General features: G+C 35.5%; 2 protein-coding genes across 4 annotated transcripts in view; both read right to left on the bottom strand.

The window, feature by feature from the left end:
* The window catches only part of LOC149805084 (uncharacterized), a 14527-nt gene extending 11863 nt beyond the window's left edge, over nt 1-2664 (bottom strand). The window contains exon 1 of one of the 3 annotated variants that reach the window (XM_089947215.1): nt 2612-2664. The gene's annotated coding sequence lies outside the window, so the exon portion shown is untranslated. Of the gene's footprint in view, nt 1-1849; nt 2124-2611 lie in introns of those variants that run through there. The other 2 variants (XM_089947223.1, XM_089947212.1) reach the window with 2 other exon arrangements.
* Nucleotides 2665-25408: 22744 nt separating this feature from the next.
* Nucleotides 25409-141520, bottom strand: LOC149805083 (serine/threonine-protein phosphatase 2A regulatory subunit B'' subunit gamma-like). Its single transcript, XM_089947202.1, has 13 exons — nt 141343-141520; nt 134134-134252; nt 129155-129204; nt 122082-122136; nt 120154-120266; nt 119025-119193; nt 117740-117784; nt 116025-116168; nt 114334-114470; nt 111439-111514; nt 109707-109844; nt 39405-39532; nt 25409-34143 (listed from the first exon to the last, which is right to left on the bottom strand). The coding sequence occupies exons 1-13, from the start codon at nt 141425-141427 to the stop codon at nt 34029-34031; spliced, it is 1374 nt and encodes a 457-aa protein (XP_089803328.1). The 5' UTR covers nt 141428-141520; the 3' UTR covers nt 25409-34028.
* Nucleotides 141521-144179: the final 2659 nt, after the last annotated feature.

Below are 144179 nucleotides of genomic sequence, written 5' to 3'. Positions count from 1 at the left end.
TTTGGGCATGTTTGCAAAATACAAAAGAAAAAGAAAAATTTTGGTAAAACTTGTGGTTTTAGGTCATCAAGTATTTCAGTTTCCATACAGGAACAATGGCTCTCTGAAATTTAACAGTAGCAAGGTTTGCATCACAAAATGATCTGTTTAGAAGTCAAAAAACTGCTTTGGTCTACAATAAATAGAAACTTCATGAATATCTATTGAATCATTCCTGCCATGTGTTTCTTTTTTAAAACTAGTCTAAAGTAATAACAAGCATGTATACACTAAGAAACAGAATTGCAGTAACAGAATATACAGCATTTAAAGTTATAAGGTACAACTAATGGACATAATTTAAAGTTCTAAGGTGTAGAATCAAAATATCCTGTAAACAGCTTCAACCTACACCTTTTCCCACTGCTGCTTCCAATAGTTGAAAACCTTCTCAGACTGTTGGAAACCTGGATTTCTATTTAAAAGCAGCAGCAGGAACAAAAAAACAACAACAACAATGAAAGAGTCCTTCCAAGGAGCTGACACACCAGGACCAAACAAATTTCCATGAATTCATATTAAAGACATTTCTTGTTTCTACCTGCTAAGTGTTAATCTGATAATCTTGACTGATAACTAGGTTTTCAAATCAACCAGTGTCATGGCCATATTTGTTCCTGCTGAAAGCACAGTCCAAGTTTCATGATTACATTAATTCAAACTGCGATGGCTCTGGTGGCCTGGTGGTTAGAGCAGCTGTCTTGGATGCAGGAGGTCGCAGGTTCGAACCCCAGCTGCGTCATACCAAAGACTTATTAAAATGGTACTAACAGTTGCCTCACTAGGCGCTCAGCATGAAGAGGTTAGTGTTAGGGCTGGTCGGCCTGGTGTAAGGATGTGACTGGGTGGGACATCATGCTACATGTCTGCGGCATGATGACCTGGTACTAGACATCACTATAAACTGCTGCACTGTATATTGTAGCGATATGACTGAAAAATTGTTAAAGCTATACTAAAACTTCAAATCACACACACTGCTTTCAATGATAGGAAATTAATTTGGCAACCATCATGGATGTAAGAATGGTACCATTTTCATTTAGTACCAACTTAATATCGTAAGAGTCTTCTGCTGAAACCCCATGTTGATCTGAATTTTCTTTTATGAGGAATACAGTAGTGACAAGTTTTTCCAGATGGCTGCCATGATGGTCATAGTTAATATCAGACTGGCACTATAAAAGAGATAGTATTATAAATAGGGTCCTATGTCAGAACTTTTTATCCTTCAGGTTATTCCTTTTTTTCAACATTAAGCCTGCGTCTGCCACTTTTGTTTGGCGTTCTCATTAATCGGAACATAAGTTCATTTGCGGTGATAAATGCACCAAACGTTGAGTACTGCTGCAGTATGAATGAAATTGAAGAAGTAAGTACAATGAAACTTTCTGGCTTTTTTGGGAATGTTTTCAAAGTAGTAACGTGGTAATAGGATGTACGACGAGTTTTATGGCAATCCTGCAAGTAATTCGTAGTAATTCGTAGTAGAAGTATTAAAAAACTTTAACTCATGAATGGACAAAGAACTATGAATACCTGACCATGCCATAAGCATTTTTGCTCTATGGCTACTGCATTTATCGTGCTTAAGAAAAAGAAGCCTGACTGACCATCATCATCATCATCCGTTTTAGTTCAAATCTGCATCATGTTTTGCATGACCATTAATTAAGGGACTACTGTAACATGCTATTATTATAAAACATTTACATCATTTAAATTTTACAACTGAACAAGCATTAATTAATCTTATGCTTTCACTGTAAAAACGAAAGAAAGCATTAAATTTTATTGTGTATCTACTTACCATTGGTATCTTGCGATGTTTCAAACTTGACGAAAAATGGCCGATTGTTAGAATCTCCTTTCACTGAAGAGTATTTTGTTGAAGAGGCTGGCTGACACAGTTTGCCTCGATTTGAATGTCAGTTATAAGAGAGTCTGACACAATCGCTTGCGGGAGAATGGTATACCGTGTCAAGTGATAAAGAGACTAACACAGGAGATATATTTCCTATTGAAGAGAGTGACTCCAGTCGTATGGGGTGAAATATACGAGTATCCCTTAACACTGGGAACTATTTTAACTCCGCCACCTTAGGCTAGTCAATGTACGCCTTCCAGGCACATTTCACCAATATAACTGCACCATATTTTCCCCCATGGTGACATAAACAGTATCTGCCAAGTCCCTTATTTATTCCCTTGTGTAATTTACCGGTTTCCTACTGTAAATACTGCCACTGCAGTCACACCACCAATGTACACCACTAGATTTTAATATGGACTATCTTGCAACAAGGACATTCATTCCGTTTTAGCCTGAATTCACTACTAGTGAACTATGGCATCATGGAAATTCACTAACCCTTCACTCCATGACGTTTGCTTCAAATAATTGGCTAATTATTTCGGGCAAAGAATATTTCCATTGGGCCGAATTCCAATAATCACACAAGTAATCTCATAAATCTAAGAATTCCTTAAAACGGGCCACTATAACCAAATGCGCATACTCCATATTTATTACACTAATAATCCTCTTGAACATAATGCTAAATAATATTACCTCTATCAGTTTTGTAGACAGAGCTCGGGTTTGCAAGCTTAAAGCTCTCCAGTTTAGCCTTCCTATCAGGACATGTAAGAGGATCCAAAAAAGGGGATATGACAAAAGGATGGTCAAAGAGAGTTGCATCACAAAATAACAAACCCCCCAAAAAATTGTTGATTAATTGATTTAAAATATTACACAAAATATAGCTCAATGCTTTAAGAATGACGCTACTTTATAGAGTAAGTTTTGTTGATGATAATATGGAAATGAGCATCATTCAATAAAACAGAGACAGTTAAAACAGGGTAGACAGTACAGCATGAGGAATGAATGAATTAATAATTCAATATGAATAAATACACACAGGACATTTTGGATAAATTTTACAACACAGTTTGAAGATCTCATAAACTTTATATGGTAATTTGCATATAGTTATAATCATTCAGATATATTAAAGGTTTGAAGAAACATTGCAAAGTAATTAAAATACAAGAATTAATGCTTTTGGATGTGCTTTTGACTTTTGATAACACCTAATATAACATAAATATTAAACAGTAGATAATGTGCTGTTTTTATTTCGTATTAAATGACTAAGTTGAAGAATTTGGAAAACAAATTTTTTAAAAAAACAACAGAATTTAAGAATATTTACTGCGATCATGGCAGATCATATGCTTAAATAAAATTTCAGTCAACTATCGGAACAAATTCAAGTGGACAAAGAGGAAATTAAGGTCAGAAAAGAAGGAAAGATTATCTGACCAATCTACTTACACATTACAGAAGCGTTTCCTATACATGTTGACACATTTTGTTTATTTTTTAATGAAACTTTATGAAGCTAGGACAATAAATTCGGTGATATACACACTTGCGACTTTGACCCTTAGGTTAAGGTTACTGACAGAAAATTTTGGATCTTGGTTCAAATATTTTCATTTATTTGTTTCATTAACTCTTTGATGGATTTTCTTTACACTTGGGATCAATCTTTATGAAGATAAGTTAATCCATTCTACGACATGCATCCCCGACCCTTGGAAAGTGGGGTCAATGACACAACCACAAAACATTTGCTCTTATATTAATGTTAAATTCCATTTGTGTTTTCATTCCTTATATTTCCTAACCTCTTTATGGATTGTGTGTATACACTGCATTCAACTTTATGAAGCTGGGTAAATTCATTCTGCGCATTGTTCACTGTTCCCATTTAGTCTTCATATCAAGTGTATAAGTTTCTCACCAAGTTGTTCGTGAGATCGACAAGCAGTCCCTTATTATTTCATTCTGATCTACAACTACATTCTATTAGTAGCTTTTATGGCATCTCAGCACAATAGTAGCTATATGGTGCCAAAGAAACGACTAGTTAAAAAATGTAAAAATAGACTGTATAAACTTCAGAAATATAAACCCTTCCAAATAATGTAAACATAAAGTACAACAACATAAAACGTAACTGTGTTAAAGTTCTGCAAAATGTATGCAAAATGGAAGATAAATGTAAGAAATATACAATTCTTAAAACATCTTATCCAATTTTTATAACAAAATCTAAATAGCTATTCCTCAAGAAGTCAAAGATTTTGTCAGGTTCGACAATGGTAAGTTCAACTATCAGTGGACACAATAATGGTATGTACTCTGTCGACATTGACCCTACAGAAGTTGTGAACGATACAGGTATATATGGGAACTATAATACCAGTTTCAAAATAAATTATACAAAACCTTAAAGATGAGTATTTCACAATTCATCAATTTTGTGAAATAAATAGCGTGTACAAAGATATTCCATGGATTCGGGCAGAAAAGTGGTGCCCAGTTCAGAGAGCTACAAGGTTGTCCCAATTATAGGGGAGACTTTGAGGAACATGTCATAATACTTGGGGTGCAACAAGAACACCCCATGTAATCCAATGGGTACGATCTCTCATCACTCTTTTCTCATAGAACATAAAAACGTGTTGGAGTCCTACCTAGCCTGACTAATCACGAGAAACTGACGGTATTAGATTTCTTACAACCAGCTATAAGTAGAAGTGTGCTCATGAGTGAATATAGAACAGACTACATTAGGGTTTGGAGAGTCATGACTGAGTCAGAATGAAACTAAATTTATAGTAAAAAGAACCTTTTTGAGAGCATATCCTATGTTCAACACCTGAAGAAGACTGTAAATGTTCCTATACCAATTTAAACAAATTCAACACCAACTTTTAATTTTCTATACACAGCTGATCCATACAAATTAAGACTTTGTTCAAAAATGTTTTGTACGCAGTAGTTTTATGATTGAAAAATTAACAATTTTAACACAATTTAATCATAAAATCAGAAGAACATGTTTCAGAACTAAAATGTATGTGTGCAAATATTGTTCCAAAACAGCAGAAGAAAAAAAAAAAACGTTTAACGAAAAATGGATGTATACATCACGCAATTACTTCCAGTGTTGATCGTCATTCATGTACTTATCCCAATGTATATTTTGCATTCACAGCCTTATAGATAGACAAGGTATTAAAATAAATAAAGAAGCAGGTGATGCCTTTCCTTGGGTTTATAGTAAGTGCGTGCATATTTCCTGTAGTTGGGTAGCATTGGGCTTATAGTAAGTACGTGCACATTTCCTGTAGTTGGGTGGCATTGGGTTTGTAGTAAGTGTGTACATATTTCCTGTAGTTGGGTGGCATTGGGTTTGTAGTAAGTGTGTGCATATTTCCTGTAGTCAGGTGGCATTGGGTTTGTAGCAAGTGTGTACATATTTCCTGTAGTTGGGTAGCATTGGGTTTATAGCAAGTGCGTGCACATTTCCTGTAGTTGGGTGGCATTGGGTTTGTAGTAAGTGTGTACATATTTCCTGTAGTTTTGTGGCATTGGGTTTATAGTAAGTGCATGCACATTTCCTGTAGTTGGGTAGCATTGGGTTCATAGCAAGTGCGTGCACATTTCCTGTAGTTGGGTGGCATTGGGTTTGTAGTAAGTGTGTGCACATTTCCTGTAGTTGGGTGGCATTGGGTTTATAGTAAGTGCATGCACATTTCCTGTAGTTGGGTGGCATTGGGTTTAATAGTAAGTGCGTGCACATTTCCTGTAGTTGGGTGGCATTGGGTTTATAGTAAGTGCATGCACATTTCCTGTAGTTGGGTGGCATTGGGTTTAATAGTAAGTGCGTGCACATTTCCTGTAGTTGGGTGGCATTGGGTTTATAGCAAGTGTGTGCATATTTCCTGTAGTTGGGTGGCATTGGGTTTATAGTAAGTGCGTGCACATTTCCTGTAGTTGGGTGGCATTGGGTTTGTAGTAAGTGCATGCATATTTCATGTAGCTGGCTGGCATTGGGTTTGTAGTAAGTGCGTGCACATTTCCTGTAGTTAGGTGGCATTGGGTTTATAGTAAGTGTGTGCACGTTTCCTGTAGTTGGGTAGCATTGGGTTTAATAGTAAGTGCGTGCACATTTCCTGTAGTTGGGTGGCATTGGGTTTGTAGTAAGTGTGTGGTGGCATTGGGTTTAATAGTAAGTGCATGCACATTTCCTGTAGATAGGTGGCATTGGGTTTGTAGTAAGTGCGTGCACATTTCCTGTAGTTGGGTGGCATTGGGCTTAATAGTAAGTGTGTGCACATTTCCTGTACTTGGGTGGCATTGGGTTTGTAGTAAGTGTGTGCACGTTTCCTGTAGTTAGGTGGCATTGGGTTTAATAGTAAGTGCGTGCACATTTCCTGTAGATAGGTGGCATTCGGTTTATAGTAAGTGCATGCACATTTCCTGTAGTTGGGTAGCATTGGGTTTATAGCAAGTGCATGCACATTTCCTGTAGTTGGGTGGCATTGGGTTTATACCAAGTGCGTGCACGTTTCCTGTAGTTGGGTGGCATTGGGTTTATAGTAAGTGCATGCACATTTCCTGTAGTTGGGTAGCATTGGGTTTATAGCAAGTGCGTGCACATTTCCTGTAGTTGGGTGGCATTGGGTTTGTAGTAAGTGCGTGCACATTTCCTGTAGTTGGGTGGCATTGGGTTTAATAGTGTGTGCACACTTCCTGTAGTTGGGTGGCATTGGGTTTGTAGTAAGTGCGTGCATATTTCCTGTAGATAGGTGGCATTGGGTTTAATAGTAAGTGCATGCACATTTCCTGTAGTTGGGTGGCATTGGGTTTGTAGTAAGTGTGTGCACATTTCCTGTAGTTGGGCAGCATTGGGTTTATAGCAAGTGTGTGCACATTTCCTGTAGTTGGGTGGCATTGGGTTTATAGTAAGTGCATGCACATTTCCTGTAGTTGGGTGGCATTGGGTTTATAGCAAGTGCATGCACATTTCCTGTAGTTGGGTGGCATTGGGTTTAATAGTAAGTGCGTGCACATTTCCTGTAGTTGGGTGGCAATGGGTTTGTAGCAAGTGCATGCACATTTCCTGTAGTTGGGTGGCATTGGGTTTATAGCAAGTGCGTGCACATTTCCTGTAGTTGGGTGGGTGGCATTGGGTTTAATAGTAAGTGCGTGCACATTTCCTGTAGTTGGGTGGCATTGGGTTTGTAGCAGGTGCGTGCACATTTCCTGTAGATAGGTGGCATTGGGTTTGTAGTAAGTGCATGCACATTTCCTGTAGTTGGGTAGCATTGGGTTTATAGCAAGTGCGTGCACATTTCCTGTAGTTGGGTGGCATTGGGTTTATAGTAAGTGTGTGCACATTTCCTGTAGTTGGGTGGCATTGGGTTTATAGTAAGTGCGTGCACATTTCCTGTAGTTGGGTGGCATTGGGTTTATAGCAAGTGCGTGCACATTTCCTGTAGTTGGGTGGCATTGGGTTTAATAGTAAGTGTGTGCACATTTCCTGTAGTTGGGTGGCATTGGGTTTGTAGCAAGTGCGTGCACATTTCCTGTAGTTGGGTGGCATTGGGTTTATAGCAAGTGCGTGCACATTTCCTGTAGTTGGGTGGCATTGGGTTTATAGTAAGTGTGTGCACATTTCCTGTAGTTGGGTGGCATTGGGTTTATAGTAAGTGTGTGCACATTTCCTGTAGTTGGGTGGCATTGGGTTTATAGTAAGTGCATGCACATTTCCTGTAGTTGGGTGGCATTGGGTTTATAGCAAGTGCGTGCACATTTCCTGTAGTTGGGTGGCATTGGGTTTAATAGTAAGTGTGTGCACATTTCCTGTAGTTGGGTGGCATTGGGTTTGTAGCAAGTGCGTGCACATTTCCTGTAGTTGGGTGGCATTGGGTTTATAGCAAGTGCATGCACATTTCCTGTAGTTGGGTGGCATTGGGTTTATAGTAAGTGTGTGCACATTTCCTGTAGTTGGGTGGCATTGGGTTTATAGTAAGTGCATGCACATTTCCTGTAGTTGGGTGGCATTGGGTTTATAGCAAGTGCGTGCACATTTCCTGTAGTTGGGTAGCATTGGATTTATAGTAAGTGCGTGCACATTGCCGGTAGTTGGGTGGCATTGGGTTTATAGTAAGTGCATGCATATTTCCTGTAGTTGGGTGGCATTGGGTTTAATAGTAAGTGTGTGCACGTTTCCTGTAGTTGGGTGGCATTGGGTTTATAGTAAGTGCATGCATATTTCCTGTAGTTGGGTAGCATTGCGTTTATAGCAAGTGCGTGCACATTTCCTGTAGTTGGGTGGCATTGGGTTTATAGTAAGTGTGTGCACATTTCCTGTAGATAGGTGGCATTGGGTTTATAGTAAGTGCATGCATATTTCCTGTAGTTGGGTAGCATTGCGTTTATAGCAAGTGCGTGCATATTTCCTGTAGTTAGGTGGCATTGGGTTTATAGTAAGTGCATGCACATTTCCTGTAGATAGGTGGCATTGGGTTTATAGTAAGTGCATGCATATTTCCTGTAGTTGGGTGGCATTGGGTTTAATAGTAAGTGTGTGCACGTTTCCTGTAGTTGGGTGGCATTGGGTTTGTAGTAAGTGCATGCACATTTCCTGTAGTTGGGTGGCATTGGGTTTGTAGTAAGTGTGTGCACATTTCCTGTAGATAGGTGGCATTGGGTTTAATAGTAAGTGCATGCACATTTCCTGTAGTTGGGTGGCATTTGGTTTGTAGTAAGTGCATGCACATTTCCTGTAGATAGGTGGCATTGGGTTTATAGCAAGTGCGTGCACATTTTCTGTAGTTGGGTGGCATTGGGTTTAATAGTAAGTGCATGCACATTTCCTGTAGTTGGGTGGCATTGGGTTTGTAGTAAGTGCGTGCACATTTCCTGTAGTTGAGTGGCATTGGGTTTATAGCAAGTGCGTGCACATTTCCTGTAGTTGGGTGGCATTGGGTTTAATAGTAAGTGCATGCACATTTCCTGTAGTTGGGTGGTATTGGGTTTGTAGTAAGTGCATGCACATTTCCTGTAAATAAGTGGCATTGGGTTTATAGCAAGTGCATGCACATTTCCTGTAGTTGGGTGGCATTGAGTTTGTAGTGAGTGTGTGCACATTTCCTGTAGTTAGGTGGCATTGGGTTTGTAGTAAGTGCATGCACATTTCCTGTAGTTGGGTGGCATTGGGTTTGTAGCAAGTGCGTGCACATTTCCTGTAGTTGGGTGGCATTGGGTTTAATAGTAAGTGCGTGCACATTTCCTGTAGTCGGGTGGCATTGGGTTTATAGTAAGTGCGTGCACATTTCCTGTAGATAGGTGGCATTGGGTTTATAGTAAGTGCGTGCACGTTTCCTGTAGTTGGGTGGCATTGGGTAAGTAAGTGCACATTTTATGTAGTTAGGTGGCATTGGATGTTTCATCACTAGTCATGCCAAGCACAGCTGTTACTTGGCATTCAAGAATTTTCCACTTGGGTATGTGGGCTTTGCAAAGTGTCACTGGTTATGAAACTTGGAAGAGCAGCATCATGCATACTCCATACCATATACAATATAAATGCACATTATTAAATGAAACATACATTGAAAAGTATATATACCAGCAGGGAAGCTGAACAGACCAGCGTTTCCAAGCAAAATAAACCTTCCTACGCGAACTTTCTCCGTAGAAGCCTCGGATTTCATTTTTACGGCCTTCTACGGAGATCAATTTTCGTGCATTTCAGACCGGATGCATCGGGTGGTCGCGCCGTGTGTGTTAGTAAATATAGCGTCCAAGACAGGAAAATAAAAATCAGGGAATAATTTTTTGTGTTATATTTTTTGTTGCAACGTGGGGCTGCTTTGGTCCATTTTACGTCACATTAAAATAATATACTTGAAAATAATATGAGTCGGAAAACTAGTACAGTTGGAGAGCCTCATTCTGCCAGAATAGCGCGAGAACAATTAGCGGCAGTAAGTAAACTTATTCCAGCAAAAGAATTATTTAAGAAAAAAGTTCGTGAGCACGAAGACACAGAATATGGTATTACCGAGTTATCGTCGAAATTATTGAAGCCAGTTACCGAAACAACCGAAAAAGTTTTTCTTGGTGATGTGAAAGATCCAGATATCAAGAAACGCGGAATTCTTCCTGTGTTGAGAGACATTGAGGAACATACACGAATAGTGCCAGATCGGCTAGAACAAATTCACCAAGCACAAGCACGAGCACAAGCGCGGCAAGAACAATTGCAGCAAGTACAAGCACAAGCACAAGCGCGGCAAGAACAACCGCAGCAAGCACAAGCACAAGCGCCACAAGAACAACCGCAGCAAGTAGAAGAAGAAGGAGAAGAAGGAGAAGAGGGGGAGAAGGGGGGGGGGAACCTCAAGATGTAATAAAAGAAAAATTTACCGATAACGGTTGGAAAGTGATGGAAAAACAATTTGACACATTTGGTAATAACATTGAATTATTTGGCGTATTTGCGGAAGATTCTTTTGACAACAGGATGAATTTTTTAACAGAAGACGGATTGAAAAAAATTGGAACACGAAGTAGTTGGTATAATAATCTATACCGAGGTAGATTTAATTTATCCCGGGTGAGGAAAACGAATCCTATTTATACTCGTTTTTTAGGTGCCGCACACGCAAGGAAAGAATTCAACAAGAAAATACCGACAGAGAGACAACAACCACAGGAATTGGGGGAAATACCGGAACAAGTAAAATCCATCGCAGGATCTATGCCCTACGTACATTTTACCGATGACGCTATCAAGTATTTTAAAAAAGGGGATAATTTAATCAACGTTGCCAAATTTGGCTTCGAAGAAAAAGATAAATATTTGGTTGGAAGAAGTATCGATAAATACACCAAAGATGATTGGATTCCCGCGGTATATTTTGCTAAGATGGGAAGAATTGTCGATTTTAATGATCCGGGTTACAAAAAATTTCTAGAAAAAATAGAAGAACCAGAAGAGGAGGAGTACGAAGACGTATTATCACCATCGTCATATTCATTACCAACACCAAAAACAGGAAGCGGATATACTATTTGCCCTGACAGCGTTGTCAACGATGTATCTCGCCTCGAAATATTAATCGGAGGAAAACGAGCCGGAAATAACTCTCATGAAATAATCAACGAGGCCTCCGATATTTGCCAGCGATTGTTTCGCGGCGGCGTCATTGATTCCTACATTTACAAGGAGCTCGTTGACGAACTCATCGATTAAAACAATCGCATTTAGATAACAATGATCGTTCACAAACATCAACGCAGACCTAGACAGGTCCGCATAGCTAATTCTCGATTGCCCGTATATAAATATATTCACGGCAATGGATTAGGCGATATCGTTAAAAGCCTCGTCACGCGAGTAGTCCCTAAAATCGGACCCACAGCTAAGCAAATTGCATCAAAGGCAATAGGAAAGATCGGCGAGACTGTCATTTCTGGTATTGGTAATTTGGCCAGCAAAGGCTTCGATGTTGTCAAAGGTAAAATATCAAATTTAATGCACAAAAAAAGCAGCCCGTCAAATTACCTAGCACCAGTGAAATGCCCCCCGAGGTCAGTAAAGCTATAAACGACGCAGCAAATAAAAAAATAAATGAGCTAGCACAGGAAGTTGCTAACACAAATTTCGCAAATAATCTAGCAAAGGAAGTAGCGAACACAAGCTTCATATCGGGTAGCGGTCTTCGTTTTAGATGAAATTCTTAATAATAAATGTTCGCACAAGTGTCAAACGAAGCGTTCGACATGGACGAGCCTGTAGGTAGAGACACATCCGTGCGTGATTTCCAGTATTTCTCGTACGACACAGTGACACCAAATGCGACTAATCGCGTTGAAATTCAAGTTCACGATACAACGAGATATTTTCTTCCGTCTGAGGCATATATCGAATTTGTTGGTAAAATTACGAAAAACGACAATACCAACTACGGAGGAAATTTTAAGGTCGGATTCGTCAACAATGGCATTATGGCTTTATTCAAGAGCGCCACTTACATGATCGATGGAAGAGAAATCGAATCAATCACGGGTAACGTTGATTTAGCAACGACGATTATAGGCCTAGCTAGATACTCGGATGATTTTACCAGGTCAGCCGGTCCTAGTATGATGTTCGCCAAAGATAATTCCGACCATGCTGATCATGTCCAGTATAATATCGGTGTACCGAGAAATGCCGCTGATAATGCTAACGCCACCAACGTCAATATAATGCTCGGCACTAATGACAATTACAACCTCGGATTTGCCACGCGAAGACTTATGTTAACAGGAGATGAACGAAGATTTTCCTGTGCAATTCCGCTATCTCACATTTTTGGATTTTGCAGGCATTTCAGGAAAGTTATTTACGGAGCAAAACATACGATCTCTTTTGTTCGAGACGACACAGGCAATGACAGAGCCATCTGGCGAGAAGCAGGTGCGGGTGCAGGTGATCAAGGTAAAATATCACTAACCAAATTTACCTTGTGGATGCCAGCGATAGTTCCATCGATGCTTGAGGAAGAAAAATTATTGTCATTCATGAATCAGGGTGGTAAGTCTGTTATGTCCTGGCTAACAACTACGACTGACTCTATCGACGTTGATATTAACGGAATATTTACCTGGCGAATTGCGTCACAACAAGGCGTTTCGGCACCCAGACACATCTTTGTGGCTCTTCATGCCGCAGATAGATACGATCAAACTCACAGTCACATGATATTCGACAAATTTGCAGCAACAAACGTATCACTAAGGATAAACGGGCAACAAGAACCATCGGAGGAAATATCGATTGATTTTGAAAATTATTCGACGGCCCGCGCGTATCATCGCTTGTTGTGTTTTATGGGTCGCGATCAAAGTATCGATACCGGATTGCAAATATCACAGTTGGATTTTAATACTCGCTATCCTATCTATTACTTTTCTCTGGAACATCTCGATTTGGTAAAACAATCTGTCGTTGATATTCATTTCAAAGCCAGAATTAACACAGGTGGATCAGCAAGAGCAATCGCGGTAATTCTCAGCGATAGAACAATGATCTTGGAAGGAATCAGCGGCAGAATGAGAATCATCGACGCTCCTGTCGAAAAAATGTAACTTTAAAATCGAAGATTTTAAGATTTCTAAATTTAGATTAAACGAATATTAATATGCCATACGAACACGTCAGCGTAACTCTGACCCAGGGTCAGATGAAAAAACTTCAGTCAGCGATATCAAAGCGATGCGGTATGAAATTAACCTTGAAAAATGATCAAATTCTTGGTGGGCCTAACAAACTATCGCTAACTAGGGGTCAACGTGAACGCTTCACCAAAGCCAAATCAGCGAATTCTGGCGTTCATGTGAATCTTAGTATAGGTGCCATCAGAGACATGGTCAAAGTAGGTGGATTTTTCCCTCTACTAGCCGCTATTCCTGGATTATTAGCCTCACTTGCTCCGACAATAGCAACCGGTCTAGCATCAGCCGCGGCTGGATACGCAGGTAAAAAACTACTAGAAAAAGTAGGAGGACGATACGGTAAAAAAAGGGAAACAACCTTTATCCAAGACGACCTCTGTACGGATCCGGCCTAAGATTGGGACGACCTCCTCTGTACGGATCCGGCCTAAGATTAGTGCGCCCTATTCAAATTTAGATTTATCAAGCGAAGCAAAAAATAAAAAAATAAAATTTTTCAGAGGTGTATTTATGCGAAATCAACTACCAGAAAAACCAAATTCCACTGAGACGGGAATAATAAATCTCGATTCAAGTACCGGCCCTGGCACACATTGGGTCGCCTACGCGATTAATCCTCGCGAAGTCGTTTATTTTGATTCATACGGACTAGCGCCACCGAAAGAATTCATCAATTACGTTTCAAAGCTAAATATCCCAATTTGGTACTCGACACTTCCGACGCAGACGGTAATGGATCCACCGATATGTGGCCCAGAATCAATTAACGTTCTCGATGCGATTTCAAAATCATCCGATCCGTATCATAGGATCGTATTTAAATACACCGTAGATAAATATCATGGTTGATATTTATGGTAGATTCATCTACAGGAAGAAGGAAGCAGCAGTGACTGACGTTGATACATCAAAATTTGCAACCAGGGATGATATTAATAATCTTCTATCGCTGTCAGAGATAGATCCTGGCGAAGTTGCTATTTTTCAGAACAGCGAAGGAAGATTACAAACAAGCAACATCAAAATAACTGATATAATCAAGCGAGATGAATATAACGATCGTATTGATCAATTTACCAGCCTATCAGAGTCGGTATCAAAATCTATCGCTGATATCGCCGATCTTGTAGCGAAGTTACCCTCAAAGGCCGATATCGCGGACGTGGAAAAAAAAGACAATGAATTATCAGCAACGTTGCTTCTAAAGGTCGATAAAACATTATACGACGATCTTCAGGACAAATTGACGAGAAGACTTAACAGGCTAACTAACGATCTTAAAAAACTCGACGATACCTTAACTAAACTTAGTAAAAAAATTGACGAGGATATAAAAAAATCCAGCGATACTTCCTCCGCCGCAAACGAATTAGTAAAGAAAAAAGTCGATCAAGAATCGCACGATGATCTTAGCGATAAGGTAGAAAAAATCAGCGGGGATGTTACTAAGATTTTTACCGATGTTACCGAAATAAAAACCGTAATGGGTCAGAAAAGCGATAAAAAACTACACGACGATCTCAGCGAGAAAACAAAAAAAATAAACGAGGATATTGCCAAAATTAACAAGGATATTGACGTGATATGTGAATTGGCGCGTCAAAAGGTCGATATGTCATTGTACGACGACCTCGACGAGAAAACAAAAAAAATCAACGAGGATATTACTAAAATTAACGAGGATATTAACGCGGTACGTGAATTGGCGCATCAAAAGGTCGATAAAACATCACACAACGATCTCAGCGGAAAAACAAAAAAAATAAACGAGGATATTGCCCAAATCAACGAGGATATTAACGCGGTACGTGAATTGGTGCGTCAAAAGGTCGATAAAACATCACACGACGATCTCAGCGAAAAAACAAAAAAAATCAACGAGGAAATTTCCACGATACGTAAATTGGCGAGTGAAAAAGTCGATAAAACATCACATGACGATCTCAGCGAAAAAACAAAAAAAATCAACGAGGATATTACTAAAATTAACAAGGAAACTTCCGAGATACGTCAAATCGCAAGTGAAAAAGTCGATAAAACATCACACGACGACCTCGACGAGGAAATAAAAAACATCAACGAGGATATTACTAAAATTGACGAGGATATTAACGTAGTACGTGAATTGGCGCGTCAAAAGGTCGATACATCGGTGTACGACGGAGAAATTCGAGACTTGAACACAAAACTTCTCGCCGCAACTACAAAAATCGACCAAAAGACCATACGATACAACATCACACGACGATCTCAGAGAAATTGTGAGAGAAATCCACGTGGATGTTTCAACGATGCGAAGTTCGAACAAGGAACTTCTCGAAAAAATTGATGATTCTGAAAAAAAAATTAAAGTCATTGAAGTACGATTGTCGTTATTGAATCTTTCAAAATTGATGCGTTTTTACGTGCCAGATCAGGTGCCAACAAAAAATCTTCCATGCAATTTAACATTTGTGGTAAAAACACAGAATCTTACCTGGACACCCGAGAATAACACATTTAGCTTTACCTCGCCAATTACTGGTGTATATCGAATATATCTTATCTCGGGAGCGATAAAATTCAATGTAACTGCCGATCATCATGAAATTTATGAATATTATTCCGGATTTTTTGTTATTTCCATAGGTGAAGATAACACGGAAACTTTTAAGCTAGAACCACCAGATAGATCCGTGACTGGGACGATCAATTATTTTACAATTTTCGAATATTTATCCGCGTGGACTGCAATTGATTGGGTGAAATATGGTTAATATAAATGACTGCATCGGACTACCGATACAATCAAGCGCGTTCGTGGCAGGATTCGCTAAAAAAACTTCTTGACGAGTATCAGGTAAAAATAAAGAAATATCAGCGTAGATTAGTTACCATCGATGTTGCTGTGTACGCGGTAAGCGCAATAGTCGCCGGTGCGGGAATAATCTTATCCGCGGTAACAACAATCGCGCCGATCGTAGCAACGATAGTAATCTCATCAACAACAACAATCGCTGGTGTTCTCAATATTATCGCAAAAAAAATATCTTCATGCACAAATGAAAAATTGTCCCTGTACACGAGTAAACTATCCCAGGTCAACGAGGCGTATTCGAAATTATCATCGTTGCTTTCTGAGAGTCTCAACGACGGCGTTATATCCGATCTAGAATTTTCCATGATGGTAAATATCTACTCCGAGATTGAACGAATGAATATCAATAATGTCTGAACTAACTCAAATCGTGACAAACACGACACCGCTGATAACAACACTGATATCGGTAAGCTCAACCAAACCAGAATTTAGTATCGATTTTCTAACGCCAATTAGCGTCAAGGAAATTGCATTATCGCAGTTACGTGTCTATAATAGTTGGCCCAATATCAGATCGAAATCGTTCGGTAGATTATTGTCAAACAATTCGCTTGTTTTTGCCAATAAAAACCGCCCTGATGGAAATCCCGATTGGACCGTCGTTAGTATACCAACAGGCAGCTACGAAATTGAGCAAATCGACAAGGAAATAACCTATAGGATATCAAATATAACCGGCGATGCTACACCAGGAATAAAAATATTAGCACACGAACCAACGTTGTCGTCGATAATCGAAGTAAAATCGCCGTATATCGTTGATATTTACTAATCGTCGATTAGGACAGTGCTAGGTTGGCCCGAAATCGCACCTCTGGAAAAACCAAAAAAAACCAGATGTTTTTATTGCAGGTTGGCACGAGGAAGCTTCTCCAGAGCCACCTGAACCCAAAAAATCTGACTTTACCACCAACGAAGGATGTTACGAAACCGCCATCAGACATAAAGATCTTGTCGAAGATGCCATCATTCTCATGAACAACACAAATCCAACTCGGTATTTTTTGCTTTCACTCTTAAGGATAAAATTTTCTCGTGGTTGCCTCTTCCTAAGGTCCCTCCGAATACCGAAATCGTCGATGTTTCCCAAATTAGCAAGATAAAACCCATAGACGGTACGTTGATAAGAAAAACCATCTATGATTTTAATCAGGAACATAAATTACAATTAAATTTACTAAAAAAAATATTTTCATGAATGTATCTTGGACGAATCAGACTCATGCAACAAAATTATTATCGAACGTGTGAAGATTCTGAACCAACTCGCGTTCGATGCTGAATATTATCACGGCATGTTCATTCGGGCGATAACCGACGATATATCAGTCGCTGATTATGTTCTTCCCGTCAGTAGCTTCAAGTTGATTAGAAATTCAGGAGAGAAACAAAAATTTATGACATTATTCAAATTAACCAAGGAAACGTTACCAAATTTCAAATTTCCTGATTATAACGTTGATGAGATGAGAAAATCCGTCGCTGATACCATCGATGATTTATTTCCGAAATTACATGCCGCGTGGTTGACTAAAAAATTACAATCAAAATCAATTCTCCAGCATGATAATGATCCAGCCAAACAGGGACGGCATATCTCACCGGGTATCGTTAATATAACGGAAGTTATTGCGATTTATCTTCACGCGGATGTTGTCGAAGATAGCTACAACGTTGATTCGTCTGTGTCAAAACAGGCACACCAGGGATTTATCTTATATTCGTTTTCACCCAGCGTCTCTCCGGGATTTTTGATAATAAAAGAGCCAGTAAATCCATTTTACCTGCGATGTCACAGTCGATTATTATCGAGGATAAATTTCAAACTGACGGATCAGAATGGAAATTTGCTTGATATACGCGAGGAAACACTGAGTATCAATTTACTTGTGAGATCGTAAATCTTTCCGCCAGAAAAAAATGGCCAAAAAAATAAATAAAAATCAGGGAAATTTTTCAAAATTAATAAAATTTTTAATTTTTGGTTTTTTTTGTGATAGAATCTTCGATTTTTAATTTTGAGATTCTTCGATTATAATTTTACTTTCATCGACCAGCTTTTTTAGCTGTCTGACGCGCGAGCTTGTAATTTTTCTCGATTCATATTCGTCTGATAAACTCGATCTAACTTTTTCTACCAGCGTCGATAATTTAACAAAATCCTCGATTTGATCATCGCTGACAGTCGCAAGCGATTGGTACATCGCAATCTGGATTTTCTTTATAAACTTGTATTCGGACGGTAGCGTGTACCTGTATTCGAGTTTCCCCTGAACAATCGTTTCAAATTCGGACCGGATTTTACCTGCGTCCAAATCTGAGGATAAATTTACATTTTTATTTTTCAGATCCTCGATGGCTTCGATGATGTTATTTACGTTTTCCTCGTTCATTATATAAATTTTTTAATATTTAATTTCAAAAATCTTCGATTTCACTTTCTGAGTCTGAAATTATCGGAATATAGGAAAACTCGATCCACACGCCAATTTTGTAGGAAAATGCTGCGCTGATTGTTTTTTCCGCTGCAAGTCGCACGGAATTCGGATGAATACCAAAGTACCTTGCAGCGGCATTCATCGATGTGAATATAATTTCCTCATTTGTCTCTCGATTTATCGATTTAACCGCCTTAGCTGGTCGCCGCCCACCGCCGGTATTACCAAATTTGGAATTTTCACTCGGAGTTACCGCTCGGACATTGAATAATTATTTTTATTAGCTTTATTTCCGTCGATGTGGTCGATAACAAGGCCGACTTTGATAGGTCCGTGAAAACATTCGTACACGAACCTGTGGCTGCGATAATTTATTCCATTAAAGTTATGTGCTATATAACCAGATTTATTAACTTTACTGATTTGATTCTTCGTTTTGATATGTCTAACGATACCATCGGACGACGCTTCGTATCCCTTGATCGTTGGATGAGATTTAAACTCGGAAATCATTGTTGATTCAGGAATCGTTGATTTTGGATTCATATACAATATTCTATATGTCTAAATCGTTATTTGCTTTGAATCGATTAATATAATCTTCTTCGCATGTTATCACGGACGAGGATCTTTTTTCATAATATCGCCGCAATTCTCGATAATTCTTTCCTCCACAAGCCAGACACAATCGAGTTTTTCCTCGCGTGCCAACTTGACAAACTAAGCAACGTTGTGGTCCTTTACTGCCACGCCGAATCGCATGTATGTGAGCGCCGCAATAATCGCCTCTACAGGATTTATCACAGAATTTTGTTGAACCGATTAGTATCCACTTGCATTGATTCATTATATTTAAACATATGTCTAAAATATAATCGTTGGATGCATTTGATCTTGATGAGGCAGAATATATTATTCCTGAGGTTGATCGAGCGAAGAAAGAATTCTTCGACGATGGAGCGGTTCACACTTGGTCGACATGGAAAACAAATTCCATTGATGCCACGATGAATCTGGAGCGAGCTAAGAAAATAATCGAGCACATAAAAACTGAACACAAAGAAGAGCGATTTATCTTTGGAATAAAATTTATCGCACAAATGCCCGATGATACCTGGATTATTCGCGATAAACGAGATCCAGTGCGTGGCGTAAGAAAAACGTTGTTCTTGATAAAAACTCTAAACCCGGATTGTTATTGGGAATCGATGGCCCTTATTATGCTAGATCTTATCCAGCCAGCGCAGTCGTTTATGGAATTTATCGGCTAAATAACAACCCGGATGTGAAAAATCTACCTACGATGAAAGAATCACCGATGATAAATTGCGTGGCTGAACGCGTAATCGAGCACATGAAAAACGCTCGACGTGGATCTGGTTTGACCCAGTTGAGGTTGGATAAAATTAACGCGTGGCCTAGGACCGTAGCTGATGGTGCATCCGTGGACGATGTAGCTGCGTTGAGTAAAAAACTTAAATTTCCAATCACGGTGAAAACGTTATCGGGAGAAATATTATACTCGTCGTCGTATAGATCCCGAGGAGCACCAATCGAGATTGTCGATCACAATTCCCATGCGTGGTCGCATTCGGTAATGATATTTCCACGGGATCGTATTGTCAAATTTTATTCTGTAGATACTGCGAAAGATAATTCCGATTCCATGTTTAGATTTATCAAAAAAATAAGCGCATCTGATCCAATATCGATATGGTTATTCTCGAGCGAAGAAAGATACGATCAGTTTATTTTGCCGTGTGGCGACATTTACAGAAACGAGATATTACACGAGTCGATGAGAAAACTCGCGGTGAAATATTCGTCGAATCCCGATCAATTACTAACGAATTGCTTTAAAGTTCCGTCTGTGGCCCCTCACGCTGCTAGAGAGAAAAACTCGTGGAAGCCCACAAGAAACGAATATCTTGCTGATATTCAACTTAGTTGTATCGAATACGGCCATGGTGGATTGTGGAATACCAAGTACGATTTCGAAGATATGATCTCCGTTGACATGAGCGCGTGTTATCCTGGAAGTTTCCTTGGATATGGCGATTGTGCAGATTATTTTGCTAAATTCGGCCATCCTACCAGCGAGATGACAAGAGTAGCAATTAACGGACCGTTGCCTGATTTTGTCATGACAGGATTCGCTTATGTTACGTCGTTTGAGTTTGCTGAAAATTTACATAAAATTTGCTACATTTGGTTCGGAAGGCATTTATCTCAGCGCCGTTGGGTCCCTACGGTGTTGTTGAGATATATGCTAGATTCGTCGATGTTAGTGTCGTTGACGGTGAGTGAGGCGATTATATCGTATAGGAAACAAACAAATGTGTGGTTGCCGACAGACTGTGACAACGCGAAAGATATAGGAAGAAAAATAATTGGCAAATTTACTCAGGGCGGATCTGTTGATCACAAACATCGACACGCTAGATTGTTTATCAACGATGCGGAGATGGATTTTATAATCGCCGATACGGTATCACGAGGAATATTTTGTAACAGAGAGAATATTATCATTGATGGAGTAAAGTTAGGTACCGTGATTAGCTACCTTGATGGAGAATCAGCGCAATATACGCATCTACGATCGTCGATGCTCGCCTATGTTAGTATAAATTTACTCTCGATGATAAATAAATTTTCTGATATCGCGGTAAGAGTCGCGACGGATTCATTTTATATCGATAAAAAATACCAAGATAGGTTGGAAAACTTAATTACCGACGGTAGCTCATGGGGAACCTGGAGGATAAAAAACGAAGATATTCTAGATTATTGCGAAGACGCCGATGTTGAAGATTGCGATGAATTTCATCGAGGTAGATTTGGAGAATCTTCGGCGGCCGCATCTGCGTTTGACCCAATTTCACGCAGCAAATTCGTTTACCTAAATGGGCCTGGAGGTAGCGGTAAAACAACGCGAGTAATAAACTTATTTGCGAACTCCGATATGATCGTGTTGACTCCGACACAGATTAGCGCGAGAAATAAAGCAGCGTGGCGTTAATTCTTGCACGTACCATAGCTATTTCAAATACAGCGGTGGATCATGGGACTCGGCACGCATGGGCGATAAATATATCAACAAGATCATTATATTTGATGAGATTTGCACGGTGAATTTGGATATACTAAAATCGATATTAGCTTGGTTGGAAGGAAAAAATACCGCTGTGATAATGTGCGGCGATCATGGCCAACCTGATCCGATTGATGGCGAATCTCCTCACGAATGGCTCAGAAACTTCGTTGATTATTATGAGGAAATTGACGCTGATTATAGATCGACGGATATTTTGTTGACCGAGTTTAAAAAATTGATTCGATTACAACCGAATAAGATTCAGTGTGACGTCATGAGGAAAATAATCGACGAAACTCCGATGAGCAATTTTCTAAATTTGTGGCGTCCCGATCATTTGATCGTTGCTAGTAGAAAAATTATTCGTGATATTATTCAGGAAATGTTATTCAAGCTGCATTGTGAGAAATTTCCAACATTGCAGGTACCGTTATGCTACAGGCCCGCTAATATTAGGCGACAAAATATCAACGTTACTCTGCCATGTGGAGAGGAAAAGATTTTGGTCTTGAATGATATTATCTTTGTTGACATTAACCTTGTTAATGAAGCGTTAAATGCAGAAAAATCACCGTGGAAATTAGGCTACGCAACAACGATACATTCATCACAGGGATTGACCGTAGATGGTCAAGTTTGGATCGTCGATGATAGAATTTCTTGGTCAAATTTGGTATATTTGGCCGTATCGAGAGTAAGAAAATTATCTCAACTAGGGCGAATTCGAGTAAACTACATCAGTGACGCTGGCGGTAGTTGAGTATCTTCTGGTACTATTTGTAATTCTTCCTTGGTAAATCCGCGTTGTGGCGCTAACGAATCTAGGATATAAATCGCTGGTCTTCCTGACGATCTTGTTACGGCGGATATTTTATGTGTTGTAACGCTCCAGGTTGGGTCGGTTGCTCTTTTTCTGCCTCCTTCGGCTTCACCTTCCTTATATAAATATCTGACCGTGACGCTGCCTAGTACAGGCTGAATTGTGGAATCTCGCTTTAGTGGTATATTCAATTTTGTAATTGCAATTGCAGGTTTCATTGCTATTGTTCGAGTTATTTCGTTATTTAACGCGTTAATTACCTGAGGCAATCTTGATACCCAATCGTGAGATCGATTATCTTGAATAAATTCACGCGCGTATTGGTATCCGAATAATCGTTCTGCGAGCGTTTTATTGAATCTTTCGACGATAGCTTGATTGCGATGAACACCTACAATACCGCGACGAATTTTGACATTATTTTTTTTCATCAGTGAAGTAACCGCGCCGAGGAATTCTCGACCTGGATCAACCTGAAGAAGATTCGGCCATGTCAACGGGGATCGAGAATAAATTTCGTTGAATGCCTTAGCAATTTCCGTCGCTGTTTTATTCGATAATGGCTCTGCTTCTTTATACCTACTAGCGATATCAACGATGGTCAAAACGTATTAATATGTGACGCCGTCAACGGTATCGTGAGGAAGAAACATTAGATCCGCCTGATGGACCTCATTAGGGACACTGACGGTGAAACTCGCGTACGGTATTTTTTTAGGCGGAGGGAGATATATTTGCCAGATTGCCTGTTTTGATAGCCACGATTCAGCGACAGATTGTTTTACCTTAGCGGCTTTAGCGAGTTTGGCGATCGCTGATTTTCCTCGCCAAAATCCTCGCGGAGAATAATATATATGTTCCATATCTATTTACCAGCGCCGAATACTAATTTGCCTTTCATCGCGCCTTTTATCAACCAGGATGCCAATTTCTCTTTGAAACTTTTATCAGGAATCGCGTCTAGTGCATGAATTAGCTTGATATCAGCGAGATGTCTCTGTTGTAAATCTCCGCTGCGATATGCGAGATCATGATCATAACAAGCTCCATCAATGGCATTTACTGGATTTTCATCTTGTTTTGGTTGGTTATTATCGTCGAGTCTGATATCGAGCCTTGTTCCGGGTCCACAATAATTGTACCCTGGTAGATGCTTCTCTCCAGGATATTTCGCCCAGGGCAACCCAGGTAGATTTTTTAAGGAGGCGGCAATGTCTCCTCCTGTTCTAGTTTTTTTTTTACGAATCTAAACTTGCGCGTCTTACAAACTTCGCATTCTCCTGCAATTGCGTTCCTGTTGTTGCGTGTGACGATTTCGGTTGGATTTATCGTAGCTGTGTGTTTGCGACACTTAACACAATATAGATCCATGTATTTTAGTAACATGAATGTAATTGATTTTTCAGCCACGAAACGACGCGAGCAGGTAAAACATCATGCGGTATTACCGAATTCAATCAGAATGATAATCATTGGACCATCGGGATCTGGTAAGACACAATTGTTATTGAATTTGATCATGCGATGGCTGAAATGGGACAAATTGTATTTGGTTGCACCATCCGTTGATGATCAACGTTGTTATCAAGTGTTAAAAGAATTTAGCGACAATACCGATGAGGGCACAATCGAATTTATCACAGACATCAATGAAGCTCCAACCGTAGATAATTTGGACGGCGATATTAATAATCTTGTTGTATTCGATGACGTTATGCTGGACAAACAAACCAACCCGGCTAGGATATTCTCGCGTGGCAGACACAAAAACACCGATGTTATTTACGTAACACAGAGATATACGCAGATTCCAAAGGTGATCAGGGACAATTGCAACATTTTATCGGTGTTCAATGGCGTAGACACGCACACGCTGAGAAATATCCATCAGACCTGGTGCAACGGTGACATGGATATAAATAAATTTAAAAATTTGTCCAGCCGCGCTCAGTCAACGCCGCATGGTTTCATCACGATAAATCTTCATGATCCACGAAGTCGGTATCGTATCGGTCTTGATCAAATTTATTCATGAAAAAGCAGCCCCACCATGCAACAAAAAAATAACACACAAATTTATTCCCTGATTATTTATTTTCCTGTCCTTAACGCTATATTTACTAACACACACGGCGCGACCACCCGATGCATCCGGTCTGAAATGCATGAAAATTAGCTCCCGTAGAAGGCTTTATTTTTGATTTCTGAGGCTTCTACGGAGAAAGTTCGCGTAGGAAGGTTTATTTTGGCTGGACGCACTGGTCTGTTCAACTTCCCTGCTGCTACCAGTCGGCACATGTTTAGAAACCCCATTCAGAATAAATATATTGATTAGTAAACTAGATTAGCTGCCTTATGAGTTTGACATGGAAAAAAGGGTGGGATAAAATGGGGGCTATCTACAGAGAAATTATTACATTTTAAGACAACTTTGGGAGTAACTTAGAATCTTGATACTGCATATCTGAACTGTAGTCAAAATGGATTCACACAAGCTTTAAGTATTTGGACTAAAAGATGAAAATTCAAATGGAATGTACAATATTCATTTTAAGTATAGTGTGTTTTCACTTACATGGGGCTTTGGTTTCTGTAACATAAAGGTCATTTGTGACGTATAATCTTGTGGAGGGGAAATTAGACGATGGCTTGAATTGAAAAGATCATAATTAACCTCTGACTTAAGAAAGATGTTATGATCAACCCTGAACACCTTAACAAGAATCTCTGAACTATGACCTTAACCTGTTGACTACAAAGTCAACTCAAATTATTAATTTTTAGTGTTGGAACATAAAATATTGCCACTCAAATATTTATTACCTTAGATTATCGAGAGAAAAAAATGTACTCATAGCCTGTTTCTTCCCAAGAATTTTTAAAATCTTTTCATTTGCAAGAACAAGATAGCTCTTACAAAGGAATATATTCACCTGCCTGACATAGTACTGTAACAGATATAGGGATCATGACATTATGATTTAAGCGTTTCTGAAACTTAATGTCAACATTTGATTTGCATTATGAAGAATAAATCTCTAAAATAAAAAATACAACACTACTGTATATTTCAGAACATTTATTATTATATTTTTTCACAACACAACGTACCTACAAAACATCTGGATTGTTAAGTGGTGGGGAAAAATTGAAGACTAACTAAATGATTACTGTCTGGTATCCAGACTACAATTTATGTAACAATGTTGAATCTCTTGCAGATGGGATTAATGATGAAAATTTGAAACTAAATGACTAAAATTTAAAACAAGATATAAAGTGTAACAATGATAGCATTTGGAATTTGTTCTATAATTAAAATTAAAAATTACAGGTTACATGAAGTCTGGCATGGTTTGCAAACTGACAGCATAACATGATTCGATGATTGTTCATCAGCTAGTGAATAACTTTCCAATTGCACGTTGATATTGCTATAATGCCATAATTTTACAATGTTTAATCCTATAGACAGCCTTTACATGGGTGCACATACAAAACAGACTGGCATATGGTAAAGAAAATGTAGTCTATTGTTAGGTGATTACAAAAACGACCATCCTTTATACCATGGAAGCACATTCCAGGAACAGTGCTAGGCTAGGTGACAATTTATAGAAGTTAATGACAGTGAATGAGTTCAAATAACAGATTGCTGCAGTGTAAATAAACAGTTTCGAAATGTGTTTTCTGGACTAATTACATGCATACACCCCTACACAGTGTTCTTGAATGAAATTTTGCTCTAACATTTTCCCATCAAATTGAAAACATACAAATTTATCACAAAAAATAAGTTCAACTGTATTTGGGCAGAGTTTGCATGAACTGCTTCTGAAATTCTATCTGCTAAAATGTTCAGCCATACATGTTGTGAAAAAGAAATAGTACCATTGACAATTTCTACAAACAAAAAAATGTTAACACAAAATGTTACATGAATTCCAATATGGTAACTTACATTATGTAAAAATTCTGGATTCCAATATGAAATGTTCATACATTATATATTAATTTACATAGGTATAAAGTTAACAATCACTTACTTGAACTTGATAGTTCTTAATAAAGCACCATCAAAAGCTTTAAATTCAAATGCTTTACTGGATTGGCCCTCTAACTGGGATGCCAAGTGAAAACTTATGCATACAGAAATGAGAGATTTTTCTAATTGGTTAGAGAAAACAAAATTAGAAAAACAACAATCTACACTCCTAGATTCAAAATAGAAGCCAGTAAATATGACATCTCCAATAATCAGTGCATTGTGTGCAGGAGGAAAGAACATGAAAATGAACAAAAAGAGTGCATGTGTGTGTAGCAGGATCAGATAATTGATAATTTTATATAAGTCAATTATGTAGGATCAGATAAAGTATTCATTTTTATAATATTAATTTGTAGTCGGAATCAAGTCACCAGTTGCAATTTTTGTTTTTGTTTTCCTTTGTTTCTTTGTCTACCCCTTTAGTCCATTAGCCAACCATGAACCAGGATTACCTGTTTCAGTTTTGTTTTCCCTCTGGGCAATCAGTCTACCATGATTACTGATCATAATGATTTGTTCCAAATATAGGACAAGCAATAAGCAACCTTCCAGTTCATAAGTTTTAAAAAATGTTAATATATTTTGTCCAGCATTCATCATTTTGTGATAAACATCACAGTCAGTGTAATAGATTCCTTTCTGAAGTGTTCTGGTTGTAAGATTTGACTTCTGCTCAGATGAGAGTGAGCTTGCTGCTGTGGTGGTCCTCTCTGTAAAACCCTCTACTACCACTGTCTTAGTATTAAAAATTCCTTCATGTTTTAATGTACCATTGAACACCAACACAATTGTAAACAAAATTTAAAAAATTTAATTTTTTACCAACTGTTCAAATTCCGGGCTCAAAATATTTCCTCCCCTAAGGGGTTTGCCTTCTGTTAACCATCCTGTAGTCCAATCAGTCACATTTTGTAAGAAGTATTAAGCATAATCACCAAGATAGATTATACAAGATGGTGATAATGCAAAATACAGCATAATGACGAGTAAATCAAAATGTACACCTTTAAAGCTTGACCTCTTGTCTTCAAGCTTGAATATTAATTAAGGCCTGGGGAACTTGATACATAATTCCCCTAGGCAAACAGGCATTACTGTGCACTGACTTGCAGTCTGGATGATCTATATCAAGCATGGATGACACATGCTCTCAATAACAGTTATTTGTCAAGGCCCTGCCAACTGTCTGACTAACTTATTTGTCAAGGCCCTGCCAACTGTCTGAATAGCACTTGTCAAGCCTTGCCAACTGTCTGAATAACACCTGTTTGTCCAAGCCCAGCCAACTGTCTGAAAAACACTTATTTGTCAAGGCCCTGCCAACTGTCTGAGTAATATTTATTTGTCAAGGTCTTGCCAACTGTGTGAATAAAAGGTCAGTTTGGTTGAAATATAAATATGATTCATATCCATCAAATTATGTTTACAGGCATAGATGAAAATAATTGATCATACAAACTTAGACTTAAGAAATAAACTTCTTTAACAGCAGAGTAAACTTAACTTTTCACTCCTACTGGGCACCCCATGTCCTTATAATGTACAAATTGTTAAACATACAATCCTAACACACAAAAAGCAAATACATGTTATAAACACATTTATGTTGTATACATGATGCAAAAAAACATAAAATTCAATGGAAAATAGATCAACTGGTAACTATTTGCATAATTGTTAAAGTTGTGAGTTTTAAAATTCCTTACAAGGTGAATAAGACAAGATAGGTTTTAGATGAACACAAAAGTTTAGTTTTGTGTTCTAGCTCAGAACATACAAGTCAACAAAACTGCAATAAAATCCAAAACCCCTGGAATAAAAATGATATTTTATTTACACCATGTTCTGTTTTGATGGTGGATTGGCATTACTGGTATGATCCTGAAAGCTCTTCATACTAAGATGTTCTGTGCCAAATTTGGTCAAAACTGGTCCAGTGTGTTCAAAAAGACTTTAAAATAGCAATATTTTTTATATATGCACAACCCAACACAAAGCATGGTGCGCTAAAAACTGTTCATATACTCCTAGTTGTTTAATCAACTTGGTATTCAAATGTAAAATATTTCATTATGTTTATGAAAGATATCTGAAAACAAGTGTTCCATGAAATGAAATGTCTCAGCTGTAAACAGTATTATGATGACTCAGCAATTTTCTCCTGGAATCTTGGCATGTAGAAGTACAAATTTTATACTAGGTATATAGTAATGTTGTTGTCAAATTTGTTAAATTTTACTTGAGTACAGAAGCATAAGATTTATAACTTTCAAAAAATCCTGAAACAGAATCTCAATACAACTTATGTTGTTTATGTGGCCAAAATGTGATGCCTTTGAACAACAAAAATCACAGACAAGACAGAAAAAGGTTTAAGTCACTGAATGGAAAAAAATTGGAGAAAAAAAATCTGTTACCCTAAAAACCTGCATAGTTTTTTGTCTTTTGTAGTTATACGAAACAATTCTACAAAAGACGATAGATGGGTAAAGCTAACAGATACAGCTAGAAAGCAAAGTACACTTACATTATTCATCATATTCACTATATATCAATGTCATCACATGTCTTGAGATTAATTTAGAGCTGAATGTAAATTTCAACAACATTCACAACAGAATGAAAATGCAATAGCAATGTTTGCACTGCTGCATTCAATATTCATATTTATATACATTTAAAGTGATGTGTAGGTCAGGTGCTACTTTTACTTGTGTTGTGTCTTGTATTGGCCGAAGCCCAGAATTGACCCTCAAATGATGAATTTATTATGGTGTAACTTCTAAAGCTTTTTCATTTATGACCGTTATATATGAGAGAGAAGATTAACTAAAAATGTATAGAGGGTACAAGTTTCATATACTAAAATATCTTTTGCGCAAATAGCAAATCTATAACAAAAATGTGTTTAAGATGCATGGAATCTTGCACAAGTGCTCATTTCAAATAAAATTTATGAATTAACTAGTATAATTTATTTCTTGCGAGCTTTTGTAAACAAATGATTGAAATTATTCTACAAGTTTCACGAATTTTATTTGAAATCAGCAAAAATGTAAGGTAAGATTTATCACATAATAAACAATTCTTTTTTAATTTGTTAAAAAGTGACATGAAATTACTTGGCAACATTCAGATGCTCAGTCACTAAGCCCCTACCATACACGACATCGGAGATATTAGGTGTTATTATACATGTTACATAGACAAAAATATATGATTCTACTAACCTAAATAAAACAGTGGTCATGTGATAAGTAACAAATATGAAATGGGAATGTATGAAATGGAATGACACCTAAGGCTAAATTTTTGGGTCCATACTTTAACTACACAATAGCACACATTAATTATTTGCAATATTTACCAGCAGTTCATTCACCTTTTATCTCACAAAAAAAAAACTAATCATGTAAGATATTTTTCCATTACTTTGATTGTTAATGACTAGGAATAGATGGATCAAATGGAAAATTATATAAGATGGAAAAACTAACATGAATGGCATTCTGTCAATGTGACATTCACAAGAAAACACAGTGCTTCAGTAACTTTAGAAAACATTAATGAATATCTTTTAAGGTAATGTAAAATGTCATCTGAACTAATGGAACATTTCATAGACTAATTAAGGAAATGTTCTGGATTTATTAGATCATTCCATGCTTTATAGTTACGATTTTTATATAGCATCTACCATACTGAAATATTCTACCAAATGAAAATTCCTTATATCGGAAATTTTTGGCATTGTGGCATGAAAGAAGAATAATGTAGTTTGTGAAGAAATGATTAAATCTGTTTAAATATCATCATTCAGAAGTAGGATATTTCATTTTTACTACATTAAACAATTAGCATATGTAAGACTAGGATGATACTCACTAAAATATGATTATTTTGCATAATGGAGTAGCAGTCTTCATGACAAAAAAAACCTCAATAAAAACACTGTCAAACTACAAAAATGTGCACATATTCTTTACAATATTAACATCAATAAGTAGATCCTGACTAAATTCCTGACGAAGGGGAAATATGAAATTGGCAATAGCTAATCCTGTCCTTCCATTTCATTCAGTTCCTGACAAACTTATGTGATCTGACTTCAACTGCTCAACCACTGTTCCAGTATGAGCATTCAATAAAGTTAAAATAACATTTGTTTCTGAAAATTTGCACTGTATGTTCTTGAAGAGACCTTATAAATTATTACACAATACTGTACTATAAACTTTTAAATAGTCAATGTTCAGTAACCTACTTTCCAAGTACACTGGCATATTACCAACTGGTGCTTACCATAAGGGTATGACTGTTATTAGGTTTTCCTTATCAAAAATTATTGTTAACAGGAATGAACTAGTAATATTGTAACAATGTACCAGTTTTACCCACAATGTGTTTAAATAATTACCCATAATGCCTTGCAAAAGTGTCCCATTATACAGGAATGTCTTAGTCTAACGTCACCTGATAAAAATTATACTTTTGGCTGAAACTTATATTCACTTACCTGCTCAAAATAACTGTGCTCTCATGCTGATGAGGTTTTGTGGTATAAGTTTAATTTTGTAATGTATTTTCTTCTTCAGAAAACTGGAAGGATTTACCAATTAGATCAAGCTCAAATGGTCTTTAATATATATGCACACCAATCACATGTGACAATTAACTATTTAGCCCATTGCCTACTGGGGCTATGATGGTACCATAAACTTATATTTACACTGTAAACATTACAATACTTATTTTATTTTTCAAATCATGAATTCATTTAATGGAGTACTGGGTCAAATGCTCAAAACTGAGCAAAAACTAAAGCACCAAAAATTAATAAATATTGCTTAGGGTTAGTTAGCCGAGTAATAAAGTTTCCAAAAAACCAGACAGTACTGTGATTCCATCTTTGTTGAAAAGAAAGTTCTAAAAATTTTTTTTGACTAAATCTTTATTGCAGCAAAAGTAAAAACAGCATACTATGGTACCATCTTGATTGCAATGAAAGTTAAAGACAGCACTGTAATACCATCTCTGTGGTAATTAAAGACAATACCATCATGACTGTGACAAAAGTTAAAGACAGTACAATATTACTGTCTTTATTGTTATACAAATCAAAGAGTGCACAATGTTACTGTAATCAAAGTTAAAGAGAGTTCTAAGATACATATTTATTGTCATGAATGTTAAAGACAGCCAAGTTTACTGAACTCTAAGCTTAAGCAAGAGTTTTCTGATTTATAAAAATTGAGAATACAAGGACAATTCACATTTAAATACTGCAATATTTCTCTATATATTATAGTGCTCTAGATCACATAAAGGACCCGATTTTTAACATTCACCCATATAGAGTATATTAGGTACTTATTGTGCATGGAAATTCTGACAGATTTGTCTTTTTTTGTTTTTTTTGCACAGTTTATTTTAAATCTGAGGATGCCAAGCACCTTATGGGCACTTTAGTTATGGAAATTTGGGGCTTTCAAATGATTGGTTAAAATTCTAAAATATATCTGTTCCAAAAGTGACACAATTTCTTTTCCTTTTAATTAACACAAATATAACTGAATAATATACTAATTACCAACAATTTCCCATGTCTGATTGTATTTATGAGTGGTGGAAGAAGGAAGATACTCGTTGAATTGGCTGAATTGAATAGCATTCCAATCATTCCCCGCATTACGCACAGTGTATGAGTAAAAGCTCCAAGTCTTTTAACCTGCTGGACAAGTAAACAAGTTGAAATTTTTCAAGCCCTACATTAGCATTTGCATTTAAATTTGGAAAATAAATCTCATCCCATTCAACATTATGTTCTAAATTACTAGAGTAAACACTGAAATCATAATATGTGTACATTTATTTGAAACTACTGGGAAGAATACAAATTTTTAATAAATATAGCCAACATTAAACTATATGACTGCAGAATGTTACACTCAACTTCCACATTGCCAAAACTGCCCATTATTTTTGAAAGTGTGACAGCTACCTTATTTATTTAATGTGTTACCTTTGATAAAGCATTATTTACAGTTATCTAATACATACTCTTACTACATCCTTAATAAAAATACATGCATTGTTTGCATAAAAATACTGAAATCTGATTGTATTACATTAAGCTGCACATTTGCAATACAAATTCAAAATCATCCATTCATCCCAAATAAATGCCAAATAAAAATATTGCTAGCAGTCCAGTCATTAAACTGATTCCTCCCCAGTCCTAATTTAGTACAGTCTTTTATATACATTGCTCTAGTGAAACGTCTTCCCTCTTAATGAATGATGAACATGATATTCTTTGTTTACAACTGTTCTGATGACTTTATGAATTTTTTTTTGCTCCACTGGTATTTGACTGCAATGAAAATTTTACATAATAACTGCTGTTTCTTTGAAGCAATGAAATGTTAAATTAACAAAATTTTATTTACATGTTTTAAATATCACATAATGGATTTGAAAACATGGTCATTTTAAATTTGCTATGATGATGCAAATTAACAAATTTTCTTTGCAATGCCATGTAGCTATTTCCAAAACTTATCATTCCAATAGTTATTTGTAAAGTATGATAATTCATGTCAGTGATAAAATATCTTAAAATTTAAAACTAAGTTAGCATCAAAATAAAACCTATCTTAAAAAAAACCCACCCAATTCCACCAGGTTGCTTTTGAAAAAATAATAAACTGTAATATTAGTTTTATATCATGTATTGTACATATACAAGTCAGATCAAACTGCGAACTGCACAGACAGATCTGTCATCACATAATGCACCAGTATATTGTGTCTATGTGCTTTGTTACAGGCAATCAGTACAACAAACAATATAGACCCTGACGTGCTGGTGCATGATGCAATGGCTGATTAGGTCCTATGTTGCTTGAAGAATGACCTGATTTATAAATCGGTATATACAGCATGTACAAGGGTGGAGAAATGTTTCACCTATGACACACCCATATGGCCTATCATATTAATTTTAAATGAAGTTAAGAATGAGATTATCATTGGAAAAATACTTCCTAAATAAACATTTGCCAAAATTAATGCATAATGGAGGGATGGGCTTATTATAGGAAAATTATGGTATGTGTTCATGGTGTGTACACTTACCTTACATCATACAAAAATCTACAAAATATTAAATTATTTGTCAAGCAAGATAAATCACAAATATTTCTAATCAACACTGAAATGAAAATTAAACATTTCTGAAGGTTTTTCACATTCTTGTTATGTATATAAATAACGCTGCACCTTGAACAATTTTTCCCATCAGATATTTTCTGACATAAAAGCTATGACAAAAGTAAACCAACATCATAGTAATTAAACAAGTAGCCCCTTTGTCAAGCCCACCATATATCCTGATAGAACGTGAAAAACTTTAAAACTGAGTTTAGCCTAAATATTTTAACATGGACCTTAATTAAAAACTACTGATGGTGCTAAAAGTGTAAAAACTTAGTAAGGTCTCTCTCTGTGTCCCTCCCTCCTTCTCTCTGTTCACAGTTTAAAATCCTTCGAACTCTGAGCACCAGGAAAGAAATGTCACTGGGGAATTAGATTATCTCTGCAATATCCCTATTGTCAAAATGACTCCACATTGTAATCATATTAAGCTATCGCCTTCTTCCACAGATTCTGGTACGAGGTACTCTCTGTTTTCATAGGTCCAGAAGTCATTCAGATCTATCAAAATGCTGACCACTGTGTCACCTTTTCCACTGCAAAGGAAAGATAATGTAATAACCTGCATTTAGGGAGTGAGGTATACATGCGTGTATATGGTAAACACTATTCATACAAGCCGTCCAATTCGGTCTCAATTTTTTTAATTAAATCAATGCATTAGCAGTGAACTGCACAAATGAGTTGACATTAATATCTTCTAGGATCCTTTGTTTAGTTTACTTCGTCGATTAATAGTTAGTTCGTACAGTCTACATGTTTTTGTGCTAGCAAAAATAGGGAGTATCATGCCGGTGTCTAGCATCCTTGATAATTCGATTAATGACTATTTCTAGTTAACCGTTTAAGACTGTACAATACATGCTCAATGTGTTTGTAGCCCCTGATGTTTCATTTGTATACATCATCGCATTTAAGTTTGGTTTTTCTCTTCTTTATTTCTTTGGTACATATACATGTTGACTACTCTGTCATGCGGTCTACCTCAGTAATATTGTAAGAGTGCGTAACACGGTTTCCGAAGCATTGCTATGAGTGACAGCCTAACACGGTATGTGCCGCAAAATACAAAACTAATTTTTTTTTCCTTACTTTTTTTACTAGGGGCATTTCTATCACAATGTAGCAATGTGTAAAATATCCAGCTGGTAATTTCTATAAATAATCATTGTGAAAATTGACTAAATATACACATGCAATACTAGCGCATACTGGTTTGAATATTCAAACAAAAATTGTGGGTTTTTTGGATTTTGCTAGAACTGTGGTTTTTGTGGGCTCTTGGTTGTGGGTTTTGTTAGAAATGTGGGTTTTGTAAGCTCTGTTGGTTGTGGGTTTTGTCAGGAGTATATAAGGCTTTGTGGGCTGTTTGACGGGGTTCAGTCAGCTAGCAGCCATCAAACTAGGTACATCACAGTTATTGAGAGTTTTATTTTTTTATTTTGTTTTGTTCAGTTTATTATAGAGTTATGTAACTTTAGGCAATATTTTGGACAGTAAATTTTTGTTAAAATTTATTTAAGTACAAATCAATTTTTATTTAAGTTATTTATTTTTGTTATTCTTAATTCCTTTTCTCTCTTCAAATTTATACACATTCTATTCATTTCTAATTTATTTTTTACAAGCAAACTACCGGTAGATATTGTTATATCATTTGTTATTTTAAATTCAGTTTTATAGTCAAAAGAATTTTGTCCTCACAGACCAATACTTTTATTTTTAATTCTTTATTTATTTTCTTTTTTTAATTAGTTTTATGAAGCTAAAAACATACAGAGAAGTTTCTCTACATTTCAAATTTATAATTCCTTTTCTTAAATTATAGGTCCAACAAAATTCTTAGGGAAATAGAATGTCTAAGTCATTGTGAGTGATTTCCTCACCGACTTGACATTCCAATTTCAATTCAATGATACTTGATTATTCTAGCAATCTATAAAACATAAGTTATGTGTCTATTTTATAATTTACTAGTTGTCTAAGTCATTGTGAGTGCTTTCCTCACTGACTTGATATTTTAAATTCAATTCAACAATACTCGATTATTCCAGCAATCTATAAAATGTAAGTTATGTTTCTATTTTATAATGTATTAGTTGCCTAAGTCACTGTGAGTGTTTTCCTCACAGACTTGACAGCCAATTTACTTCTATCTATACCAATTCACTTCAAATAAGTATTATGCTATAGTTGAAGTGTAAAGTCAAGCAAGTGTTTCCTTTTTTACATTCACATATTACAATCAAGTCATAGTTTCTCTTCTGTAGTAAACTTTATTGAAACTAAATCCACATATGGTAACTCTAAGATAATTTTCATTCATCTGAAGAAATAATATAATGAACTAATAGTATAGTGCTAATGTGTATCCTGACCTTGCATGAAATTATCATATACCATACTGTACCTCAAAACAAGGGGCCCAGAGTGGCCGAGTGGTCTAAAGCGCTCTCCATTACCGATCACTGCCATCTCACCTCTGTCTGCACTGGTTCGAGTCTCAGATTCAGCCAATGTGGGTATGTGAGAAAGCTTGCCAGTAGCTTCTCGTGGGTCGGTGGTTCTTTCTGGGGTTTCCCGGGTTCTTCCTCCACCATTAATAGCCTATCGTGTGCTGAAAAATGGCATTAAACCCCACAACAACAACAACAACCTCAAAACAATTATAGCATTTTGGCTTAATACAAAAACAACACAACCGTCATGGTTATGAACTGACTTTATTAACTGTTTCTTAATAAATGAATCATCTTGTATTATGGTTTAAAAGAAATCAAGAGTTTGAGTTTACTCCATTCTCACCCTCCTTAGTCAGCTGATAAAAAGCATACTCATCCCTGGTGCCGTACTCCAATGTAGTATTATCAGGACCTAGATCGGCCATTACAATAAGTTTCTTGAAACTGGTGAAGAATACTAAAAAGTACACATAAAATGTTCTCGCTTGTAAACACCACATAACCATTGAAGCTTGCTATGGCAATCAGAATGAGAAGTATTTAGTACAGAATAATGTTAACAAAAAATTCAAATTGTGGCAAATAATCTGACACACAGATAACCAGCCCCATTAATCTTCTTTTTGGTGACATCTATAAATGGCTGGTATCTTGCAATATAACAATATTCAGAATGATCAATATTGGCCCATACATAAATCTGGTAGAGGCGATCAGTTTTGTGAAAGCCTTGTTTTCTAAAGCTTTAAAAAATATACCGAATAGAGAACTGAGTATACTTAATTCACCCAGAACTGTCAATCTTTATGCATAACTGCACAGATGTAACATACTGGTGCTTTACAAATTCATTCATCCATGCTGTATTGTAAGGATAAAATCTGCATTAGTCACAGTATGTGCAAAAACAAAAAATTACTGCCTTGATACAGACCAAAAAAACCCACCAACATGTATATGGTGACAATAATTCTGACTCTGGGATACTGACCTTGATACAAGTCTATAGCCAAGGTCACAAAAGAAAGATAAAAAAGAGCTTCATATGCATTATTTTAAATCTGACATAAGAAATAAATTTAAAACAAACAGTGACATAAAGGTGGAAAGACAAAATGAGACAGATAAAAAGACAGACAAACATGCAGATATATATATATATATATATATATATATATATACACACACACACACACACACACAAATATATACAGTGTGATCCCACTATAACACGGTAGTTGGGAGCCATAGAACCCGACTGCATTAAAGAATGAACCGTGTTATAAGCAACCGGGTCAGTTACCTGAAGAAAATGTACCCCACAAAAAATTGTGGTGGGTGTAGGTAATAAATGTGGGCAGTAAAATACGTGCTTCATCGGTACAGTTACCATCTTAAACTGATGCATATTAAATGAGAAATACACCTGTAGTGAAAACAGAGAAGACATATATAATAGTTTACTTTATTTAGAGAACCGTGAATTGGTACATATATGTGAATCCTGTTTATACATAAATGTCTAATGTATAGCATGAATAGAGTATCAAGAGTATCAACACCGTGTACTCACCTGCGCACCTCATCATATACACTGAATTCACAATACAAGTGATTCCATCAAAAATATGCACACATACACATAGCTCTAAAATATTCAATAATTTTGTAACAGGGCATATTGGTCTGAATTCAGTGGAAAAACATACCACAAGCACATAACGAATGACGAAGCACATTTACTTTTCAGTACGTTCCAAACTGGTAAAAGTTTGCATTTTAAGCTACTGTTGGTAGTGTTCATAAGCATAAACTTTATCCCTACAAAAAGGAAACTTTCACAGCACAGTTAACGTGTTCTAGTCATGTTGGAAAATGCAAAAATCCACATCACTTTAATTTAAGTTTGGTACTGACTTCTTTGAAGAAAAGTTCTTTGCTGTTATTGAAAGACTGTAGTCGGCTTTCTTTGATGAAGTGTGCATGCCCTATTGAAGTCACCGCTAAAGGACAGCTTTGGCTAACCAAGCAAATGCCCATTTCTTATTGTGGCGGCAACATCAAATAATTGTATTGCATAACTGAGACTGGTATTTTTTTCATTTGCTGAGTACGTTTTCATAACAGTCGGTACTTCAAAGGTAATCTGTTTCCTTTGAAATTTCAGCAAAATATGTTATCTGAGTACATTTTTAAAAAGGAATTGGCCGTTGTTTGGACTATTCTAGTTACTGTCCCTCCATGCCTACTGAATAAACCAATAAGAAAGATGTATTATTTTTTTTTACATTTGTGATAGCAGCGTGATGCTGCCTTCTATGCATGCATCTAAAAATTAACAAAGGGTCAATGGATGATAGAGACACAGGTGTTCTGATGACAGGGATTATTACAGAAAATGCGAGTGTTCTGAAGGATTTAATTCTGAGTGAAAAGAAGAGGAATTTTACTTGCCATCCACATACAAATGTCAGTCTTTGTAAATATATTAATTACTAGCGAGTGGCCGAAAATCCAATTAAAGATAGATTATGAGACAATGCCTCGACCGGTTGATCTCTGTTACCAGAAATGTCAACAACAAAAAAGCGGATATGTCACAATATACAGAACTCATGCTAGATGTCAAGATAACCGGATTATGATATAACAATGTACTGTTTAGATGGTTTGTCAATATGGACAAAGAATTTATGTAACAATAGATAAATTTCAGTGCATTTTATATCCAGTTTGCGGCTTCCTTTCATGGGGCCTTTGAATTTTTGCACTCCAAACCAATGGTTGTACATTTATATAAAAGTTTAAACAGCCAACAATGTCGCCAATAAATTAATAAAAGCCACATGGTATGTCTTGCAGCCAATAAGAAAAAAACAATCTGAGTTTGTGACATTGACGAAGAGATACGCAATCCCAAATAAACTTTTTATGCGGGTTTTTTCTCATACTTTTAGGAAGAAAAAAAAAAACTTTTTCATGTACAAGAAAAATACATATAAAATTTCAGAAGCCAAGCCACAATTGGCTTGTTATTATTCATATGCAATCTCTTCCCCAAAATGACAACAAACTTATTACGGTTTTTTTCGTACTTTTTAAGAAAGATTTTTTTTTGTGCACAAGAATAATACATAAATTCATGTATATGAAATTTTGGGAGCCACGCCATGACCATGTTATATCCAAATTCATGTTTAATGGAGCGTGCTATAGCAGGGTCACACTATATATATATATATATATATATATATATATATATATATATATATATATATATATATATATATATATAGATATAGAGAGAGAGAGAGAGAGAAAGAGAAAATTAATACCAGCTAATTAGATCTTCCAATGTAATCCTGAGAGGATCTTTTGGCTTGACCATATCAAATATTTCATCCTTCACATCTTGGAAAGACACTGGCTCCTGTCCATGGAGTTTCATCTGATCCTGAATTGCCTGTTAAAGAAAAGAAAATTAAAGTTTTATCAAGCTCCATTTAAACTCACTGTTCTGAAAGTTAAACATGGGTTATCATTTAACAGGGTTTGTGTAGTGGGGATTGATTCAGCTGTGCCAAGATGAGCTCAGGTATCAACCTTTGGGAAGTCAAGAAAATTAAATATACTGATGCAAACCATTGAGTTAAAGAAGTGGTCCTATTTACATTGAATAACAGCCTCAGGTTTATTTTTGTTGGTGTTACTGGCTTGAAATGACTGGTGTATATGAAAAACAGATAGCCAGAAACCCAATTCCTTGCAAACCCTGTCCATGATAGCTGATTTTTCTATCTTATAGAGAGAACTCTACAAGAAATCGTGTATGAAATCGTGAGCTCATGTAAGAGTTAAATGAAATATACTTATATCCATTTAGACAAGGGCATGAAAATATAATACACCATAGCACAGTTTAAAAAGAGATTGTAAAATCACACTAAGCTGTGTTACAGAAATAAAGAATGCACCCAGAGGACATGAATGTCCCCACCAATGTGGCACAGAAGAGGAACCCATGGCTCAGGATGCAAAGGCAAACATATATCAACTTTTGATGGGGGGAAGGTGCTTTATGTCTTATTTATATTGAACTCCACAGCAAATCTGGCTCATATTCACAAGGTCCTCCAAAATTTTTGAATTGAAACCAGATTTGTGATGTTGAGGAAGTTGACTTAAGTATGTATGTACAGAGCTGAGTAACACTATATGTTCCTGAGAAAGAAAATGTTCTCTACTTTCTCATATTTTGAGCGAACAGGGCTCAATTAACCTTTGCATACCATCAATACTTTCTTATAAGTCCAACTGCAAAGTGCACAGACCCAGACCTGTCATCACATGATATACCAGCAGACCTTGGTATATGCAGTTTGTGAGGTGTATGCAGCAGAACAAACAACAAAGACCCAGATCTATCATTGCATAATGCACTAGCAGATCTTGGTATATGCAGTTTGTTAGATGAAATCAACAGAACAAACAATATCGACCATGACCTACTGGCACATTATGTAACTGCATATCAGGGTCTATGTAGCATGCAGATGGACACAACTTAATTGAGTATAGAGCATAAACTTACAAATTAGCCATAAAAAAACTTAATCAAATCAAGTGAAACAATGTATAGTAAAACCTGTCTTGAAAACCAATGCTATGAGAGGCCACCCATCTTGAGAGACCTCAATATCAATGCACAAATTTATAGATTATTTAGCATTATGACCTGTGATAAGAGACCACTTGTCTTGAGAAACCATAATATTTTGGCAAAAGAGGTGGTCTTTCAAGACAGGTTCTACTGTATTTGTAAATTAAAATACTGTCAGAGAAGAATCTTTTAACTGTTACATTTGTTCAAAGTAAAATTTGTAATAGCTACAATTTTATGGTGTTTTAGTGAAAAGCTGTTCTTTCTCATATAGGATCAGATTGTGCAAGTGCAATTATACAGTACATACAGTTCATGAGAAAAAAAAAGTAAGACTTTCCAAACTGTAGCATGTGCAAACAAGGGTTCTGCATAACAAGCCCTTCCGGCAAACCCTATTAAGATAAGTGTTATATGGATTTCCAAAAATTTTATACAAAACAGTTTACCTTACAATAGTTGATTAAACAAGATCACAATCAAAACCGGTACATCTACACCTTGCTACTTGTATGTTTGTCAATGTGAAAAAAAAAGAAAGAAAAGAAGACAGCATGGCAGACATTATAAAAAAGAGAAAGAGAACAAGAGTTTAATATTTTAACATTTGGAAAGAGACAACAGCTTACATGGGTTAAGCTTCAGGTAATATATTAACATTTAATTTGCAAAAGCAAAAGGAAGCAAAATTTATTCTGATCCAAACATGATTTAATAATTCAGGGTTACTGACTTAAAGTATTTATGCTAACTTCCTCCCCTGATTAGTTGGTTTACCATGCAACAAAAAACAATCACTAGCTGATATAAGTCTCCAAATTTAGATGAGTCAGTGTTGGCATGCACAACACTCCACACAACAGCATGGTCACACATCTATAGCCCTAGAAATATGCATTTCTATTTTATCAGCTGTATGTATGTAATGTATGTATGTATTTATGTGTGTGTGTGTGTGTGTGCACATGCGTATGTATGTATGTATGTATTCAATCCATTTATCAATATATTTTAGCCAAGTTCACATGTTGAAAAATGTTAAATCTTCAAGTCAAATAAATCCATTGTAATATTCTAAGTATATCAATCATTTTATTAATCACTCTTATTCATTCTGATAAGTACCATTGTTTTATTTATCTCCCCATGTTAAGGATAATTACATCTATTAATTTCATAATGACATGATTGATTAGTTGGCAAACTGATTGATTGATTCACAGATTAATACACTGTTTTAAAAACAAGTTTTTAAAACTTAGATTTTGGCCTTTATATATTTCTGTTACGCAATGCATAATCAATATTTAAGAAAATAAATTGTGTATCCATTGATAAAAATATTCTAAACTAATTCATAGAAATGTAACATGCTAATGCAAAAATGGTTAAGACAAGAAATTTTTGGTGAAAATCAACCCTCATGAACTGTGGTGAAAAAAGAATGATTCAACTGGTCATTAAAACTATTCATTGAAATGTTATTTAAACTTTCTGCACCAACTCTGAATCCAGTTTTTTTTAGTAGTATCCTTAACTCTCTCAATTACTTTAATGAAAAAAAGCACCATAATTAAAACACCTTGCTAACCCCACCACCTGGAGACTAACAACTCAGGACCCATTTTGATTTAGATTGCTACATTGAGGATGATAACTTCTAAAGTATTAAGCTTTTTATTTTTTAAAATATTCACACTTTTACATAGCTACTTTTCCACATAGCCCAAAATCACAAAGAAAATAACAAATTGTTTTGCATATTCTTGCACTATCTGAGCTGAACTTCAACATCCAAAGTATGCATATATGTATGTATGTATGTATGTATGTATGTATGTATGTATGTATGCGTGTCTATGTATGTATGTATGTATACATAAGTATGTGCAAAAATTACCCTGTCACTAATTGCCCACATAAGAAAACTGAATAATTATTTTAACAAATCATCAAATTTGCACCAGGTTCAAGATCACAGACTTTCCTTGGATACCTTTTGTTGACTGCATCCTTTTCTTTCAAGGACTGTTATTACAGCTTTTAAAATTGTGTAAGAATTTGTAATCATCACTACTTAATAAGAGACTGAACTTGCAGCCACATATTTTTATGTTCCACAGTTTATATTTAATATGATAAACTTTGGTAAAGAGTGACATCATATCAGTGACACCATAATGCAATGGTCACATCATTCTGAATTGTGCAGTAAGTGTTGATTTTACAAAAGTGGATTATATTACAGCATGAATGCAGACTTACAAACACCAGTAGATACATGATCATATATGGTACAATAAAATTCTGGTTAAATAGCCTCTGCTTGTACAAGTATCATGTTACTTACCCTAGGGACATATGTTTATCCAGAGTAAGTCTATGGCTTATCACAGGATAAAGAACAAATACTAGTAAAATCTTATCTTTCTCATCTGGAAACTAGATTTGTTTTGATGAAAAACATGTCCCAACTGCAGACCAATCAATGTCTGTGTCCAAAAACTTCAACAATTTTGAGCAAGAGTCTCTCAAAAGGGTCTGATGCCCTCTCTGAAAAGAATTTCCAGGAGTTCAACACCAGACCATTTCTTCTTTTGAACTGATGAGTCCTGAAAAGAATATCTTGGATATTCTTAAGTGGCAAGATTTTTGGTGACAACCCCATGCCAATATGACCATCCATTCAGGAGAAAAGGTGACAAGATTTTCAATATGTTCATTGTGACAGCAATCTGCAGCACACCATTTTCATTTAGTTTGGTTGGTTAGTAGTTATGGGTTTATTGCCATTTTTCAGCACATGGTAGGCTAAACATGGCAGCTAGTATATTTGATGGAGAGCAAACCAATTTTCATTTAGGACCAACTGGATATCATAAGGAGTGTTGGTGAAAACCCTATGTTGATGTGACCATTTGTTCTGAAGTACTAGCAATAAAGAGATTTTCAGGATGGCAATGGTGGTGGCCATACTAAGGTCAGATTGGTACCATTTTCATTTAAGATCAACTAGACAAAAGAAATCTTTCAGTGATAAAGTCCTTGGTGATATGACCATCCAAGAAATAGTGATAAAAAAATTCTCAAGATAGTGGCAGCCAAATTGGATATCCTTGAAGCACCATTGTGTGTGCATGTGTGTGTTTCATGGATATCCTCAAAGAACTTTATGATGAGTAGAGATAACAAACTTGTGCTAACTGATGATGAGGTGATGCCATCCGATAGGCCATTTTTATTTACAACCAACAGCACTAAAAATGAGGAAAAAATTATATAATGGTATGAAACTTAAGCATTTGTCTACACTGTCCTTTTGCTTAAATGTGTTAACAAGTTTTATCTGGAGCATTGATTCTGAATGTTGAGATGCAGCTGACAGAAAAAGAAAACATTTTTCCCTCCACAAATCCAACATAAATCATCATGCTGCATCCTTTTAGAAGCTGCCCAATGACAAAAGAAGGAAGCCCATGGTGCTGCAGCATTTGGTCCCACCATGTCTAAATGAGCCTTCAGATCCATGAAGTAAAAGCTGGAGAATGTTAACTCCTAATTTCATTCCATGGCTTGTATAATGTCAGCTAGGGAACAGTTGTATTCAGATGCAATACTTGTTGTGATTGCCTTAAGTTCATGAGCCAAAATGCATTGCAAGTTCATATGATTTATGGTTAATTCTCTGCAGAATGGATAACCTATTGTATCCAGATTAAGCCTGTGCTGAGATAATGTCCTCACATTCCGAGGTAAAACAGACAGGATCTCCCTTGTACCAGCTTGTTCTTTTCAGGTACCATTGAATAGCTCATACTAGGTCCTGCAGATGACCTTTAGTTGACGGGTCCAGGCTAGAAAAAGGTTTTATAACGAAAGTCTGATTGCCCATGACCAGGAGCCTCTTCATGGCAATTAAAGCAAGACCATGATGAGTGACACTGATCCATCCTGTAAGAACTGTAGGTGGATCAGGTAACTGACAATGGAATGCATTTCACTGATTTTAAATGCTGTTGCTAATCCAATCAGGAACCCGATCTTATACAAGAGGTGCACAAAATCAACAGTGGTCTAAATGGGCACAGAGTCAATGCCTCTGGACATGTGACATAAAAATTAAATGATCAGAGAGGTCTTTATTTTATCTTATATCCTCTCTTCCATGCTGATGCAGCATGTCAGAAAGTGTTGAAAGAAAGCCTTATGCATGTATCCAAGAATCAAATTAGGAAATTAGCTAATTTGAGGACCTAATGCCTGAGAACTGTTAGTTTTTGAGGGATTGCTTAATATGATCCAGACATGCAAGTTCAACAGCTCTGGATTGAAGTGATATGATATATATGCATATGATAGGATGCAAACTTACCATAACAGATTAACCCCTGGCAATGAGTTAACATGGCAGGAGGTAGTAGCCTACTGCCGAGCTCTGTAGCATCATGGTCATGCATGATACACTAAAGTGGGTGGTATTATCAAAAGGTAGACAGATGTAGCTCTACAATGATACCAAATAATCTGGAATTTCTAGTTGCACTACAAAATACAGAGGGAAAAACCTCATTTTTTTAAACCCAAAATTCGCTTGTGGTCAGAATCCGATTTTGTGTCTGGATTTTAGACTTTTTGGTCTCAGATCTAAGGCAAACTGGTATGAACTGCACACAGACAGATGAACCTTTGCAAAAAGTAGGATAAGATGAGCATTTGGAATAAAGAGTGGTCTCCATACAAAAATAATGGCTCCGTTTAGCAAAAAAAAAAAAAAAAAAGAACTCCAACTCCCTTCTGCTCATGCACAAGCCAAATAGCCAATGAAAAACGATGTTTCTAACACATCTTGGCAGTATGTTACTGGACGATCACCTGGAAGTTGGTGTTTTCGGATGTATTCAGAAATAGCTATCAAAATGTGTTTCCTACTCAAATTTCAGGCAAAAATGACAAAAACCTCCAGGGGTTAATGTGTTAAGAAAGGCCCCAAGGAGACTGCTTATACAGGTAAATTCAAGGAAGCATTGGTATCTGACTGCCACATTTGTAGTTGGGGAGCATTTTGCTCCCATACATGATTAATTTTAGCTGAAAGGACTGGATTTGCAGGGCATCAGTAGTTGTTGTTGTTGGGTTTAACGCCATTTTTCAGCACACGATTGGCTATGCATGGCGGCCAGTATTAATGGTGGAGGAAGAACCCGGGAAAACCCCGAGAAGAACCACCAACCCACGAGAAGCTACTGGCAAGCTTTCTCACATACCCACATTGGCCGAATCCTGGACTCGAACCCATGCAGACAGAGGTGAGATGGCAGTGATCCGTAACGGAGAGCGCTTTAGACCACTCGGCATCAGTGTACTCCTAAGGTATTAAAATTCAGTAACATGTGACTGTGCATGAGATGGATTTTTAATGCAGCTTTAAAAAAAAAAAAAAAAAAATTTGTCATATCACTGTGACGTCTTGCAGTGTGGCAGTTTAAAGGCGATGTCCAGAACTGGGGCATCATGTCCCGCCCAGTCACAATATCCTAAAACCATGTCAACCAGTTCTAATGCAAACATCTTAATGCTGAGTGCCAAGCAAGGCAACTGAAAGTACTGTTTTTATAAGTCTTTGCTATGGCTCAGCCAGGGTTTGAACCTGTGACCTCCTGCAAATGTGGCAGTCACTCTAACCACTAGGCCACCAGAGCAGTACTTCAGTTAAGAACAAATACTGTACAGGAATTTAACAGTATACAAATCTGTTTAATGTGAACATAAAATATATTACCGAATTGCTGATTTCACATGATTTTTATTTAATTCACAGGCAATGTGTTCAATAATGACAACAGTTTTATACTACTTATGAAAACAGACTTGAAGCAAGGGCTACTGCAAACAATGCAGACCAGATATGCAAGTAAACAGTATGCAGGTATACATGTATTTAGATCAGGATCCAAAATGCTTGATCAAACTTTACTTAAGATTCTGCAAGTTGCCCATTTTTGTTAAAGGCTTTACCACAAACATTATTAAAATTCACCTCTTTCAAATGTAGTCCCTTCAAAATCAGCATAAACATTTGCTAAATTGAACATTATTGAGTCCAAATGATTTAGCTATATTATAAAGGTAGACAGTATAAAATAATTGTTGATTACTGGTAGTATCAGAGCAGTCATTTCTGGACTAAAGTATTTAGACAATCAATAGAGCAAGCCCAATTACAAAGGGGGCTGGTTTAGGAAAGTTTGCCAGTCTGCATGCATAGTTTGGTACCCATTTCCAACAAGAGCAAGGGGAAAGTGGTTGCCCATACAAGATTCTTAGATTCTTCTGAGATGAACACTTTCCAGAAACTCAGGTAAGACCCAAAAACACAGACAACTAATTCAACTCCCACTGATGTAAATGACAATACTTGCCAAATTACCATACTCTTGTGGTACGCCTGGAAAATCATGATTACATCTTCTGAACTATCTATCCAAGTGGAAGCTTTAAAAAAAAATTAAAATGTTGCGCTGCTCATTTTTGAGATAAATTCCCTTGTAGGTGACCATTATAAAAATCTGGCCAAGTGAGATCTCCCCACTGTACAAAATATAACATATATATGTCATAAGAATCTGTTGTACAATCAATATAAAACAAATACCCACATAAATTGAAATGTGTTTGTGGAATAAGGAAACCCCAACCAAGGGCCTGAAATAACCTGCATGTAAAACTTAACCAAGGTGGGACAGGCAGACATAAAGATGGATGGACAAGGCAACACCATTACTTTTGGACAATAAAAACTGCAGAACAATTTGTAAACATTGCATAGTAATTTACTCATGCCCACACATTATGCATGGTAATTTACCCATACCTACATATTACGCTCTATATTGCTGCTTCATGTACATTCTACTGAGGCCAAGGTGCCCCAGTAAAGTGTCAAGAATATAATGCATTATTAAAATTACAGTGTGTCTTAAAGTATACAAAATAAATTTTATACATAATTTTCAACAGATTTTTTAAAGAAATATTCATCATTAGTTAGATATCATATCCTATTAATATTTTAGCATAAAAATTTGATCGGTCATTGTGGCCCTGTACTTCATTGACTTACTGGATTTATAACAATGCCTGTCCCTAGATACACATCACATCATTACCTTCCCATGTTATTGTCCTATAAAAGCACATAAATTAATTTTACCTTTCTCTTCATGTTCAAATTGCATTCAATCATGACCAGACCTGATAAAAACAATTTCCAAGAAAGCAATGATCAACAAAGCAGTAGCAAAACTCAACAACTAGTTGACAGCTATAATTTCACGTAAAAACGGGTTAAATCATTGGTTCCCAACATAAGTTTGTGACCCAAATCAGGGTCATAGGGTGTCCACAGTAGGGTCACAAAGGATGATCAGAAGAAATCACATCGTAAGCATGAAGGTTGGGATGTCCTGTTGGTTGCATAAAAAAATAAAAAAGGTCAGGAAGCACTATTTTAAATTATTGTATTTTCTACAACACCAGGTTACATGGATTTTTAAATTTGTATCTTAAAGATGTCACTAAAGACAAATCTAAAAATATTTGGAAAAAGTTCTCTAGGATAAAAACAGTTCTTTAACAGCAAGGGAGAACCAGGATATCTGTAAAATATGTATGATGCAACATGTATCAGATATACTGGGATCTTGACAGTTGTTCTATTAGTTACTGCTGCCTTGTTGTGTCCTTGGGAAAGGCAATTAGGTCTAACTCTCCTTAGCTCCACTTTCCTTGGCATGACTGTGCCAAAAATCCCATTAAAAACACCAATCAACCTTTTCTTTTAATTCATAAGGCACTTGTAGATCAATTCAAAACATGGACTTTTTCTGACATGTCAAGACATCTTGCTCCCATTTCATTCATTGTGCCAGAAGTCCCATTAAAAACCAACTACACAACCTTTTCTTTAATTCCTCCCTTTTGAAGGCATGGTGGACTCATGAACTAATCCATAGCATCACCTTTTTCTTACATATCAATCAATCTTTTTATCTCATTATCTATCAACTGAGAACTGCTGCAAGTAGTTTGATAATGTAATGTAATGTAGGTCATCCAGTGGGAACTGTTCCCACAAAACGAGCTAAACTATAGGAAAACTGAACAACTTTGGGGTAAAATAACTCGGAAAGCACTGAGTTTGCTCAAAATTTATAAGTTTTTCCTTTTGAGTAACAATATCAAGTCCAAACAATTTCATGATTTCTGATAAAGTATGAGTAATATTCTTATGCAAATGATTATAGCCTGGGCTTAGAGCAATTTTGGAAACATCCCTAAGCTCCAAAGGAAAAAGGCTTACAGGACAATGACCTTTACAAAACAGACTTCCCATTCCCCATTATCCAAAGCATATGGGGGGGGGCCCCGAGTGGCCGAGTGGTCTAAAGCGCTCACTGTTACGGATCACTGCCATCTCACCTCTGTCTACGTGGGTTCGAGTCCAAGGCTCGGCTAGTGAGGGTACGTGGGAAAGCCTGCCAGTAGCTTCTTGTGGGTCGGTGGTTCTTCCCTGGGTTTTCCAGGATTCTTCCTCCACCAGTTATACTGGCTGCCATGTATAGCCTATCTTGTGCTGAAAAATGGCGTTAAATCCTAGAACAACAGCAACAACAACCAAAGCATATGCCTTGTTCATGGTTGAGAAAACAAAGTTATATTGGTGTGAAGCATGCATTACAATATCGTTTATAATTTAATGAAACTCTGCTTCCCATACTCTGAATGCATTACAATATTGTTTATAATTTAATGAAACTCTGCTTCCCATACTCTAAATGCATTACAATATCGTTTATAATTTAATGAAACTCTGCTTCCCATACTCTGAATGCATTACAATATTGTTTATAATTTAATGAAACTCTGCTTCCCATACTCTAAATGCATTACAATACTGTTTATAATTTAATGAAACTCTGCTTCCCATACTCTAAACGCATTACAATACTGTTTATAATTTAATGAAACTCTGCTTCCCATACTCTAAATGCATTACAATACTGTTTATAATTTAATGAAACTCTGCTTCCCATACTCTAAATGCATTACAATATCATTTATAATTTAATGAAACTCTGCTTCCCTTACTCTAAGTACCAATACAAAAGACATATAAACCATAATACTATCTCATGTACTTATATATACATGCATACAAAAAAAATCCTGTATAAAGCTACTGGACATACCAGTAGCCTGAAAACTAAATAATTAAAGTCTGACAAATTTCAAAGTGACAAAAGAAACTGGATAAGATCCAATAAGGAATAAACAGAATAAAAGAATGTGTCTTGTGTTACCAATAAAAAATAAAAATCAGAAGTAGCTAATACATTAACAGATAAAAAAATTTAAAAGCTTTTTGGTTCAATATTGAAGTTAATGAGTACAACTGTACAACTTTTTCCACAAGGAGAATGTCATGTTCCCAATCAATTACTTTTAGATTTATTAAGTAATTGATCAGACCAACAGGAATTTCCCTGCAAACAAATCTTTAAGTTATAAGAAATTCTACAAGAAAGGCAGTACTAGGGGGCAAGAAGTGCTGAAAGATAGTAAAAACTAATCCTGCATGGCCAAGAAAAGACTAGCACAGTGGTCCTCTTGTAGCATCTACTTTACTAATGGGAGCATAGTGCTAGTGGGCGGAATAAGAATCTAATCTATTACACTGAAGAAAAACATTGCAGAAATCTCTTTATTTTACATAAATTATACAGAGAATATATATATATATATATATATATATATATATATATATATATATATATATATATATATATATATATATAAATGATATGGTGAGAATTAGTATTAATTAATGAATACTGAAGAAGAGAACAACCAACTACTGACTGGACTTGCAATAAGACATCTGAGCATTTGATCAAACCCTACAACTGTTAATAATGAAACTTTCATTTTAATAATTTTTTGTGCATTTTCTATTATTTGTTTCATTAAAAACTGTACATGTTCAAAATGAAAACATTTTGTGTTTGAGAAAATGCTTATCATTCTAAACATCTTGCAAAATGTCATTTTATTACACAAGTAGAGATCACACCAACCTGCTGTTTAAATTATATCCAGTAAATGTTACAATTCATAATTACTGAGGTGGGTAACTGTTTATAAAAGAAATAAGACAAAAAATTGTGCAATATTTGTGTCTTAGGTGACCAAAAGTTTCTGCCTATTATATCTTGATGCAAGTCCTTTCATAGACATTTATTTCTTAGGCTCTATCTGCAATATACTTACAGAGGCAGGTATGTCGATTTTCAACCTTTTCATTAAACCCTGAATAGGTGCAGAAAATTAACTAATTTTGAAATTGTACATTTCACTTGATGAAATTAAAACCCAGATCTTCTTGTCAATGACTCTGTTATTACTAGAGTTTTAAAAAAATGTAGATATCATTTTAACCGAACAAAAAAAAATAATTTAAATCTGAAAATAAACACTGGTTATTTATTGTGTTTCTTGGATGACTGACTTTTATAAAGTTACCTGTTCCGTATGGATAAGTGATACATATTTTTTCTTCCATAATGTAATATTATATTATCTAACTCACAGTAAAAACAAAATAAAAAAATTGAATAACATAATAATGACACAGCAAGGTCAATGACTTGCAGCAAGCTTTATACCCAATGTACAAAAATTTCCTGACCAAGAGTGACAAGGTTGAGTACACAGCATACAGTGTCAAATTACTGTTAGGTCTACTATGATCAAAATGGGTATTAATTCAAGTCTGCTATGCAGACAGAGCACATGATAACACCTATCTCATGTTTAAATTATTTCTCTCATACTAACACAGCAGTCAGGGTACACTCCTGCAGTTATACTGAGAAATGTGATATATATGAAAGCAGGATATATTGAGAACAGTAAAATATACAAAGCTGCAGTATTGCAGGCACAATTAAAATCTGTCAAATGATGGTGATTCTGAAAAGGACATGAAGATATGAGACTAAGTTTCACCTTGTTTTCTTTCAATTCTTCTTGTTATACATATGTATGATTCTGGTCACGGGGTTCATTGTAGTACCACGTTATATTCAGAATCACGTTACAAACTGGCATGTTACAATGGTGTAAGAGCTATATTATGAAACATGCCTCACTGTAACACAAACTTGGATATATTATAATCATGGCTGTGCATATGAAATTAACAATAATTTCACCAATTTCTTGAAGAACTACAAAGTTTAAGTGCCAAAATAAACACAAGTTCGATTCAACAATTTGGCAAGATGTGTTGTGTTCTTGAAGAAAGCAATTTTCTTAATAAATTATGTTTCTCCAATAATAATTACACCATCACAAGATATTATGATAATTTTCTTTGCTACCTCCAAATCCTGCTAGACAAAGGGAAGATTAACTCCCCTCTCTACCCAATTCGTAAATACTGTTGTACCAGCTTTAAACCAGTTTTATACTGGACTTGAGCAACACTTTAAAGGATGCTCCTCTTGCAGAGAAGGATGGGAGGACTTATTTGTGATGTGATCAGGCAAGTAATACTTGAGAAACATAATCTACAAAATAAATTGGCGTTCTCCATGAAATACATTACCTGATCACATAACATTAGGAGAATGGGTAAGAGGAAGGGGAAATACTGTGCATCCTACCTGTATCATCCAGTAAGAGCATGTTTGCTCCACTAAAATATGAACTTCTCTTAATATTAGTTTAGCATAAGAAGTGACAATTTGTTTATACACATGCACATGAGATCCCTGTGGGATTCTGCACTTGTTTATTGTCTCACCATTAACTGTTTCCCAGGCTAATCCAGCAAAAATGGAAAATTCATGTCTGGGTCAAAGGCTGTGCTTTCATGAATGGGGAGTGATCGCTGTCTATGCAGCAACCACTAATGCACAGAGTCTAAGTTCTATCCTCTGCAAGGCCATGTCATGCACAGGTAAACAAGAGAAAGCCTGGGAGCTTTAAGAAACTACATCACCTAAATGATGTCCTGGTTGATGCCTTCTCTGAGGCATGAAATGATTCTTTTGATGCATTTGGGAGAAGGATGCCAAGCTGATATGTGTTAAGGGATCCATACCTAGATGGACCAAACTATTGAAAGGGACAAGGTCCAACTTCTCCACAATGATTATCCACCACACAATAAAAGTAAGGTTGTTCATGTTGTGACCCAAACACCAAACTTAAAGAATATTTCTGTGTTTTCATGCAAGAACATCGCAGTAGACATCCTGAACAGTTAGTGAAGCCCCAAGGACTTAGACTGGGGTCATATGAACTAGTATATGGAAGTATGCATTGGATACATCAAGACTGATCATGTACTCATTGCATATCTAACATAGGCTTCAACTGCAATTGGATTTCAAAACCAGAATGTTCAGGAGTAGTAGCGCTGTATGTGCAGTATTTGTATTATCTACACTGCCCTTTACAAGCAGAAAAATTTGACTTTTTTGTGAATATCGCCTCTTCATGTGAGTGCTTGGGAGTTCCTTCATAAAGGTAGGAAAACAATTGTGAAGGGGTTCAGATAACAAAATTTGAGACCCCCCATCCCCGATATGGTTTGGATCACCAATTATTTTGTGATAATGACTGGTTAAAATCTGACTAAAAGGGAGTAGTCTAGCACCCCAGGGGGTTGCCAAAGGGCATGGGTGATGGTGTATCACTGACCATTAACAAGAGGTCTGGGGAAGAAGCTCTTGTGTTAATGTCATTGTGACTGCTCCAAGAAATGCCTTGCAATTTTTGCAATCTTAAATTTATTAAAATAAGATTATGGATTATGAACTGTCATCATCATCATCTAAGTCTACAAAGGCATAGACCTTGTAAGCAGAACTGACTAAGTTGACAGATGGCATTCTGATGAAAACAAAATCCTCCAAATTCTTCTACTGCTCTGAACTAAATTCCAGAATTTCCATTGTCAGAACAATATGTTCTGGCATTTCCATTTCAACACCTTCATTAATGGGAAATGAACCACTGGATATGCCATCAGTAGTGACTGCACTATGGAATACTGATTTGGCACTGACTTGAACCAATTTTATGATAAAATGGTTATTGTTGTTATAGGGTTTAATGCCATTTTTCACCACAAGATAGACTATACATGGTGGCCAATACAAATAGTAGAGGAAGAACCCGAGGAAAACCCGGAAAGAACCACCGACCCATGAGAAGCTACTGGCAAGCTTTCTCACGTACCCATACTGGCCAAGCCCAGATAAAATGGTATCTCTGGGTCTATTTCACAGGCAGTTTAACTCCATACTAAGGTACAGTATATGAGGAATAACAAACACTGCCTGGAATGCCATCTAATAAACTTGATCTGTTACAAGACAAGGAGTGAAATGGAAACTGAGGTATCATCCTGTGTAGTGCTTCACAAGTATAGGAATGTATTGATAAGAATGCATTCTTAACTAGAAAATAAAGGGGACGAAAACCCGGACCTGCACAATTTTATTGTAAATAGAAGAATATATAGTAGTTTGTGTAGATAATCTATCCCGACTATTTGTTTCTTTGCATCTATTGTATTTGCACAAACATTTCATACAAAATATTGTCCTGTATTACGAGATCAAACGGAAAGAACCTGCCCCGAATTTGTTAGCTCCCTTCCATACAAGCAGGATGTGACGTCATTTGAGACGATTAACGTATAAGAGTTGTATTCAGTTTGTGCAGCGAAGTGTCAAGTAGAAACAAGATGGTTCAATGCGCAGCTCTAAATTACGTGAATAATAGCAGTTCTGGAACAGTCCTTAATTATTTTACTCTATTTTTTTTCTTCTCCATCTATGAAAAGTAAGAAATTATCTACCAAATGAAATAACATTAAAGAAAAGTTTACGCTTTTTCATTCAATGTTTCCAGCATCAATTTATTATGCACGTTGGATTTAGTATGTAACTGCATCGGATGAATATGCATTTTGTCTTCCACACTTACGTTCAAGAATGTTTTCCACTCGTTATATAATAAACCCCTCCTTCCCATTCAGCATTCATCTTTTTTGTGTAATGTCGATAACAGAAAAATAAATCACTTATAATTGAAAGTCTGTGTGCTCATATAAACTCGTTAGATTTCTTGTAACTACACACACCTGAACACCACAATACAATTTTGTAAAAATATTTTAAACAAATGTTACTGTTAACTTTCTTGATTGATAAATCTATTATAGTAACATTATTCATTAATGTGGTAATTACTCTCAAACTCGGACCCGGGTGATTCGGTACAAATCGCTGACTGATTCGGCCCATATATCTTGCTGATTCTCCAAACTTCCAAGCTGATTCGGACCATGTGAAATGTTATTCAGTTTAGTCCAGGATTTAAATGTGACATTTAAATTTGTTTTTAAAGATGATCTTCTCATTATGTCCCAAGTACGTTGAGCAGTTCAAATATGCATTTAAAATAACAAAATCCCGTTAGTACGCGTGATCATGGTATTGTTATATATAATAAAATAACATAATCATGTTTATTGTGCATCGGCAATTTAGTACTGAAATATTTTTTAAACTTCTCGTTCAATTTTAAATAGTTTGTTTTATTGAGAAATAATAAAAATACGAACACTGACAAAAAAGAAGAAATAAACTAAAAGATGGGCGTAATACATGATAGCTTTTAGAAACCGTCAGAATTCTGTGCTTTAGCCATGATGTTGAACTGAATAGCGACCGGATTTCCTTAGTAGGCGTCAATGATACTTTTTATCGAGTTCAAGTAACATTCGTCAATTGTTAGCAAATCTCAATGAACAATCAGATTAAATTGTTCAGTTAGAGAGATGATACTATAACCGTTTGGATTATTCACGGCAAGAATTCAGTCGATTTCGGGTTATAGAGGTCCATGCCATAAAGTCATCTCATGATGACATTAGTTATTATGTTGGAGCCCTTTCATGTATAAAACTGCAGATGTCACATCATGCTTACACCCGCTCTATTTTTTCCAATGGAAATGCATTTAATGATTTGAAGAGCAGAGCAAAAGGGATGGATGCCACTTCTTTTTTCGTTAAGTACAGAAGCGGAGTTGATCAAATGGAAAAGTTTAAAAGCTGTAAATTTTCTAGATTTGATAAGTTATTTTGTTGAGGAAATACAACAATAAATAAAGCTTTAACAACCAGGGCGAGTTCTCCATAATTCATGATCAACAATGCCAGTGTGTACACAGTGTCTCAAATGACATCACACCCGCTATTTTTACAGGGGGAGGGAAGCGCGTTGTTCTATTCAAGACGGATCGGGAGAGATGATCTGTTTTTCATACATTTCTTCATAACGAGTAAGAATAAACGATAAAAAAATCTCAGAAAATGAACCTTATACATACAGCAAATTATATATGAAGTTTGTGCGAATTTTAGTTTTGCATGTTGGTCCCCTTTAAGTCATGGAACATAAATGCACAACCATAAGTGCCTAAAAATAATGTTAAAAAACTTAACCAGATGTACAGATAAGCAAATATAATACTGTATGTCTCTACGACCAATCATTTTTCGGCATGAAAAATAGAAGTGCTGTCTTGTGATCTTAGATCTTAATATAAAGTTTTTCTTTCATATAGTGCACAACTGACAAAACATGATTAAAGAAGATGAAGTGAAAGAAAGATGATGATGAAAGAAGTGATAGCATGATGATGAAAGACATGAAATAACGATAATGAAAGGATACCAAAAAAATATACTTCAACTCAAATGCACAAAAAGGCTGTCAGAATAAAAAAGGAATTGCTTGCTTGTCCTTTTTAAAGGAATTTTACTATAGTAACAATACTACATTGATAATCCCCAAACATATGTAGTAACATTACTCTGTATCAAGGCACTGATTTTGTGATCTCCAAGACCTGATGTAGTAACAATACTACAACTGATGTAGTAACAACACTACATAGCTATCCCCCAAACCCATGTAGTAACATTTGTTGTTGTTGTTGGATTCAATGCCATTTTTCAGCACAAAATAGGCTATACATGGCAGCCAGTATAAATGGTGCTGGAAGACCCCAGGAAAACCAGGAAAGAACCACCAACCCACGAGAAGCTACTGGCAAGCTTTCCCGATATAGTAACAATACTGCATCACTATCCCCCAAACCCATTTAATAACATTACTCTATGTCCAAGTACTGAATTGTGATCTCCGTAACAATACTACAACTGAAGTAGTAATAATACTACATAGCTCTATTGCTATCCCCCAAACCCATGTAGTAACATTACTCTATTTCCATGGTAATAGTCTAACATTCATTTTGTCATTAAAAAAATTTGATGTAGTAAGATTATTACAGCTATGCCACACTGTCTCCAGAATATGAAAGAAAATTCTGTGTTGTCTTTCTTACAGGACATTACCTTTGTATTTAATATTAATCATTACTACATGTACTTGCAAATCCCTTCTTCATAGTAGTATTACCATTCAGGTGGATAGACTGTCTGCCTCAGATGTGGGGTGTCACAGGTCGAACCCTGTCTCAGCATTAAGAGGTCAGTGTTAAGACTGGTCAGCCTGATGTCAAGATAATATGACTGGGTGGGACATGATGCTACATGTCTGCAGCATGATTCCCCAGTGCTAGACATCACCATAAACTGCCACACTGCAGGCATCATAGTGATATGACTAAAAGGTTGTTAAATCTACATTAAAAATCCAAATCACACACACACAGTAATATTACTCTACTGATATCAACTGTGACTACCTCCCCAAGTCAAAATTGCCAATCTCCATGCTCACGGTAGTAATGATAGAACCCATAATATGACTTTGTGTAGAACAGGAAAATTCTATTCCAAGCTTAAAATTTTAAGTCATCCACAAGGATGTGCTGAGTGTTTAATGCAAATTTGTAATTCCAAGGATAGAATTTTCAATCCTACACTAAAGCACAATGATGGTTTTTGTTTCTCACATTTCTGTGCATACTGTGAATACTGCTGTAACTTTCATGCTGCAAAACAACCAATGAAATTTTCTTACCATAATACAGAGCATAAAAAGTTAGATTTTAACTGAAATATTCAGTGTAACTTTCAGTGACATTTAAAAACATTTCAGCTGTCAAAGAACAGTACCAGAAGTTAAAATGGCTATAATAATTGTAATACACAGTGTCTGAATGGTGTACTGAATATAGCTTGGCAATGATACAGATATCAACAGATCACAAGATAAAGTCCACTTTTATTGATAAGATTAATCAAGAGAGACAAATAATAACAACATAATTTCTCAATCCAGCTTTGAGCTAGAATTGATTTAAACTTCTGAAAAAACACTAAGAACATAATTTTTTTTAAACAAAAGTCAGTTACAACAACAGCTTTTTCAACTCAGAATATAGATGCTGTTCATGTAGCTAGTGTGAAACATGTTTGTGGGACTTAAACCAATGCTCAATTTAATATGTAAATAGTTGCAAATAATGTTTAATTTGTTTATTGAGAGAAAAAAAATCAAGTGAAAATGCAAACAAGGAAGTGTTTGATACTTTGTGTGCACTATGTTCCCAGTAAATTGTCAATCTATTCAGAAGTCATGATAAATCTCTAATGTGAAGCATGAGCAAGCAATCTTAAACTAGTTTTCTAAAGTGGAAAATACAACCATACACATGTGAATGTGAGAATATTACTTTATTGCCTAGTTGGGGTCAGCTCAGGTGATTAGGATGCATGTAATTTAAAATCAGATTACTTTCTTCATGCTGCGATCAGCCTGGCATAGATAAGATGGGATCATACCAGAATACACTCTAATGCTGGGATCAGCCTAGCATAGATTTCAATTGTATTTTTGGAAATTACTTTATATAAAGGTCATAAAAAACAACCAAAAACCTGGTTTTAAAATTAAAAGAAACTATTAAATCAACTGATTAAAATATCATAACATGGAACATATACCTTCACATGTCATCTGACTGCTGCTGCAGATATCTGTAGTGTCTTCTTCTCTGTCATCAAAACAAAGATGACTTTGGAAACAAAAACATTGTCTTTTATCTCCCACTTGTGACTGGGCTCCATTTTGCCCTACAGTCTCACTTCTCTGAGGATGGAGTTTCAGAAATGACCAGACAACTTTTTATTATTATCATTGATATAACAAGGTGTGCGCACATTAAGTTGTTGTTGTTGTAGGGTTTAACGCCATTTTTCAGCACACAATAGGCTATACATGGCAGCCAGTATCAATGGTGGAGGAAGAACCCAGGAAAACCCCGGAAAGAACCACCAACCCACGAGAAGTTACTGGCGAACTTTCTCGCATACCCACATTGGCCGAATCCGAGACTCGAACCCATGCAGACAGAGGTGAGATGGCAGTGATCTGTAATGGAGAGCGCTTTAGACCACTTGGCCACTCGGGGCCCCCGCACATTAAGTACATGTACCTCAAATTTATGACTGAACTGCAGTCTGTAAATTGTTTCTGGGGGAAGGAATCAGTGCCTCATCCCCCAGGCATTTATGTGCCCAAGGAGCACTGTTAATTTAGCCTCAGGTTGTGGGTCCATATAGGCCCCTAAGGACCTGAATGGAGGGGCTGACATGGGAGTGGACCCAACACACTCTTATGTGTCAAAAACGAGACAGCTGATATCAGTTTGCATTTATGAGAGACCCAATTACTTGCCTCTAGGACATGAAGGCTATCATATTTCAGCACTATCAGTATCAGTTTGCTGGAATCCAATTGACTATAATTGTTGTTATGTGATTATATATATATATATATATATATATATATATATATATATATATATATATATATATATATATATATATATAGTTCCTGTATAACTGTGCAGGTCACTTGGGTGTAGACTTTTGAGACTTTTTTGAGAGAAAAAAAATCTTCTTATCACAATTAAGCAAAAATATTTGGGGAAGAAAACTAAAATATAAATACATGTTTATGTATTGATATGTAAGTGACCCAATTAAATGTTCAGGCCATTACAACCTCCTTGCATTTATTTTACACAATTTTTAAACATTTTGTACTTGAACTTTTTATTTTAATAATCCAAGTCCAGAAAATTCACAATATTCTATCTACATCATTATTGACAGTATATGTTAGTTTTAACTGTGGATGGGAACGTGTATGTATGTATGTATGTATGTATGTAGGCATGTATGTATGTATGTAGGATTTAACACCATTTTTCAGCACAAGATAGGCTATACACGGCAGCCTGTATAATTAGTGGAGGAAGAACCCTGGAAAACCCCGTGAAGAACCACCGACCCACGAGAAGCTACTGGCAAGCTTATTCACGTACCCACGTTAGCCGAGCCTGAGACTCGAACTCACGCAGACAGAGGTGAGATGGCAGTGGTCCGTAATGGTGAGCGCTTCAGACCACTCGGCCACTCGGGGCCCCGTATGTATATATGTATGTATGTATGTATGTATGTATGTATGTATATGTGTGTGTGTGTGTGTGTGTGTACTTTCACCCAGTAAAGGGAGTTGAAGTAGCTCAGTTGACAGGGATTCATACTCTTAATCCTAATATTGACACTTTGATACTCACTCAGGCCAGAACTGGGCCGACTGCTTTGGTGTGTCCTTGGGAAAAATATTTCACTCACATTTCCTTGGCATGATATAGCCAATGTGTTAAAGAGTGCTCACAAAACCAACAAAACCAAGAAAAATATGGCTTCTAGGGGTCGACAATATAATATCTACTGAAGCAGACTTTAAAAACAGTTACATAAAATCACAAGGAAAGCAAAATGTACCTTTGGTTTTTATCAACTCGTTATAGTACCTACTTTGATATCATAGAAAAGAAAGTTCTTTTATGCCATGTCTTAACACTGTGGCCAGCATTTTATTGTCAAGATCACTTTTATCTGAATTTATTTTCTGCTTGATAATTCTGGTTCACAGTGGCTTCTACAGACTACTTTTCTAAAGGATTTTCTGTTTCAGCTATTATTCTCTGGCCCATGTAAAGTATCAAATGGTTACATTATTTGATTAATTTGTTGCACCAGCATCAATTGCCAGTCGAGTGTTATTCCATACTTTTATTTTCATTTCATTATGATTAATACACTGCATAGAAAGCTGACCATCTTCATTCTACATTCAGAGTGATATTCTATTCAAAAGAATGTGGTTAACTTTTGAGGCAGCAAGGTTCAAACACTGACCCATGGGAATTAATTAGTGAAGACAGATTGATTTGCAGTAGATTGATTTGCAGTTGTTTTACTTTAGCTCTTAGTGCAAGTGTTCTATTGCCCATCTTAATTAATTACAGTCAGTCAGTGCTATCTCTTATCTGTGTTAGTGAACAGATTTGCTGGTGGTTGTTCAATGATACATCAATCTCTGTTAATTATCAGAGCATCTGCCTTAGTTACATGGTCTTCAAGTATCAGAGCTTATAGTTCTGAGTCAGTGATAGTTTAGAGAAGGTGGAAATAAAGGTGTAAATATAATCAATAATTTCATGTGAATGGCTCCCCATCACCTATAAAAGTGTACATTACTTAGCAGAATGGAATGAGCAGTTTAAAAAAAGCACTCAAGAAAAAAAGGAGAAAAAACTCTTATATTCAAAACCATATTACTTGAATTTTTTCAAGCAAGTACATCAAGCATTACCATTTACATCTAGACCTGTGTCTATTCTAAAATGATTATCAGAAGTTTTTTAAAGCTGCAAACATTCTGCCCATACAATTTGTGTACCCACTCTCACTCTCTTACTGACATACACTGAGCTTTCAGTTTAGAAAAAAATAGTTAAAAGTAGTACTCAAAAGCTATGATGCTGTAGCTACTATTTTTTTCAAAACCCTTGTTAACTGTGTTACCGTTCCTGCACCAATCTGCTCTCAGCATACTTACGCAGCACAGAACTATTTCTTATTAATAATGATTGTATTATGTAGTAATTTCAATTGGTTTGGTCTTTTGAATCAAATTTTTTTCCTACAAATAGTGCTGATGACAGAAACTACTGGGAAAAAAAACCTGGTTTAAGATAGAGTCTTATCACTTGTGTACAGAAATCACTGATCACCTCTCAATAAAAATGTATTTTTTGTGCAAAAATTGTATGAAACTATATAACAAGAAATTCAGTCTGAGGCAACTGTATAAATATGTTTAAATATGTGGTTTACATATGTGATAAAATTTTGAACAGAAATCTTCAAATCTAACAATTTAGGTTTTGATTAATGTATTATGGTTTGCCAGTTAAGGTATTTAATAACTGATGCAGCCCTAGTGTGCATTATGCATGCGTGCAAATGTCACTCTAACAGTATCTCAAATAAGAAGCACATACATGGCCATATATTTTTTTAAAGTTTACATAGATAGCTTACACTTGCTTATGAATAATACATAATTCATGGAATGTATGCTGAATGAAGCATTTTCTATAGTGAATGCAAATAAAATTAAAAAAAATGAAACAAGAAAATCGGTGCCACTGCCACAGACTGCTAACTTGGTGTTAAAATCTCCATATCTTCTAAGGAATACTATTTCTTACATGCTTTAAACAGATTTGTACATCTGTATCTTAATACAGTGATCCTTCTGTCCATCAAGTCATTACAAATCCAAAGTTCAACAAAATGACACTGCATTTTGCCCAAAACGTATAAAATGTAACAATAGTGACCGTTTTTCGAAAGAAAATCAATCTGGTTTTAATTTAAAATGTTTTACATTTTTTAAAATCCTCCCAGGTTTTATCAGATAACAAAAAAACCATACTGAATATGTGTGTACTATGAGGAATCAAGTCAAGATAATATGCAAATGTTTGTAATGAGTAACCTCTTATAAATTTGTTTCAGCTATGTATACATACTGGATGGTTTGGGTGCCCTTTTTCATATTAGCATTAATTCAGTCTTGTATGTATTAAACATACACTGCCAGGTCCAGAACCATTCCTGTATCTTTACAAATTAACTGAGTTTAAAATTTCAAAATAGTTATTTTCTTTCAAACATAAAAGATAAAATTTTCAATTAAAATCTATTAAAATGAAATAGTTAAGTTTCCTTCCTCTATTTCATCCTTTAGAATATTCTGCTTAAGCCAAGTCCCAGCAAACATCTTAACATCGTACTTTTTCACATTTCACATATGCCACCACTGTGATAGCAGATAGGGCCTTTTTATTTTGCTCATTTCCATCAGAACATTTCTCTATCCTTATATCTGTTCATCTGTATGCCCATTCCAAATCCATTTTAGCACAATGGCAAAATAAAAATATTCAACTAAGAATCATACACTTTATCATGGTTATAAGTAAGTAAACTCTCAGATTACCTGGATATTACAACGTCTTTCAACTGCTTATATACCTTTTTTGGGGAAGTTGAACTTGTGATATTTCCTAACAGTTTCACATAAGTTACCTACTTATTCTTAAATACATTTAAACTCAAGGCTAACAGTAAATTATGGAGGGGGATTACCGCCATAATTGTATGTGTGTATTTCCTAATCTTAATTGATGCTTTATTGTAAATGGCTGCTTGCAAGTGCTACCTTCATAATTCTATCAATGCATATTGTATTTTCATTGATGCAAATTGTACGTGGCAGTTTGCAAATTCTACTTTCCTTCTGCATTATTGTCAATGACTGCTTGCAAGTGCTATATTCATAATTCTGTTCAAGAATTTTGTATTTTTCATTGATCCAAGCTGTAAATAGTTGCTTGCAAGTTTTTCGATCTACTTTCCTTCTGCATCACTGTATCTTGCGATTTGTCAACTACTGAATTGATTCTGTAGTTTGTCGTATGACAAACGCTATGTCAGTTATTACAAGTTTTGTATATTCTGTTTATAAACTTTACATCATTCCAACTGCTGTTTTCATACAGATCTGGCCTTGCAACAATGTAAATACTAAGTTTTATCAGTATGTCTTTGTTGTCCAACTCGTGTCACCATCTGTTGTCATAATGGCATACTAGAGATTAGCATGGCATTATGACAACAGATGGTGCTCTAAATTTCTAAAGTTTTTCCTTTACCAGAAACAATGAATGCTCCCCACGGAGCTTTACAGCATTCATTTTGTGTCGATAACTCTTTAGTCCCTTTTTTAAAGTGTATGTTAGCAACAAAGTTTTAATCGTCTCTAAAACCATATGCTTTCTCGAAGATCTAAATGATTTATAGCACCTTACGGAAACAAAAATGCATACACTACAGCTGGGTGGTCCATCTTTTTCAACCCCAGTTTTGACGTACTTAAGTATTTACTTTCACCGTTTAAGAAATCCACTTCTTAGTGATATCTCTCATTACTTTGGAAATATAAGTTTTTTTTTAGCAAAGTAAGGATCAGAAATGACAATGATATATTCCCTCATACACTTCTTAACGAGCTTTCAACAGACAAACCCTGGTTGTAAGGATTGTATTGTATGTCACCTATTTTGACGCACATCAAAATGTCTATCTTTTTATGTGCTACTCTTGTACATAAGTTCCGGCGAAACTAAAATATTTCAGAGCAACATCAATAGCACATAAAAACATTTATAGGTAAAATGACGTTAAAAAATATTAAGCATTCTTTAAAGCTGTTCTTATTCTTATCACAATCTTCATTTTGGAACATATTTTGCTGCAAAAACCAAAATAATCAAAATGGAAAATCATGTTCCTATCATGACAAAAATGTTTACTTGCAATTAGAAGTATTAGATTTAGTGTATGATTGTTTTCCAATACTTAATTTGCATTGTTAATGTACAGAACCTCAACCTTTGAATGTATTTATATATAAAAAAAACCACCAAAAAAAGCAGCTTTAAAACTGGTTTGCATCCTTTAAAACTTTTGTCTCTAAAAGTGGAAATAATCAGAGACAAAAGATGTTGCAGAAGATTTTACTTTTATTTATTGTAATTCTTACCATTTATCAAACCAATTAAAATTAATAATTTGGGTCAAGAATTTTTAAAATATAAATATTACACCCTTTGATTCTAATTATTCAGCTGCTCTTTGTCACATTAAAGATTTTAAAAAAGCTTTAAAGAATTTTTCAAATATGAATGAAGTGAAGCATGATTCTGACTTTTTATTGTGCTGCTCTTTGCAATATAAAATTAGTTTAGTGAATTATCTATGATGAAAGAAAGAGAGAGAAAGAAATAGAGAATGCACATAAACTGCAAATTTCATTAAGTTATTTTAATTGTATACATTTATCCTGGGTCAATGAGTGTGTTTTGGGACAGTCTTCGGTAGGTATCAACAAAAGAATAAACTCTACTGATCTTACTCAATAATTATACAGGGTAGAATTTTACAGATCACTGTCTTTTTATTTGGTTTTATTCTGTTTAACTGCCTACATGTATCCTGGGTAGTTGTGGGTATTTTGGGACAGTCTTTTGTTGTTTTAGGGTAGCCATGGGGTCTTTCAATTGGTGATAAATACCAATATGGGGAAAAAACCTTACTCGATAATTATACAATGCATGATTTTACTGATCACTGTCTTTTTTAAGGTTTGATTCAATATAATGGTATACATGTATCCTGGGTAGGTGAGAGTGTTTTCGGACAGTCTTGAGCTAGCCTCATTACTTTCAGGGTGACATAGAAAAATTAAACTTTTGGATGTCTAATCCATACATAAAATTTGCTGGACAGATTTGGGGAGGCAAACAAGTGTTAAAAACAATGCCGAAACTTTCAGAACAGTTTTTGCTTTAATATTCTTCAAAGGAATAGACTGGAAATCTTGAGGACGCACACAATATGGTCGACAAGTATTGGTTGCTTGACTTGGTATTAGGTAAAGAACTGACAGTCTAAAATTATTCTGTTAAGTGGCTTGTCAAAGGAATAGGTTGCAGATGTGCCTTAGATATCTTCTGATTGGGATTTCTTACCATTTGACAAGTGTGACAAGATCTATGGTACTTATAAACATCACTTTTAATTTTCGGCAAATAAAAATGATTCAGGATCTTGTGATAAGTCTTATTGACACCAAAATGACCAGCTTAACACATTAACCCCTGGCGATGAGTTAACGTGGCAGGAGGTAGTAGCCTACTGCCGAGCTCTGTAGTGTCAGGGTCATGCATGATAAAGTGGGTGGTAGTATAGAAAGGTAGACAGATGTAGCTCTACAATGATACCAAATAATTTGGAATTTTGATGCACTACAAAATACAGAGGGAAAAACCTCATTTTATGGACCCGATTTTTTTCCACCCCAAATTCGCCTGTGGTCGGAATCCGATTTTGTGTCCGGATTTTAGACTTTTTGGTCTCAGATCTAAGGCAAACCGGTATGAACTGCAAACAGACAGATGAACCTTTGCAAATAGTAGGATAAGATGGGCATTTGGAATAAAGAGTGGTCTCGATACAAAAATAATGGATCTGTTTAGCAAACAAAAATAAAAATAAAAAAATAAAAAATGAACTCCAACTTTTACCTTTCTGCATGACAAGCCAAATAGATAACGAAAAACGATGTTTCTAACACAACTAGGCAGTATGTTACTGGAAGATCACCTGGAAGATGGTGTTTTCGGATGCATTCAGAAATAGCTATCAAAATGTGTTTCCTACTAGAATTTCAGGCAAAAACGACAAAAACCTCCAGGGGTTAATGTGTTAAGAAAGGCCCTAAGGAGACTGCATATACAGGTAAATTCAAGGAAGCACTGGAGACCAGAAACAAAAATTTTCCTTTTATCTATGTAATTCTCTACAAATTTTAATTGGACTGTGATTTTTATAAATTAAATATCGTAGGCAGGTAGTGATTATATTGCGTGGAAGATACCACGATTCCGTAAATTGCGGAGTTTTTCCGAGCTTTGATGAGACGACAGATCTCGTGGCCCCGTGATGCAATACTAGTCAGTCCTCAAATACAAACATACACATGGCGAGCGAGACAGACAGGAGGAGACCAGATTTGGCTTGCTCATTCAAAAGTTGAATATGATTCCAAGTTATGCTCATAACCATATCTGTTGAACTGTGTGTTAACAATGTGTTTAAGACCTGACAGCAGAAAAGTACAACAGTAAGAAGGTGCTCATATTTCATATTTTGGAATATAAAAAATGCAATGTAATTTTTAAATAAATACTTATACATCGTGTGCTGTGCAAAAATGTGATAAGGATTAAGTGATGGTGCCCAGTTTAAAAATTAAAAATTTACCACAATGCAATAAATTCATTTAAGAAGGATGAGGTTCAATCGTATTATATGTAAATGACATATTCATTACCTACCTCCAACACACACACACACACCACCACCGAAGGTATGATATCTTGAAAATATACATCCAACACTGAAACAGTGAGAGATAATACTGAATTCTGGGCGAAGAGACTAGAACGGGGACAGACTTGTGTGTGAAACAATATTCATTACCTTGGAGATGTAAAAGGCATTGAGAATGGTTTTCATCAGTCGAAACTTAAGCATTAGTTTTTCACACACAAAATAAACCCCATAAATAAATCTGCAAAGCAGAAATCATAAGTAATTAATTTAAACATTACAAAGCTTCCTTCTTATGATTCAATCAGAGTGTATTTTACATGTAGGCTACATATAGCGTATTGACAAATCTGATAGTATATACATGTCTGGTATAAATAGTTTATGTACTGTACTTGTCAGTGCTGAAAGAAATTTTTCAGGCCCAGGCCCAGGGTTGGTGACTTAAATAAACTCACTAGCCCTGACTGAAACTCCACAAACACGGACAGTTCATACCTGTCAACTCTCAAGCTGGGAGAAAAACCTCCCAATTTTGGGGGTATTGCCACACCTACCTCCCGATCTCGTACTATCTCCCGAGTTTTCACAGAGAACTCCCTATTATTACATAATGTCTGCCAATTTTCATTTCTCAGAAGAAAAAAACCCATACATAAATAGATAAAACGTATACAATCCACAGGTATGATATTCTATTTTATCACTTGTGAATATTAAGGTGACAAAATAATAAATATCACACAAGTTATTTTCTTCAGTAAACAGAATGTTAAGATTAAATATTATTCACATAAATTTCAGATTGTTTAAAACACTACAAAAGAAATGTAGTAATATAAACAACTGTCACCAATTAGCTTAAATCCCATGAATGATCACTGTGAATGTTGCCTACTTTTCTCTGCAAACAAAATAAATCTCCTTTTCCGCCAAAGAAACTCGGCCAGTTAACACCCGACATTCCTCTACTGTATATGTAAAGTTTTATTACCATGATTAAATTAAAAGAAGGAATAAAAGAAAATATGCTACACAGTATATGTGCCCCCAAAGGACTAATTCAGAATAAATATTTTATTCAGTAAACAGTGTTACATGCCTTAAGACTTAAACCTAAGGAAATAAGGTGGGATTTAAATGTGGGAAAAACAGATTTTAACTGTTAAAATGAAGTCCTAGACATCATAAAACAAAATAGGGCATCGTTTATTTGCCAATCAATGCTGATGTTTACATATACATATTTTTTTGTAGAACATGGTTTCTTTGAAGTATGTTCGAAGGGCAGTCCTTTTCACAAGACAAATAAATTGATAATGATTAACTGTTAATTAGTAACACAATTTCTATTGTCAGCCAGTTAAATTGGAACTTTGATTTTATAACTGACCTCTTTTCTCTTAGTCGCTGCTCTTTAAACATCCCAAAGGATAGTTTTATATCATTTCCAATCATTACAGATTACCATTTACACATACTACGTGTAACAGGCATAGACTGAAATTTTTTTTTTGTTAATTTTTAATTTTTGTTTAAGATTACTGAAAATTGTGTTCTCTCGAAACATGACCGTGTCAGGGGTTTAGAATCTTATTTTTAGTAAAGCTTCCATTTGATTAAAATCAGATCTCAATTTCACCTAGGACTGAGGTGATTTGATTTCGACTGTGCCGTGTTAAAGTATGCATGTCAACATTTTGAAAATACATTTACTAATTTCATCAGCGCGATTAAAGTTTCCTCAGGAAATTTTTTTTTCTTGGACAAACCCATCGGGCACCTAACTTTGAATACAAGATGGGCCCGAACTAAAATTAGAGGGGCCCCGGGTGTTGGGCTATCACATATTTAGCACTGCTGGTGTAGATAAAAGATCTGTGAATTGATTGTTGCATTTTGTGGTCACTTACTCAGCTTTCTGCCTATTTTCGTAACTCACATTTAACACTTTTCCCAGGATTTAAAATATCCAACAGTATGTCTGGAACAGCGACAACTTTTAGTCTAGGCCTAGCATTTGCGTATCCTAGAGCTGTCATTTTTGTCAGGATCATTCTCGTAACATTCCTTTAGAAATGTAATGATCACAGAGTGATGTATGGCGTTGCTTTGAAATCGACTCACTTGTAATAACGTATCCATACTTTATGTCTTTATCTTTGGGAAGAAAAATAAAAATGTTGTCCACAGGCTTTTCTTAATGTGCTATTACACCCATAAACAATGCAAAACGGCATTGTTTTTCACTCCGGCAACTCCCAGTTAGGATGCTGGAGTTGCTACTATGACGTCACACCCCGAAAGTAACCGAATATGCGTGGAAATTTTGCATACAAGGTCACAGAAATTCAGCTCCTAGAAGATATGCCAATATTTAAATATTGGCATTATGGTTGCAGATGATACTTCATAATCAGGTTTTCTTCTATAGTGCTTTTATTATTATTCTGTATTTCCATTGGTTTCTGGTCTCCTTTAAGCAGTTTTATCCAGGGCTGGACTATGCATTTCCTGTCTGTATGACTTAGGAACAACAATCTGATTGCTCACTGACCACTCATCACCAGCAGGTACATCAGGTGTCTCCATTTTCTCACAATGACTCCATTTTTCACAAAAAAAACAAACTGGTACTTGTGTGGCTTTAATTTCTAAAATCCAGTCTTGTGTCTTCTCTAAGGAATAGTACTGGGGGGGCCTATAACTCACATTAAAATGACTTGCATGCTTATAAAGTAGCTGCGACTTTCTGCTCAGATATCTTACAACTGCAGTCAGAAATTGACTAATGGTTTCTATTATTCTGTGAAGAAACTAACTTACTTATGAATCTCTCTCTCTGTCTCTCATATGAATAAAGAAGAAATGAAAGTATGACGTCAAGGTGCAATTATCTGCAATTTTATCAAACCTGATGAGGTCTTTACTGCTATAAAAGCAGGATTTGCACTGCACTTTAAAATAATAAATATGCTCTAAACTGATAACATTGTGAATGAAAATATATAAACAAATTAGGGCCTTAAATCGTGCTTGTGAGCGGCTACCCTATTCTGCCACCGTGTGGTAGCGGTAAATTAAACAGACAAAATGTTCAAAAATCGGAGTGGGAAGGGTCAGCAGAAATATAATGTTGTGTAAATACATCTAACTGTATACAATCTGATACATTTAATTTATTCTGTGCTACCTGCAAGCCACCTCTCTTTGGAATGTTAATACTCTGAGACATCAGCTGCTGTAATTTAATTTGAATGATATTTTAAATAAGACGCCCAAACATGCATAAAGTGGTATAACCTCTTGTTGCTAGGGTCAGGGGAGTAGTCGTATTGTAAGAAACTGATGTGTCACAGCGCCATCTGTTGTCATAATGAGGCATTATTTTATGCTAACTTCCTTGATTCTAACTTGCAACGTGCTTGATGCTACATTATAGTCATGATTTTGGCAGGTGTAATTTGTGTAACTTGTGATATAGCAAGTTGATAAACAGAATGTTAAAACTTGAATAACTGACATAGCATTTGCCATACAACAAACTACAGAATCAATTCAGTAGTTGACAAATTGCAAGATACAATGACATAGAAGGAAAGTAGATCTATGCACTTTCAAGCAGCCATTTATAGCTTGCATCAATGAAGAACAGAAAATTCATGACTAGAATTATGAATGTAGCACTTGCAAGCAGCCATTGACAATAATGCAGAAGGAAAGTAGCACTTGCAAACTGCCACATACAATCTGCATCAATAAAGAATACAATATACATTGATAGAATTATGAAGGTAGCACTTGCAAGCAGCCATTTACAATAATGCATCAAGGAAGATTAGAAAATACATGCATAGAATTATGGCGGTATTCCCCCTCCATAGTAAATTGCCTGAAAATATTCTCATTCTCAAGAGAGATTATTATTTTTATTATTATTATTTTTATTTCATCTATGTGCAGCAAATTGTTTACAAGTAGTAACAACATAGACACTTCTAAGCCATCATAGTAGGTAATGATAATCGATTCCAATATATTAAGATACTTAAATCTGTAGGATGGAGCAAATGTGTTAGTTTATTATAGATTAAAGATGAAGAACATACACCATACTGTTAATGGCATCGTCTGACCACAGTTCATACAGTCCCTACTGAGTAATTTGGTAATTTCCAGTCCATACCATGGGTGCCCGAACATAGGGGCAAGGTGGGTCACTCCTCCTCCCCACAACTGATTTCACCTCTGAACATGACTTGGTCTACATCTGTAAAGCTTAATAGCTGACCACTACATGTTTGCCCCTCACCCAAAATAATTCTGTGGGTGCCCCTGGTCCATACTTCCTTGGTATGTTGGTGATGATGGTACAAGACAGGTGCACAGCAGGTGTTTTGCAACCAGTGGGGTCTTTATACATTCTTTAATATCTGATAAATCTATTTAAACAGAAGAGAGAGAGCATGAGAAGAATAAAGTAATGTTTTCTGATTTGAAGACAAAAACACTAGACATCACTATGTTACTGCTTTCCACATAGTGAACTAACTAGCTATCCACATGTTTAGAAAAAAGGGTCAGGATTATGTGATTATTCCACTTTCATGTTTGTTTTTATTCACTTCACCCTCTATTATATAGCACATATGGCCAGTTGCTTATGTTCATTATGTGTTTTTGTTGGAATGTCCATCCTGAATTCACAATGGCAAAAAGCTAATAAAAGCTACAATCATATAATTTTGGACATTTTATAATGGTTATAAATAAATACACTGATTATATTTTTAGAATATTATGCAATTCTTCAACAATATTTTTCACATATTAGTTGAACATTTTGGTCTTGGATTTTTAACTTTTGACTTGGGACCTTTTGGATGAAAACCCTGTGGCAATACTGACAAAAGATCTTGATTACTGTTAAATATTATCACATAATTTACTTATTCTTAAATATATCATCTTCTTTTTGGCAATAAATATGTATGATGAAAACAGCTAAAATAGAAATTATTATTATTATTATTATCATTATTATTATAGATTTCATAAATGTGAAACCTAATGATCATATACTGTTTGTTTTGATTGCCAGGTTTCATCAGACATCAAACATACTTCAGTTTTGAACTGTATACATGCCAATATGGTGGAAATGGTGCAAGGTGCTTGGTGAAGTCAAGGCAACATTAAAGGCAGTGCTGGGATTACAAATCTGCAAGGGATTAGAATAACAGGCTTTTCTGAGAGCATGTAATTAGGAAGTTAAAAAGTGAGGTCATCTTAAATTTAAAAAATGGGAGCCATCCTACCATCACATTTTCGGAATCGCATTATAAGGAATCACATTATTAGGGGTTTTACCTGTATGTCGTTTTGGCCCAGTTGTATGTACCCCTGAGATCAATGAGGCTAGGCACCTAAGAGATAATTTCCACAAGAAAAAAGACATGAAAAGCTATAGAAAGTGGAGAAATAAAACTAAGCACCTGATAGATAAGGCAAAAGAGAACTACTATAAACAGGCTATTAATGAAAGTAAGAGTACCAAAACATTGTGGAAGCATCTAAAAGAGCTGAACCCATGCAAGAACAGTTGTCTTCCCCCTAGACTTAAGCAAAATGATGATATAGCAACATCTGTACAAGACATTGTGGAAATGTTCAACAATTTCTTCATAAGCATCTCCAGTAAGAGTATTCAGAACCAGACTAACATCCCAATTGAACCTGATGCTCTTATTATTTATAAGAGCTAAAATTCCTGATGATAATTATTTTTCAATAGCTAATGTTAGTGAAGCTGATGTTTTTGATATGCTAATTAAGGTTAATATTAACAAATCCTCTGGATTGGATGGTACTGGTCCACAAATTCTTAAAACTGCTGCACCAGTAATAACAAAGTCACTAACGCATATCATAAATTTAAGTATAATGAGTGGTCATTTTCCAGAAACATTGAAATGTGCAAAGGTTACACCTATCTTTAAGAAAGGAGAAAAGGAGGATCCAGGAAATTATAGACCAATATCAATTCTAATTGTATTGTCAAAACTATTCGAAAAGCATGTAGTCATTCATGTCTATAAATTTTTCGAAACATACTCTCTATTTCATAAAGCTCAATCAGGATTTAGAAAGTACCAATCGTGCCAAACAGGACTTACCAAACTAATTGATCTTTGGCTGAAGGAAATGGATAATGGTCATATGACTGGGATTGTTTTCCTTGACTTCAAAAAAGCCTTTGATCTTGTTGATCATGAAATTCTGCTGCAAAAGTTGAACTGTTACAGGTTTGACAATCCTTCTTTAAACTGGTTTAGATCATACCTAAACCAAAGGTCTCAACAAGTAAGCATTGGCAATATTAGCTCTCAAACTCACACTATTCATTCAGGAGTCCCTCAAGGCTCAGTATTGGGCCCTCTCCTCTTCCTTATCTATATCAATGATCTACCATTAAATAATGACTCCACAAACACAGATTTGTTTGCAGATGATGCAACCTTGTATACATCTAGTTCTGATACTGAGGTTATCCAAATGAAATTAAACTCAGACCTTATCAGAGTCCAAAACTGGGCACAACAAAATAGGATGGTAATTAATGAAGGTAAAACAAAATGTATGATTTGGGGGACATCACAAAAGCTACACAAGTCAGGGAACCCAAAACTGTCTCTTGCAATAAATAATCATCCATCAGAAAATGTCAAACATGAAAGGCTTGTAGGTTTGTCTGTAGATAATTTATTAAGGAATGACCATATTGATAAGCTTTGTAAAACACTGTCATCCAAAACTGCCCTTCTCAGCAGAATCAAGAAATATTTACCTAAGGAAACTCGCAATCTATACTACAAGTCATATATTCTTCCAACAATGGATTATTGTTCTAATGTATGGGGAAACTGTGCTAAATCTGAGCTTGACAGGATTTATAAACTTCAGAAACGAGCAGCACGTGTAATTTTAGATGCATTTGTTGATCATCCCTCAAAAGCATTATTTACAGAACTCAAATGGTTCACAATATATGACAGGACAGATTTTCACAAGGCAGTTCTTTTATATAAATGTCTACATGGAACTGCACCAGAGTATCTTCAAGACTTATTCAGGTCTTTTTCAATACAATACCAGTTGAGATCAATATCTCATGGAAACCTTCTAATACCAAAACCAAGAACAGAGCAATTTAAAAAGAGTTTTCAATACTCTGGTACAGTTCTGTGGAATAAGTTTCCACTACATGTAAAATCTGCTGAAAATATTAGAGTATTTAAGAAAAGATATCATGAGCATGTATGTGTTTCTAACAGATAATGGAATTTAGTATTTTAATACTAAACATGTTAAAATAAACAGTAATTATTGCCATCTTCATATAATGTGCATTGTTATACTCTCCTTAAGAGGGCCTCTAGGGAGAAAAGTCCTTGACTAATGAGTCACCCTCTATAAATAAAGCATTATTATTACCAACTCCATAGAGACAAATTCAAATGCTGTTAAAGATTGCTGTGTATAAACTGTGTCACAACTGTATGGTGATAATAAGTCAACTGAAATTGTGTTATCAAGCTTATCTCTAATGGATAGAACTTTGTCATGAATGTGGCACGATTTGTTGGTTGGGGATAAGGGATGTGGTGGGGTTCAGTGTTTCGGTGTCATATAAGGTGAAAAACTAAATTCTAAGTTTCTTGTATTTTTCCTTGGAAACTGTGCATTATTACAAAAGGATTTTGAGATTAAGAATGCAGAAATGCTACATTAACAATTAATATTATGGTATAGCAGTAAAATTTGGACTTGTAGTAATACATGTAGTACCAACCAATGATTTTGAAGATCAAAACAATGGTACTGAACTATTACCTTGGAAATCGAGTAATATTACTGCAGAAACAAGTGCTTGATATTAACAAAGTAGTAAAGCATCATCAGCAAGAATATCACTACAAGATGGGTTTCAGAGGAACAATGGTGTCATGTTACTATATTAACAAAAATCATTAATGCATATCATTCAACTTTTCATCCTTGTAACAACATTACAAAATCAGGTTTTTGAGAAGAGAAAATTATAGGGTCATGCTACTACATGGATTTGAGGCAACGTAGTATTATTACTATATCAGATTTGGAGATTGCATACTCAGTGATACACTGTTACCTTGGAAACAGGGTAATATTACTACATGGGTTCTTTGATTACCAATGTAGTGTTGTTACTATACCAGGATTTTGGAGGTCACAAAATGAGTGGTACACTTTCACATGGAAATATTACTATATGATTTTGGTGTTTACCAATGTAGTATTTTTATTACAGCAGGGTTTGTAGATCACAAAATGAGTGTAGCACTGTTCCCTGGGAAAAGAGTATTTTTTTAAAACAAGGTTTTGGTAAACAGCAATGCAGTATTGTTACTACATCAAGTTTCGATGATCACAAAAGCAGTTTTACACTGTCACCTGGAAACAGGGTAATAGTACTACATGGGCTTAGGAGATATCTGGAAATGGGGTATTATTACCACATGGGTTTAGGGATCAATGTAGTATTATTACATCAAGTTTTCTAGGTCACAAATTTGTGCCTTGAAATAGGGTAATGTTACCACATGGGTTGGGCCCCCGAGTGGCTGAGTGGTCTAAAGTGCTCTCTGTTACGGATCACTGCCATCTCACCTCTGTCTGCATGGGTTAAAGTCTCGGATTCGGCTAATGTGAGAAAGTCTGCTAGTAGCTTCTCGTGGGTCAGTGGTTCTTTCCGGGGTTTTCCCAGGTTCTTCCTCCACCATTAATACTGGCCGCCATGTATAGCCTATCATGTGCTGAAAAATGGCGCTAAACCCTGCAACAACAACAACAACAACTACATGGGTTTGGAGAATGGGCATGTAGTATTGTTACTACATGGGTTTTGGAGGATGGCTATAGAGTATTGTTACTACATCAAATTTTCTAGGTCACAAATCAGTGCCTTGAAATAGGTAATGTTACTACATGGGTTTTGGGAAGGGGAGAGCTATGTAGTGTTGTTACTACATCAGTTATACCATTGTTACTACATCAGGTCTTGGAGATCACAAAATCAGTGCCTGGATATAGATTAATGTTACTACATATGTTTGGGAATTAACAATGTAGTATTGCTACTATAGTAAAATTCCTTTCGAAAAGGACAAGCAAGCAATTCCTTTTTTTTTCTGACAGCAAAATACATGGAACAGCATACAGTTACAATGACACGATATACACACTTACTCCAATAGTATAACTGACCCTAAAACTTTGAACGGAATTTTTAAATTATACATTTAGGCAAACAACTATCTCTCTCACTGTGTCTCTCTGCAGGGCACTCTTTTTCAAATTAAATATATTTCTAGAGTTTTTATTTAAATCTATGGGCTCAAGACTGTGAGGCATGACATTACAGTACATGCAAGAATAACCAGAACAGAAAAATAACTCCTCATATGGAGAGATTTACATATTTAGATGAAATCAGCAATGCCCCCCCCCGTCCTCAAAAGAGTTTCAGTGACAAACTGGTCTAAATCAATGAGGGCTGTAGTGTAATCAATGATTACATAGCTCACTTCTATTAAGTTTCCAAAAGTCTTCAGATGTCATTGTAATAACTATTTACAATGAAGAAACTATATTTATACCAAAGTTATCCTAACAATGAATGGTCCCTGTGACATGGCAGAGAAGACATAAAAGAACAAGAAAAAGTACACATTTTTTAAAGTTATAAAAGCCGCGGTACTAAATGAGCTGATAACAATAGCACAGTGATGGATACAATATATGCTTACCATATATTTATTCTTCTTCTTTGTAGCTACTACTAGGGTATGGTAGACCCTGGAGATTACAAAGTCTCAATAGTCTTGACCTTTGGTTAAGACAAATAGTCTCAAATTAAACTAACTACTGGTATATGTTTGCAGAAACCGTTATTTTCTTATTTGACATACCATGACCATGACCTCAAGCCTTTTGACCCAAAAATATATCTCTTACCAGAGTGCACGTCAATGCAGCCATCCACAAATTTGCATCTAGGTACTTATTCTAAACCAAAAGTTATTGTGCAAAGCCCATTTTTCTTTGAGCTACAATGACAATGGTCTTTGACCTGTTGACCCCAAGATCAACAGGAATCTTCTATATCTAATGTTCAGGCCCTCCACCACACTGGTAAATGTATATGTTATCGCCCAAAAAAGTGTTTCATCATTTCACAGTGAACTTGACCTCTTATATCCCCCAAAAGATTTCCTTATTACCCGAAGTTGTCCATAAACTTTAGCGAAACCAAATTTTGTGCAGAAACCACTTTCAATTTCCAGTCAGTGAACATGACCTTTGACCTTTCTACCCCCAAATCAATTGGCTCCTACTTTAGTCCAAGTGCAAGCCATCAAAAATGTTTAGTCCAGGGCCATGATACAAAACTAAAATTATCATGATGAAACTATTTTACTTCTTTCTGTCACAATGACCTTGACCAGGGTTCCCATGCTTTTTAAAATAACAATTTCCCTATCCTTTACATATTTATTTTCTCTGACTGATGAAATTCGTTTTCTTAAGGACAACTTATGACCTTTAATAAATGGAATTTAAAAAAATTGGTGCAGCAAATGTGCATTTTTAAATCAAAAGCTGTTTTATTATGAGATTCTCCCATAACATCTGAATTAAGCATATAACTATGTACTAAACCACAAGATGTCTCACTAGAAGCAAGTACAAGTATTGAAATTCATATAAATTTATATGTAACTCATTTTAATTTAGAAAACGAAAATATTAACTTTAATCTGCTCAACTGCATATGATGGCATGAAGAAAGTCTTTCAGACAAGGGTTGTTTTAAATCTGGGCAAAAAGCCTTTAGGAATTATATACCTCAGGGGTCATTCTACCAGGCGAAGTTGCCTAAAAAATGTAAAATTCACCTTCTTCTGTTAGGAAAGCAAAAACAACTTCACCTTATGATTTTTGAAGAGGAAAATTGAATGACCATCCTTTTTTAGATGATGCCCCCCCCCCCTCGTCCAAGTCAGTTCCAGTATTTTTGCTCAAGGCAAAGTGTAGGCTTCAAGCCATCAAATAGTGTTGATATTAATTAGGCCGACAAACTCCTGCACATTCACAGGCATGTGTTTTGATAGCTAATTGACCATTGAACCATTCTTGAGTAAGTTAGCAACTATTACTGCCCAATCTCCACAAGTTATCCTTTGATGATGAAAGCATACAAACTTGTGTTTCAAAACTTAAACTTATTTAACTAGCAATTAGTGTTTTAAGAATAGAACTGGTAACATGAATATTTTAATTGCCACTTGTACATTATTTTCTTCATAAAAATCAGTTTGGAGCTGTAAGTGGTCCTCCAACCAATCCGGTCAAGGGGAAATAGGCTAATAGCGGACATTGCCGAGTCTGGGAAGTACTGCTTTATTAGACTGTCTCTTTTCAAAAACCAATGGTCAAATATTCAGGTAATATATTTTGTAGAAAGCAGTCTAAATATTCTGTTATTGAAGATTTAGCTTTAAATGCTAGTATGTACATTAGAAACGTATGGGACAATGCTATGTTGTGGAATTTGATAGATGCTGTAATGTCAAGGTTGTACTCTGAGTTAAATAAGTTTTTGAAAATAAGAAGAAGAAAAAAAACAACCCAAAACCCACCTGCAAAGCTATTTAACCAATGCCTAAAATTACATCAAGTACAGAGACAAATAACAAAACTTTTTATTTGCAATCCTAGCAATGAACTGTTGTAACAAAGCTATAAAGTGAGTGGTTACATTAAGAAAACATCTCTATCTAAAAATAGATGCACCTGCATGCTGATTGTGTCAATTTGGTTGAAAAAAGGGATTGACTTTAATTCATCACTGAGTTGTCTATGAACAGCTATGGTAAAGTTTATCAGCAACAAAGGATTAGGACAAACAGTATCATCCGAAAGACGTGTGCATTTCTTCTTATGTACATGGCACAGGGATGGTTTCCAATAAGTTTAGAAATCTTTTCAACTGTCATTTTTGTAACTTTAAGAAAGAGCAAGAAAATTTCTTGATTAAGGGTAGTTGATCAAGCATTTGTACTAACTTGCAATTATAATAATGTAATCTTGTTACTCAGATAAAATTCATTACAATGTACAGTGCGAACCCGCCATAACACGAATTCAGATATAACATGGTCGTGGCATGGCTCCCAAAATTTTGTATGTTCATTTGCACATGAAGAAATATTTTTGGTTCAAAGTACGTGAAATAGTGTATTAACAAATATTATTTTGGGGAAGAGATCGTGTATGAATTCTAATATAATACGAGCGTGGCGTGATTCCTGAAATTTTAAATACATGTACAAGTATTTGTCTAGTACTGGAAAAAATATTTTTTGTTCAAAGTACACCTCTCCCTTGATATCTCGTGCACAACGGGGTCCACAAACATACACCGCACTATAAACGAGGTGCGAGTTACCGCGGGACCTCCAAAGATTGGAAAAAAATCGCTTTGACATCGAGAAAACCGTGGGGGTGGGCGGACCGGCGTTAGGGAACTGGGCTGTTTAATAACTGAATCCTCATTTTACAATCACGTTGATAATAATTTTTAATAATTCGCTTTTTTTAATGAAGTTGTTCGTTATTCTGTTAAAATAACATTTTTTATCTTCAAAATATCCAACATATGATAGATTGTTCCAACTGGTTTGAACAACCATCATGTGTACGCGAAAAATGTGTATTACATCACTGCTTTTTGTTTTCTTGATGAGTCTGGTTCCCGAAGTGGTGTTTAATAGTATCTTGCCAAATCAGTAGTCCATAATTTGGGAACTAGACTAACTGTTGATACACCACCATTTCTTTTCTTCAAAAACACGCAACATTTTCTTCGTGTCACGTCTACGTCGAAACTCAATTTTTTATTGTTCAGTTAGTACAATGTTAATGTCATGATTTCAGTGGAAGTAATAATGAAATTTCTTATCATCCCTGAGGATATCTCTAAATGCCAGTTCAAGAATTCTCTGAACCTCGCTTGCCCACAATGGTCCGTATTTGTGAAATCAAGCTCAATATTTTATGAAGTATTCATTTCGCTTGGCTGCCTTATCATCTCTGATCTTAGTTATGAAAGAGTCGGTTAATTTAAGGTAGTTTTTGTTACATACACAATAACTTTTATCACAGTGTTCGATTGATCAAATGAAGTGAGTTCACCCGACATACGACCGAGGCTGCTAGATTTTAAGTTAGTCCGATTTTTGTGCCTTTTAACTTTTCTTTTATTCCACCTCATTTTTTTATATTCAAAAGACATAATTAATGTGATAATACAAAGGAGGGCAGCTTTTAATTCAGTGCAACAATACAACAAATACTTCTGCAATTCAGTTATCAAAACATGGTCGGCACTTAATTAGGTTCTCAGAGAAATGCTTGCGGACATAGCTGTTACGGTAGATTGACGCATTTTACGTTTAATTACAAGAGAACACACTGCATTTATGACGATTACACTTAAAAGGAACTAAAAGATGGAACTAGAACACAAATTTCAATTGATAAAAAAATTATTTGTATTTATTTATTAAAGTACTGCCTCCACTCGGCGTAAGTGACATTTTCATTGATCGAAATTTCCTTATATATCATTAATTGCATGGTACTAGGAATGTTGTTTGGAAAGAAAATGTAAAAAAATTATATGAGCTATATTTAAATTTGATATTTCATAGTGTAGATTAAAATTTCCAGGTCCTATCTACTGTTTTCAACGATAAAACGAGCAATACATCAAAGTTTCCATTACCAATTTTGATTGCGACTTTCTTCAAGTTCAACAAATAGGAATAAATTTTGGGGGTATTTCTGGGTTTAAAAAATGGGATCCACACCTGACACCGCATTATAAGCGGGTTCGCGAGTTATCAGGGTGCGAGTTATCAAGGGAGTGGTGTATGTGAAATAGCGTATAAAAAAGTTATTATCATTTGGGGAAGAGATCGCATATGAATTTGAATACAATCGATTGTGACATGGTTCCTGAAATTGTAAATTTATGTATGTGTATTTTTCTTGTACTGGTAATAAAATATTTGTTGTTCAAAGTACGTGAAATAGTGTATAAAATATTTATTATCATTTTGGGGAAGAGATCGCATATGAATTTTAATATAATTCAGACATGACGTAGCTTCTGAAATTTAACAACTTACCAGGTTCTTGAAGTGTTATGCCAAAAATAAACATTATCAGAAATGTTACTTATTACTGATCCATGAATAAAGCCAGTAATTCATCTTTGTGATTGTCTTCAATTAATTCTGTATACAATCATTGCTCAAACAATAGCTGACATGTGTTTCTTCTTTAACTGCATATACAACCAAGCTGTGGTTGATTAAAGATTCTCACAATTTAATAAACATCAAAAAACAAAAGCCGCCAACATGTTTGCGTAGCTTGGCAGTGTTACTAGACACAATCAGTTGACCAGTAAATAATGTCTGCTATATTAGCTGGTAATTGAAAGTGTATCAAATTGTACATGTGTTTAGCTTAAATTTTTTTAATATAAAAGTGACTCGTGACCATTGCAGGCCTACTGCACTCGGGTTTTACTTGTGTATGGTGTTTGCTTATAAACTCATTATTAATTTCCTTTTTTTAATTATAAATATTTTACCATTAACTCTTTACCTTCTGCAAGTACTTGCTGCCCTGGGTACTAAGCCTGATTAGCAGCCTGCCTTCTAGCAGCAGTTTGTAGGCTGAACCCCAGAGCATCATAATAGCTGCCTGAGTGAGAACTTCTCGAGTTATTTACATGCTGTCTACATTTTCTGTATCAATTTTGTCCCATGCAAACTATGTAATTTAATGAAAAATAAAATTTTAAACCCTTATCAATGTTTTGTGCCACTCATTTCCACCAACAAGTACATATAATCCACAGGAATCAATGTTTATATTCACATATTTATAATAAAAAAATGTATCTCAATATATGTTTAAAATGTATATTAGATTACTTTTCTCACCACTATTTTGCACACCAATGTGTCCACTATTTTATTGCAGATTTGGTAATTTTTTATGATACTGCCTGAAGCACGTAAAAAGGAATCTATTTCCCTTGCATTTTCTTCAAAAATAAATGCTGGCCCTGAAACTGCTGTAAAGTCGTCCACATTTACGGGTCTCACGTGTTCCGACCAGATTTGATTGTCTCGCGTTTCAGATAAATCTGAAATGTCAGGTGTCGAAACAGGAATTATACTAATGTCCAATCCTTCATCTTGAAGCTGGTTAAAATCAATATCATCACTTTCAAATCCTTCAAAACTTCCATCAGAATCGTCGTCGGAATACATGAATGTTGACATTTTGTTTTACTGTCTACATTGACCTCGTTTTCAATAGAATTTCCCGCTTATATGCTGTAAAACTACTAATAGAACACGTTCATCATTTTATATAAGGACTATTTTCATTGGCTAAGTATTATAAAAGAGAACGTAAGTTTGTAATTTCATCCAATACAAAGCTTTAATATGAAACGTGTATATGCGTATCTGGGGTTTCCCAACCCTTGGCCGGAAACGCATGTATTGAGCCAGCCGGGACAGATAGGGTATTATTAGCAGCTTGTATATGCGTCTCTGGGGTTACATGGCTATTTTTATGGTCGCGTTAGCAGAAGGTAAAGAGTTAAGGAAAAGCAAGTTTACAAACTCAAGTCATTTTCTGCACTTTGCGCAATGATTAGTATAGTAGTTTTCACAGTTTCTTTTGATATTCACAAAATCTGCAGTAAAAGTTATATGCACGCTGAAACCATGTGTTGACTGGTAATTATTTTTGCTGTAGTCGTTCAAACGAAAGGCATACAAGCGTTAATTATTGGAAATTTACAATGGATAAATGAACACAGAAACACATATGAGAAAATTTTAGCAGTATGAAATTTGTGCAGACACCATTCATAGACCCTGGAACGTAATGAACCATACACGTGCTTCGTGTTTCTTAACCTAATTTTGCTGTCAATTTTTCCCACTGAATTCAGACACATAATGATCTGTGACAAAATTATTGAATAGTTTAAATATGCATGCAATTTTTGCAATGAAATTACATGTATTATGGATTAATTGCAAACCCCGATGGTACGATATCAGACGGCAAGTAAACAGTTTAATAATCTGTTCATGCTACATATTAGACGTTGAATTCAGACACAATATCTGGGACAAAATTGATGAATATTGTAAATCTGTGTTCAATTTTTCAATGGAATTACATGCATTTTGGATGAACTGCATGCCACGACGACAGGACAGTAAATTTTGTTGATACCCTATTCATCATTTACATAGCTGCCAACCTTCCAGGCTCACAATTAGTGAAAACAGGGATAAAAAGTCGTGAATTTGGACATGAATTCGTGAAAAATACCATGACAGTAACTCCATCCACTCTGACCACTCCATCCACTCTGACCGTCAATACTACACTATATCAAGTTCACAATATAAAACTAAAACACTACATATATGCAGAAATATTTATTTGTCAAGACATGATACTGTGGCAGACTTGAACTTCCTCAACTGCTTGATCGTAAATTTGTTTTCTAAACAGTTCAGACTTCTTGCCTACTAGTTGATCTTGGTGACTAAAATTGTTGACAAATTTTCTGCAGCTAAGAAGGCCCTAAAGTCTGTCTTATTTTTCCTCACTAGAGAAAATACTCTTTCGCTGTCACTGTTGCTGTGAGAAATGCATAGGAGCTGCAGCACTTTTGGTTCTTCCACAGGAAAATTTGGAAGTGATTTTCGAGTCCAGGAACATTTGTCAGAACAAATGTTTAGCATGGTCTCCAGCTGATAAAGGTAGATTGTGTTCGACAAGAAAACTCACAAATAATGCTTCATCATTGGTAGCCTGCAGGTCTTCCGCCAATGGTTTAAAATATTCCACAGCTGAAATCTGCGAATTCTTAATTTTCCCAACTTCTACGTGTCTTTTGCAACCGACGTGCTTCCTCATATCGTCTCTGCGATGGCACACTGAGTGCAAAAAGCATGATGAATATCAATGTTTAATGGCAGAATGCATGGCCAATTTTTTATATATTCCAAATTAAACTTCACTTTTTGAGTAATACATTTCTTTTTCCTTGGTGGTGAAGACATTTTCAAGATCTTACATGCGATGCTGAATGGAAACTCAAATCAGTGTTGGTGACGCATGCACGGAGCAAAATTCCGGTTAGGCCCCAGCTTCTCTCAAAAGCATTTGTAAAACTACTCTTATACATATAGATTAAAATAGGCTAAAATGCTTGCTACCGGGCCAACTGTATTAATCGGCTGTAGATCTACTAATAGCAGTACCGGACCGTTTCGGCAACTGCGAATATCACGACTAGCGCTTAACGGGAAATCATTGAGGATTGGAGAATTTGTGAATTTTTGGCTTGCAGCGTGAATCCGTGAATCGCTGAAAAAGTCGTGAAATTCACACCAAATTCTTGAGGGTTGGCAGCTATGCATATACATTAGACATGAATACACACATATGTACCAACGAGTTGTTATCTGGAAAAAGTAAAATTGAGTAAAACCCCGCATTAACGCGATCCAATTTATTACCCCAATTATTACGCTTAGGCGGGGTTCCACTGTATACACCAAATGTGTTTATAATATAGATGACTCAGAAAATGTTCTAATTGAAAATAAACTATTGTTTAAAACCAATATTAAATGCAAATATGCATACTGAGAAAGAGAGGGCATAATTCAAATTAGAGAATGAAAATCACACACACACACACACATATATATATATATATATATATATATATATATAGATTGCGTGTTATGCTTTGTTCCCACTTCTCCCTGTTTAGCTCTCACTGTTCTGTTTAAAAAGAGAAGTCACTTCTCTGTAAAGTTCAAGTCTAGCTTGACCCCTGATACCTTGGGAAAAAATAAAGGCCTCAGTATTATTTTTTTTAAAATTCCACTTATATCCAGTTGGTGTCCTAATATATATTTTCAATGTACTCTGACTATGGACAGTGTATAATTCAGTCCATGTCAAGGACACCTGAAGCATGAGAGTCTGCATTAAAAATTGCCACCAGTAATTAACAGATTTCTAAGTACATGGATGATTCTGCTATATTAATTAGCACTATCTGACAGCCTCAGAATTGGTATTTTGAAATATCCCAATTTAATTTTAGAACCTTTACTTCATTCCATTCAGCTTGGCATTACTTTTAAATGCATTTCATCATAACAAGCCAGGGTCCACGCCTGACTTCAATATTTGGGTGAAATTACCTTTCTCTAGCTTAAACAAGACAAAGATGGTGAAAACTGACAGAAGCTAATATATACAAAGTACAAAATAGTCACTTGAAACTTGTTTGATATTTTCATGTCAGATGATTACAATGCCTCTTGTCATATGTCTGTATGATGAAATATCACATACAATATTTTTTATTAGCAATGGATCTGGATAACTCAACTCAGTCAAAATCTGCTTTAGAGTGGGCTACACAAATTAAAGTTTTGACTTGTTTTTCATGGATCATGTGCACATTTTCAGGAGGAATTCCACAGACAACAATCTAATTTCTGGTATTTATGACCATCAAATTTAGCACTAAAATTTAATTCAAAATATAAAACATCTTTCTATATATATCCAGTTTCCTCTTTGAGATGAAAATTTACATTTTACTTTGATTATTAGTGCACTTTACTGAAACAAAAATGGATGGGGAGAAATATGAAATCAGTTTAAAGTAAAGTGAACGCTACTTTTTGGGCCTGTTTAGGTTAAATTACAGACTCTGTGGAGACAATTTCAACTGAATCACCCCTTAACACTCACCCTGTAATTATCTGGATTCTCCAAAGTATGTGCATTGTCAAAAAGCTAAAAAGAGTGTAGTCAGCTATTCCATTTACATGGCGAATGACACCTAGCAGCAGAGAGGGCGAACAGACCATATAATTCCGACAAACAAATAAAACAAGCAAAAAAAAATAAAATCTCGTAGAAAGGTCCAGATTTTTACAAATAAACGTTTCCTTGAGATGATTTTATTTTTTGTTGAAACCAACCCCATCAATAAAACCCTAGCTTGAAAAGGTAGCTGAAAAAAAAAAGTACTCTACGTATTTATTTATTTATTTTGTTTAATTACTGGACGACCAACGTTGGTAGGCGCCCTCTCTGCTGCTATTAATTAAAAGATTTTATCAAGACCCATACGATATCTTGTTCTTGGATCATGTAAATTTATTGTTATAAATCCATGCGGAGTAGCTTGCGCTCGTGAGAAGAAATTTCTGAATTTAATTATATCCATGTCACCACCACACCAAGTTTGATGAATATTTCGCAGCGTATGTGTGTCTACGCCATTAAACACAACTAAAATGTTGCAGTTGTCCCTGATCACCTTCGGAATTTGTGTATATCGTTGAGTAACATAGATCACATATGTATTTTTATGTCTACCTCGGGAAAATATTCTAGCTGGATTTGATTGTTTATCTAGCATCACATCGTTGTATACAACTAAATTATTGATAAATCCGTCTAAAACATCTACGGACGGTGCTTCATCAATATCAGTTATAAACTCTATAACATCATTACCTTCATCCAGCAATCGCGCGTTTACACTGAAATCTTTAAGTACATCATAACATCGTTGATCATCAGCGGATGGCGCTACTAAATACAATTTATCCCATTTCAACCATCTCATTATCAAATTAAGTAATAACTACGTCTTACCCGATCCAGATGGTCCTATGATAATCATTCTGATGGAATTCGGTAGCGCAGGGTGGTGTTTAACAGGTTCTCGTTTTCTTGTCGCTGAGAAATCAATTATATCCATATATATTATATCATGAATTTATATTGTTTACGCTGTAGAGTTAAAACTCCAACTGTTGATTTAGCTACGGTTACAACAAAAAATAAAAAAATAGCGTATGGTGGAAAATGTTCTGTATGCGGTAGGAAGAAATTTTCATTTTTACCTAATAGGCATGGTGGTGATATTGCTAATTTGATGTCAAAGTTTCCAGGTACTCCATGGGCTAAATACAGCGGAGAAAAACATCTACCAGGATATAATTATTGCGGTCCTGGTACCAGACTTGATATCAGGATCGATAATCAAGATCAACCAAAACCAGGCGAGGAACCAATAAACGCTATTGATCGAGCTTGTCATGCTCATGATGTAGCTTATAAAAGTAAAAATCTACAAGATAGACATATTGCGGATGTGAAATTAATTCATGCGCTAGATTCTATAAAAAATAAAAATATCAAAGAAAAATTAGCTAATTGGTTAGTAAGATCTGCAATGAAAAGTAAATTAGCGCTTGGGGCTGGTAATATATAAATGGAATTAATTTATTATTCACCAAGAGGATACTGGAGAGGCAAAGCAGCAATTGGTAAACTTGCTGATGTAGCAGCGGTTAAACATTCTACTGCTAAAGCGTGGTTATCTAAACAAGCAATATGGCAAATTTATCTACCACCACCGAAACAAATTCAGTACGCGTATTTCGATGTCAGTGTTCCTAATGAAGTTCATCAAGCTGATATTCTGTTTTTACCGCATGATACTGTGCCGGGAAAAATGTACAAGTACGCGTTAACCGTAGTTGATGTTGCAAGTAGATATAAAGAAGCAGAACCGTTATCGACGAAAACATCATCTGAAGCAGCCGATGCCTTTGAACGAATTTATCAACGAGGTGGTCTGCGATGGCCACAGCTACTACAGGTTGATCCTGGTAAGGAATTTCTTGGTCCAGTATCATCGTTGATGAAACAACATAATACCAAAATACGACGAGGGCATACTGCAATTCACCGTGATCAGGCAATTGTTGAGCGATTTAATCGAACACTCGCTGAGCGGTTATTTGGATATCAATACGCGAGGGAATTTATTCAGGATAAAAGATCTCGCGAATGGGTTGCAAGATTACCAAGCGTGATAGCTGCATTAAATAATGAGATTACACGTACAACCAACATGAAACCCATTAGCGCAGTCACAAAAAAAAATATACCAACACAACGAAAAGATGTTGAAAAACAGAAAATATTGGGTGATGTCACAGTCAGATATATATATGAGCCTGGTGAACTTGAAGGTGGTAAAAAAAGAGCGACTGATCCTATTTGGAGTGTTACCACACACAAAATATCCACCGTGACAAGATCCTCAGGTAGACCTGCAATCTACAGATTAGATTCAGCTGCTCCTCAATGCGGATTTGTACGTGAACAACTACAAATAATCCCCACGGATACACAACTACCACCGCGATCACTTAACTAGCGCCAAGGGTGCCAGCACCCCGACGTCGATTACATTCGAGACAGGTCAACATGGTATTTTCTCGTGTATGACAGCGACTATTATCTTTTCTGTCTACGGTAAATTGTCTTGAGTCATTACTCGAATACCGCCATAACATTATACAATTGCAACTTGTGCAATGATTATTCTGCTGCTGTTCTAACTCAATAATAAATTCAACATCAAGATCAAAGTCGCGTTTATTTTTTTTATCAGATTGTTTATATCCGATTAATTTTTTTCTTATTATATCATCATCGATGATGTTAAATTTATCAACGATTTCAGGAATTATAATTCTACGTAACTGAGATATCTTTCTGACCCTCGATACTGCTAAATATACTAAATTTGACCACTCGATACGATTGTCCACAATCCAGACTCGTGTGTCAGAAATAGTTAATCCCTGAGACAAGTGGATCGTCATAGCGTATCCCAACACCCATGAAGATTTGTCAGCGTGTAGTGCATCTTCGACTACACTGATATCAACAGCGACAATATCATTTAATACGAGATTCTGTTTTTCAGTCTGTCCTGGAATATCAACATTAATATTTTGTTTTCGTGTATCTGATGGTCTATAACACAACGGTACGGGTAATTCTGAATATTTTTCTTTATGTAGTTGAAATAACTGCTGTTGTAAATCGTCTCTGATTATTTTTCTGCTTGCTACTATCAAATCGTTGGGTCTCCATAAATTCAAAAAATCACCCATTGAGGTCTCTGAGATTACTCCGCGTATTATTTCACACTGAATTTTGTTTGATTGTAATCTGATTAATTTTTTAAACTCCTTCAAATTTGCATCGAGAGCTCTATGATCATCATCTATTTCTTCGTAATAATCAACAAAATTTTTTAACCAATCATGTGGAGATGGTCCAACAAAAGGTGGCGGTTGACCATGATCGCCACACATTATTATAGCGGTATTTTTCGTCAACAACCAATCAAGAAACGTTTTTAATGTATCTAATGACACCGTACATATCTCATCCCAAATAATTATTTTAGGTATATATTTTTCTCCCATTCCTTCAGGAGTCCATGTATCCCCCCGCCACTGAAAGAAACTATGATACGTGCACGATTGTACTTGCCGTTGTTTCATCTCGCGTGCAAGTCTATGTGTGGGTGTCAGCACGATCATATCTGAATTTCTAAAAACATTAATTGCTCGAGTCGTTTTGCCGCATCCACCAGGTCCATTGAGATATACTGTCTTATATCTAGTTATTGGATCACTCACCGGCAGCACTTTCGACATTTCTGATATTTTATTACCCTCACGATAAAAATCTCTCATTGGAACATCTGCTGATTCTGTGTAATTTTTCCTTTTTTATTCTCCACGAACCCCATCGTTCATCATTACTTGTAAATTTCGTAACGGATTCTAAACATTTACTCGAAATATAAAACGAATCTGTTGCGACTCTGACTGCAGTCTTGGGAAATCTATTAATCATCGATAATAAATTTATAGAAACATAAGCCAACATGGAAGATCTTAGATGAGTATACTGTGGGGAGATATCATTTATATAACTAACAATCGTACCCAATTTTGTTCCGTCGGATAAATAAACACCTTCTCGATTTACAAATATATTTCTCGCTGTTGTATCAGCGATTATAAAATCGTACTCGGCATCATCTAAAATTAATCGTGTGTGATGTCTTTTATGATCATATGCACCACCCTGAGTAAATTTACCTATAATTTTTCTGCCGAGATCTTTCGCGGTTTTGAGTTTAATCTCGAGAATTTTAGGAGCTTCTTTGATAATATCATCTTCGGAAACATTAGGACATTTTTCCTTAAACTCGCTAATAACTTCATCGGCGCTGATATAATCTGGCATGGGCAACCAAACTTTGGTCTGTGCATGATATGATACAATTGCCTCACTGACCACCAACGATGTCAGTATCGCACAATCTAGCATATATCATAACAAAACTATAGGTGCCCAACGTTTTTCACAAAAATGTCTGCCAAACCAAACATAACAAATCTTGTGAAGATTTTCGTTAAACTCGAATGATTCAATACAAGCAAATCCAGTCAGATCAAAATCAGGTAATGGTCCATTAATTGCCACTCACGTCATCTCGTTTGTAGGGTGACCGAATCTCTTAAAGTACACAGAACAATCTCCGTATCCTAGGAAACTTCCTGGATAACATGCAACCATATCAACCGAAATAACATTGTTGTAATTATATTTGGTATTCCACAATCCGCCATGTCCGTATTCGACACAACTTGCGCGCACGTCCTCGAGTAAATCAAATCATGTTGGTTTCCATGAATTTCTTTCTCTGGCGAAATGAGCCACAACATATCGAAAGGTAAAACAATTAGTTAGTAATTTGTCAGTATTTTCCGCGAAAAACTTTTCCGCGAGATTTTTCATCTTGTCATGGAGAAATTCTGTTCTCGATATATTTCACCATTTGGTCTGACAAACTGATCAAATTCACCTTCCTCATTACTTTTAAATAACCATACCGATACAGGATCGTTTTTACTTATTTCGTTGATAAAATCAAACATACTATCTGAGGGGTAAAATCTAACAGTTCGATCACGTGGAAATATTGTTACTGCGCTGGTCCATGCATGCGCGTTATGATCAATAATATTTATTGAAGCTCCTTTCGATTTATATTTAGATTCGTACAGTACCTCTCCTGTTATTGTTGATACTGCTATTGGAAATTTTAATATTTTTCCTAACTCAGCAACATCTTTTATTGTAGCACCAGTATCCTTAACTGAATCAGCCCACGAGTTTATTTTTTCACGCCTTAAATCAGTTAATCCATTTCCACGCATCGCGTTTGTAAAGTGTTCTATTACTTGTTCGGCTACACAATTTAACCTTGAAAATTTCATGGGCGCCAGTTTATCAACGTTGGGTTTTTATTTATCTCATAGATTCCATAAATAACTGCTGTTACAGGATACGCTCGCTCATAATACGGTTTGTCAACACCCGTCAATAGACCCGGTCTGGAATTTTTACTTAATATGACAGTTTTATTATTACCAAGGACAGGATCATATTTGTCACGGATAATCCAACTACCAGTTTCTGTTAATACAATAAATTTTACTTTGAAGAAATATTTTTGATTGCCCTCATATTCAGTGATGTAGTTAATGATAGCTGCCGCTCGCTTGTCATTCATTGTGGCGTCCTTGACAGTATTGCGAATAATCTTGAACGTTGACCATGTATGAGATGCACCATCTGTGTAAAATTCCTTCTTGGCGTCGTGAATTTTCGAGATCAGACTTTTATTTTTCGGATCAACCAGATCTCGTACTGGCAAGTCAGAAGATAATCTGTCGAGGTTGAATTTATATTTAACAGGCCTAGTTTGGGATAATTTCTCAAACTCGTTCATATAATTAAAACAAATATTTAAATAAAAAATATTATATACACAATGTCTCAATGCAGATGGTTGATGATCAGTTCAGTAAATCGATGCAACAAATCCTGTAGAGGTGAATTTTGTTGGATGCACTTACAGGGCATACGGCGAGGAAGTCTAGGACCAATACCATGTCTGTGGTGTGGTATTGGAGTGCGAGGCAAAACAAAATTATGTGGAAAGTGCGGGGGAAAACGGTTCAGAGAGCTTAAAAGATATTATGACAAAAAAAATAATAATGGTGAAAACGCTATAAAATCCGTGGAAGATTATATATCAAGATTTCAGACAAACAATGATTTAAACAAATAATATTATTATAATGGAGCAAAATATATTTGTCCCACATCCCACAATAACAAATTACGAATCAGATCATAATGGTGTGATCAGACACTACAGGTTAAAAAAACCAGTTGGTCATATTAATAATCATGGTTATCTAATGTTCACATACGATGGAGAAAAGAAACATTATCTGTGTCATAGATTTACGTACAAGTGTTTCTTCGGAGTGATCAATGACGGTCTTGTGATCGATCACATTGACGGGAACAATCAAAACAATAATTTATCCAATTTACAAGCTATCTCACAGAGCGAGAATAATACACGTGGTAATACTGGAAGATGTAAGACAGTTTCTAGAAGGGCAGTAAATTCCACAAACACAGAAACTGGCAAAGTAATTATATTTCGTTCGATGTGTGCTGCTGCGAAATATTTTGATATTCACCCGCATTCAGTACAAAAAGTAGCAGAAAATATATATAAAACCGCTTTCTCAAAGAAATATAAGCAGAAAATCATCTTTCAGTATCAATAATTATCATCACCACATTATTAACTATCATCACCACATTGAATTAATTTTTTTAATTTATGTCACAGTATGTCCTTCATACACTACTGAATTTTTGATTATATAAGGGGGAGATTACTTTGTAATATATAGTTTTCTTCGTAGATTTTTGATTTTTTATGATCGTAATTAGTCAGTTTAACTAATTACGTCGTAATTAATTACTCGTAGAAGCATATTTATGGTTTTTAAATATTTCCCATCATACAACATTACGAGAAATCAGGGCAATTTTACAACCGCTGTTATTGATCCGCAGGTAGCTGTATATGCTGCATTTACAATCAGCTTAGAAACCGTTGTTATGGTGTACAGGTGTATTTCACAATCCGTTATTGATTTCGCAGGTATTTGCAGTCTGCATAATACAGATATTTTCAGAAACCGCTGTTATAATTCAGAAACCGTTGTTATAATTCAAAAACCATTATTTTAATGCAGGAGTAGTTATTTAAGTGTAGAAATTATTATTATTCAGAAACCGATATTTTAGTGTAAATATATTTGAAATTAGTTCCTTAGTTATATATTAACTTCCGAAACATATGTTTCTAACAAGATTCGATGGCTCAATCAGTATCGTATTGGACTGTGACGCTCGCGGTCCAGGATCGAATCCCCATGGCTGACAACTTGTCGGTGGTGTACGCATAATTGCGATTTTTATAATTAATTGGGGCTCCGCCAGCCCCTCTCCGCTCTCAGAACACCATCCTATCATGTCAAACGTGGTAGATACATGTTTTTGTATTTCCCACGAGTTGATTATTTGGTGGGTGGGTGTTCTGTTGAGCGGAGAAAATGGCCTCATTTCATTCATTACATCTCATTTCATTCATTCATTACATCTCATTACATCTCATTTCATTACATCTCATTACATCTCATTACATATATTTCATTCATTACATCTCAGTGCATACTTAATGAACCTGCTAAAAGACTCGAATAGAGGTTCATTCATAATATATGTTTGTGTCGTCATTCATTGCATACTTAAACCTGCTAAAAGACTCGAATAGAGGTTCCATTTCATAATATATGTTTGTGCCATCATTCATTGCATATTTACTGAACCTGCTAAAAGACTCGAATAGAGGTTCATTCATAATATATGTTTGTGCCGTCTATGCATAATCTGAGCTCGCTAAAGACTTGATAGGGGCTCTTCATTCATTAAATGTTCTGTGTGCCTGGTGAACTTGGTAGAATGCGATGGCAATCTGCGAGTTCTTGGCTGTACTGTCCTTGAAACATCCCGACGAACTCGCTAAAGACTCGATAGGGGCTCTGTAGGGATAATTTTTTTTATTTTAAAGATTTATATATTATATAATGAACCATGAAAATATTAAAGACATTATTTCTGCTATAAAAAAAACTAGAAGAAAACGGATTTAATATATCTGATGATCTAAATCCTGAAAAAATAATATCTGATTTTGAAACGTTAGAAGAGCTTAAGAATGAAAATAAGTACGTTCTATCATCTCAATATAAGTTCATAAAGCGGATTCAGGCAGCTATGTTTCAGTCTCTGGCTATGGTGAGCAATGATCAAGTAAATAAATTTGTTCCTCTTTCTGTCGCAGTAGAAAAGGTCAGATCGGGATTATCCAGCGAGTATCAAACGAAAAAGACAATCAGTACCCGCATAAGATACTTAAGAAAAATTATGTCAGCGGGTAACGACCAAAGCAACTCTGTCTGAATTATTATTTATTTATTCTGGGATTATATTTATTCTGAAATATTTTATTTATTTCTGAATTATTATTTATTTATTCTGAATTATTATTTATTCATTCTGAGATTATATTTATTCTGAAGATTATATTTATTCTGAAATATTATATTTATTCTGAAATTATATTCTGAAATATTATATTTATTTTGAGATTATATTTATTTTGAGATTATATTTATTCTGAAATATTATATTTATTCTGAGATTATATTCTGAAATATTATATTTATTCTGAGATTATATTTATTCTGAGATTATATTTATTCTGAAATATATTTATTCTGAGATTATATTTATTCTGAAATATATTTATTCTGAGATTATATTTATTCTGAAATATTATATTTATTCTGAGATTATATTCTGAAATATTATATTTATTCTGAGATTATATTTATTCTGAAATATTTTATTTTTTTCTGAAATTGATGGGTTAGTTGGTACTCAGATTTATGTAAAATGATCAAATTTGCAATTTTGATGGGTTAGTTGGTACTCAGATTTATGTAAAATGATCAAATTTGCAAATTTGATGGGTTAGTTGGTACTCAGATTTATGTAAAATGATCAAATTTGCAATTTTGATGGGTTAGTTGGTACTCAGATTTACGTAAAATGATCAAATTTGCAATTTTGATGGGTTAGTTGGTACTCAGATTTATGTAAAATGATCAAATTTGCAAATTTGATGGGTTAGTTGGTACTCAGATTTATTATATTTATTCTGAGATTATATTTATTCTGAAATATTATATATTTATTCTGAGATTGATGGGTTAGTTGGTACTCAGATTTATGTAAAATGATCAAATTTGGGTTAGTTGGTACTCAGATTTATTATTTATTTTATTTTCTGAATTATCCATCAGATCGGGGGGGGGGGGTGTGTGTGTGTGTGTGCTTGATTCTCTAATTGATTTCAATTGAATAAAATACCAAAACCAACAAAAATTAGAAAAAATCAGTAAAATCAGCTCAAATATCAGTAAAATTAGCTCAAATATCAGTAAAATTATCTCAAAAAATATGTAATTTTTACCGATTTACTGGTTTTTACTGGTTTTGATATTTTATTCAATTGAAATCAATTAGAAAATCAAGCAACTTACCCCGACGATCTAATGGACAAAATCACCCAAAATGGGTAAAATACCCATCAAAAACACGAAATTTGTTGATTTTTCACTGAAATTCAGAAAAGAAAATAAAATATTTCTGACAAAATAAAATATTTCTGATAAAATAAAATATTTCTAATAAAATAAAAATAAAATAAAATAAAATATTTCTAATAAAATAAAATATTTCTTAATCCGCTCCTTATTCTATTCATTCTGGAATATTATTTTTTTAAGTTGATCGACTTTAATGCAGGAATGTGCATAATTTAGAATCTGATCTCTGCTACAAATGATCTCGATAATATGTTTTTGACGGAGCTCATCTAACTGTTCTTGTGTTAATAAGAAATCCTCACTTCCGTATTCATCAATAACTAAATTAACGTTAAATTGCTCCATGTTTTGTGAAAACGCTGTTCTGATGGCGTTTTCAAGTACTTCTTTGTCGTGTATAAAAACCCTCACGTGTTGGAACATTATATAATATTTACTTGATTAATTAAGATTTCACATACAGATTTATCACAAGCTCTTCTCCACGTATGTCAATTAAGCGATTAAGGTGGTCTGTGAGCTTAAAATTTATTCGTGTTAACATATTATTGTGACACCGCAGATAAACAGGATTAGTTGGTTCTTGCACGATTAAACTTCCGGGGGAAACTTGTGGTGTAAATGTATATAAAATATATCCTTGTTGAGCCTGATTTGATCTTCCTAGATCTATTTGATAGCTGCCATCGACTACGTCACAAACCAGATTGACCACGATCGTGCTGGTTATATTAACGATTTCCGGAGATACATGTCTGCCGCCGCTGTGTGGATCATTATTATGTCTGAGAACAGTTGCTAGTGGTGCTACTAGTTTTCTCCACGCATCAAGTATTTTAGGATAAAACTCATCAATGACATCACTGACAGATTTTCTTAATTTATCTGGATTATAATCAGGAAACTTAAACATTACAATGTCAGCTTCGGATATTTTGTATTTGGTTGCGAAAAATCTTCTCTGATCGCCCGATGATTCAAAAACCAGGTTTATGATTCTATTATGAAAATATTCAATAGTATCAGCTATATTATTTAACATTTCTACTCGTTTAAGAATTTCTTCACGCATAGATGTCAAATCAGACAAATATTCTCGAAAACTATCACGTAAATTGTCTAGTTGTTCTTCGTGATCTGAATTTATGATACTGATGACATTATTGATATTTATATCGTAAAATGAATTACCACCATCAACGTTGTGTAAGAGCCAATAGTACTCACCAATATTATTGACACGAAATTGATCCCGTTTATCCCATACACGTTTTTTTATGTTCCACCAGAAACTTGTATAATTCATTTTTAATATTATGATGAAAACTTTTTGATGATGTAAAATCATCCCGAGTTGGTTCTGGTGGTCCTTCATACACCGGGGGAATTTCAGGCCAACCTAGTACGGATCTTATCGTGGATTGATAAATATCAACGACGTAATCAGGAGAATGTATCTCAACCGTTGAAGATAGTGTCGGTTCATGAACGTTAATTGATATTTTTGCTTCTTTTCCGGTTATTGATTTTATTCTACGTTGAAATTCCTCATTGATATCTTCAATCTCATAACTACCAGTGGGTATTCCAACATCTATCCAGTCAGGAGTACCATCTGGCTTGTTCTTGTTAGCAAATACAAGCAAATTATTTGCTGGTGTACCATTAAGTATTTTGATCTGATATATGGCCAGCTGTAATATACCCGTAATTGAGCTAACGCTATTTCTTTTACTGGAATTGCAGTAGGAAAGTTAATACTAAATTCAGGATCAGATGAACTTACCGAGATCATCGTTATCTTTGGCGGTGTTGTGTTAGTCACGATCTGCTGGAGTAATTCTGTCATTATTAATACTTGTATCTTTAATACCGATACCTTCGTAGTATATTTTAGTCATCATTGAAAACTCGAAATCAGATATAATTCCATCACTGAGACTCGCTGATAACAACGAGGATAATTTCGAGTATGCTACCGTCGCTGTGTTTAATTTTATTATGTAATCGGATAATTTTTCATTCGTGCAAGTACATATTTTTTTGCGATGATATTAAGCACACCTGCAATCGTTGTTGCCGCTGAAATACAAATAGTTACAGCTACTGGTGCCATCATTGTCACCGCTGATAATATAACACCCGTTCCAGCAACAACAGCGGATACTGAATAAACAATCACGTCGACGATAACTAATTGTCGTCGATATTTTTTTACTTTTACTGTATATTGTTCGACTTGATCTTTCAGCGCCGCCTGCCATTCACGCGTTTGATTGTACCTGTATTGTGCACCGTCCATATATTTTTATGCAGTAACCAATTGAGGTGTTTCAGCTACAAATTCCAAACACCACCAGTAAGATGTTGCGGTTAATTTCTTATCAGCTGCTTCCAGAATAAATATTTCTTCAGTTCCGCTATTTAATATAATAGATACAACCCCGGAAAACCTGTCGGTGGAATGGTGCCATGGAAACGTTGTGAAGATCTCAAATCGCGCAGCACTGAACACAGACAACCTGTACACGCCAGTGACTGTTGCGGTATATTTGATAGTTTTATTTTGCTGCGACCACGTTGCAAATCCGGATGATACTGTGTATACGATGTTTGTGATATGTCCGGGAGTTATTCCAGCTGGAATTTTAATCAGACCGGTTTTGTTGACGATCTCAGGAATTCCCGCTATGACGTTTTGCTGTGTTTGCTTGATCATGTCAATGTTGGTTTTGATATCTTGCTGTGTTTGTTTGATCGTGTCAATGTTGGTTTTGATATCAGCGAGTTTCATGTCAACGACAAACGGAGTGCCGAAGAATTCTTCTGCGGTTCTTTGATGGTTTCTGCGAAATCTTGCAAAAGCGCCCACGTAAACATCATACTCAACCCGCAGTGTGGATAATTTACCATCTACGGTGTCGACATATTTTTTTGTTGCTGCATCTTCGTCGGATGTTGGATCTCTTAAAACTACTATTTTATTTCCATTCATGCTGAGTTCACCCGTCATTGTGTCGCCGGTGTTTCTCACACGATTAGCAACGCTTCTTGCAATTTCATCTCTAACTGTTTTAAATGATATACTTGAATCTTTGATTCTACCACCGTCAGTAAACACAGGAATATTATCTGTAACTGTACCGAGTACTCGTCGAACTATATCATTCCATTTAATATTGCTCGTTTTTAGTTTACCATATCAATCTTGAAAAATAACAACTTCATCTGGGTCAACTCCAGCCAGGTTCATGATATCAGCAAGTTCATCTTTAGTTGCGTACTTCGACAGATCAACGTCGCCGGATGTTCTCTTAACACGTGAAGAAGATCTTCCGTAAATATCAACCATTATAATAAGACCTGTTGTTTAAAACGCTTTACGCGAAACGAATCGGTTACTTGTATAATCATGCATAACTTTATGTGGTGGTTTGGATGATTTTGATATAGCGTCGTGTACATTAATTACTTCACGGCCACATATTGGCGGATCTGTCATTGTTTGTGTGGGTAGCGTTGAATACCAAACTTTGGAACCTCTGGTTCTTGTGTGGAGTGGTGCAACATACTTGATAAATTCAACAGGTGGAGCTAACCCGTACGAATCAAAATAAATGATTCCACGTGGATCAACTGCGTATGATACCCAATGAGTACCAGGTCCAGAACGTTCATCAAGATTAATAATACCTGTTTCGAGTTTGTTTGGTTGTTTTGGTAATTGATCTCGCATGAAAACACCTCTAAAGGTTTTTATTTTTAATTTTTTAGCAGCATCAAGTAAATTAAAATTTGATGCTGGAGTATCTAATATGGAAGCCTCAGACCTCTTCCCCAGCGAGATCCGGGTAATCTTAGACCGCGTCCTTTTTTTTTTGTATCCACTTCCAGTTGCTTTCTTTAGAGCCATTCCAGCAGCTGTTCCAACAGCACCTAACGCGGCTGCTTTTGCTACGGCTGGAGCAGCAGCAGCTATTAACGCTGGAATAGCCGCAAGAAGTGGAAATATACCACCGGTTTTAAACATGACTTTGATGGCGCTCGTGGAAAGATGAAATTGAACTCCAGTTTTTGATTCCAGGGCTTTATTGAAATGTTTAATCTGATTATTTGTCAACGATAATTTGTTTGGACCATCACCAATTTGATCTCGTTTTAGTGATATTTTAGTTCCGCATTTGTTGGCGGTTTTTGATTGAAGCTTTTTTACCTGACCAGGAGTCAGAGTAACATTAACATGACCATACGACATTTTTATATAAAATATATTTTTCTAAATAACATGATTAAATATTTTCCACCGGTGCATCAACGACTCTCATTCGACCACTACCGCCTTCAAGTAACATGGCTTTATCGCTAAGTATGACCGCGATTGCTCTATAAGGACCATGAACAACTGGTGGACCAGCCGCGATTTGTGGCAGGGCATTAACACGAGCTCGAAAGTGTATATCAACGACAGACTGTTTGGACAAATCAAGATGTTCTAGTGAAAAATAATAAATCGGATATAATGTTGTAAAATCTAGTTGTGATATTTGCAAACCAGTATCGACGTTTTGATCACGTCCCATGAATGACATTAAATGATGATATGCACGCGCTACATGATTTTGACCAAAATTTAACAATATATCTTCAGCTGGTTCTTGATGTCCATTTATCCATAAGGAAACTTCATTAACTTCAAGTTTGTCAAATATCATATGTGAACGTTCTTGATTATTTATCCTAGCATTATCTTGCAGAACAATAAAAATATGTCGTGGTGCAGAAACACCTTGCTGTGATGCTATATGCCATGTAAATAAACCAACAACAGAACTTTGAATAGCATCTGTGGTTACTGTTAACCATGATAGCAATGATTTACCGCCTTGATCCATAAAAGAGAGTAATTTTTGTTCTTCAGTAATAGATGGAGTCATTACTGGCATCCACAATGAAAGCTTTGATATATTTACTTTACCAGCGTCATCAACACCAAAACCTCGCCAGATTGCATCATTATCATCACCTTTTCTTACAAGCACAACTGTGTGTTTAGCTCCAAAGATGACCTTTCTAACATTTCTGCAAAATCCAAAGATGTGAGACAGTGGAATTGCACATGAAAAATTTCTATTATTTCCTGACAACGCTGCTTGGCATGTTGCAAACCCTAAGTTGTATCTCGCGCTATCACCTTTTACAATATCAAAAGCAGCAGCTGGTCTGGCTGCGTATTTAGGACCCTCATCAACTGGCTGTGGATCAACTGCAGTACCTACTGCTGTTCGTATTTTAGCATACCTGATATGATCAGCGTGGTTAGTAATATCCTTGGCAAACATCATTGTTGGACCGGCTGATCTTGTAAAGTCGTCAGAATATCTCGCCAGACCAATTATTGTTGTAGCAACATCAACATCCTTCTGAACTGATTCAATATTTTTTCCGTCAATCATATATGTGGCGCTATCAAACAACGCCATAATCCCGTTGTTGACAAAACCAACACGCAGATTGGCACCATATGTCGTATTATCCCCCTTTACAAGTTCACCTTCTACTTCAATAAATGCCTCAGCAGGCAAGAAATATCTACTTGTATCCTGAACCTGTAATTCGATTCTCCCCCGCTGATTTGGTTGTCTTGCATCATAAGAATAAAACTGATAATCACGTATAGATTCATACTTAAGGACAGGTGCCTCCATATCAAATGCTGGGTCTGATTCGCGCTTAACATTTTTATTATAGTTACCATTTTTCAAATGATGATCTTCGTCGATGAAGACCGCCGCCTTCTATTAAATTTGCGGTTATATTTTTTTCTGCTTCTTCAGATAACGCCGCTAGTTTTTGATTTGCAGCCTGATTTATTATTCTGCTGACATCTGCTGGCATAATTTCAGTACTTGGTAATTTTACTGGTGGTTGTGATTTTCGTCGCAATAATCGTGCTAGTCTTTCTTTGATCGCCGAGAACGCCTTACCAGTAACATTGACAATTGCACCAGGCACTTTATCACGAACAATATCAATAGCTTTCATCGATAATTGTTTTGCAACAGGTACTGCTTTTGGGGCTATCCTTGTAAATAATCCCTGAATAACATCACCAAGTCCATCTCCGTAAGTAGCTCTGTAGATTGGTAATCGTGAGTTTACCGCTCTGACCTGCATGGGTTTACGATGATTATCATGTATGATCATCTTATTTTTATTTACTATTTATTTAACAACTAGTCATCAGCAAGTTCATCGATAAGTTCTCGGTAAACGCCGATATCCATGATACCACCTTGAAATAATCGCCGACAAATATCAGATGCTTCATTAATTATTTCTGGTGAATTATTTCCGGCACGTTTTCCTCCTATGAGAACCTCTAACCGTGACACATCATTAATGATATTATCAGGACAAATAAAATTATTTCCCAGACCACTGCCAGTAGCTCCTTCGTCTGATTTCTTAGATGGTGTCGTTACAAACATTTCTTTAATTTTCGACAGCGGTAAAATATGTTGTTTTTGTTCTGTTTGTTGCAGAGGTGGAGGAAGTTGATACTGGGAGAGTTCTTCTTGTTTCTCTCTCTCTCTCTATAAAGTGTGTTTACTTCTTTATAAAGAGCTTTATATTTCGAATCATCCTCTCTAGCTTGTCCTTTATTTGCATGTATGCGATATATCCATCTAATTATCATTTTTTGTTTTTTCATAAGGGTGGTTTAAAACAGCAGATTTGTTAGATATATAATCTAATATTTTTTCGGGTAATGTTTCTCTATTAGTATTTCTAATATCTTCGACAAACCCTTCCTTAAAATTTGTAATTAATTTTATATTTTCCTTTATTGGCCAAGGTTCAGGTGTATGTTCTTCCTTCGCGCTGGTGACTTCAGTATAAAGTTTTCCGATACTTTCAAGTACTTCTTCGCCGACAGGTGGAGGTTGAGCCGCAGCTATTTCCCTGGCTATGCCAGGTGGAAGATCTCGTAAAATCTTCTTTGTTTGTTTAGTTCTTCTTGCTATTTTTTCAGTTTGTTCCGCTGTTTGTTTTGATACCGGAAGAAGATCCTCTTTGATGACTGTTGTAACTTTCTCAGTAGCTGCAGTGATGGGCTTAAACAGTTTTTTGGTGTCCTCTTTGTACTCAACTTGTGCTTCTTGCCGCTCTTGCAGATTTTTTCTAAATGAATCTCGCACGGGAAGAAATTTTTTAATTGCTTCTAATCATTCTCGTGCTATTCTTGCAGTATGAGATTCTGGATGTATCATTATTTTTAACATAACAATTTTTTAATTAATATAGCAGCAGAGAGGGCGCCTACCAACGTTGGTCGTCCAGTAATTAAACAAAAAAAATAAATAAATACGTAGAGTACTTTTTTTTTCAGCTACCTTTTTAAGCTAGGGTTTTATTGATGGGGTTGGTTTCAACAAAAAATAAAATCATCTCAAGGAAACGTTTATTTGTAAAAATCTGGACCTTTCTACGAGATTTTATTTTTTTTTTGCTTGTTTTATTTGTTTGTCAGAATTATATGGTCTGTTCGCCCTCTCTGCTGCTCACCTGTTCCTCCCATAATTACAATTTGTTTTTGACTAGCTATTTAAATAGTTAACAGTGTATAATGGTAATGATCAATACCCAAATTATGTGCTTTGAATTACTTAAATTCACAACAGCCTGAGATTTGTTTGTCAAGATATGCCTGGAGTCAAATGGTCCAGCATGAAACAATATATATATCCTTAGATCACATTATGTTTAATTAACTAAAATCATTTTTATGACATTCTATTTCATGCTTTTGCATTGTAATAGGACTATTTTTTTTAAAAGTGTTCAGTATTCTAGTTTGCTGTCATGTGTCTGATTGGTAAATATGCTGCAAAGATTCTTCTTTTACAACAGAACTTAACTTTAATTTGATGTCAACCTAATGGTGCAGTATGATTCTAGGTCAGCTTTTTTCCAGTTACACCTGTAAGTAACACAAAAGACTAGTAAAAATCAGCCTAAATTTATATTATGTTGGATGAATAAACTGATAAATTTGTTTCCTATTAAGGACTTCCTCTTAAAAAAGCTAGTTTTATGCCAAGAACATGACTTCAATCATTGCTGCTATTTAAGTAGGGATATTATCCACAAAAACAAACGTTTTAACCAATGTTGATTTACACTATACACAAACCCATATATTAATTATTTTATCTGCTATAAAGAGACAACTGAAAATACAATGAATTTTTTTTAAAGTGATGATGAATAGGATATTAGAAAACATAAGACTATATGCTAACAATTTTCCAAAATACTCAAAAAATTCCTCAAAATACCTGTTTCACAATAAACATTCCAATTCCTGAGATAGGATCCCCAAACGTCTATTTTTTTTAATCATTGCTGAAGTATTTAGCAAGGAATTAGAGTAAAATTCACTTCAAATGTGAGTTGGGATAGGAGGTGTTATTGTCAATTATTCATAACACTATTCTCAGTGCAAAGTAACTTTACATATCAAGCAGTAAGAGGGGAAGAAAACATTTATTAATTTTTCATACCTTGTACATAAAGAAACAGATATATTGAAATGGCACAGATTTTGATGAAACAAGTCTACATGATGGATCCAATCACCTCAGACTTGGACTAACTATACAAATATGCTCCCATATCACCCATAGACCACTTTTATCTCAACTGACTCAAGAGTTCTGCAAATTCTAGTAAGAATTTATGACCCAGTCATGTATTTGTTTTTAGTGATCAAGTGGCATCTAAAAATTCATATGCAAAAAATTAAAGAGCTTTTCCTGACTTTTTCCCAATTTCCTGGTAGCATGGGAACATTGCTTAACTGTTGACCCTTAAATTATTATGTTTTTAGCTTACTCCATGTGAAAGCTGTTTAAAAGTAAATGATGTTGAACCAGAGTTATTATGCAGAAACAAAACTGTGAACTGAGGGATATCATAACATGATACAAGTTGCCCTATGGCATAAGTATAAAAGCCAGACATTTCTTTCTTTCTTAATTGGTTATCAGGGTCAGATGCCTATGTGTATCCTTGGAAAAAGTATTAAGCTTCCATCTTCTTGGCATGATATAGCCACTGATGTGTTTAATGTGCCATGCAGTCCACTTTTTGTAGACCTATATTTATTTACAGGTACAATAAATAGAAAACTTGTGGAGGGTAACCTCTCACAATATACAATGAAAATAAATACGGAACATCTACCAATGAATAAACATATCTTTCCTACGTCCAGTTTCCATACTTTATATTCATGGAGTATAGACTTCAAGAATTTCAATTATCAGTAACCCCATAAACATCATCTCAGCAACTTCAGGCTTCATGTACAATTGAGGGGGAGCTCAACAGTTAATATGTACTTTTGAGAGAGTGACGTATGTAAGGTGAAGTAGTTTGCATTTAAAACATGCACAATGGAGAGAATGTTGGCATACCTCTATGCTGCATTAATGTAATGTGGATGATATTTCTTTGGATATTGTACTTTTGGAAATTTTACATGATTTAAGCACACTGCTAACTAAAATGACTGCTCCCTTGTGTTAAAAATTCAGCCTGAATTAGTCTAAAGTACACTATACACAGCAGCTATTAAAATAGGGAAAATGAATTTTGCCAGACTAGACAATACCAGCTTCTGAAAGTGCAATGAATGAATTACTAAATATATAAAATGTAAACAAATTATCGGCTCTTTTTTCATACAATTTACCTCTGAAGTTCAGGAAGTGAAAATGACCAAGTAGAGCTAGCACTTTTTTTGAAAGGTGCACATCTGAAGTAAAGCCAAGCTGTATACTTTATAACCCATAGTACACCCATCAATCATACACCAAAATAAAGGGAATTAAAGGTTCTTTGAATTAAACCTAAGATATACAAGGTCTTTTTTAAATAGCTAGTATAACCAGTGAGGAAAGCTGGGAAATTCTTTTTCTTTAAAATCCTAACCCTATGCAAAATACGAAACTGTACAGCGCCACCTGAATGACTTTCAAACACAAAATTTCAGCAAAGTTGATGAAGCATGAACTACAGGTAATAAAGACCTCTTTTTGCAATACATGTGTAATCCAAGTACAGCATGCTAACATCTTTTGTAGTCATGAGCCAAATGCAAAAACTTAACCAGAGAGTGTAAAATATGAAATATAGGTCACAATGAACTTTTTCTGATGTAGGGGTGTGGTACTATAAATATACTTATCAATTTCTATTTCATGATTCTAGCATGATCAGTTTGAGGATTCTAGCCTGAACAGTCTTCATATAAACTTAAAATATACAATTTAATCAAAGTCAGTAGAGTGTGAAATTTGGGTTGCAATGATTCACTTTTGTAATGATAGTGTAGTACTTATCCAGATGCATCCTCTCACCAAATTTTATGATTCCAGGTATAACAGGATAAAATGATACAAAACAAGAATACTGTGAACTGCACATTATAGGTCCACCCTGTGTTTAACAGTATCTATGTAGATAACTGAAATTCCTTTGCAGAAACCAAGTTTTTCTTTCAGTCATACCCTGACCTTGGACCCAAAATCATTAGATTTCTTCATTACCCTAAGTACAAGCCATCCACAAAGTTTAGTCCACAGCTGTGAACTAATATTACAGTCTAGGAACAATTTACTTCTTTCAGACAGTGACCATGGCCTTTGACCACCAAATTAATAAGCTTTTTGCATACCCCAAGTGCAAGCTATCCAGAGTGTTCAGTTCAAGTCTGTGTTGCAATTCAGGTCTGTGGTGTAGAATGTTTTTGTGCAGAAACCATTTTTATTCTTTCACTCAGTGACCTGGACCTTTTAACTGCAAAATCAGTAAGGTTCTTCCTTACCCCAAGTCAACACCATCCACAAAGGTTTGTAACAGCTGATAATGGAGAACATAGTTACTGTGCTAAAGTCATATTTCTTCTCTCAGAATTACCTTAATCCTGACCCTTTAAGACAAAAATCAATAAGGTTCCTTCTTATCATAAGTGCACACCATCCACAAAGTTTGGGAACTGTAAACAAAGGAGAACTGGAACAGAAACTATCTTTCTTCTTAAGCTTGTCATGTTTACCCCGACCCAGAGTAGCCCCAGTTTGAAACATGTATAATCAAGGTAATTCTGACAGGCCATTGTTTGATGTTAAACACTGCCGAAGGCTAGCACTAATCCGTTACGTAAGATTGCCGTAGCTAGAAGTGGAGAGCCGGACATAGGAGTTGCAAGGCTGCCCGATAGCCAATTATCACCTAGGTGTGGAAATGTTGTCCAAGATCAAAAGAAGTTGCCTGAAGAAGTGGGAGTGTCTTAACTTCTTTTCTCTGCAGACAGACAGACAGGTTGAACTGGCCGCTAAGATGATTGGACTGGGTCACAGCACCACCCAATCAGAATCGAGATAGGGGAGAGACCTTGATTTGGGTAGAATGATATCCCCGCGTCTTCCGGCAAGAATTAGTTCGCTGAGAAATTACCCAGAGTGGAGGTTAGCGTAACTCCGAATAGCCATTCGTTATTGCGGGAAAATCTTAGAGCAGGAAATTCTAAGTAGAGAGCTTCAAATAAGGATGCTTTGAGGGACAGACCAGTTACAGTTTGGTCCCGTAGTCTCAGATAGAGAGACGGAGGAAAAGAGAAGAAAGGAGAGAACTCAGGACAAGTTGAAGTCTAGGAGCAAATTGGAGGAGGAGATAGTAGAGACGGAGGAAAGGAGAAGAAAGGAGAGAAGTCAGGAGAAGTTGAAGTCTGGGAGTGAAATTGGAGGAGATGGTAGAGAGGGAAACAGAGACAAAGGAGGAGTTAGAGGAATGGAAAGAAGGAAGGAATCAGCGGGAAAGAAATAGATGAGTAGATGCAAGGACAGGGGGAAAATCGAACTCACACTGCAAATCACAGGATGAATAAGGCTGTCACTTGGTCGAGGGAAAGACGAGTGATTGGAAGTTATCGTTTTAATTTATCAAATTTATTAAATTGTTACTGATTGAATTTCATCTTCGTGTTCTCTATAATATAACCGTCGGCATTGCTGACTTGGGGCTCAGAGCTGTAAATCTACCTCGTCACTAATTTAACTTTCTAACCTAACGAGCCAGGGTGGAACTTTCAATTTAATTTAATTAAATTATATTGGAAGAACCCCACCCCAGTGCGTGCAAACGTCACAAAGCTCAAAGCAGTCTTGACAACGTTTGACCATTTTAACCCAAAATCAGTACTGTTCTTTCACAATCAATGTGCAAGCCATCCACAAAGTTTGGTAACTGTAGCTGGTAGACAACCAAAATGATTGTACAAAAATGAAATTGGAAACAGACAAATGGATGGACAACATCATAGCATAATTTCCACCTTTTGATGGGCATAGAAAGCCCTAAAAGCCAGACAAACGCTAAACCAATAATGTACAATTAATGTACATGTATGCATAAAGTTATTCACCTTAACCACCCTCCCAGTGGGTAAACGCTATGACTCCAAATTGATGCATTTGACCTATAGTCTGACTATACCTTCCCGTTTGTTTGTACACCCCCAACTGATTTTAAAAAAACCAAACAAATGAGATAAAAGATGTGCAGAACTTAGTTCATTTATCGATTTAAAATTTCAAACCTGATTATGCCCACATTGGACCCTAACATCTTTTTCGTCTGTGTTTCATGCCAAACAGAAGTTTTCAGCGTAAAAAACAACCCTGTTTGCCCGTCATTTCCTGTTCCTTGACAAGTCCATTTTTCAGCAATGGGGTGTCTGCATGACCACACATGTATGTACATAGAAGGAGAATACTGTCGTCTGCTTCCGATATTTACAATGTCGAATGAAGCAAAGGAAAAGAATGACAACAACAAATTTGCCTTTGACATTGATTTAAATTCTATGAACATGTGTGCAAATGTATATAACTCTAAACTCTCAACATTACAGTAATTTACAAAATAATCTGGCAGTTACCAAATAGGATGAATTATGTTACAATGCTGTCTGAGGAAATCAACTCACCCATAGTGTGTGCAACATCGCCATATTAGTATGGAAAGTTTGTTATGCATGAAAGGTGCAGAAAATGCCAGTGTTAGGGCCACTCTGGTCATATTTAGTTTAGAAGTTATGTCAGTGTTCGGCCAATGTGGGTATGTGAGAAAGCTTGCCAGTAGCTTCTCGAGGGTCGGTGGTTCTTTCCGGGGATTTCCCGGGTTCTTCCTCCACCATTAATACTGGCCGTCTATCGTGTGCTGAAAAATGGTGTTAAACCCTACAACAACAACAACAACAACATCAATAAGTCAGTGAATGAAAGGACAAAGTTCTGTGCACTTTTTATCACACTCAAGTTTTCCATTACTGAAATAGTTAGGGGGGTACAAATGAAAAGGGAAGTCTGTTCTGGCTATAGAGTCAAAGAATGGTCAAGATACATTGAGGATTTAAATCTGCATAGGTTTTCATATCTGTGGATGCCAACAATGATAGTAATAAACTAACACCCCTTAATGTAATATATGCATGCTAATTACAATCTGCCACATGGTTGTCGATTGGTAAATCTGAACGTTATGAATTACTTTTAAGTTTCTCTGACATTTGCATTCATTTGACAGATGACATAACTAAGGTATCACTAAACGAAATGCAGATTTGACATTAAAAAGAAATGATAAATAGACAAACAAAACCATCATACGAGACAGAATAATCACAGAGGGAAACTGGAATATCCATCCAAGAATATTTTTAAAAACTTACCCTGAAAAAATAATTTAGGGAAAAGACATTGAGGTAGCCCCTCTGTTGAACATCTAAAATCCTACACAGGTATCGTAGGGCTTCAGGTTCTTTTCTATTTTCTAATGCCAACACAAAGTCTAGATATGTTTTGTAATCCTGAAAAGAAAAATATCAAATGAAAATATGCAAAAATCAAATGGCGGCCATTTAATAAAGAAAAATAGTCTTGGATACCTCTTCAAACTATTGTGCACTTTGAATAAGAACAACAAAATGGAATCTTTCATTTTGCACACAACTATTATCAATTGTTCTTTAACTTTGAATCTTCAAACGTTTCTTTGGTCTGATTTTAACTATAACACTGACTACTGATCATGTTTATTTAAAATACAAATGACTATATACAGGTTTATCATCAATTTGAAACTGCAGGTCAAATTTAGTTGAATTAAAGAAACCTGTGTCAAGTTTTTCTGTGGAAACCAAGACTGGAGGATGGACAATCAGGAGGCACAACTCATGTAAACCATGTTGTACAACACTAGACATCAACTTCACTCATGATCTCATCCATATAAGGCTACATGCCAAATATTACCAAAATCCAACAAACCTTAGAAAATTATGCCACAAAAACCAATGTAATGTTACTGGGATGGGCACCCTAAGGTTTTAGCACCTGAAAATGATGTCTTGGAACACTGGAAATCAGAGTTGGAAATCAAACTCATACAAGGTCTCCTCGACATAATGCCACAAGCTAAGCTGATTTGAAATCCAACCATTCATGGCAAAGTTCTACAGCAGATAGCAAAGCTGGTCAGACAGGAAATCAGGGGCACAGTTCCATAAATCATGTCTCGAAATGCTGGAAATAAGGTCCCATCAGTATCAAGATGGATGCCAAATTTGGTTTAAATTCTACAATCCTTAGGTCAAGATAACCTGTGGAAATAAAGTAGCTCAAGCAATCAGGGGCCATGATGACATTTAAGGCTGAAAATGAAACTCTGCTACGCTCTCACCAATATAAAGATGCATACCAAAATTTCATTAAAATCCAAAACTCCTGTGAAGTTATCATGTGAAAAACCAATTGTACAAGAATGGAAATTGGACAGCTGGACAAATGGACACATGCGATTACTACAGGGATCTGCTGCAATGCCCAAACATGTTGTGTGGAATGTGGTGCCTCGCTTGCATCTGTGTGCTGAAGCATTCACCCCATATCGAATTTGCAAAAACTTGAACACAAAACATAAACATATTTGACACCATCACTACATTTAAAAGTGATACCCATGAATCAAGACACAAAATTAACCAGCAAAAAATGCTTTTGTCCCTGTCCCATTATCAAACCCATCAAATATGATCAATACAGTATTGCTGGACTTTTTGTTGTTGTTGTTATTGTAGGGTTTATTGCCATTTTTCAGCACATGATAGGCTATATATGGCAGCCAGTATTAGTGGTGGAGGAAGAACCCGGAAAGAACCACCGCCCCGCAAGAAGCTACTGGCAAGCTTTCTCACATACCCACATTAGCCAAATCCGAGACTCGAACCCACGCAGACAGAGGTGAGATGGCAGTGATCCGTAACAGAGAGCGCTTAAGACCACTCTGCCACTCAGGGCCCCTGTGCTGGACTTTAAAAATAGTTACAGGATAGGCCTGTATTAAACATATTCTTGAACACGACTGTATACATTCTGTACAGAAAGTGAGGTTCATAAACTCACCATTTCTCCTTCGTATGTTAAACATTCTTGAAACACACGATCTAAGAACACATCAGTCAGTGTGCCAGTTCCATACCTGTAATGACAAGAATTCTTTAACTGCATGTTATCATCTAACATCAAAAACACATAGCATTTTTTCTGTGCCATTCAGAGAGAATTAAAACAAAACTTTTCTAAGTCTCCTCTGTAATGAATGTCATTTCCCTTTAACCCAATGACCTTTACATTTGACCTATTGACATGTTTGATCTTGGATCAGTTAACATATGCTGATAGTCCACTGATACAGACAGACAGATAAATCCATTTAAAAAGCCTTCAGTGGCACACCATTACCAAAAATATAGTATCATTCTATTTATAGCCACCCTTTTATTACTTTTAGTTTATTTCTCTCAACCTTTAGTTTTTGAACCAGCAAGGACAAATCTCTGTGTTTGTAAGGCAAATATGCTGCAAATGCCATATCTGCCAACCTTCCATACAGTGTTGGGGCTTTTTGAGACTCAGAAAGTTTGTTTGTGGTCCCAAACAGGGGCAACGTCTTACCTAAATAAGTTACATTGTACAATTAAGATTATCTACTTATTTATAGCAACAGAAAATGAATGGAAGTTCAAATTAAGAAAATAAAATACATTTTATTTCAAGCATTTAATATGCTTGCCAAATTAACTGGTAGACTTGGCATTGTCATAACACACACACATACAGTAAGAGAAATTTTTTATGACTACCATCATGGTGGCCATATTGGATGCTAGATCAGCATAATATTTATTTTGAATGAACTAGCATCATAAAAGCTCTTGTGAAAATCCCATGTAAAGATCACTTTCCATTCAGAAGGTGCTACAATAACATGATTTTCAATACTGTTGACATGGCAGCCATACAGTTGTTCAGATCGGCTTCATTTTCATTTCGGACTAGCTATACAACAGGGGAAGACAAAAACCATACATAAATACTAAATTACCAATAAGATTTTCAAAATGGCCACTATGGTGGCTATACTTGAAGTCAGAATGGCACCATTTTCATTTAGTACCAACTCGAACCACAATATCTTTTGGTGAAAACCCGATGCCAATGAAACATTCTATTCAAGAGTAGTGATATCAAGACTCTCAAGATGGCTGCCAGATGATGTCAGATCAGCACAGTTTTCATTTAGGATCGACCAGATTTCATGCAGTCTTTTAGTGAAAACCCCATGTTAATACGACTATCCATTAAGGAGTAGTGATAACGCAATTTTCCAAATGGATATTGTGGTGGCCATATTGTCTAAGTGCTGCCAGTATATTTGGTGGAGGAAGACCTGGTAAGAATCAATGATCCATGGGAAGCTACTAGCAAGCTTTCTCACATACCCACATTGGTCAAGCCAAGACTCGGACATCATAAGTCATGAATTTGAGTTGCCACAATAGATGCAATTAAGGCCTCTGTGGATCAATCCAATTTACATGAAAGTCAATAGATCTTCATTTGATTCAGGACCAGATATTCCATAATGACAGCATTTGCCAGAATGACGTACAAATGAGCTTAAATGACCTGATCATTAGCTAACGTGACAAGTCAGACATTCATGCACACATGAATATTATTAACATACAGATTAGATAATTTTAATTCATACTTTATAGACATTCAAACATATGTTGATGGGTTATGGCACACACGACTTTGCCTGTAAGCAATAACCCCTATACCATCTCTCTCTCTCACACATACACACACACACACACACAGAGTGTCTCTTGCTTTCCTCCCACTTCTCTCTGTTCAGCTCTCACTTTTCCCTGTTCTGTCCAAAAGAAGTCACTTCTTAAATTTCATATCTAGCATGATCCCTGTCAGTGTTGTGTCAACATTTTCCAGCATTCTTTTTTTCTCTGTTAATCAAAATCAATGTCCTGAAAATGCAGTTGCAGCTCCCATCTTTGATTCCTTAAAATCTGTCATACTGCACAATTTTTTTTTACAGCAGATTTTTCCAATGGACCATAGTACATATGTATGTCAACCTATTTATTATGCCCCTTTTACTTGCTGAAACCGCTCAAAACTGCCAGTCACTGTTTGGCCGGACCAATAAAAATGAAGTTTACAAATACTGTAATTATAATGGGTTATATCTAAAGAAAAAGCTAAATGCAAAGGAAAAGTAATGGAATTTGTCCAGAAAATACAGGAACAAATGTGAAACTTTCTGAAAACGTACATCTCTAAGCAATAACAAGATGTTCAAGATTGCTGCCATGGTGGCGATACTTGATGTCTGAACAGCACCATTTTCATGTAGCATCACTAAGACCCTGGGACGAATGTGTGTATGAATTTTCATGGCATGTTCTTCTGTTCTATGACCTCAAGGGCCAAAAATTAAAAACTGACTAATGGTCTGAAAACCTAGTCAATCTATTTACAATGTTGATGAAGTGTGTCCAATTGTGTGACCCCAAGTTCAATACTGTTTGCACTACAAAATGGATTGAAAATTCCTATCAAAATGTGGGCATACAAAAATCTTTTCAGCAGGGCAGGTAAAAGATTTCGGATAATTCAGCACTGTCTTACTAACTGCATCCCCATTTACTATGTTGCATTTTAAGGTATGTGAGGGATCAAGCCTTGTAGTCTTAAAACTTTTCAAGACAAAGGCTGACCATTTTTTGAAAGGTTTGACTTTTGACATCAAATATCTCCAAAACTATATATATCCTTCTTTGCCTTGATGCAAATACTCTCACAAATTTTGAAAGCTTTGGCTTGGATGGAACTGCTTTCCAAAATAAAAAAATAATTTTTTTGTGAAAATTGGATTCTTTTACTTTAAAAGTTGTATGAATTCCGTGTCTGAATTTGCTTAATTCCATTTACCTTGCCAGCTCTTCTTTGCTAAGCATGCCATTGTGGTCCTTATCCAGATTGAGGTATTGACCATACACACGTAGTGCTGAGGGTGCTGAGAACCAATTGGATTCTTGCATCTCTTTAGATAATTCTTCATCCCTGAGCTGCAGACAAGAAAGTAAAAATAAGTTAGATTTTCTTAAATTCTTTTTGATCTGCCACTTAAGGCCCAATCAAAGCACAAGGAAATCTCAGTGAACAAAAAGGGCCCGAGTGATGAGATCAGATGTCTCGTTGACTTGGTGGGCGTGCTGAATGGTGTGATAATGGGCATAAGCATACAAATCATTGTTAACTTTTGTGTTCCTTTCTAGATACAATGATAGCGTTTAATGTGCCATTCCTACTTTTACTGGGTTAAAGGGTCCAAGTGCACATCCTTTGGAAAACAGGAGGTTAAATCTGGCATAACATTTATAGCTCCTTAACATAGCCTTAATAATAGCTAATGAATTCAAGGAAAATTAAATGACATATTAGATATTGAGGTTGTATGAGTTGATTGCATGCCATTTTATTTACCACAATATTGTTAGTCACTGACCTGCAACTATATCAAGCCCTTTTCATTAAGGTAGTCAAAAAATTTTTATTACTCTGACTCATTTTTAGTAAAGTGTAATGATATTCTACGTATTGCTTTTGTCAATGCAGAAACATGAATTTGAAAAATTCATAAGTGTGACCTGACACTAATGCAGTGAAGTCAAACATCTTTAACAAAAAAAAAACAGTCTGTAAAGTACACTTACACCTTAATTACCTTTAATGTTTCAGAAACTGTATTTTTAAACCCCATGGAGTTCAAAGTTCAAGGGCTTGTTGTTAGATCTCTGAATTGATGTAGTCATTGTTATTTTTGTGTGGGTTTTTTGGTTTCTTCAATTTAAAGTGACGACAGCAATGATCCCATTCACCATGATACATACTCAAATATACACATGATTTTCAGTAAATGTAACTGTTGTCTTTTTATTGCCTTTTTTCTAATCTAAATAACCCAATTTAAACTTCTATACTGACTGTTTAAACATTATAAGAGGCTTATGGTCCACTTTTGTCTTCAAAAGTGTTTTTATTTGTCTTATGCCATTTTCACAAAATGATATAAGCACCAACTTGATCATGCAGATATTTTGCATAAAAATACGCAGCTGTAAAAGTCAGACTGGTTCCTTGACCAACTCCATTGAACCTAATATGAAATCCAGATCTGGACCAAACACAGGCAAGCTAGTTTCCAGATTTTGCAATGATCGTATTTTCATAAATTCTAAGGGTTATTTCAGAAACACTTGCCATTCAAATTGTAAGGGTTGGCAGGTTTGTTATCATGACAGATAGAGAAAAACAGTGATTTATTCATACACAAATTATCCAGACTTTTCACACGTACAAAATTAATGGAATATCCTCTACCTTATAATCTGTTGGTTTCTCAAAAATATATTTTTACCATTTATTCTGACAATCATTTATCCAGACAAATCTGGAGTTTGGGCTTGAGAATTTGTGTTAACTATCACCAATGACTCACTTTCATAATACCACATTTGCTTGACTAACTCTGAAAGTTCAATTTCAAACTCAAACTAAGACAAATAATCATTGTTTTACACTACATTAATTATTTTATCACATTTTGGGCATACACTTACCTCTAACAAGTCATCCAGAAAACTACAAGCTAAAATATCTTGTATTCTAATCTTTCCTTTTCTCATGGGGTCCAGGAAAAAGAAGAATTTCCTAACAGCTGTGCAAACATAGAAGGAATAAAACGATTTCTCCAGACCATTTAGCTGCAAAATAAAAACAGATCGTTCATTTTATAAAAATGCTGTATGTTACTGCATTTGCTTGTAAATAGCATGAAACTAACTGCAAACAACACAGACCCAAATTTCCTGTCATAGAATGCACTAGCTGATCAGGTCTACATCATCTTTCTGCATTTAGTGCCAACATATAATGTATACCCTGATCTGCCAATACATTATGCAACTACAAATCTGGATCAATGCTGTTCCTAACTGTGTGCAACTTATTAAGCCTGTAAATAGGTTCTTCATCTTTAAGTCAGTAAATTTAGTAAAGTAACACAAGAAAACTTTAGTTACAATACCAATTAAGTCAGCTAACCAAGATTAAAATATTCCTTGTTAAGGCTGTAACATTTGCTAAAATTTGTTAATATGTACACCAAATAAAATAATCAAAATGATGCTGTTTAATCGAGCTGATTCTCTCCCCTCAAATCAGTGTGTTAGGCTAACAACTGCCAGTTATTTATATGTAATGTAAGCTGCTGACAATATACCGTTAATCATTCAAATTGTGATTTTTAAATTTGTTGTTATGTCCTTTAAGTCTTATTATGACAGGATTCAGCTTTGAAGACATGTCTTGGTTGAATGTATGTCAATTTCGGTAAAACACTTTTAGAATTGGTGTGCTTTGTTATTTACAATTCTCCCTCAATAACTTGTGCTTGAAGGGTTCCAAAAATACAGACTGTGGCATATGATGCATGTTTAAACTTGTGACATACTACCAGTACTTCCCCCACTGTACGAGAACTCAAGTTGGCTCATACTGCATTTAACCGTTTCCTTCCTTCCATCACCCAACTCAACTACAGAAAAGCAATTCTACACTTCAGAACATCCTAAAAGTATTGCTCTTAGCTGTCAGACATTAAGTGCAGCTTCTCACATTACACGCAAGTATAGATAGTTTTTGTGTAACTGACATACACATGTATTTCATCATCACAGTTACTGATTTTGAAATTTGTATACTGGCATTATATAAAACTAATCTGTTTAAATGTACTGGATAATGACTTTATCAGGCTTAAAATTCACTGATATATTACAAATGAAATAGAAATACACATTTTTATTCTGTTGTTGTTCCCAACAGGTGTAGGACTTTCATAATAAACTTCATCTGCCATTCTCTTATTCTTCTAAATGACAAACTTAAGCTGAATAACACCAAAGATGCTAAACTACTTGCCCATCAAGTAGAAAGAGCAACAGGTTCTACTTTTGGTTCTGCCCCAAGGTCCCTACATGGGGATCAAGAGCTTAATTTTATAAAACTACATTTTACAGTTAATATATCTTAAGAAAAGATTAACTGTAGCTGTGATGTATTTATGGATTCTTCACCTTGGCTGAGGCCAGCAACTGCATTTGTGTATATGTGTTTTGTTTCTCACATTTCAAATGTTTTCTAGTTACCAGAATGCACAAGATAGATATAAATTTGAATGGAATGTGATTCTAGTTGGTCTTTAATATGATTCATGGTAAGATGGATAAGATAAAGATCTCAAATTAAGCACTGTAAAAAAAATTCATCTTACCTGCGGTAGGGTTGGTATAAGTTCCAGAATGTAATTTTCTAAATCCTGCAAGTGTGAAAAGAAAAAGAAGACTTCTTTAATTACTATTCCTAATAGAGATGGAAATTACTTTGCACGAAACCTAATTTCATTGAATGACTGAAATTATGATCTAGCTCTTAGCTATATGTGATGTAATTTTAAACTGAAAACTTCTGACAAAAAAATGACAATTTTAATTTAAAAAATAATTTTAAAACAAGTGTAAAAACCAAGGCATCATTTCAAGTTACAGGAGACAATCCACTAAGCACTAGTATTGCCCATGGCTGCATGTGCAGAGACTTCCTTATTTTTCATGAGTTCACATAAACAAAATTATATCATATACAAAACAATATAACAATCTCCAACATGTAAATGAAAGTGCCTGTTTGACTGATCATGTCAGAACGAAAAAGCATTTTTTTTAAAAAGTAAATTATGTTTCTCTGATAATACTGTCTGCTCTGTATCAATTACTCTTTATCACACATTTGTAATGAAACCAGAACTTATGATTTCTTCTTGAGAAGTATTCCTTCTCATACTAGAAAGTTTAGACATGAACCTCATGAAATAAGTATTATCTTTCACAGCTGCATATCGCCACTGATGTAACAACAGGGTACAATACACAATGCAAAGGTTCCTGGACATACAGACACATAATTTTTGCTTGTTTTCATCTGAACAATGTAGGGTGAGGTTGACTAATTTTTTATCATCACAGGAGGCACTCTACAGATATATACTTCAGAGTGAGTGACAGGGATATAGTTTCCACAGTGGTAACAAGCTTCGAAATTCAGATCTAACTGTGTTCATTATCAAACTTGTTTGAGATCTTGATGACAAACCCATACTCAAAGTTTGATCAAAATCAGAGCAGTATATGGTCTCTAGTGTGGTAACAAGTTCGGGCAATCTAATGCAAGACCCCCTTATTAATATGCATGAATCTCTATTTGAAGGGATCTTACATAAAAAAAAAACTTCAAAAATGATAAAACCTTAAGCCAAGTTTGATCAAAATCAGATTTGATAGTTTTAAGAAGCATATGTTGATGGATGCACAACAGACACTGGGCTGTACCAAAAAATTAAGCAAGTCTGCAATACAATAACTTCAATTAGTTGTTAATGACTTAAAAGAATTATACAAAATTACATTTTGGTTTTAATGTTTTTGTAATCAAGCATATTACAAAACCTAGTTGAAAGTTCTTACATGCGACAAAAATGTTGTCATATCATCTTTACTTACAGATTCCTTCAGGTATCCTTGTCCAGCTACATCATATAAAGACAAGCCTATTCTTGTTTGATGCAACCAGACTTTCCTCATAACATAGTTAAAGAACTGCATGATTGAAATGCGACCATACGGATCTGTCTGTAACAACTTTCCGAACACTAAGGCTGTAAAAAATTGCCTGTAATGAACAGAAACATTCCTAAATTTGATCTGATTGTAATGGCAATGTTGGGGGAATAAATCTGCAATAAAGCATTATTTCCCTTCACCTTTCTCAATTATTCACCCCCTCCCCCTCAAAAAACATGGTTAATCTACCCCACAGAGTATGGATGCTTCTCGTTCATATCAAACTGAAATCTTTTTTTTCCCCCACCTAAATACAGCTAAAATCTGGATACATAATTATCCATGCACACACGTAGAGGGTCTCAAAGTCCTTCCTCTCAAATCCCAAACCTCCTCCTTCTTTGTTATCGACAATTAAAGGTATCATTTCAAAAATACATAGCTATTTCACCTGAAAATGCATAATTTACTTTATATAACACAATAAGACCAAAGCCAATGTTGAAAAGCCTGAATAAGTTTTATACATTACTACTGCTTCAGCAATTAGCGATACGTCTTTCTTTCCGATACCATGTAATCTAAGACAATTAAAACATATTTGTAGCATATTTTATACATACCAAGATAAAAATGTTTAGGATGGTTTCTGTCCATGCCAAGAGATCAACAACTATTAATAATTTTTCATGACAATATGTTAACAGATTCAGGTGCCAATAAATGTCTGAAATTATTACTTTCCACTACTTCAGCCATCATAATAATGAAGATCCTCATAGCTAAAAATATCAAATTTACTTTCTGGTCATTATAATATAACTCATATATCTGCTCCATTTATGACTTTACAAAAGTCATAATATTAATTCATTTCCTCATTTTCATCCTTTTATTTCACAAGCACATTCTATTAAGATTAAATCCACGGCATCATATTTTATGCTGTCACCTTCTTTATTAGGTCAAAAGATGACCATTATGTTTGAGATGGCTTTTATTAAAATAAAAATATAGCATTCTCTCTCTATCTTTATATCTGATTTCAATAAATGTCTCAAATTATTACCGGCATTTGGCTCCTGCCTCAGACCCAACCTTCAAAAATGATTCGTAATTGATCATCTGATCCTCCCCAACCAGTGGTGGTGTATGATACTGGTCAAGAAGAAACCAAAGGTGCTGCAAGGAAAAACTTTAATTATTAATATGAAGATTTGAAACTTTAAACCTGGACTGAGTTTCACCATCACAACCTAAGTCTGGACTTAAACCAGACCAATCCAATATCACAAGCTTAGACTTAACTTTTATGCTTATTTTAGCAAAATCAGAACCAGGAAGCAGTGATTATATTTGGTGTTTTAAGGCACATCAACACAAGTAGGTTATTTAAGGCAACTGGAGTAAAGTGCCTTGCCCTGAAGTCAAACCATGGACCAGGTTGATCTGATTATAGGATTCATTACCACTCCCTTCTGGTCATGAGTTGGACACGCTTGCCACTGAGCCACAATAGCTTCTGTTTCCATTAGTGTCCTCTTACAACATGCAGGAGGACACATTGGGCCGATTCAAACCTAGAGGCAGCCTGCAGAGGTCTAAGAAACAGAATTTTAATCAATACCATTTAGCATTGTAATTTTCAAATTATAAAAGTTTTGTTGCTCTGTCTTTTTCTGAGAGTCTGAGAAATTTAATTTAGACAATTTTTTTACTGTTATCATTGCAAACCTTGAAACTATCAATTGTCCAATATCAAACTTGCACTGTTATTTGGTGTGCTACAATTCATACAGCCTTTGGAACACGACACCTTCACAAGTTGGGATCTGATACTGACATCCCGTCCACATAAGTAAGGTTACACAACCTTATGAACATGAGCCGATATTCACAGTATATACCACCATTACTTAACGACTTAGTATTAGTTTTGCATTTCTGAGTAAAATTTGGCATGTTTCCATTCTTTTCTTTATATTAGACAACAGTGGTTGTCATTAGGAATTTATCTGTCAATATCTCATTGGATTACTTTTCCTATGAAACAATGGGAACAATTTATATCACTCAAGAGAAAGACTGCCTCATCAAGTCAGTGCGTAAGTTCAGATTTCTTTAAATAAACAAATTCTTTTAATATTCAGTTCTTGTTAGTGACTTCTACTTTCCAGTGCTTATGATGTAAATTTTTGGACTACATTGTTTGAATTGAATCAGGAATGCTTATACATTTTTTTATATCAGCAATAACTTTAAAAAGGAATTTGTACATGCACAGAATCAGGCCAATCTTTTCTAAAGACACATATACTGAATATACAAAACACATTTAAAATTACGTTTTTTGGTGTTCAAATATGTAATCAACTTAAAGATGATGATTCATGTTGTCTTTCTGAGATTCTGGCATGACGGTGGCATGCAAGTCAGTGCTAAATAAAAATATGAAGAACCTTTGTAAGAAAATGAAAATAAGTTTCAGAGGTAGTCAATCACATAATAAAAAATATATAATTTAAAGAATGTTACAAAATAACAAGCGAGTTTATTGGTGCTATAGTTGACTACTGGATATTATGCATATTACAGTTCCCCCACTGATGTCTCAAGATCATGTGTGTGTATTAAGATGTTTGCAATAGGTTTCTCAGGTGTTTCTACAGAGGTTACATTGAATGAATGTACTTCAAGACTTCACAGTACGCATCAGATGTGTAACAAATTAAGACTTCAATCTGTTGTATACCATAAAATCCATAAAAACAAACAAACAAAAGACTGATCTTTAAAGGTATGCAATGACACAGGCTTGGTACAAGATACCTCAGTATAAATGGTCTCATTTATAACATGGGTAAATAATGTTATAAACATGAATAGTGTTACAAATGTAAATAATGTTATAAAGGAGCACTGCACTTATTTGTAACTAAACAAATGAAAAGGGACTAAAATAACAGACTCAGTAGTCTTCAAAATACTGAGGTTTACCTGCAATTCATCATTGTCTAATAGTTCTCGGCTTCTCCGCTGAAGAAAAACAGCCCTGAAAAATTACAACAGATACACATAGTAAAATTGCAATATAATTATGATAATATATCTTAATGCCAAATGAACAAATGAACCATGAAAGACACAGTATATGCACACCCATTATTTAAAAGTCCTCTGTGTAGGTACTAGTATGTCATAGTCACAAATTATCTGGACCTTGATCAAAGTATGCAGGCACAAATGAAACTTAATGTATAGAAACCATAAGTTTTCTTTTCTTGACTTATCATAAGCCAGTGATCTAATCCTTTGACCTTTTGACCCCAAATTCAAAAAGCCTATTCCAAACCATAAGTACAAGCTCTTTACAAACTTTGGTCAAAATAGTTGTTCCACAAGTAAAGTTATGCAAAAGCCATTTTTCTTCTGTCAGTCTAGCTTTGACTCCAAAATCAATAGGGTTCTTTCTTAGTCAACATGCAAGTCATCCACAAACTTTCGTGACAGTACATCAATGAGAACTTAAATGTGTGCAGAAATCAGTTGTATTCTTTCTGTCATAGTAACTTTGCACTTCAACCTTTTGACCCCAAAATTAATCGGTTTCTTCCTCACCCCAAGCAAGCCATCTACAAATTTAGTTCAAATCTGTGATGCAGAATTGATGTTATTGTGGTAACATGGTTTCTCTTCTTTTCATTATAGTAATCTGACATCTGACCTTGCAACCCTGATATCCTTAAGAGGCTTCTTCCTTATCTAACAAGCAAGCCATTTGCAAAGTCTTGTACCTGTAGATGGTGGAGAATTAAAGTTATTGTGTAGAAATAAAACAGGGAACAGATGGTTGGACAGGCACACATAACATAACATGCTCCATCTTATGGCGAGCATTTAAAAAATAAGAAAGAGGATGATCAAAGAGTGGCAATCTAGAAGACATTTGGGCACTCACCCCAAAATTTCTGACGACAATTTTTGAAACAAAGGAGAAAAACTTTTTATTATAACTGATCCTGTGTAAATGCTAGCATTCACCAAAATGGACCAAGGGGATCAAAATGTTTAGATAATGATTCATTTAAATTAAAACCTCATATTTTGCTGATGGCAAAAACAGGGGCTTGTGCTGTTGTCAAACTGTTTTTTTTTTGTTTTTAAGTAACCGACATTCACTACTGTATAGTAACATATTTTGAGGTTATACACGTTCAACAGATAGCCGTGGTAAGAAAGGGACTTGCTCAATACCCAATTTAGCAATAAAACAAACTTGTATTAATAATGAAAAATTAAATAATAGAACATAACAGGAAAAAGATAACATGACTTTTTCCCTACTAATAACCTTCACCTTTACACAAGGAAGTTGACTATTATATAAGACATGGACTGCATAAAGATATATTAAAATATCTATAGCAGTTAAAAAGCTACACCCTGCATATGAAAACAGGATGCTGATCATTATTCATTAGTGTGACCCCTACCCTGAGTCAGGAAGTATGCAAAAAATGAATAGACAAGAGACTGTCAAGCCAAGATTAATAAAAGGATAAAGTTTCATTAAAATATTTTTTGGGTTTTAAAGTGATACTCATATAAGGATAGCTGTCTTGATTTATATTTTCCTTTGCCATCATCTTTACCTTGAGAAAAGGGGTGTTTATAAGCTGTATGCATACATGCCAACCCCTGGTGAGGAAAAAGTGTAATCCAAGTGGACAAAAAGAGTAATCCAAGCAGAAAAATAGTAATCCATATATAACATGATAAAAATTCAATGAGCATATGTGAAAAAAAGATTAATTTAACCCTCTGGAATTTTAACATTAATTACTGTTTTCGTATATAACACTTTGAGCTTTAAAAAGCAACAGACTCTCATATTACATTTCAAAATACTTTGTACCTGCTGAGATTATGAACCTTTTGCACACCAGTAGAGCACTAAATGCTGGGTTAGAGAGTCTGGGTCTGAATTCAGTTTTATTTTTGTGAACAATACTGAACAATCTTACAGTCAGCATTAGAATGGTAAAGAACCAATATTCCTTTCATAACCTGACAAAGAAGAGGAAGTTTATATTTTACAGTTATTGGGTCTTTTAGCTGGGAAATAAGACGAAAAAAATCAACTCTATCCGTATGAAGTACATTGTCAGGTAGAGTGGAGTGCCAGCTTGATACTTCAGGAGTTCTTCTAATTTATCAGCAGCTTTTCCTGCAACATGGTGCATCATATGACAACCTGATATGTACAATGGTGGAGACATTTTTCAAAATATAAACTAGAACTCCTTTATGAATTCCAGTCATCACTGATGCAGTATCAGCTTAAAGCCCAATACAATTATGCCAACTTAAGTTTATTCAAAGTATTATCAAGCAAATAAGTAAAATATTTTCTCCAGTGGAATCTACTGTCAAATCTGGTAATGAAAGAAGAGCACTCTGACTTTGTCCTTTTCATTATCAAAGTCTCTTACACAGACTGGGTACAACTTTTTGTCACAATCACTACTCCTGTTTGTTGCAATACTAAACGGCCCAATTTTCATGGTTTCTGCAATTTTAAGTGAAGTATCTTCTGCTAAACACCTAACAATATTAGATGACTTTGTTCTTGCACATGCATATTTTCTGCAATTTTGGAATTAGGAATCATCCGTCTTAGTTCTGCTGTGTAAAAAGATGTTACCTCAGTACTGGAGTTAGTAAACGAGCTAATTCAAGGTTTCTTGTTTTACCACCATGACCAATATTAAAATCCTTTCCATGCAGCCTGCAAGGGGCATGAAGATCCCAAGAATGGAACGCTGTATTGTGTAATTCATGTATTCATCTCTGAATCTGTTTTTCGTCTTTTCCTAATCCATCTGTGAAATTATTTGAAAAATATTTTTGCTCTAACACGCATCAACTAAAATAAATCTGACTTGACTTTTAGCGCCAAATACCTACAGACTGGTTCTGTTATGAATTAGAACAAAGAAATCTGCAAGCAAAGATTAAAAGTTAGAAAACCAGTCTGTTCTCTACTAACTAAGCCATACAGCTGCTATAAATAGAAACTGAGGTCAAAAGTTGAAAGTAGAAACCAGCATGTTTCTTGAAGTAGGGCACCTGCTAAAAATAGAACATAATACTGTTAGAAAAGTGCATGCAAGTCTTTAGACAAGCGTACTATTATGTCATAGTTACACAGAAGCCATCTTTTCTACAATACAGTCTGTGGGATTAATGGGATGTTAATAAAAATGAAAAAACAAATTATGAATTTTTTTGGAAGGGGACATACTGAAAACGCATAATCCGAATACAGTTACGTGTAATACGTAGTTTGGTGAAAAAAGCTTAATGATTACGACAAAAGCGTAATGGTTGGCATGTATGTGTATGGCATACTGACTTGTCATGATATAAAACTGTAAGAAAGGTATACTCTGAATAAGGATACAAGTTATGTATCTATTCAGGCTATCTAAGAACCAACACTGGGTATATGGTGTCAATTAAAAGTAAAGTTCTAAAAATGTGACAGATTCACATTTTCACTTGCCATGGCTCTGGCCTTGATGCTTGGGTAATGGCTATGATGTGACACACAGTCAATATATGATATTTAACTAGCTAAAGTTTCATTTAAAAAAATTCTGTGGGTAAAAGTTAAGCTCCAGAAAAGAATACAAATCACAAAATTACATTTTCCCATGCCATATGGTTATTGATAAACAGTCTATAAATGATATATAATTAGTTCAAGTTTCATAAAATCTCCATAGTTAAGGATAAGGATACAAGGCAAAGAATTACATTTTCCTTTGCTGTGAACCTGAACACAAGGAAAGGGGCATGGGTATAGCCAACAACACACCACCTAGTCATCATATATACCTGGACGTTTCATGAAAATCACTCCAATGATAACAAAGTTATGAACATTAATAGAGAAATTTTAACAGAGAGATGGACAGATATTACCATAACAAAATATGCAAGACTTAAGATGGGCATATAAAAAGTTGAATAGGAACTTGATCCAAATTAATACTAATTTATTAAGTAAAATTTATTTCTTTGATGATACTTACCTGATAATAATAAAGAAGACAATCCACTGCCTTACAAATCTGGCTTTACATAGCTAATCATGTCTTTTGATTTGTTTTAGCAACATAACTGCTTGAAAAGTTGCCTGCTTGTTGAGATGGAAGGCAGATGAGAGTGGTCTCCCTTTGATAGAGAGACTTGCGCTATATCCCATCAATCATCAGTTATTGCTGGAACAGATGTGCATGCTTTCCAAGGATGTGACTGTGGTATGGGAGAGTGTTCTCATATATTATGATCAGATATGAAATAATAAATATATAATAAATATATTTTTACTTGAAAATTTCTTTCTTCTTCAAATATACTACCTGATGGTGAGTTACACCACCATACCCCAAAGATGTCCTTCGTGGCCCTTGCTCCAGGCTCCTAACATTATGTCAAGTTTCATGTGAGACACGTGCTATGGATAGCACACAGTCAATTTATGGATGCAGTTGGGAGAAATGTTTTTGTTCCCATAAATCCAATGTAAGTAGAGTAATCCTCTTTGCTATGATTTTTCTAAAAGACCTGGAAAAGTAGCCTTTTTGTGCTGAGAAGCCTTTCTGAATAGAAGGAGTTTCAAAACTTGAGGCTGATTTCCCATGAGTAGTAATTTGTTCTTAGCACAGGAAAACACAACAGAAACTGAATCCTTGCAAGGACTGGAGTTTGAGTGATCTATATGAAAATTAACTGATCTCTAACTAGAGGGTTAGTATATATTTTGAGCCCCATTGTAAATAAGGCCACAATAGTGATTTCACATTTGAGTGCACATCTCGTTGTTGTTGTTGTTGTAGGGTTTAACACCATTTTTCAGCACAAGATAGGCTATACATGGTGGCCAGTATAACTGGTGGAGGAAGAACCCTGGAAAATCCTGGGGAGAACCACCAACCCACAAGAAGCTACTGGCAAGCTTTCTCACATATACACATCTCTGTGAGATATTATTATATTACGAGTTCATATCAGATCACATACCATATAAAATACACTAATCAGCACAGTGATTTATGTAAGGTAATCTTTATGCATCCAAAACAATGTTTTTACAGATGATCCATATTAATGTGATTATTTTCAGGCTTAAGATCCTTTGTAACATCTATTATTTTCTTTGAGACAGAAAAGGGTAATCAAATGATAGCCAGACATGCAAGATGTTGGACATTTAAAGATACATCCTTACATTCCTATATGTATGTATGATCAAGTCTGCCAGTGAAGAACACCAATGCAGGATATTTCTGTTAATTCATAACATGACTGCTGTCTTTCAACACATGGTCTGCTGCATGCATAGTATACACAAATTGGCAAATACTCTTTAATTTCCATCATTACTTGAGAATTGTTGCACAGTAATGAAGACAAATATTAACTGCAACACATTTACAGGTACTTTCTGAGATACATAAGGGTTATGTTCCTGTGACCTCTATTTATGTCAGTTTTTACATAAGTCAAGTTTTACTAGGCTACATTCGGGTTATTTAGTAGTTGACATGGTGAAGAGTAAATTTAAACAACAATAAAAAAATCCTTAAGATTATGAAAAGACTGTAACAGAAATGATTACTCCTGTATATAAGAGAAGCTGAAGTATAAACTGCAGATGTACTTGATTCAAAATAAAAAAACAATCTGTGCACATGTTTATAGTTCATTTATGTATCTGCAAGTTTACCTCTGTCTCAGTTAACATATCTTGGGGAGTACCTGTACATCCTAAAATGAGCAGCATATAAAGTTAGTGTCCTGCACACAATGTTTTGCACTGATTAACTAAGCTACATGTACAGCCTCTGTAGTCTGATTTTGAGAACCAAAAGTGATTGCTGTAATTGTTTTCTTTTTTCTAAATTTATATTTTCATTATTAATTGAGATAGGTAAATCAATTCGATATCAAAGTTGATGTTGGCTGATTGCCTGATATTTAACAGCACTATGAACATATTATTGATTATATATTGATGAGGTAATCGAAGTTAAGTATCTTTCCCAACACCATACCAAAGTAGCCAACTCACGGTAGCCTGGTATCAAAACTGCAAGCTTTCATTTGTGAGTCTGAAACTTTACCAAGTGACCACCACAGTTCCCAGATCAAAGCTGAACTGATGATATATCATTATTTTTTGCCTGCTGTCTAAAAATCTTTAGAAGAAAACAAATGTTCATTTAATGAAGGTTTCTGTATGTCAGAAGGATTTATGGCTGTAACTCATACAAGTTTAAAATTGAAGATACCTACCTTTAGAAGAAAACAAATGTTCATTTAATGAAGGTTTTTGTCGATCAGAAGGATTTATGGCTGTAACTCATACAAGTTTAAAACTGAATATACCTTAGCACAAGGTTGAAAATATACATATTTATATTAACACATGGTTCCAGCAGACTTAACAAAAACAATTCCATGACTTTTCCAGGGCCATTTCACAAAACGCAAGGACCACAATATCTACTAAATGAAACCATATATGTAACTGTGTCGTGTTTGAAACTTTGATTTTTAATCAGTTCTCAGCAACTTTTTTAATTTCTATGTCAGAAATTCCATGACTTTTCCAAACCTTTGCAAAGTTTTGAGAAATTCCATGACCTGAAATTTATTTTTTAAATTCCAAAACTTTTCCAGGATTCCAAGACCTGCAGGAACCCTGTTAACATCCCATTTCACTAGGTCAGTATGGTGGTGTGGTTGCAGCATGTTTTCATCTCTTAATCTAGTTGCTGCGAAAGTTTTACATCATTCTTACATTTCAATCATTCAGTTAAAATGCTTTTATTTGACAAAGTTATTTTTTTCTCAAGTGAAGAATCTTACTCTGATTAATTGCAATGTATTTCACTACTTCTCATAGAATATTTCAATGAAATATACATTTCAATATATTAATTTAAATATACATTGGGATGTATCAATATATTACAATTGTATTTCTTGAATGTGCATACCTTGATTCTTCTCTGAGCTTCAACAGCAAGGGCTCTTCTTCTGTTGGCAACTGATCAAGAATCAAAATTTATATTTAAGTAAACAACTCTATCTAAAATCATCTATTGCAATTAAAATGAAAGTGAAAATTGCTATGATTATGTATTCAGTCTAATTAGCAATTTTCCAGTAACATAACAGTATCTTATTTTGCACAAAAGCAATTTTGCCCCATAAAACAAGTCAAACATACATAATGATGCATTCAACATTTCAATCAAAAATTCATGTCTTTATTGCTGTACACTCTCATCATTACATAACATCCAGTCTGCAGTTATATTAAATAAAATGTTCAATTTCCCATAGCAATTGAAATATTTGATGGAAAGGTTACATGAAATGAAAGAAGTTTTTTTCAACAAAACAGGCCCTCTAATCAAGGTTCCCTATTGATTTGGGATGAGAATTGTGCAGAAAAATCAAGAGCAAATATCTGCAAGATTCTGAGAGAAGGAACATACTGATGGGTGAGAAAATTCATCCCCACATAAACAAGAGTCCCTTGAAGGGGCTGATGCTCTACTGACAGAAAAGAACTTTCAGGAACTGAAGATAAGCCTATTGCCTCCTTTCAACATCTGAGTGCTGAAGCCATCTCTGATATTTTTTTAAATGCAACTATTCATCAATGACACCTGAAGCACAAAAGTTGATAAATGAACAAACTTGAGCCTACTATCTAAACTGACACAGCCAAGAACAAATATGGCACTATGCATGACATGTGGATGCATCTATTTTTAGAAAGAGGGACTTCCTTAATATAACCACTTACTTTCTGGCTTAGTTACAACAATCCATTGACAGGAATGCAAAGTTATTGTTTTAGTATTTATCATACTTTAAGTAATCTTGTGTATTATATATTATTTGCTTCACTATTCTGTTTGTATTTTCACAATGTCAGAAAACAACACTGACCTAAGAGTGTTTCTTGAATTCCACAATGTGGCAATGTCCCATACATTTCTGACCAACATAATTATATTTTAGGCTGAATCTTCTATCACATAATATTGAGACAATTCTTTTCAAGGAACTATATCTTTTCCTTAATTTAAAAAAAGACAATTTGATGAAGAAGTAACTCCTAGATACAATGATGCCTGTTATGATTTCCCCATGACAAGGTGAGTTACAGTTTCAAACTGATTTTATATAGAAAATAACACAAACACAGCAATTAAAATCACCCAAAAATTATAAACTTTTTTTTAATATTTATAAAGCACAAATTCTGAGTTACATATTGCTTAAGTTTTGAAACACAAGTTGATATGTTTTTATCAAATGACAAATTGCAGAAATCAGGCAATGGTGACTTGCCCAGGAAAGGGTTTATGGTTAATCAGCTATTAAAACATGCCTGTGAATGTGCCAGTATTCAACTGTTGGTGCAACTGATATCAATGCCAGCTATTAGATGTATGCAATTCATTTTGGTTGGGCTACAACACAAGACTGGAAATAAACTAAACTACATGCTTAGGTCAAGAGATCATCTCAAAAATAGTAGTAAACTAAGGTCACTCAATGCCCAGCTGTAAAATCACTGGGCAAAATCATTTTCACTTTTCTAACAGAAGAAGTTTAACATTTTAAATCACCCAATTTGCCTGGTAGCATTACCCTTGGACCACTGTGGTGGACATATTGGCTATCAGCTTAGCACCATTTTCATTAATAGGATTAACAAGGCATCATAAGAAGTTTTCCAGTGAAAAGCCCATGATGAGCTGACATTCTGTTTTGGAGGAGAAACAATAATAACAAGATTTTCAAGATGGCTGCCAAGATGGCCATATTCATGCCAGATTATTTCTACTTAGAATTAACACGACATTGTAAGTAGTCTTTGGTGAAAGCACAATATTGATAACAACCAGCACTAACATGAATTTCCAAAATGGCTATTATGGCAACTGTATTGATCAGATCAGCACCATTTTCATTTACAACCAACTAGACACCATAAGTCTTTCAGTGAAAACCCATTGTTAATATAATTGTCCATTCAGGAGGAGTAGTTATATCTACATTTTCAAGATGGCCACCATGGTGGACCTATTAGATATCAGATCAGCATCATTTAGGACTAACTAGACACCATAAAATGTCTTCTGGTGAAAACCACATGTCAATATCACTTTCATTCAGGAGAAGTGATAAGCTTTTCGAGATGGTCACTGTGGTCTCCATAATGGACAAGAGATCAGCATCATTTTCATCTATGACTAACTAGACTTCACAAGAAGTCATTTCAAAAAAATCCCATCTCAATATGACCATCCATTCAAGAGAAGTATTTTAAAAAAAGATTTTAAAGATGTCTGAGTGATACCCTTTTCTTTTAAGACCAACTAGATCATGGGATGAATGGATGTGAAAAGTTTCAACACAGTCCTCCAAGTATTTTATGATAACAAACGTGTCCTAATGGGTGAAGGATGTCAGAAAACAATAATATGCCCTAAGTCCTTGGGCAAGGCACTTTATTCTAATTGTCTTGGCACTAATAACCTACATGTGTTGCAGTGCCATAGAGCACCAAACCAAACCATCCCATAAGCTCTTCTGGTCAATGACCAGCAGAGCTAACCAGATTCTGAGTACAGATAAGATTCTGTGTACCCTGAATATGGATCAGGCCTGGACAAGTCACTGTCTACAAATAGACAGACAAAGCCTTCAGAAGGGCACATCTGAGGACATTGTGCACCAACCAGTTGTTGAATTACAAGAGGATAGGGACCCCAAAGAACCTCAAATGAGTCACTAATACACCCATCACCCTGTTGAAAACTTTGCAAGCAGATTGTAAACCAAATGGAAGAATCCCAAATTGGAAGATCACCTGTCCCAGATAAAGCGATTGGAATTTCCTGGGAAGATAAGGATGTGAAGATAGACATCATAGAGACCTATGGAGACCACTCAGTCATTCAACCTGATGGCATTCCTGAATTAGGCTGATGTCTCAATCCTAACATGCTCTTCAGAAGAAACTTGTTCAATCAGGAAAGATCAATAATGAGTCAAACCTGTCAACCTTTTCTGAAACCTGGATGATCCAGAGATCTAATCCTGACATTTTATCATTACTGCAGACTTCCTTAGAAGAGTATTAACCTCTTCCTGTAGAGATCCCAGCAGGGACTGGTGGATCCAAATAAGGTGCTTGAAAGAGATGAAGTGACCAAAAAATGGAGCTGACAACCATATTTTATTGCGGAATAAAAACACTCATTGCCTGTGAGGTCCGATAAACCTCTGAGAAAGGCAAAAGCTAGCACCTACTGAAACACTGGAAAAAGGGTTACTAGGTGGGAGAGGGTGTAATTCTAATGGGAACAACAGTCTCCCTGTTAATCATGAGAACAAAAGGCAGAAAGGTATTTATTGTGGGTCCAACGGTTTTGTTTTTGTTACAGAAGTGAATAATCTCTTCAGAAAGTGCGAAGGACACTAAAAGCATGTGTATCAATGTCTTGGCAATGGCTACAATAATATCTGCAGCATGGCCAAGAGATTATAACTGAAAACTGAACTGGCATGCCAGGCTATGGTAACAAACATCTGAGCTTTCAGTTCCCAAGCCTCTTGGGACTTAATGGAAAGATGGGCTTAGGTCCATACTGAAATCCCCACCTGAACTGGAGTCCAAGCAGATGAGTAAATCCTGTAGATGGAGGCTGAAGCCAGGGGCCAGAGGACAGAAGTGGGGACAGACAACCCATCCTGTTTTCTGGCCACCCCTTGGCCTCAAGACAACTTCTGAGTTGGTGCCCTCATCACTGCCAAGTAGAGAAGCAACAGTAGGTCCTATTTAGTCTGTGCCCCTGAGAACCTCTCCAAGCTGGAAAGGATCCTTGTGTCTGATGACTCTAAGGCTTCTAGACGCCCCTCTGATGACTACCTGGCATGTGCCAGGTCATAGGCTTCTAGAATTTTTTTCAAAGTAGACTTCACATTACACAGGAAAATTCACACTACACACAAAAGGTAATTTCCATCCCAAAAAGATAAAACAACATGTAACCATATCACTGATATTAAAATTATGAGTAAAATTAATATAAATATTCATTCTGTACACGTAAAACTTGCTTTAAATAACAATCATTCGTATTATCATGTCTAAACACAAAAATGTGAGAATGACCTTGTCAGTTACTACAACATGGAGTTGACTGACTCTGATACAGTATCATGTGAAACAGAATGAAACCGGGGGCATTTATGTAATAGATGCTTATGGTACATATAATGTTGATATATGTACTGAGGTGAGATCACAGAATATAAAACTTGCTGAACACAACGCACAAAAACTGACCACAACCTCGATCTCAAAATGTTTGGACGTCCATGGGCTGCTACAATACAAACTTGAGTTTACCCGTGTTGAATTGAGCTTGTCTTGGGCATCATGCAAGTGGACTTCACCTGCCCTCTGTACCCTCATGAAATTAATTCAATTTACTATTTTAAAACCTTATCAGAAAAAACGTAGTATTTAGCATTGTGATGGCAACATTATACTGCAGTGCACTAGTGCAGTGGGTTATCATTGCACCTCAACTATTCTTAATTATATTGGTTGTATATGGTTTACAACATGTTGTTTTAAGGATTTGATCTGACAACAGTAACACTTCATTTTTTCAGTGTTACTGTGCTGTCAGACTGCTGCAAGTATTATTTTCTAAACTCTGTCAGGGCTTTTCCCCCAGTTTTGCACCCTAACATGATTAATATGCATTAGGATTCAATGCAAGTTGAAAACAGCCGTACATCAACCCTGTCCATTCTGAAATGCAGCCGTCTGCCATCTTATCATTAACTCCTGCTCCAGACAGGTGGTACAAGAATCTATTTATTATCCTAGAATCTGTGACAAGCTGCGTAAGGCCTACCTTCATTTCATAAAACTAACCTTATCATAGAGTCTTGGAACAGCCATATAGTTCTTTGGGTCAACTGCTTTCCAATCCATATAGAAGTTTGTAAAGAGCTGCATTTCCTCAGCTCTCTGTTCTTCTGGAGCCTTCCTGACTGCAATGACAAGAGACAAGACAAAAATAATGACACAGGGTATATGCCATTATGTAGACTGCACATAAAAAAAGGCTACTATTGTTAGACTGCTCCAATTTAGGGCAAGATCACTGAAATGAAAATAAAAAGTATGACCAGCAGCATTCCAGGAGTGCCAAAGAAGGCTATATGATGGTAAAGTGCCACTTCATGGCATCATGCACATTTTCATATGGCAACCCAATGTAAAAAGATAATACAAAAATACAGAATACATAAAGGATATTTTCATTTCCTACATTAATACTGGATATATTGCATCATGTGGTACAAAAAAACATATTTTAACAAGTGGTAAAGCCACAGGTTAAAATATATAGTCTTTGGTACCACAAGTTGAAATATAACTGATATTAATGTAGAAAAAGAAATTTTCTGTATGATATACATGTACTAAACTTGCTCCAGAATTGAAGATTATAAGATTAAACACATCTCTCCACACAAAACACCAACCCCCTTTTCCTAAACTGACCTCACTTTCATAGCCTGATCATATAAATATCAGCGACTTAAGAAAGCAGTAGAACTAGGTAATCTAATGTCTCAGCAAATTACATTTTTGACATTTGTAAACTTCTGACCCTATCTGGAAAGGTGGTTTAGCACTGTTGCCAAGAATGCAAGGGAAATAACTTCACAGAGAGTTGAACAACATCAAGTTAAATTTCTTCAGCAAATAATAATTTCTGCCAATCCTGCTCATCGAGTCCAACCAAGATTAGAAATCTGACTTGCAGAGGGTTAACAATCTCAGCTAATCTGATGCAAAATCACCTAATTAATTTGTACTGATCTCATTCATTATCAAACTCATCTGAGATCTTAATAATATAAGCCTATATTCTTAGTTTGATCAAAATCAGAGAAGAAATATGACCTGCATATTAACAATCTCAGCCATTCAGACACATGATCACATCATTATTATGAATTAATCTCACTCATAACTGAACTCATCCAAGATCTTAATGATATAAATATACATTTGAGTTTCTTCAAATTCAAATCAGAAATATGGTGTCCAGAATGGGAACAAGGGTAACCAATAAAATTAAAGATCACCTCATTAATATCTTTAATCTTATCCATTATTCAACTAGTCAATTTATACTGAAATTGGATAAGAAACTGGGACTTCAGGGTAGTAACAAGCAACTGTTAATGGATGGATACACCATAAACTACACATAACCATACCATAAGCTCAATTTGGCCTTATGACCATGTAAGCTAAAAATCATGTCACTCGAGACAGGTGGCCTCTCATGACAATACTTGACAATAATTAATAAATTTGTGCACTGAGAATATAGTCTCAAGACAGGTGTTCTCTCATAACAGTGGTCTTTCTAAACAGGTTTATTGTACTTGTAACTTAAGTTTAGGTATCATTTCTATTTACCACATTTTAAATGCACCATATCTACTCACCAATTCTGAATATTTAATCACAAATGTGACCATCTCAGCCACAACTTAGAGTGATCCATATAGAAAATCAAGGTACATTATAGGTTAAGTTTTTTCCAAAACCAAAAGCTACTTTTGTCAGCTAGGTGCTGCTTAGTTAAGTTCCATTATTTCATTTAAAAAAGATGGCATCATTGAATTTGAGGATCCAATATTGAGACTTATTCCACTGATATATTCCATTATATCTCATACCCACTTGTCATAACACCTAAATCTTGCACAATATTCCAGATGTATTTAAACATTTTTCACTTTCATTGATATTGATTACATATATTCCCGGGGCCACCAGTGACACTGCGTAATATGCCATGTCTTATGATAGATGCATGGGTGGATTAGATTTTGAGTCACACTGGACATAGATTTTTATCATATAGATGCCATGAGAATATTTTATAGTGCACATACAGCTCCAAAAACTGCATCACCATCATTCTTTTTTATGGGTGAAAAATGCTTTTCAACATGTCTGTGTGGCTTGAATGACTAATATACCTGGACAGCAATTAAAGGAGCTGATCTAGGATGCATGACTGTAGGATTCATGATAAAAAGTTGTACAAAATCACACCAAATAAATTAACCAAATGCCCAGATATGATGCAAGCCCATCCATTGTCTACTGCAATAAATCTCCATTATATTAAGAAATTCCTCCCTTTTTCTAGAAGAACAGGTGAAATTCCTCTGTAAAGTTTCATTTTAGAAAAGACCCTGTAAAATGTCTCATTTAACACTTCAAAAATAAATTCCTCTGTGACAGACATGTATTCATACTTTGCAGAAAATGTGAGAGCATATCTTTTAATCAATTAAAACACATGGACATATTTGGTCAGATCATAAACATGAAAGAATCATGTCTTGTGTTTATTCAAAATAGGTACAAAAGCCTAATGTTAAGTAGCATTTACATTTTTTTGTGGATCATATTACATACATAATAATGATAAAGATGGTTAGTCGCTCCATTGCTTCCCTAAGTCAAGTCACATTATCAAATAGTTTTCACTTACTTAGTGTTGCTTTCACATTCTTCTGGATTAAATACAGCTCATTTTAGTCATCTAGCTCCAGACCAGGCATGGGTCAATTACCACTGATACAAGCTTCGCTAGATAGATAAGAAACAATGCTTTGCCATAGGACAATACTATTTTCCATGCAGTCAGCAATTAAAATCCATGGTCAACAGTTGCTGAATAGACAGATATTCTGTTCTGACTGGGATGAGTACTAAGAAGTGAGTATTCTAAAGAATTTATTGCCAAGAAACAAAAGCAGATTTTATACTTGACATTTGGATACAAAGGTCAATAGAAATAATTTTATTAATTAGTGGCATGCAGTTACTAGATTAGTACTTTTTATGAGCAATCTGTAATGGATTTTGCCTTAATATGGTTTTTCTCCATGAACAAACATGTCAGAAAAATATAAAATAACAGCAGGAAACAACAGTATGGTAAATAATGGGGCTAATGGGATCTTTAAGTGCACTGTACATTATGTAGCTATACTCGAGGTATTTTTTGACAAACACATTTTCAATGAGTAATGTTAACATTTTTTGATTTATCAGGGTCTCGTTATTACATATTTTTAATTATTTCCCCCCATAAACCTCAATATATTATGCCATGAGCCAACCAAAAGTTGAAATCTAAAAATAGCGTGTAGTAAAAATTTCTGACATTTGGAGATCAGCAGTTTTCTCATCAACAAAGGGAAATTTGCAAACATGTACACTACTTCCTCATAATTTGTGCCCTGATATCTCGCGAACCCACTTATAACATGGGTCAGGTGTGGATCCCAATTTTTCAAACCAGAAAATACCCCCAAAAATTATCCCTATTTGCTGAACTTTGAAGAAAATCACGATCAAAATTGGTAACAGAAACTTTGATATATCACCCATTTTATGGTTGAAAATAGTAGATATGACTTGGAAATTTTAATTAACATTATGAAATATCAACTTTCAATAAGATGTCATATAATTTGTTACATTTTCTTTCCAAACAACATTCTTAATACACCGTAATTAAAAATATTCAAGAAAATTTTGATCAATGAAAATGTCATGCCTTGTGGAGGCAGTACTTTAATAAATACTGTACCAATGGAATAATTTTTTTTATCAATTGAAATTTGTGTTCTAGTTTTATCTTTAAATTCCTTTTAAGTGTAATCTTCATAAATGCAATGTGTCCTCTTGTAATTAAACGAAAAATGTGTCAATCTTCCATAACAGCTATGTCCACGAGCGTTTCTCTGAGAACCTAATTAAGTGCCAACCGTGTTTTCATATCAGACTAGTGGAAGCATTTGTTATACTGTCACACTTAATAAAACGCTAACCTCCTTTTCTATTATCATGCTAATTACTTCTTTTGAATCAAATAAAAGAGGTAGAATACAAAAAGTTAAAAGGCATACAAATCCTACATGCTTAAGAACCAGCTGCCCCAGTTGTTTATCAGTTACCTCATTTCAGTCAATCGATCACTGTTAAAAAAAATGTTACAGTGTACGTAATCTAATTAATCTACCTTAAAATAACTGACTTATTCATAACTATGATCAAAGAAAGCAAGGCAAACAAACGAAATGAGAACTTCATAAAATAAAGAACTTTGTTTCACAGAATTAATGAAATCGCACAAAGAGCTATCTAAAAGGATGATAAAAGTTTCACTATTACTTGCAATGAAATCACGGCATCATATTTTATTAACTGAACAATAAAAAAATTGAGTTTTGACATAGACAATTGTCTCCCATAATAAATGTGTGTTTTTGATAAAAAAGAATCTTGTTTGGTAGTGTATCAAAAGTTAGTCTGGTTGCCTGGTTGGCAGACACCTTGTTTCAAAATATATTTTTTTACACCACTCTGGGACCCAGACTCTAATAAAACAAAAAGCTGTGATGTAATACACAAAAACATTTGTGTGCCGTGTTGGTTATCGAAACCAGTTGGAATCTAGTTATCGATCTTTCAGATGTTGGACATTTTGAAAATAAATGTAATTTATATAGAACAATGAACAGCTTCTACACAAAAAGCGCTTTATTGACAATTATTCTCAATGTGATTATAAAATGAGGATTCAGTCATTAAACATCACAGTGTGCCAAATTTTGGTCCAAAAGCTGACATACTTTTGCAGTGTAACCTATTTTCAGACCCAAGAATGGTGTTACTAGCTACTAGCAGAGCCGTGAAGGGTGTACTTGCCCACTGATAATAACCCCGTCAATAAAATGAGTGATTGCATACCTATTTACCTTACAAAAGTTTTCTGTCAGTGCATATGGCCCTGTTAGCCCCTGGCTTGAAAAGGCAGCACTCAATTTGTTTTCAAGTACCCACATATGATAGTGACACCAAGAAAATGGAGTCAAATGATATTTATGATGAATAGACCATGACAATTTATAAGAAAATGATGGAGGATATCAAACAATGAGGATGAATTCTTGGACTTCGTACACATGACTTTAGGTTGCGACACTTACAGGATACTTTGAATATAAATAAATGTCGACTTCATTTTCATTGTTTATTTTGTACGACAAGTGGAATTAACATATAGGATATTGTAAATCAGATTATTCTGAACTATTTTTATACACCTATGTAACCTATAATTGAATTCATGGATTTATCATATAAATGAACTTCAAATATCATGCCTTGTGGATTTTAGTGGAAATAAAAAGAACAAATTGTAAGCTACTGATTGTGACATATTCAACTCAGTAATATAAAAATATATTTTACACAGTACAGTTTGACTTTAATTTTCCTATCTTCCTATTTATCTACCCAGTTTAACTTATTTCTTTTTCCAAAATGCAACTCTGACTCACTTCCAAGTCACCTCTTCAGACAGATCTAACTTGCGAAATACACCCAGATGTGTACACTTCGAACACTGCAAAAAACAAACTTTTGCATGACATTCAAGCTATAACAAAAGCAGTTAAGGTTTGTACACATTTAATACAATTTCCCTTTGATCGCGTACCGAGTAACTGGTCATTACAATCGACAGGTAACCAGCAGATATTTACAGCTCTAACTACAAGTACTACTTCTGCCATGTTGGTAATGCCTCTTCCGGTTTGGATTACAAGCACGACCAGCTTAAATCAATTTCAGGCATGGCACACAAGTTATAAAAATTGAAACTATCATTGTTATCCTTTCTAAAATTTATGTATGAGTTGAGTTTGTATTTAGCCAATTAAAAGGATCAGACGCAATTTAAACATTTTGTCATTATTTTACTCATCTTAAAATGCATGCTGAAATTATAAGGCCAGACATTTTTTTTTTGCTTTGCATAAATACAAATAATTCCGTGTAAAAACCTGTCAAGTGAGTACAAGGTATGGCGCAAAAATTTACTTGTTTTTGACTCCAGATTCAATATTATTTTCCAAAAGCTGCTTAGAGTTATCCCCTTGTACTAATATTAGTACCCCTACTTCATGGATGGGGTACTCAGCATATTTGTATCAATGGTGCAGCTAGGTGTGACTCACGTCTGGCACTTTTTCATCCTATCAAACAATTTTAGCATATTCCTTTCATATAATGAAAGAAATAAAGTCCCTTTTTTAATAAGAGAATTGACACATATCATTTTATAAATATGTGTAAAATATTGTTGATCTTCTTTATCCAATTTTATTCATTAGTTCAACTGATAACTACTTTAGTTTTCAGCCTCGTTTTTTATAAATGCTGTTGCTATAAGGTTTAACGCCATTTTTCAGCACAAGAGGGGCTATACATGGCAGCCAATATTAATGGTGGAGGAAGAAACTGGGAAAAGCCCGGAAACAACCACCAACCAATGAGAAGCTACTGGCAAGCTTTCTCACATACCGACACTGGCTGAATCCGAGACTCGAACCCACGCAGACAGAGGTGAGATGGCAGTGATCCATAACGGTGAGCGCTTTAGGCCACTCTGCCCTCTTTAGAAACGTAAACTGTCATATATATGGAATGCATTGAATAATGTATTGTAGAATATCCATATATGGCATAGTATGCCATAATTGGGAAATTAATTACCAGGAGAATCTAGTGTTATCTTGCATGGTGGACAAAGTATGGTTAGTGTAAACACACCTATATAATTTACCCGTTATAGGCTTAGTAACTTTATTATTAGCCAAACCTACTTTAAAAAAAACCAACTCTGTTTTGGAAGTATATTTTAACTACAGTCACCTTTTTGTTTTTGACAACAGTTTTATTTATTCCACTTGTAAGGTACAGGATCATATCATAGCCTCAACCACGCTGAAGCGACATCGTAACCAAGTTAGCTTTCCTATGACATTTATTCTATAAAAATCAGTGTAGTTAACCAGAGTCAATAAACAACCCATCCACCATGGGAAAGTTGCCATCCCTGGTACTTTCTTTTTATAATAGTGTAGATGAGGACAGTAATATATGGTCCCTATGGTTTGTTTACACTCAGTAGGCATACTTTATGGTCAAAAGCAAGACTTTGCACGTCGAACCGATGTCGACACGTACTTTTCTTCCTTTCCACATATTTCCTCAAAGTCTTCCGACATTCCATGGTATTGTCTCTTCCCCTTTTGATTGAAGTCAACGTCATTTCAAATAATTTACTCTTAAAATCTGTACTGTTGTTTGTACAAAAAGCACTATGCACAAGTCTGATATCATAATGACTCCATCTTTTTTTTTTTTTCCCACGAGTCCTATAACAATGGTTTTGATTGGTTGAAATCCTTACCTAATTGCTTTGCGACCTCTAGCGTCTATTTCCATACACAAAGAAAGATATACACAAGACTAGGACTGTTCCTATTGTTACAATCTTGTTCTAGCATGTTCAAATTTCAACATGACAATTTTTATGCTCTCTTGTATTTATGAAGAACAATTCAAGGTTTCATCTGGTTAAACGTTTACAGCTTGCAGTCGTATATATTTATAGTTTATAATATAGCAGAGACTGTTGATTACAATCTCTGATAAAATCAGTAGTCTTGTGGGTCTCTTATCAAACATATTTATCTGTAAAGGAACTTCGATCGGCGCTAAACTGGTTTAATCATGACCAAGATTGCCACATAATCTTCATTTTAGCCATTATTGGATTAAGATTAAAGATTATTGCAGCTTTGTATAATCCAGTTGCGTGTGGTTGTATGTATCACGGTGCAAAGCAGATAACGGTCAGAGTATACGATGTTTTATATACAATAATGTAGTGCGGTTTTAAAAGTCAGTTGTTAGTACATTATTTACAGCTGTTGCAGAATTTTTTTTCGCTACTTCTAGAAATCTGTTTATATAACAAGGCAACACAACTTGACAAAAAAATCGTTAGGGAGAGTTTCGCCCTATCTTATCTTTTTTTATTTTCCTTTTTGGCATTTGTTTCCTCAGAACGCATGTGCGCATGTCCAGAGAGAGACAGCGCTGTCTTGTGAGGTACAAAACAAAGCCCACAAACGGACACGTCCCTTTCATGGTTACGTACCACATTGATGTACCAAATGTACATGTCAGGACTCAAGAGTTGGGGAGTGGGGCGGTGTGAACCGATTTTATGATTTTATGTGAGAAAGAAGCCTACCGTTTATCATGTAAGAAGCTCGAAGGTCAAGATCACTCTGACAGAAAGAAACAATTTTTTTTTTGTTTGTTACATTATACATTTAATTCTAACCAAGTATCATCTGCAAAGTTTGTGAAGGGTTTGCATTTAACGTATGGAAAGGGCCTTTCGATTTATGGGTCTAAAGGTCGGGATCATTGTTGCTCAATGAAAAGTGGGTTTTTGCAGAACAACGTCTATTCTAGAGAAAGTTCCTTGACCAAACTGTGTGGATGCAGTGCCGGAATAAGCTAGTGCAGAGTGTGACATTTCGTTATAAATTGGCCCTAAATTTAAAAAAAAAACAACATATAAATATTAAAAACACATACATTTTTAACTTGCATAGTAAAGTAATTGTATTTTTTAATTTCTATACAGCCAGATAATACGACAAATATGTCCGATATTTCAGTAGTATTATTTACATGTAGGTAATTGACAGATTGAAAGCATTTAGCGATGAGACCCTTGCTACTTTTGCTACTAGGATAATCCGGCACTGTGTGGATGGCTTGCACTTTTTAGGGTAAGAAAGAAAGGTGAGAGGTTACAGTCATGGTAAGACTAATAAGAAAACAAAGGATGTTGAACAATGATATCCAGAATCAAGTATATAATACGAGTGCCCACATATAAGACTGTTCAACATAGGTAGGTGTATACAATTCCGTTTCCGGTACCTAATTCTTCCATTAATTTGTTCTTTTCCCTAGTTGTGAACTCTTTATTATTGTAGCGGAAACTACATTACCCCAAGTCTCGCTACCTCGGGTTCTTTAGGATAGGTCATGGTATTTGGAGTGAGACACAGCTGTATCTGTCTGAGGACTGACGCTCCGGAGTGCGACATATTTCTACCCCAGCGGTATACCTGACTTCTTGTCGCCAACTGGTTCGTCGACTAAGTCGCTGAATCGTCCTCATGGGTCCGTCCTATAGTGTCCGATTGAGTCGCAGATTCGTCGACTGGGTCGTCCTTCTGGGTCTCCGACTGGATCGTCCTTCTTGGTCGCTGAGTAATCGACTGGGTCGTCCTTCTTGGTCGTCAACCAAGTCGCTGGTTGAATCGCTGATTCGTCCTTCTGAGTCGTCGACAAGGTCGTGGTCGCGCGTCGTTACACGCTCAGTTCCATCAGAGAGAGACGAAGAGTGCGAAATGAAGAGAGAAGAGAATGCGACAGATTTCTACCTCAGCGGGATACCTGACATCTTGTTGCCAACTGGTTCGTCGACTAAGTCGCTGAGTCGTCCTCATGCGTCGTCCTATGTTCGTCGATTGAGTCGCAGAATCGTCGACTGGGTCGTCCTTCTGGGTCACTGACTGGATCCTCCTTCTGGGTCGCTGAGTCATTGACTGGGTCGTCCTTCCGGGTCGTCAACCTAGTCGCTGGGTGAGTCGCCGAGTCGTCCTTCTGGGTCGTCGACAAGGTCGTGGTCGCGCGTCGTTACTCGCTCAAGACCGTCAGAGAGAGATGAACTGTGTGAAATGAAGATAGATATTCAGTTAAAATGTGTACTGTCACAAGGTCGTGAATCCAAAATTCACGTGTTCTTAAATGAACCTTGTAGCGCATGTATTCTGGTCGACGAAAGACGCTGAGTCGTTGACTGGGTCGTCGAATGGGTCGCCGACTGAATCGATGAGTTGTCGACCGGGTCGTCTTTCTGGGTCACCGACTGCATCGCCGACAAGGTCGTGGTCGCGCGTCGTTACTCGCTCAAGATCATCAGAGAGAGA

Source organism: Sinohyriopsis cumingii, chromosome 2 (assembly GCF_028554795.1).
Source record: "Sinohyriopsis cumingii isolate HCF-2022 chromosome 2, ASM2855479v2, whole genome shotgun sequence".
NCBI classification, from domain to species: Eukaryota; Metazoa; Mollusca; class Bivalvia; order Unionida; family Unionidae; genus Sinohyriopsis; species Sinohyriopsis cumingii.
The sequence above is the reverse complement of the archived record's forward strand: the minus strand, read 5'-3'. Positions and strand labels throughout refer to the sequence as shown.

What these genes read in the sequence shown, in the direction of transcription:
- LOC149805083 (XM_089947202.1), bottom strand. Translation starts at nt 141,427, where the DNA reads ATGACGTTGACTTCAATCAAAAGGGGAAGAGACAATACCATGGAATGT. An exon ending in TTATACCAACCCTACCGCAG is followed by an intron (nt 116,169 to 117,739) that starts GTAAGATGAATT and finishes TTTATTTTGCAG; the next exon opens with CTAAATGGTCTGGAGAAATC. An exon ending in TAACATACGAAGGAGAAATG is followed by an intron (nt 109,845 to 111,438) that starts GTGAGTTTATGA and finishes TTTTCTTTTCAG; the next exon opens with GATTACAAAACATATCTAGA.